The sequence below is a fragment of the Gracilinanus agilis genome, chromosome 2 (assembly GCF_016433145.1).
Source record: "Gracilinanus agilis isolate LMUSP501 chromosome 2, AgileGrace, whole genome shotgun sequence".
NCBI classification, from domain to species: Eukaryota; Metazoa; Chordata; class Mammalia; order Didelphimorphia; family Didelphidae; genus Gracilinanus; species Gracilinanus agilis.
The window spans coordinates 684,925,835-685,030,759 of record NC_058131.1 but is presented as its reverse complement, the minus strand read 5'-3'; the positions used below and the strand labels follow the sequence as shown (position 1 = coordinate 685,030,759).

The window sequence follows — 104,925 nt, the reverse complement described above, 5'->3', positions numbered from 1 at the left end:
AGTGTATGATAAACCCAAAGAGCCCAACTTTTGGGACATGAATCCACTATTTGACAAAAACTGCTGGGAAATTTGGAAAACAATATGGGAGAGATTAGGTCTAGATCAACATCTCACACCCTACACCAAGATAAATTCAGAATGGTTGAACGACTTGAATATAAAGAGGGAAACTATAAACAAGTTAAGTCAACACAGAATAGTTTACTTGTCAGATCTGTGGGAAAGGAAAGACTTTAAAACCAAGCAAGAGTTAGAGAAAATTACAAAATGTAAATTAAATGGTTTTGATTATATTAAACTAAAAAGTTTTTGTACAAACAAAAACAATGGAGTCAAAATCAGGAGGGAAACAACAAATTGGGAAAAAATCTTTATAACGAAAAACTCGGACAGGGGTCTAATTACTCAAATATACAAGGAGTTAAAGCAATTGTATAAAAAATCAAGCCATTCCCCAAGTGATAAGTGGGCAAGAGACATGAATAGGCAATTTTCAGGTAAAGAAATCAAAAGTATCAATAAGTACATGAGAAAGTGTTCCAAGTCTCTAATAATTAGAGAAATGCAAATCAAAACAACTCTGAGAGGCATCACCTCACACCTAGCAGATTGGCTAAAATGAAAGAAGGGGAGAGTAATGAACGCTGGAGGGGATGTGGCAAAATTGGGGCATTAATGCATTGCTGGTGGAGTTGTGAACTGATCCAACCATTCTGGATGGCAATTTGGAACTATGCTCAAAGGGCTATAAAAAATGCCTGCCCTTTGATCCAGCCATACCATTGCTGGGTTTGTACCCCAAAGAGATCATAGATAAACAGACTTATATGAAAATATTTATAGCTGTGCTTTGTGTGGTGGCAAAGAACTGGAAAAGGAGGGTATGTCCTTCAATTGGGGAATGGCTGAACAAACTGTGGTATATGCTGGTGATGGAATACTATTGTGCTCAAAGGAATAATAAACTAGAGGAATTCCAGGCGAACTGAAAAGACCTCCAGGAACTGATGCAGAATGAGAGGAGCAGAGCCAGAAGAACATTGTACACAGAGACTGATATACTGTGGTAAAATCAAATGTAATGGACTTCTGTACTAGCAGCAATGCAATGACCCAGGACACCTCTGAGGGATTTATGGTAAAGACACTACCCACATTTAGAGGAATAACTACAGGAGAGGAAACACAGAATAAAAACAACTGCTTGAACGCATGGGTTGGGGTGGACATGATTGAGGATGTGGACTCGAAACTACCACACCAATGCAACTACCAACAGTTTGGAAATAGGTCTTGATCAAGGACACATGATAAAACCAGTGGAAATGGGCGTCGGCATGGGAGGGGGGGTGCGGGGGTGAATGGGAAAGTAGGAGCATGAATTATGTAACCATGTTAAAAACGAATATTAATAAATGTTTTTAAAAAATCAAAATAAATGCTTACTGCTTGATTGTTTTTGCTGCTTACTACTTGGCAAACTTGGGAAAGTTGGGCCTCAGTTCCCTCATCTGCAAAATAGTTTGGTTGGATTAAATGATTTCTTTGGTCCTTTTTAACTCTACATCATGAAATCTCATCAGTAACTAAAGGGCAGCACAAAAAGATGGCAAATAACACTATGATCCCAAACGAGGGAATCTTCCCACCTGGCTGGGAGCCTTTGTAGTACAGGCACCAGGAAGCCAGCCAGGGAACAAATGCTTTTTGTCTCAGACAAATCTGATGGTTTACTTAGGGTGGGAAAAACAAGGTTTGTCCTAAGTGTTTTGTTCCAAAGTAAGGAATAAAGCAAGCATCTAAATGGATGTCGGTAATTGTTCATTGTTATTTGTCTAGTGATTTGACAGTTATTTGACCAGCAAATATGTACCAAGGGCTTCAATGTGACTGTAGCAAGGAGCTGAGTAACCTGCCAAGTTCCTGGGGATCTGAGCTATTTGGGATGGCAGTGTTGTGGCCCAATGACTCTTGTCTCAATAAACAAGGTCACAGTGATTTCTTACAAAGTACAGAGGATTACAGTACACCTTTGCTGGCAAAGTTTTTGTTCCTGTTAATTCTTCCTAATACCAATTCTCCAAAGTACCTTTTGGCTCCAGAGACCTAGGGAGAAAAGGCAAATGGTCCCTTTAACCTTTTTGTCCATCGCCATCAAGATGGACAAACTTTTGTCCAACTCTCCATCAAGATCTTCTTCAAGTTTCATTTCAGTCTTAAGGGTCTCCTTGATCACCATGCAAGCCGTTAACCAGCATTTATTGAGTATCTACTATGTGTCAGGCAGCAATGGGGATTCAAATAAGAACAAAGGCAAAACTGTCCTTGTCCTCAAGCACTTTATATTCTAAGGGTGTGGGGAGGGTGCCAAATGATACATATAAGCATTATAATATATAACATATGTATATGTATACATATACATAAATAAAACTAAATAATGAGTAATACAGATCAGATAGGGAACCACCAGTAGCTGTGGAAGTCAGGAAAAGTGGGGCTTAAAAGGAATCTTGAAGGACACTCAAGGATTCTGAGTTAAAGAAGAGGAGGAAGTACATTGAGGCATGGGGACAGACAATATCTATGTACAATGATGGGTTATTGTGTAAGAAAAGTCAGAGAAAGTTAACCAATTCAATTGAGTATTTATTAGGAGTTTACCGTGCCCAGGACCTTGTTCTAGCCACTAGTGATATGAAGAAAATGCTAAAACAACCTGCCCTCCTGTAAACATGTGTGGATTAAATATCTGATGGACCTCCAACCCAGTTCAAGCCCAGAAGACTCATTCCAGTGGATAGACATAGGAGTCACAACCATGTGTCTGCCAGCCTGGCTGCCAAAGCCAGCACAGGAAACTTGCAGACTCTTGGCACCTTGGTCGACCTTATGGGGCCATTCTCTGAGCTGTTTAGGTACTTAGTTTATCTATGTAGCAATCTCTGGCCAAGGATGCCATGGAGGGGACAATGCCATTGGAATCCAGGACCTGATCTTACTTTGAGTAAGAAAAGCTGGAAACCCTATTTCTCTTTCTCCTTACTAATAAATACTTATAAATTTAGTATAAAGACTCCAAGATTAATTTTTATTCACAACAAGTAAATATTTGCAAGATAATTTGGTGAGGGAGAGAACTCTATTAGGGAGATAAGGAAAATGGTTCATTTTAAAGTTTGAAGGAAACTAAGGATTCTAAGAGGAGAAAAGAAAGAAGAAGAACCTTTCAGGCCCAGGCACAAGCTGTGCAAAGGCATTAAGACAAGAGATGCTGCCAAGTCTAGGCACTGCAAGAAGGCCAGTTTGACCAGAACATAAAAATGGGTGAAACATAGTGAGAATTATCTCCAAAGTCTTGTGGGGACAAAAGGTAAATAAGTGACTAAAAGAAAAAAGCCAGACTTTTCTGACAAGTAGTTTGTCTTCATTACCTCCATTTCCTCACCAAGAGGGAAAGACAGACAGAAAGAAAGAGATATGGCATAGTGAGAGAGAGAGACCACTCCACCTGGTCAAGGCCACGGCGGGGCCTGACCAGGGCCTGAGAGGGAGAAGGGATCTCTCCAGCCAGCTGCCAACTTGATTAACAACTAATTAGCAAACTTTAGCACCTGTAGACTAGCATAGTCATCCTCACTCCATTTTCCTTATCCTTGATCCTACCCCTCGAGATATTACAATTAAATCCTTGAGCTCATTCAGGTGAAGACTGTTATTATTCCAAAGATCATTTAATAGTCCTGTATTCAAGGGGAAGGAGAATACTTCAGCTAAGCTGCAGTCAACTGTGTTATTCCAACATCATTGATAATCATTATCACTATGAACATTATCCATTAACCCAACCCCAAGCCAAATTGCCAGAGAAGTTGTGTGGACCGGTGCTCAGCTGAGTAGTAAATATTGGTGAACCTAGGTTCATTGTCAGTCCTTGGTGCTCACCTAGGCTTCCCATCCTTATTCAATCAGGTCCTTAACCATCTGAGGATCTTGGACCATCTCTTTATCAGGCCCAAATACAGAAGCACCGATAACCCCTCCAGTTTCACGGTCTCAGCCACCTACATTCATATCTTAGATCTCATCATTTGTAACTGTCACCTCCATGAATTTGAAATCTGAAATTCCTCTCTCTTTTTGTAATTTCCTATTCTTCTCCCTTATCCCTCAATCCCTGTTCTCCCAATCTACACAGGCCTCACTTTCCTCACTTAAAGGTTTTGACCTTGAGTTGGTTAATTAGCCAATTCAACTGTCTGCTGTTCTCCACCCTAGACTGCATTGTCCTCTTGTCCTGCCATCAATCACAATGCATTATCATTGTCTTGTAGTCATTCAATCCTATAAATTCTCCCCTATCTACTTTCCCTGCTCACACTCCTACAATGCTAAATGTCACTAAAAGAAGGCAATAACACTGAATTTATCTTCTATAAATTTGTGTTATCTCAACTCAATTGAGCTCTCACTACTGCATGACCAACCCTTTATTATTCTTTCTTTTGACTCTCCAGCCCAATTGGCTCCTCACCAGCTATTCAGAGCCTCCTATTCTCAAGAAAGTCACTCTGCTAATTGAACATTTTGATAGTTTATTATGTAAGATGGTGTTAAGTTTCATCTTTTTTTCCATACACTATTAAAAAAAAAACCTTACATTCCATCTTAGAATCAATACTGTGTACTAAGTATTGATTCCACGGCAGAAGTGTTATGGGGTAGGCATTGGGGTTAAGTGACTTGCCCAAGATTACACAGCTTAGGAAGTATCTAAGGCCAGATTTGAACCTAGGATCTCCTGTCTTTAGGCCTGGCTCTCAATCCACTTAATCACCCAGTTGCCCCCTCATACACTATTTTAAGAGATGATTTTTGACTTCTGAAAGTATTCTCCTGTATTGGAAGTTGATAATGGTGCTTTTGGGAGCCAAAAGTTTTGATGTAGAAGTAGACAAATATGATAGCTATCTTCAAATATTCAATATGGTATTGAATTTATTGCATACCTAAAGGCAAGCTATATATAAAAGATTCATAATTTCATGTATGGTCTTTTTTTCCTGTTTTAAGATATTATTCAAATGCCTATTTTATTTGAGTATTCATTAAATTTTAAATTTTCAAAAAATCTAAAACAAATATTCAACTTGCTCTTTAGAAGAGGGATTCACCTTGTCACACATAGTCCTAGAGATCAGAATCAAGAGTAATGAGTAGAATTTGCAGAAAGGAAAATTTATACTCAATGCACAAAAAGAATTCCTAACAATTAAAGTTATAACAACTAAGATTGACTTAGGAGGTGTCAGTTTCCCCCAGTTGCTCACTAGAAACCTCCAAGCAAAGACTAGAAAACCACTTATTGAGGAATGCTGGTGGGGAGGATGGAAGGGTTTGAACATAAAAGTCTCTGAGACTTTCTGTATTTGAGATTCTGTGACAACCCTATGTTAGGGGAGGATTCTTTGAACTGAAGATATTTGACATTTTCTCCAGCCTCTGTGGCCTTGCTGACACTGTTCCCTAGGCCTGGAAAGTCCTCCTCTTATACTTCTTCTGTTGAACTAACAATTCTTTAAAATTCAGCTCAAATGCCAAGTCTTCCATGAAGCTTTCTCTGATTGCCATCTCACCCCTTCCCTTTATCCCTATCTATTCTATAGCAATTTGCTCCATAACTCTATTTGATGTCCTGTAACTTGATCAACATGACACGGGCAATACATTTTGGATGTTGGAGTGAACTCTGGCTCTACCCAATACAGCATTCAAACATCATCTCTTCATTCAAATCTTTCTCTATAGATCACACACACACACAAAGATAAATACACATATACATTTATATGCATAGAATCTTAACTTTAGACACAGAATGCCTAAAGGAGACTCATCTGAAACAATTCTGGACAGATAGCCTTGAGCTGAAAGACTTTGAAATCCAAACTGAGCTGTTTTTCTTTTATCTTCAAGAAATTAGGGAGCTAATGAAGATTTCTGAGCAAGGGAGTGAAGAGATCCATCCCGTACTTTCAAATGATTGTTTTGGCAAGTCTGGGGTATAATTATTGGTGATGGCAAGATACTGGAAGCAGGGGAACCAGTTAGGATACTATTGCAATAGTCTAAACTAGAAATGATGAGGTTTTGGATTAGAGTAGTAGTCATGTGAGTGGAGAGTAAGGGATAACATATGAATAATGTGGATACAGAATAGATCTGGCAATTTATTAGATGGGAGAAGGGTAAAGGAGAGGGGAAAGGAGATATGATTTCAAGGTTACAAATCTGGGTGACTACAGAATGGCAATCCCCTCAATAGAAAGAGGGAAGTTCAGAAGGTCTTGGTCTAGGGGGATAGTCTTGTTTTGGACCTGCCAGTGTTGAGAACCCAAAGTCAATCTGTTTATGGTAAGACATCAGTATAGGATTTTAGTGGAGATAAAGTATTAATACACCAAACGTTAAAGCCAATAAAAAGAAATACATACCCACAGATATTTTAATCCTATATACTCATATTTACCATGTCCTCAATCCTTACAAATAAAAAACTCATTTATTTAACAAGGGCTATTGTGGAGAAATGAAAATTGACAGACTAAAAGGACCCTCAATGAGTTCCAGAATCAATTTGTCACAGCCTCACTTTCCACAACCCATCTCCCACCTCTCCAATTCCATCACTCATCACTATCAAAACCATAGAAAACAGAAGGATTCTACCATCTAGTTGTGGGTAGGGAGCTGAACCTACCCCTCCAAAGAATAAACAGTTCTCTGGCAACTTCCTTGAAAATTCGGGTGTGAGTTTATATTGAGAAATCTTCCTTTTGTATAATTTGACTGGAAAACCCTCCCCAAAAGCAACCATAGCCTTCAACCTACCAAGCCCCAGGTCTTTGTTGAAGAATGAGAGTGCTACCTTGGCATTTTAAGTTCAACAGAAATGAAAAGTTACTACTTTAACTGATTTTTAAATCAATTTCCTTTGTGTTACCAGTCCACTGTGTTACAAATCCCTTCTACCCATGCATGGTGATTCTTATCATAGAACATTTAAGTTGGAAGGGACTTCAGAAGTCATGGAGATCAGCCCACACCTGAATGAAAATGAAAAACCTAGCCATTGGTTCTTCAGCCTTAAAGATATTCAGGTGGGGGGACCCACAACCTCCCAAGTGTAAGAAGAGAAGTGATTAAGAGGTTTGGGGTGTAGTTGGTAATCTTATGGGGAAAATCAGGGGAGTTAACTTAAATATTATATGTGGGTTCAGAAGGGTGAGTAGGAGACAGGAATGGACATTAGGTGGGGACTTAATAAGTTAGGGAAACTGGGTTTAGCTGTTAAGGGAAATGACTGTTGACAAAAGTGACAGGCCTTAACTGTCACCCTGCTCCACCTAGACAAGGGATAAACTCAGAGTATAATAAATACACACTGTGGGAACTTTAAGGTACGAAGAAAACAGGGAAACAGTTTAATTGTTTTTTGAGAGGTTAGGAGAGGGTATGAGGTGAAACTATGTCTAACTGCCCAGGACTGGAGTCAAAAGGGAAAGTTCCTTCGCCAACCTAGCTTCTGCCAGGTTTGACAGCATGGCTAAGGACCTGAGGAAGAGGGCTTGAGTTTGGGTTCTCACAAGTGATCCAGAGATGTCTTCAGGATAACAGGAACCAACTCCTCCATAGCTGATGATCCAAAAGTAGCCAGGTAGGGAGAGATGTCTGTAAATTGTCCACTAGAACACAAGCCTCTTCCCTACTCAGAGTTGACTTGCAGGATGATGTCTTCAGCCTTTACAACCTTCACCTATCTCCAATATCCCAGGTCAAATAAGGACTGCTGATTGCACATCAGCTCCAAACCCCTCACAAAACAGCAATGTCTGTTGCTTAGCTCTCTCCTCTCTCCCCCTACATTCTATTCAGAATGTCCATGACTTCCAGCAAAGGCTTTCCCTGATAAGCTTGCAAAATTCTACTTCTATACTTTAAAAGCCTATACCTATTACAGTAACCCACTAGAAAGATGTATAAAGGCCTCTCCTCCCTCTCTGCCACCCCTCCTTACTGGGAGACAAAATGGGGTTTCCTGAAAAAATGGGGGATCCCCTTAACTCATGCTGGGATAGAGGGGTTAAAGAAATGTCCCCTCAGGGGGAAATGAGTGTAACCCTGATAAGATGTCAGTGCTGGTCAGGGCACACAGAAACCTCCCCCAATTTCCCTGCTTAATGTCAGGCTTAAAATGGAGGTCAACCTGCCTCTCTTCCTTAACCCCCTCACTCAGTCTCCCACCAATAGGATACACACAGATCTGACTAGAGAACTACGGGGTTTATTTTAGGACTTGATAACAAGGAAATGGAGATGGGGTTCACAGGAAAGAGAGTGCAGGGTAATTTCTTAAGCTTCCCCAGTCCCCGACTATGCCAGGTACCCACAGAGATTCAGACCCCAAGAATCTATTCTCTGTGTTCCTCAAACGCAGCTTCACTGTCCCAAGCCCAAGATTATATTTCTAAACTATGAATGATATTAGATTCAAAGGGGATATTGTGGGGCAAAGCTCAAGACAAATGGGGTCCAGGGATTGGCTCCCCAACAGAAGTCCAGACACTCCTTCCCAACTCTGTTGAAAGGTGTTGTTGGATATTCAATGAACTTCAGGAACCAGTATAATTCAAGAGTAACTGCAAGTCTTCTTAGAAAGTCTGAGGAAAAACTTCCAGGGCTCACTTCAGAGGGTCTCACAGCCAAAATACAACCTCCTCCCCCCTTGGCTTCCCTCCAAAGCTGCTCCTTCTGGCTCTTCTGACCCAGAACCCTTTGTTTCACCCCAATGGTCACTGGTCCTGCTTCCTCAGTGTTCCAACTGCCAAATTCCAAAATGACCTGGCTTGCATTGAATCCTCACACAAGGCAGCCTATGGGCTTCAACTAGCATCCACTAATGAGGACCTTTATATCAAGCCTAAATTTGCTTCACTTCCATTCATTGTTTTTCATTTTACCTCTGAGAGCAAGCCTAATCCTTCTACCAGAAAGTCCTCCAGATACTTGAAATTAGCTATCTTGTCCCCTTTAAATCTTTTCACCTTAAAGCTAAATATTAGGCATCTAGGTGGCATGGAGCACAGGTTCTAGAGTCAAGAAGACTCATCTTCCTGAGTTTAGATCTGGTCTCAGACACTATGTGACCCTGAGCAAATAATTTCACTCTATTTGCTTCCATTCCCCATCTGTAAAGTGAGTGGAAAAGGAAATGACAAAGCACTCCAGTATCTGCCAAAAATAACCCAAAATAACTGACCATTATCAGGTTTGGTTTGGTAGCAGCTAAATAGCACAGTGAATAGAGTACCAGGCTCAGATTTGGGAGGACCTGGATTCACACCTCATAGATGTGTGAGCCTGGACAAGTCACTTAACCCCTTACCTTTCTGTCTTAGAGTTGTTAATAGGACAGAAGGTAAAGATTTTAAAAAGTTAAATATTTCCAATTACTTCATGGCCTTTGGGATATAGAAGAATAGATTTGAAGTCAGAAGACCTGGATTCAAATCCCATCTTGGGCAGCTTGACCCTGAGCAAGTAACTTAACTTGTCTTGCCTTCAGTTCATCTGTCACTTCACAAGATTGTTTGTCCTTTCTCAGACTCAAATTCTTCATCTGTCAAATGGGAATATGAGAGTTGCCTGTCTCTTGGGGTTTTTTTGTTGCCAATGAAGAGAGTGATGATAACATGACATACATTCACCATCTAAGACCCTTCTCCATCCACGTTGTCATTGTTTGGATATTCTCCAGCTCCCCACTGTCCTTCCTTAAATATGGAGCCCAGAACTGAACCTAATCTTCCAGATGTGTTCTGACCAGGCCTGAGCACACTGTTCCTATTCATTAGTCTTGGCCCTGTTTCTCTTACTCTACTTTTCTTTGGCTCATTGCCCCTCCTTTAAACAGGGAGCCAAATCTGACCTCAGACACTTCCTAGTTGTGTGACCCTGGACAAGTCACTTAAACCTGTTTGACTACCCTTTACCTTTCTGTGTTTGAGATACTAGTAAGATAGAAATTAAGGGTTTGAAAATAAATCTATGGAGAGGTGGTGACTGTCACATAATGAGGTACCCTGGAAAGAATGGTGTCAGAGAACCGAGGTTCAGATCCTAGCTCTGTCACCACATGTGTGAACTTATTCAGTTCTCTGGTCTCAGTTTCTACATCTGTAAAATAAGACATTGAACTAGATGATTTCTAATGTCCCTCCCTTCCAGTTTTAAATCTATGATCCCTCTATCCAGGTGAGAGTAGTGAGAGTACAATATTCAAACTGGCCACCAGATAGCCCTGTGCTTGAGCTATTCCCTCCATGCCTGGCATGCTTGGAAAATACCATAATAGTTTCCAATATCCTTTCTGGCCATCAACATACACTTGAAACCTAAACTTTTCCCCTCCTTGCCTGCCAACAAGTGCTTTTTGCAAAAGAAAGTGTCTACACACACACACACACACCTGCTACTTCTTCCCATGTTCGCTTCAAGGACAATTAATAAAATATCAAAATGAGAAGAGACTACAATGATCTTGGCTCTGCTCCACCCTCCATTACTATACAGTTCACTCTCTCAATTCCTCTCCTTCCCTCTGTGCTCATTGATTCAGATAAGCAACACTGAGATCACTATGAGGAGGAAAGAGAAAGTCAAGCAAACACTCGTCTATGAGCATGCCGATAGTTGTTCAAGACAAGCTAGGCATCCCCATTGCTATCTTCTCTTCCCTTTTCCCCAACTGTCCCCATTGGTGGGAAAATGCCAACGTACTGCTGCTGCCCACAGAATATAAGGAAGCAGAAGGACTTTGTGTTTGCTCTGTAGAGACAAAGGAAGGTGGAAAAACAAAGCTCACCTAGACTAGAGCTTAACAGATTTGTTGTACCTCATAGGCTGTGGCTCACTCTGGGATCAAAGTCTTTTCCTACCCCCTGGTGGTATTGAAGTATACAAAAACCATATTCCCAGGAAGTCCCTGCAAGTCTCCTCTGGAAGCTGCAGCTTCCCTGGGGACTCGGACACATTCCATCCTAGGGTTAAATTTATGGCAGCAGGGAATTCCTCGACTGATAATACTGGGATCCTGCCCAAATGCTAAAAGCATAAACAGTCTGCTTCTATGAGTTATTGTTTGCTTGCATCTGCAGAATCCCTATAAGGACACATATGGATGATTTGTTCAAAATTACTGATCGCACCGAAGGAAGGCTTCCTGTCCCTCTGTACTTCTATAAATTCTGTACCTGCCCTTTATTCAGCGTGACTCCCATTAAGAGGGGGCCCAGTGGGTACTAATAAACCGTTCTTAAAATTTGAACTTCTGGGTGTCTATAAGTGATTGTAAGAAGTGTGTCCCACTTCAGTATCTCAGATCCAACCAGATTTCAAAGTGATCGTAAAACCTCATCATCCTTGCAGAGTGCTTAGGTATAAAAGGTTGGCTTAACCCCTCCCAAAGCCACTCCTTTAGGGTAGAAATGTCTCATATGATTTTCTCTCCTCTGAATTTCCTGAACCCTTATGAAAGACAGAGAAGCAGTTTAAATAATACAAAATTTTTCTGAGTTGTTAGCATTGGCATTTTGGTGGACATTTACTCCAACAAGAGGCAGAATGGGCGCTGAACTGAGAACCAGAATATCTGTTCAAATCCTACCTCATACATTTACTAGCTTTGACTCCTTAAACAAGTCACTTAAACTCTCTGTCCCTCAGTTTCCTTAGCTGTAAAATGAGGAAGTTGAACTTGAAAGTCTCTAAGGTTATTTCCAGCTTTGATTCTATGTTTCATCTTGAGCTTCCAGTCTCCTAAAATCCCCAGGCCTTTTTCACACAAACTGAGATCTATCTCCCCAGTTTTATGAATAAAACAATGGCTGGTTATCTAAATAAGTAAGGTACATTAATTGAGGCCGATAAGGCAAAATGAGAGGTGGAGTACATTGGCTAGAGGGTAACTGGCAAGAGTACCAGCCTACCTAAAGACAGAGAATATTAGCACTAGTAGGCTGGCTACTTGGTGATCAATTCTTTAGCCACAGAAACCCATGAAACAGACAAATACAAATTTTTAAATGTCCCTACTCCTATGCCATCTCCTTCTGCTGCCACAATGATAGAAGACAGTGCTAAGAAATACATTTTTTAAATCTATAGTGTATAATCCCTTTTTCACAGTGAAAGCTGGAAAGGGGAGATGAGTTGAGAGTTAGTGAAGACTAGAGAAAGTGTCCAATACTCCATTTTGTTAGTCCTCTGATCCAGAAATTCAGCTTTTTTAAAAAAACCAACTTTTTTTAAAAAATCCTTACCTTCTGTCTTAGAACTGATACTAAGTATCGATTCTAAGGCAGAAGAGTATTAAGGGCTAGACAACTGGGGTTAAATGACTTGCCCAGGATCACACAACTAGGAAATATCTGAGACCAGATTTGAACCAAAGACCAACCATATCCAGACCTGGCTCTCTATCCACTGAGCCACCTAGCTGCCCCATCATCAACTTCTCAGAGAAAAAAATAAAAATCAATACAAAACTAGATGGATGCAAATAAGGAAAAGATATAGCATACAATTAAAAGAGCTCCAACTTAAATTTTTAAAACAAACTATTGATTCTTTTAAAAATGAAAAGTGGATGAAAGAACAGATATATACATAGTCTGAGTCATTTTCCAAAAAAGTTTTTAAAAAATGTTGTCAATTACTTTAACAAAGAGATCTAAAGAACTTGGCAACTACCTCATATAGAAAACACTTGATTTTATCTAGTTAAGAGTCATGATAGGTGATCTGACACTAGTTTATAATATAAAATTTTTTTAAGCTTAATGAATAAGATGATGGAAGATTATGAACAATAATCACCTCAAAATGGGAAGAAACAATAGAAGGAAAAACAAGTGTGTCAAAGAGACTAGTTGAGTATTGAGAGGGTATTTAAATATTAAAATGAAGGAAGATCACAGAGTAAAAATAGAAAATAGCCAAAACTAATATTATTTCCCATTAAAGAAAGGAAAGTCACCACATTTGCACCTTAACATCATAGGCCCTGGTGTGCTACATGAAGAGGTAGAAACAGTACTGAAAAAAAATATATTCAGAAAAGAAGCTAAACTAAACAAAGTATGAGTGGAGGGTTGGAGGAGTTCTACAAAAGAGGTGACAATTTGGTGGGTTCTTAGGTATTGGTTTTCAAGGTATATATATGAAGGAAAAGAGGCTGCTTGGGAAAAGAAATATTGGAACTTGTAAACAAAAAAAAGAGGAGACTGAAAAAATGTCAATAATTACTGAGTTATATAGCTACTTTTCCACCTATACAAAATTTTTGAATCAGTCAACAGTTTTTTATTAAATACCTTGTGTCAGGCACTACCATAAAAACTGGGCAATATGACAAAAGTCTAGAATATAGTTCCTACCCTTAAAGAGTTAACATTTTAATGGAGACAAGTTAATAATTAGGAAGGTACAAGACATATACAGAGTAGATGGGATTTTAAGGAGAGCCATAATCCTCTGGGGAAATGTGTTATAAGGCCTCCTGGAGTAGGTGGGATTTGAGTTGAATCTTGAAGGAATTCAGGAAAATTAGAAGCAGAGATGAAGGACTATTTCAGATGAGGAAGATAGAAGAACATGAGAGCATGAGATGGAATGTGATATTCAAGGAATCAAAAGCAGGAGGGCAGTTGGTGGCTCAGTGGATTAAGAGCCAGATCTAGAGAAGGGAGTTCCTAGGTTCAAATCTGGTCTCAGACACTTCCTAGCTATGTGACCCTAGGCAAGTCACTTAATAAATCCCATTGCCTAGCCCCTCAGCGCTATTCTGCCTTAGAACCAATATACAATATTGATTCTAGTATGGAAGGGAAGGGTGTTTAAAAAAAATTTTTTTAATTGTGTGTGAAGGGAACCCTCTCTCAGGATCACACATGAGGTCCTATCTGCATCCCTGCACTCCTAGATCAAGGTACTTGATCCAGAAGGGAGGGGGAGGTTAAAAGGTTCAAGACAAGGAAGTCATCAGGGTTGCAGAGTTACATGATCAGGACTACACTTAAGAAAAATCACCTTAGTAGCTAAGTGGGATGGTCTGGAATGAGCAGAGATCTCAAACAGATGGACACCAGAAAGCTAGCAAAGTGGTCCAGGTGTGAGGTAATGAGAGCCTGCACCAGGGTGGTATCTATGCAAGGACGGCAAAGGGGACATTTCATGAGATGTTGGGAACTAAAAACTACAAGACTTGACAATGGATTGGCTATAATGGGTATGACACCAATGTTGCAAGCCTGGGTGAATGGGCAGATGGTGGTGCCCTTAACAGTAATAGAAACAGAAATTTGGAAGAAGGGAAGACTTTGGGAGGGAAAAGAATGAGTTTTGTTTTAGATATGTTCAATTTGAGACACCTATTATACAGCCAGTTCAAGATGTTCAAAAGATAGCTGGTGATGTGGAACTAGGGCTCAGGAGAGAAACCAGTATTGAATCTGGGAATCATCAACAAAGAGATAATTGAACTCATGGAAAACAAGGAGATACCAACTAGCCACTCGGAAGAGGGCTCAGGGCAGAGGCTTGGGGGACACAAATGGCTGATGAGTATGACATGGATATAGATACTAATGCTTAATAGGTATGGAGGAGGGCAGTCATATTGGTGAAGAGCCATAAGCTGAAAGAATTGAGGATGTTTAAGCCTGGAGAAGAGAATACTTGTTGGAGGCATCAAGGGCATGATGACTGTCACCAAGGATTTGAAGGGCTTCTACAAGGAAAAGGGAGCAGGTTTTTCTTGGTCAACCCAAGAAGGCAGAAGAAATAGAAAGAGATAAATGCTGAAGAAGGAAAAAGGACAAATAAGGACAAATGTCCACCAAATCAAGGTAGAGCAATCCAAAAGGGAATTGTGCTGCCTGAGAAGGGAATGGCTTCTCAGACACTGAAAATCTTCAGACAAAGGCCAACTAACCACTTGTCAGGTAGGTTTTTGGAACAGAATTTTTTTTCAGGTGAGTTGAACTAGATGGCCCTCAAGCCCTCTTTCAAGCTCTGAAATTCTTTGATTTCTCCCTAGGACATCATCCAAATCTGTTGGGGGGCAGCTAGGCAATGACTAAGGGAATGTGGCACATAAAATGCTAATAAAGGGGAAACTGGGGCATATTTTTCTAGGCAATATAACAAACAGTTTATTAAAAACAATGCAAACAGCTGAGCCTCAGACCAAAAGAAAAAAAATTTTTTTTTAATTTAGATATAGAAAAGGAAGAGATCCAGTAAATGGGAAGCCTTGTAATTGGCTGCAGCTGGGAAAAGTGAGCTGGCCTTCAGATGTAGCTAATTGCAAATAGGTGACCTTTACACCTAGGTTAATTTATTTGTATAGCCATTGTATCTAAGAACACTTATTTTACTCCAAGTGTAAGAATACCTGGAGTAGAATGTGTAAACATACTAAGTAATGAATTGCAAATCATATACAGAAAACAGTATATACAAAGTTGTTTATGGTAAAGCATGTTTACTTATTAACAATGTTCAAATGAAACAGATATTATAGGTACGTAGACCACTGCCCTTAAATACCCTTTAAACCATGCAGCCAAATTTAAGGTAGCTCTTGTGTAGTTTGCTTGTATTTCAGAGTCTGTGTTATATGCAGGTTTATTTCAGGGACGTAATCTAACAAATTAATATATAACCATCAGTTGACTTAAATTCAGCTAGAAGATCAGTTCTATAATTTCTCCTCCAGAATTCTACATAAGTTCCTTAATTGCTCCATAAATACCGATAGTCTAGCTAGTCTGGACGTTTGCTATAATTAAGCTTACATCTTTTAGCTTATGACAGTTAAAGGTTCCAAATGAGGCCAGAATAATTCACCAGCTGAATTTTTCTCCATTTTAAAGTAGATATTACGAAACTGAATTGCTTGTTTTTTGTCATCCCCAGCTTGGGTAAGAGTTCTTTTTTAGTCTATGCTTCAAGAAGTTTCCCTAAGGACGTTTCCTTTAATACACTATTTTTGCTAACTCTAGTTCCCATTTAAAAAAAAAAATCTTAGACACACACACAAACACAGAACTATAAGACAATAAATGTGAGATCTTCTCACTGAATTTTACTTCTCCGTGTCAGGTAAAAGATTTCCTCTATTTAGAGAAGTCAAAATGATCTTTTACTGGCACAGTTTCTAATTTTGATGAAATGGGCAACTTAATATGGAGATGGCCTCAGCAAACGGCCTGGATAAAATTTTAATCACTTCAAGAAAACATCCTGAGAGGCCATATGGCTTAGCTGAATAGTCTTGCCACAGGTCTGGCACTCAGTTATTAATCTAACAAAGATTCAGGAGACCCAACCAGGAATCCCTTCTGCCTGTTCGGGATGACAGTTTTTAAGAACTGGAGGTCAGTTAATGGCCTAGAACAGCCCATGGGTTATTTGGAAATGTTGGTGCTTTGGGTACAAATGGAACCTCCTGGAAAGGCATATTCTAAATCCCTTGCTTTCTACAACTGATATATAGTGGCAGATACTCCCAGCATAGGTGCAGCTGCCAGTAGGCTCGTTCTTTGTCTGGGGACCCTGTTTATGAGCTAACAGGGCAGGATTAGGGCCAAACCTGGAGACCATCTCTCTCCCTAAACCAATTAAAGGGGCATTATCATTAAGAACCACTGCTGAAACTATCTAAAATAAAACAAGCATGCCATTATTCTCAGTTTGGTCACTAGATGTCTCTAGAGACCATGCTAAACAACATTCTCCAGACTGACAAGACCTCAAGGGAATAGGGGTGTTTGGAAGGCAACAAACACCCCAAAACATCCTTTTTCATGCTTTTGTTCATTACCTCCTTTATTGAGGAGAAAATTCTTCAATGCATTCTTCCCAAACAGTGGTTGGGAGCCTTTCTTGAGAAAAAAAAAAATCCCTCAAGGGATTGTCCTCCCCAATTTAATTTAGGGCCCTTCCTTGAGGAAAAGGTTTCCTTCAAAGGATTGTCTTCGATAGGTGCCAATTACCTCCAAATGATCACATCTGAAACAAGCACCCCAAAACAACAAAGACAAAGTTGTGACTTTTAATACAAAAACTGATAACATTATCCCCATTAGAGTACTTACCTTCTTGCCAGAGAAGATTTGGGTTGAGGGAAGAGTCAGTTCACAGCCTTAAGGTACTAGAAAAAAAAACTCCCTTTGGGTAGAAGGATCCACCAGGGCCCCCCCCCCCCAAAAAAGGGAGAGGTTCTATTAAGGGAGTAGAGAGAACAGGTTCTCTCCTTCCGCTCAGTAGTACATAAAAAGCCAATAACAGGGAAAATGAAGTACTTTTTTCAGACAAGATAACAGTTTATTAACAGTGATGAATATAGCTGTTAATAAAGTGGGTCACTGGCAATCAAGCCAAGGACTCAGATGGTACAGAGAAAATTATTTTTATTCAGACTCAGAAAAGGATGGGAAAGTTGGGAAGTCTTACAATTGGTTGCAGCTGGGAAAAGTGGGTTGGGCTTCAGGTATGACTGACTGATCATAGTCCCTCTGACAATTACAAAATTTTAATTGCTTTAGGGGCCCCAACTGCCCCTAATAATCTTGGCCAGAGAATCAGAACTATCCACATCAGGACCCAACAGTTAGTCATTCCTTTGAGGGAGATCAAACCACCCCTAGTTTTAGGTCAGGCAAGAAGATTTATTTACCCTTGGGGATATTAGTCTAAAAAGGTTTCCTGTTTATAGGTAAATAAAACGAATGTCCCAGATAAAGAACAGATTAGCAAGTAAATGGTGGAGGGGCAGGAGTGGTTGCCTTATTCAGCCTCACCTTTAGTTGGGATTGGGAGAGATTATAATTTTGAGTTTAAAAAAATGGGATTTGACAAAATGAAAAACAGAGCTAATGAAAGAGTAAATTTTATAATGATATTTTATTTATAATTTATAATTACAATGTATATTTATGAATATATATCTTATATATTTATATTTATATACTTATTTCATTTATATATTTATTTTGTTTTAAATTATATTTCTAAATAATTATTATGTAATTATAATGTAAATTATAATTTATAATATTATTATAACATAATAATTAATCAATTATTAAATAATAGAACATAATTTTAATTTCCTCAGGAGCACACTAAAGGTGACAAAAAGAGGAGAAAAAAGGAGGTTTAAAAAAAAAAAAGATGTGAAGAAAATAGGAAACCAGGTCCCATAATTTTGCCCAGAAAAACTTTAGGAAAAAAGCTACAGTTGGGGGTGGGGGATGTAAGGAATTAAAATTAAGGGTTTGACTAAAATATATGAAAATTATAAATATGGTGGTTGCCAGTTTAAAATGTTATAGTTCAAGTTAAAATGACTTTCATTTTTTATTCACAAAATAGATGGAGAGAGTGAAAGTTGAGAAATACAAAAAAGGGGTAGAGAAGATATTTAGCCTATCACACTAAATATTGCTCTGGACTCAGCCCCGTAGGACTTGTTAACCCTCAACCAGAATTAATCTCTCTCCAGAAGTCAGTAAAAAAAAGCCAACTGATAGATTGACTGAGGAAGGACCTAGGACAGTGATGGTGAACCTATGGCATGGGTGCCAAAGATGATGTGGGCATGTGGCCACCCTCACTCCTCCCAGTTCGTTACTAGAAAGGCAGAGGGTCTTGGTTGGAGCTGCTCCCCTCCCCCTTTCTACCATGGATGATGACATTTTTTCACATCCCCCACCCCTCTGCCCAATAGCCAAAGGGAGCCCACAGGGGATAAGGTGGGCAACTCACTGGCAGCAGAGCTGGAGGCCATTCCCCTCCCCCTCTCTACATTCACCAAGGACATTCCTCACTTCCTGTGCCCCTCCACCCAGTAGCCCAATGGGAGTGCTTCCTCCCTCCCCTATGCACTTGGAGTGGGGGGGAGGGGGGGAATGGCACTCAGTCTCTTTGGAGAGGACAAGCACTCTTTCTGGGGAGTGGGGTGGGGACAAGGCCCAGTACTCCATCTCTTAAAGGTTTGCCATCACTGATCTAGGAAGTATCTAGTATCCAGTGGTTCTTGACCATGTCTGATTTAATTATGTGAGACCCTAGGACTGGATCGTGGTGGATGGTGGGCACCATTTTCACATGATTTCTGCAACAAAGAAAGACTTGCAAATCTGTATCATACTTAAACTGAATACAGCATGAGGGAGAATCTTGATCACCCCAAATTAACCTTTGTCTCATTCAAGAAACTCCCGGACCAACAATTGTCCCAGACTGAACAGGCCATCAAGTGCCCACTGAGTATCCTGAAGGATAGAGGTTATCAAGTCTGAAGTACCTTTTTTGTCTTAATTTTCTTTTATTGTATTTAGGCCTCTCCTAGGTCCCCTAGCCATGGGTTATAATCTCTTTCCCAGGCCCCAATGTAACCAGGCAGTTGTTTTTTTGTTGGTTATATTCCCTCAGGTATAAATAGGCCCCAAGTTCTTCAGTTTGATGGGAAAATTCCCATTCATGGTATTTTTTTCCCCCAGAGACATTGGTCCCAGGGTCTCAGAGTCTAACTCTGTGTGGTTGTGTGGTTGTGTGGTTGTGTGTGTGTGTGTGTGTGTGTGTGTGTGTGTGTGTGTGTGTGTGTTGGCCATAATATTATTTCTCACTGTCCTTATTTGTAACTGCTTTGGTGGTTTTTACAGGTTGACAGGCTCAAGAATTCATCTGGGGGATAAGGAAATCCTTTTTATGGAGGGGATCTATAGGCACAGTTTGGAATTTTTTTCTACAAACATGCTTATCAGTATGGTTAGCAGAATCAGGGATCTAGCCCTGACATCTGAACCAGACATCTGGACCAGATACCATAGAGTTGGCTCATTTGTATTGATAACCTCATTTTATGAAACGCCAAATTTACTTCATCCACAGAAATTTGCCTACAAGGAACTCCCAGACTGACCCTTATCCCAGATTGAACAGTAAGCTACCAAGCATCCATTAATCACTCTAAATAGGAGTGATAGAGATACTCAAGTCTTAGTATCCTTTTTGTTTTTGTTTTTGTTTTTTTTGGTTTCTCTTATTTTATTTGGTCCTCTCCTAGATATCTTAGTCTCAGGCTAGGTTATAACCTCTTTCCCAAATCCCTATGTTGTTGTCCTTCCTTTCCTGTACTCTCTAAAGTATATATGACACACACACACACACTTCTTTAGTTCAATGTATATTCCCATGAGGAAATTGATAGAGATTCCTATTTGTGGCACATTTTCCCAGAGATATTGTTTCCAGAGTCTCAGAGCCTAGTTCACTGTGGTGGTATTGGTTTGTGTGCACATGATTCTGTGTGACCATAAGAACTCGGTCTCCTTTGCCCTGATTAAAGAATTGTTCTTTGTAACTACTTTAGTGGTTCTGTGTGTCTCCAGGTTGATAATATATCAACACCCAATGTTCAAGCTGCCAAATGTTCAAGGAAGGCTGCCGAGGACACCTTAGGATTCCTTCATTTAAATATCTGTTCTAGATATCTGGTTGAGCAAGCATCATCTGGTGGGTTCAACTGGTTTTATTAGGGCTGCCAAAAGTTCTTCTGGAACAGAAGCTATGGGCCTCTGCTACTGGAATTTAGCAGGGATGTGATATGTTCCTAATATTCACATTCTGCATTATTACAATTAAAACACACACAGTTATGTCCCTATTATATTTTAACTATCCAAAGTTATCAATATGCAAATGTACTAAGTATGGTTAAAGTGAACTAGAAATTTGAATGCATGGTGCCAGGTAATGCACTAGGTGCTGGAGATATGAAGGAAAATCCAATTCATTCATTAACCTGAAAATTATCGATCCACCAACAAGTACTTATTAAATTCATATGATGGGTCAAGCACATCACAAGATGATGGCTATACAAATATGATGTTTACAAAATGGAGAAACTGCTCAGAGCAACAGATTAGGTATACAACATACAGAAGTGAATGTACCTAACAGACTCCTAGTATTCAATAAACACAAATGCCCCAACTCCTGGGATAAAAATGTACTATATGACAGAAACTACTAGAAAAATTAGATAGCAATATGGAATAAATTACAGACCAGCCTCTCACACTTTATACCAGATAAACTTTTTTTTAAACCCTTACTCTCCATCTTAGAATCAATATTATGTATTGGTTCCAAGGCAGAAGAGTGGTAAGGGTGGGCAATGGGGGTCAAGTGATTTGCCTAGGGTCACACAGCTAGGAAGTGTCTGAGACAAGATTTGAACCTAGGACCTCCCATCTCTAGGCCTGGTTCTCAATCCAATGAGCCACCTAGCTGCCCCACAAATAATGGCAGGTGACCTAGCTGTGAAGGTCACATCAAAAACAAGCAGAATAACATGAAAAAAATTGCCTATTATACCTAATATAAATGAGAAATCCCCCCACCCCACTTTTGTTGATTATTCTATTATTGATAGCTTAGTAATTTCCTTAATAGTTAAGTGACTCTATCATAAGTGAATATGACTATTTAGCATACAGTTCAGTATTAGCAGTTTTTATAATCATAAGCAACAGTTAGTATAAGTCTAATATAATTGTAAAAGCTTGCTTTTTGTATCATTATTACAAAACAGTTCTGAAAATAGATATATCAGTTACCACCCATAGTGTCATCTATGACAGTTTTTATTCTACTATTGCTTTCTCCTTATTCAGCAGGATATGGGTATCTTGACTAGTCCTCTAGTGTTAGCATATATCTAAATGTCTTGATTGCTCCTGTAGAACTGATCTCTAACTGATCTGCCTTCCTATGGAACATGTCTGATTTTGTAACATCAATGTATTTTTAGTAACAATCTTATGGGTATATAAGGAAGCTGCTCACAATACTCAAGGTCTTTGGTCTTGAACAGAGTCTGGCTTTATTGTGAGACCAATCCTCTCTCGATCAACCTATTTCTTTTTGGCTTGGAGACTTTGTTTCTTTTATTGGCATTTCTGCTGATCAATAATTTTCACCACACTAGGGATTTAATTCATGAGTAAATTAGGGATATAGAGACTCACAAAAGATAAAATGAATAATTAATAACATAAAATTGAAAAGATTTTGCACAAATTCAATAAAGCTAATGAAAAAGAAATTGCCTTTATTAAATTTATATAGTGATTATAAAATGAGGGATCATTTAGATAGGTAACTGCAACTAGTTAGACCCAGTTAATAAACTAACTGTATATCAACTATAATAATATAATATTAACCATAGAAACAGAAAAGATAGACATAATGTACAATATTAGAATATCATATAGAATATCATAGCTACCAATAAAATTAAGAGCTTCTGCTATCAACTTCAGAATGTTAAATGCAGAATTTAACAGAATCCTGATTTCTGATAACAATAACAGAACTCAGCATTGAGTCCAGTCATAGAGATTGAGAGTTTATAATAAGGACAATATGTTTTTTGCTTTTGTGAAGGATTTATAATCTCTATAGGCTCCTTGGAGTTTAACCCCCAGAGAGTTTAACCCCACTTCTGGTTTAGCTTTAAGAGCCAATATAGTGAGTTAAGTCTAATGAGATCAGTCTTTTATTTGTAATATTAGAGATGATTAAAAATTGCATCCTAGTCAGCATGACTGATATTTTGTTTGTTGTTTTTTTTCTTTTTTTCTTTAAATTTTATTTTTTAGAAAAATTTTCCATGGTTACATGATTCAAGTTCTTACTTTCCCTTTCACCCCCACCCAATGTCCCCCCATTGCCAACGTGCATTTCCACAGGTTTTAACATGTGTCATCTATCAAGACCTATTTCCATATTACTGAGAGTTACATTGGTGTGGTAGCTTCAAGTCTACATCCCCAATTATGTCCGCATCGACCCATGTGTTCAAGCAGTTGTTTTTCTTCTGTGTTTCCACTCCTGTAATTCTTCCTCTGAATGTGGGTAGCATTCTTTTCCACAAATTCCTCATAATTGTCCTGGGTAATTGCATTGCTGCTAGTACAGAAGTCCATTACATTTGATTTTACCACAGTGTGTCAGTCTGTGTACAATGTTCTCTTGGTTCTGCTCCTTTCACTCTGCATCAATTCCTGGAGGTCTTTCCAGTTCACATGGAATTCCTCCAGTTTATTATTCCTTTGAGCACAGTAGTATTCCATTACCAGCATATACCACAATTTGTTCAGCCATTCCCCATTTGAAGGGCGTACCCTCATTTTCCAGTTTCCACAATATCCAGAAACCCCAATATCCATCTCTCTCCCTCTAGACCTCAGTTTCCACAAAGAGCACGGCTATAAATATTTTTGTGCAAGTCTTTTTATCTATGATCTCTTTGGAGTACAAATCCAGCAATGGCATGGCTGGATCAAAGGGCAGGTAGTCTTTTAGTACTCTTTGGGCATAGTTCCAAATTGCCATCCAGAATTGTTGGATCAGTTCACAACTCCACCAGCAATGCATTAATATCCCAATTTTGCCATATCCCCTCCAATATTTATTACTCTCCCCCCACTAACGTCACTTACCCCAAGTCTATTCCACTGATTCTAATATTAGAATAGAGTTAGTGTAGGTTGTTTGTTATTTGGGGTTAGAATTTTAGTTTAGTTTGTAGTGCACAAATACCAAAATATTATGTGAAACACTATTTTGGCTTTGTGCAAAGGAGGAAACTGTAATAGGGAATAGACGTTAAAAGTAGGAAAGCAGACTTAGCAGGCAGGCTAGGGGACAAAACCTTGGCTGGCAGCCATGGACATTCTGAATGGAATGCAGGCAAAGAGGGAGGAGAGAGAAAAACTGTCATCGCTGTTTGAGAGGGGTTTGGAGCAGAAGTACAGCCAGCAGTGTCTCCATAGACTTGGGATCTGTGAGATTGGAGAAGCTTGAAGACAACATCTCTCAAGATAAGCCTTAGTAGTGAAAGGCTCTGTTTCTGGTGGACAGTTGCAGGCATTTTTCCCTACCTGGTACCTCTTGGATTATTTGCTGTGCAAGGTGTTGGTTCCTGGTATCCTGAAGCCATCAAGGAAGTGACCTGGACCATTTGTGAGAAACCCCAATATCCATCTCTTTCCCTCTAGACCTCAGCCAAGGCTGTCAGCCTGACTGAAGTTAGGTTGTGTATAATTCTTAGAAGGAAATGTATGTTTTGTAATCTATAATGTAAAGTTTAAATTCTTTTGAGAGTAATTTCAGGATAAGGATTTTGCCATCTCCCCAGAATCCAGACAACAAACCTGTTTGGTGAAGACACCATGAAGACCAAAATTGAATTTTGGGGTGCAGTTGATTTGAACTATGGGGAGTTGAATGAGTTGAATGAGCTGCCCCAAATTGGCTTTTTGTCAATGCAGCTAGTTTTATCCTTTTCTTTTATTCCCAAATTCCTGCAATTTAGAAGTTGACTATGTTTACAGATCCAGCAAAGAAAAAAGATCAATCTTTTTTTTGCCGGATCTCAGGGGGAAATGTGTTTGGAATTCAGGGAGGTGCCATTTAAAAGAATCTTACAAATTTCCTGTGGACATGTGGGGAACTTTAAGATTACATTTCCCGTGATCCAATGGGTTTCCGGTTTCTGACGTACTTATGTCAGACAATGGGAACCAATGTTGAGCCTGACTTAAATTTGGAGGTTGGGCTTGAGAGGCTCTCTCTCTGGTGTGGGAGACGAAGGAGGATGGGTGGAGATAAGGATGGGCGGCATTTTTAAAAGTAGTCAGGCGTGGTCATCCAAATTATTTTATTAACATGGCTTTAATTAAACTATTAATTTCCCTCGTATCTTCAGCCTTTATCATTTTTAATTGTAACATTGATGGCAACCACACGAAGTTTGGATTTCCAACTCTCAATCTTTCAGATAGCCTACCGAGAGCATTTAGAATCCTTCCTGGAGCCTCAGACAAGCTCTTTTTCCATGCCTGCTCCTCTCCCTATTCTCCTCAGCCTCGAGGCTGCTTTTCAGGGAAAAGGTGTAAATAGAATTAGCTCAAGCCCATTCATAGTTAAAACTCTAGCCACCATTGATAATGTCATCCCCACCTCCCTTTGTGGGGAGGAGAGATAAGTTACCCACACATGACAATAAGTAACAAATCAAGAACAAGGGACTGCCCTTTGGGCAGTCCAAATCAGTGTAGGGGCTGCCATTTGTCCACTTGAATTGGAGGTGGACCCACAGGAAGTGATGAAAGACACTATCTCTTCAAGTATGTTGGCAACTTCCTGTTGGGGAAGTTCCCGCTTTGAACTTGGTGCTGAAGGATCTCAGCTGAGACCTCAGGCAGCTTCCACTCTGAATTGTCACGAGGGTAAGTTAGGCTGACTTCCTTGGCCTACCTTGGCCTTTCCAGATACTCTCTACCTTAAGTAGGCTTCTTGCCTCCCTAATTGCTAAGGCCTTGTGGCTTGTAGCCTAGTTTAATCAGCCTTTCAATCCTCTCTCTCCACCCGGGCCTCAGGTAGACCCGGGCTAGCTTCTCCCTCTCTCTATTTCCCAACCCTCTACCTTCCTAATTGTAATTAAACTACCTTAAACCCAATCCTGACTTGGTCTATTTTAATTATGGAATCAATCTGAATTATTGATTCCTGGTGGCCACACCTTAATATAGATATATAATACCTAAATTTTTCCCTTTTACAAAAGGGACAATGGTTTTAATTGCTGCTGGGCTGCAAGTTCATTTGCCCAGTGCCCCGGGCCTGGTGGCCCCTACCCACACTGTTCGAATGCTGGGTTTCCTGCATTCTGTATCTCCACCCATCCTCCTTCATCTCGTATGCCAGAGAGAGAGCCTCTCAAGCCCAACCTCCAAATTTAAGTCAGGCTCAATGTTGGTTCCCGTTGTCTGACATAATCACGTCAGAAACCGGAAACCCATTGGATCATGGGAAATGTAGTCTCAAAGTTCCCCACATGTCCACAGGAAGTTTGTAAGATTCTTTTAAATGGCACCTCCCTGAATTCCAAGCACACAGTTGACAAAGAAACTGTCCCTTAGAACTCCAGTTCTTGCCAGTTAGAGATTTCTAGTTACAGATATACCTCTCCCACTCTCCTGACCATATTAATACAATTTAACTGTTTTATTTTCCCCTTTATTGCTGGTTCCTCATAGTGTGTGTATAGTTAACTTTGTTTTTTCCCTGGCTAGGTGGATCAGTGAGGCAGTTAGGATTCAACTGTCATTCCTGTCAGCTGCCCAAACCATTTCTTGAACTGTATTTCCCCAGCTTGTTAGGTCCCAACTTATTGTCCATTCCTGTCTCCTACTCTCCCTTCTGAACCTAGCTAAAATATATGTTAACCCCAGTTTTTACCATAAGAGGCCTCCCTAATTTGTTAATATATACACTCAGTGATATAAATTTTCCCCTTAGAACTGCTTTGGCTGCATCCCATAGGTTTTGGTAAGAAGTCTCATCATTGTCATTGTCTTCAATGAAATTATTAATTGTTTCTATGATTTGTTCTTTCACTAACCTATTTTGGAGAATCATGTTATTTAATTTCCAAATAGTTTTTGGTTTGCCTCTCCATGTATTCTTACTAATAACTATTTTCATTACATTATGATCTGATAAGGTTGTATTTATTATTTCTGCTTTTTTGCATTTGTTTGCCATGTTTCTGTGCCCTAGTACATGGTCTATCTTTGTGAATGTTCCATGTGCTGCTGAAAAGGTGTATTCCTCTTTGTCTCTATTTATTTTTCTCTATATATCTATTAACTCTAATTTTTCTAGGACTTCATTCACCTCTCTTACCTCTTTCTTATTTATTTTTTGGTTTGATTTATCTAGATCTGATAGGGGGAGGTTAGGTCACCCACTAGTATAATTTTGCTATCTTATTTCATTCTTGTGCTCCACTAGCTTCTCCTTTAGAAATTTGGATGCTATACCGTTTGGTACATGTATGTTGAATACTGATATTTCTTCATTGTTTATACTGCCTTTTATCAGGATGTAATTACCTTCCCTATCTCTTTTTTGTTTGTTTGTTTCTTTGTTTTTTAAACCCTTGTACTTCGGTGTATTGTCTCATAGGTGGAAGATTGGTAAGGGTGGGCAATGGGGGTCAAGTGACTTGCCCAGGGTCACATAGCTGGGAAGTGGCTGAGGCCGGGTTTGAACCTAGGACCTCCCGTCTCTAGGCCTGACTCTCACTCCACTGAGCTACCCAGCTGCCCCCTTCCCTATCTCTTTTAACCATATCTATTTTTACTTTGGCTCTGTCAGAGATCATGATTGCAAAACCTGCCTTCTTTTTCTCATTTGAAGTCTAATAGATTTTGCTCCAACCTTTCATTTTTATTGTATGTTTCATGTGTGTTTCTTGTAGACAACATATGGTAGTGTGATAATTAGATTAAGTCTATACTGCCCATCTTTAGATTTAATCACCAAAGGTGAGAACACCTCTAATTCTGGGAAGTCTGTAACCCACATGTGCTAGAGTGGGTGACAAATCAAAATCAACTGACTGCCCCCTAGGCAGTACTATGAGAAGTGTCTATTGTGATTGGACATGTAAATTAGGAGGGAGGCACAAGAAGTGATGCATAAGTGACCCCTTTAAAAAGAGGGAGTTGAGTGAGTGAGAGGTCTTCGGTGGAAGAGAGCATCTGGTGAAGGACCTCTTCTGGTTCATGGAGGAGTGTTGGAATGCTGAGACTCTGGTGAGACTGCTTTAAATATCTTCTTTGAATTCCACGTGGTGAGTTTAAAGACTGACTGAATCTTCCTGAACTTCTCTTAAGAAATTTCTTCTAGTAGACTCTGTGAATGAAGTTTGCTCCATTCAACCCCGGGCCTCTGACCCTCTAACTCTCAGCTGAGGGTTAAGATCTGCCTGGATTAATTAGAGGATTGTAATAAATTACCTTCTGGGTTAGATTCTTATTTCCTTATTTCCTCTCTCTCTTCTTAATTGTAAATAAACTTCCATAAAAGTCAATTTTGACTTGAGATTATTCTTGAGGATTGATAATAGTTCAATCCTCTGGTGACCATCTTTTAATATACTGAACCTAAAAACCCCTTTTTCCCCCTTACAGTAGGATTTTGGTTTCTAATCCATTCTGCTATTTGCTTCTGTTTTATGGGCGAGTTCATCCCATTCACATTCAGAGTTATAATTATCAACTGTGTATTCCCAGACATTCTGATTCTCTCTCCTTGTCCTGTCCTTTCTTCTTTCACTATTTCCTTCTATACCAGTGTTTTGTTTTTAATCAGTTTCCCTAATCCCCTCCCTTATTGTACTACCCTTTCTCCCCTCTTCCTTCTTATTCCCCTCTTATTCTTCTTTAGAATCTTTTTAAGCTCCCTCTCCCCACCACATTCTCCCTTCCTAGTGTTACTTCCCTCCCCGCCAGTCCTTTTGTTACCCTTCTACTTCTCTATAGGGCTTGAATCAATTCTCTGTCCCAATGGATGATTGTTCTTCCCTCTTTAAGTTGATTTCAATGCACTTAAGTATTAAATATTTCCTCTCTCCAACCTCTTTACTCTTCCAGTGTATTGTTATTTTTCCCTGTTTGCCCCACATGCTTCTTTATGGAATATAAATTTACTCCATTTTGTTTGTTTTCCCATTTTTCTTAATATTACCTTCTTTTTCCCCCTCTAGTTTTGTTTATATTTATACATACATATATGTGTGTGTGTATGTATGTATATATATATATATATATATATATATCTTGACATTTTATCCTATACAGTTTGTCACTGTTCCCTCTATGTAAACTTCTAGTTACCTTGTTGATAATAACAATTTTTAATATTTGCCAATGTCTTCTTTTCTTCTGGGGATACAAATCAACTGAACTTATTGGTCCCTTAAAGAAAAGATTTCCCCCCATCCCCTCCCTCTCTTAATTACCTTATGGTGATTCTCTTGAGTTCTGTGTTTAGGCAGCAAACTCTCTGTTTAAGTCTGGTTTTTTTTCTTTATGAATGCTTAGAAGTCCTGAATTTTATTGAATGGCCATACCTTCCCCTGCAAAAATATAGTCAATTTTGCTGGATGGTTGATTCTTGGTTGTAGACTCCGTTCTCTTGCTTTCCAGAATATTATGTTCCATGCTTTCTGGTCCTTCAATGTAGATGCAGCCAGATCCTGTGTTATCCTAACTGTGGTTCCCTGATATCTGAATTGCTTCTTTTTAGCAGCTTTTAATATTTTTTCCTTGGTCTGGTAGTTTTTTAATTTGGCTATAATATTCCTGGAAGTTGTCAGTTGTGGATTAAATGTAGGAGGTGATCTGTGGATTCTTTCAATTTCCACTTTTCCTTCTTGTTCAAGAATGTCAGGGCAGTTTTCTCTGATAATTTCTTGTAGGATAATGTCTAAACTTTTTCTTTCATCATGATGTTCTGGTAAACCAATAATTCTTAAATTGTCTCTTCTAGCTCTGTTCTCCAGATCTTTGGTTTACTCAATGAGGTATTTCATATTCTCCTCAAATTTTTCATTTTTTTATTTTGTTTTATATATTCTTGCTGCCTTGTGAAGTCATTTGCTTCTAGTTGTTGAGTTCTATTTTTTAAAGACTGAATTTCATCCCTGGCTTTTTGGTCGTCCTTTTCCTTCTGGTCTGATTTTCTTTGTAAATCATCTTTTGCCTTCTTTGCTTCATTTTCAGGCTGGTTAATTCTGGCTTTTAAAACTTTATTTTCTTGTTTTAGTTCATGTATTTCCTTTTTCAAATTGTCTTCAGCCTCTCTTGATTACTTTTTGAGTTTCTGAAGTTCTTGAGTTAATTTAATTTTGAGATCTTCCAAAGCCTGTGTCCAATTGGCTGGAACTTCTTCCTCTTCTTCTATTTCTATATCATTTGCTCTCTTTTCATTTCCTTGAAAGAAGCTGTCAATTGTCATTTCTTTTCTCTTTTTCTATTGTTTTCTCATATTTTTTTCCATTTCTGTTCTGCTAGTTTAAGCAAATGGATTTAATGAGCTTTGATGAAAGATCTTCCCCCAGCTGGCAATGGAGGTTTGTAGTTACTTTCTCTGCAGTCTCTACAGGGGGAGGAGTGTTGGAGTTTCCCTGCCCTTTGAAGACTTCTTGTCAATCCAATTGATGGGATTAAGCCTGTATTGAGTGGATTAGTCCATATTGCTTAATGTGCCCTGAGGCTAAAATCTCGAGAGGGGGGAAAAAAGAAGTGGGGGGACAATATGGAGTGTTTTTGCTGAGCTGTCCAGCAGTAGGGTCCCCCTGCTCTGTCCTTGTGTTTGATATGGTTTTCTTTCCTCTTGAAGCCCTTTGTTCTCTATCTCAGTGGCCATATCCAGGCAGTCTGAGGTTTGGCTCCATCTAAGCTGCCATCTTCTGAGCATTTTTGCTGTGTTTCTCTGGCTTTCTCCTCCAGTCACCTCCCTGGTGCCTGTGTTCAAATCCCTGAGTCTGGCACCAGCAAGGCCCTCTCTCCAGGCCGGTACACCTGCCCACCCAGAAATTTCAGGTGCTGCTGGAGACTCTGCACAGCACATGGGGGAGGGGTCCTGGGATCTTCTGTACCCTCAGACCCAACAGTTCAAGAATTCAAGCCTTTTTCTTGGCATACCTCTTTAGCTGTCCAGCAGTAGGATTCCCCCTGCTCTGTCTCATTGTTAGATTTGATCCTCTTTCTTCTCGAAGAGCATTGTTTTCTATCTCGGTGTGTAAGGGTGTGGAGGTTTAAGATTTGCTCCATCTAAGCTGCCATCTTCCTAGTCAATCCTGATATTTTCTGTTATTGTTACTTTCAAATTGCAATGATGAACAGTGTTTGTGAGATACCATGAATCAAATATTCTAGAGCCTGAGACATTTAACAGAGACCCAGGTCTTTGTAATTCCTTCCAATGTCCAAACAAAAGTCTTAATTGGTGATAAATGTTATAAAGAAGGTGTCTTTATTACTATTCTAGTTATTATAGGAGAGATTAATCAGGGAAGCTGTGCTTTGGATTCCCTTGATGGCTGGTGCAGGGACACCCGAATCCTGTCACTCAGCTGGATGTTATAATAACTGCCCCTTCTCGATAACAGCACCCAGGCAGGATCTCTAAAGGTCAATGGATGGGTAACCCTTTCAAGTCCCACCTGGGGTTGGATTGATTATTAATATTGGGCTCTGTTAGCCTTGGATAATGTTTTCATCTGACTGAGTTGCTCCCTCCCCAAGAGTTGTGATGTAATAACTACTCAGGAAGGTACTTAATAAACTTTATCTATAGATGTTAATAAGGGAAAGGAATAATCAGGAACAGATTGGGGATAGGAGACCCTGTCACTAATGGCTATGATAACTAATCCCTCAGGACTGTAGGCTGTTTTGGTAAAGCTGGAGCTCTTGTTCTTCCCCTCCTCTGGCTCAGCTTGGCCACAACCAAAACAGAGAAAGCAATCTGCTTGGTTGATACAGATATTGATGATCCCTCTCAGCTTCTTATTGCCAGTTTTTATGTCAGCCCTACAGCCTTCAGGAAATACCTCCCTTACCTCCCTCTCCTTCTTCTCCTTCCCTCTTACCCATTCCCAACCAGGCCTGGATACCTAAATATCTAATGATGGTTCAAATGTCTAAATATCTAGGGCAAATTCAGAGAGAATCAGAGGACCCACAGTCATATCCATAAGTCAATCCTCCAAGATCATATCAATGTCCACGCCATGGGTTTCAGGCTCCAAAACCAAAAGCCCCTATCAGGTGGCTGTCAGGGTATTTATATCCTCTGGCCAAATGCCTTTCCTCTTGTCCTCACAGCATCTAGGAACATTCTGATGTCTCCAGCTGTCTTCACCTGTCAATCAAGGTGAGACTCACAATTCCCGGAGTTTGAATATGACATAAATCACCAGAAGGACAAGGGAAAATGGGTCTTCCTGTCTTAAAACTTTTGTTGAAATTTATTAACTTTCTAAATAGCAAATATTTCCTAAACTTTAGTAATATATTTTGTACATTTAGTTTTATTGAACACTTACTTATGTTAATTGACTGTCAAAAACCTATAAAATAAACTGTTGTACATCTAAACAAGATTTTTGGCTATAGGCTGGACATGGCGAGACTTCCAGCTATAATTTCCCACAGTTAAAGTTGGATCTTCAACTCAGAATGATGGCCCAAATTTCTTAGCCCTGAGATTAATAAGGAAACACCTGGGGAACTCTTTGCAGCACTTTTTCAGATAAAGATATAATTTCCAAGCTATGTAAGAAATTGTCAACCAAGTAACCCACCCTTTAAATACAGAGGAGCCCTGGTTGAGGTAACAACAAAGATTTGTTAGGAGGGCAAAAAACTTAGACAAACATGCCATGGACACTCCATCCGCATTCCAAATGCTGCAGAGCCTACAGACTTAAGAGGGGCAAGGAAAATTTAAATTTATAAACCACAAAGGAGCAGCTGGAGGAAGAATTAGAGGTGAACAATGGACAGTTTCTTCCAAGAACAGGTGGAATACAGAAGCAGGATGTTTGCTTCAGGTAGACTTTGTGATGTGAAAGCTTAGCAAGAACAGCCATCCAACACCCTGAAGGCCTCTGGGAGTAAGCAAAATTTCTGGCTTACTGCAGGTTTCTGAATGCATCCAATTCATCTGTATAGTAAGGTAGTTTGTGGAAATAGACTTATTAGTTCCAAGGGTCTTTTGACAGAACAAATTCAAACCTGTAAGGATAAAAGCCATTCCTCAGCTGTGAATAGGTAGTTCCTTAGGGGAGGAACCCAGACTAACTATAGCCATATGGGAAAATGCTCTACTATTTAATTAGAGAAATGAAAATTAAAGCAATTCTGAAATTATATCTCTTGCCCATAAGAGTAGCAAAGATGGTTGGTTTTTGTCCTCATACTTGAAAAGGACCAAAATGATATCATTATGTCAGGGTCAATGTAAAGCATGGCTAACTATGGCTGATCAGACCATTATGAACTCAGAAGGCTCATAGGTTGGGCACAAATAGCCTCTATTAGCATTTGAGAGGGAAATGTCTCTAAATTTGCACATCTCACATTTCTTTTGTGCTACTGTGATTCTGCTTTGCTGCTGGAGCCCAGAACCTTCTTTGATGCAGGTATGCCATGCTGGCTGATTCTATGCCAGTGTCTCCCATTTCTCATGACCAATACTAAAGTTCTTTAGTGAGACCTTTAAAGGATCTTTGTATCACTTCTTCTGATCTCTGTGTGAGCACTTGCCTTGTATGAGTTCTCCGTAAAATAGTCTTTTAGACAATCTCTGTTTGGCATTTAAACAATGTGACCACTTCATCAGAATTGTACTCTTAGTAGTAGATAATGTTTGAGTTGAATGTTTGTCAATTCACGTCAAGAAAGGAACTCAATGTCCTATGCTTTATCTTACAAATGAATTTCAGAATCTTTCTAAGAATTCGAATAGAAGCAATTCAATTTCCTGGCAGAGCAATGGTATACTGTCTAGGTTTCACAGGCATACAACAATGAGATCAGTACAATGACTGTAGACCTTCAATTTAGAAGGCAGTCTAATACCGTGTCTCTCCCACACTTTCCTTCAGAGACTCCCAAACACTAAGCTAGCTCATGCAATGTATGGGTCGACCTCTTCGTGTGTGTGTGTGTGTGTGTGTGTGTGTGTGTGTGTGTGTGTGTGTATGAAGTATACTGCCAAGGTAAGTGAACTTGTCCACAGCACTCAGAATTTCTCCATTTGCTATAAATAACTAAGAGTTCCACATATAGATAGTATGGTGCTGGCTGGTAGTCAGACAAAAATTATTACAAATGGCAGAAAGTTGATTCATATTCTGCTGCATTTCAGCTGCAGAGGCTGCATTGAGTACATAATCATCTTCAAACAAAAAGTCATATGTAAACTGTCCCTCCAGTTTAGTCTTGGCTTGTAGCCTTTTCAAGTAAAATAATTTACCATCAGTATGGTAGCTCACCTTGAGGTCATTTTCATCATTGTTGAAAGCATCTGATTACATCAATGAAAACATCATGCTAAAATGCATAGGAGCGAGCACACAGATCACTTCATTCTACTGATGACTAGAAAAGCTTGAGAGTATCATCTATTATCCAGGACCCATGCAAACATGTCATCATGGAACTGACATACAATATGGATGAATTTCCCTGGACAACCAAATTTTCCATGATTTTCCACAAATCCTCAAGACTAATAGTATTAAAGGCCTTGGTCAGATCAATAAATGTTGTATACAGACCTCTGTTCTAGTCTGACATTTCTCCTGGAGTTGTTGAGCAGCAAATATCATATAAATTGTTCCTTGGCCCTTTCTGAAGTCGCACTTACACTTGGTGAAGGATCAGCCTACTAAAGACTCTGACAAAAATGCCAGCAATGACCAATCAAGAGAGACCAATCAACCCCGCATATCCAAGACAACCTATTTCCTTTATAGAGATGGACAACGGAGACATCCTTGATCATCCTTACCACACTGACAGTAGATTGTTTAATTCAAAAAGGCTAAAAAGCCAAGACTAAAGTGTAAGGACAGTTGGTGTACAATATTTTGTTTAAAAATGACTGCACACTTGAAGTAGCCTCTAAGGTTGAAATGCAAGAAAATATAGATCAGTTCTCTGCCACTTCTGCTAACCTCTTCTTGCCACATAACCTGGAAGATACAAGTCAGTTTTTGTAAGAGCAGTGGACCCCTGCCTTGTAAATCTCTGATGGAATGGAACAGCACCAGGCCCTTTGCCATAGGAGAGGAGCCTAATGGCATTCAAAATCTCTTCTTAATTTGGAAATTTGACTAAAGAGGGATTGATTTCTATCTGACATATACAGTTAATGGTTTCAGCATTGACTGGTGGTGGTCTGTTGAGAACACTTTGGAAGAGTTCACATTATATCTCTGGGGATCATATCTTTTGTACTGAGGAGCTTAGATGCAGCATAGGTCTTTGCCCCATAAATAGCCTTCAAGGCATCATAAAAGTGCTTTGGGTTGTTACTATCAGCAAAAAAAAAAAAAAAAAAAAAAAAAAAAAACTAAATTTCATCTGCCTTCTTCCTGATCCAAGTATCCTGCATCTCTCTTCATTTGGACTTTATTTTTTAAGGGGTTAAATATTGCTTTCTTAGAGACAGACAAGCTATCCTGCTAGTAAACCCTGTGGAGTTCTCTTTTTTCTATTTAGAAGTTTCTGAATTTCCCCATCATTTTCAACAAACCAATCTGAATGTTTGTAAGTATTCTGACCCAGATGAATAAATGCAGTACTGTATATCAAATCTCTGAAAGCTGCCCACTCTTTTTCTGTTCTAGTTGCCAAAAGTGTTGACTCACTTTTCCCTCCAAATCAATAACAAACTGTTCTCCCAAGAAACACTCTAATGGGTTGACATTAAGTCTTCTGCTAGTTATCTTGCCTGGAGGCATTTTTTTTCCAGATTACATGTCAATACAATTTTTTATATTCATTTTCTGACATTTCACAATCCACGTTCTCTCCCTCCCTCCCCTCCTTTCCCCCAAGAAGGCAAGTAATATGACATAGGTTGTACACATATTATCATAGAATACATATTTCCGTGTTCATCATGTTGTGAAACAAGACACATATTGCTTAAATGAGAGAAAAAATTCAAGAAGGATATAAAGTGAAGAACAGTATGTTCCAATATGCATTCAGACTCCCATCTGTTCCTTCTAAGTAGGTGGATTAATCCCTTGGAGTTGTCCCAGATCCTTGTCTTGTTGATAATAGTTAAGTCATTCACAGTTGGTCATCATACATTATTATTGTTATTTTGTACATTTCACTTTGCATCCCTTCACAAGAGTCTTCCCAGGTTTTTGGGATCTTCATTTTTATGTCACAAGAGTGTTTCATTACAAGTATATACCATAACTTGTTCAGCCATTCCCTAATTTGTGGGCATCCCTTCAGTTTCAAGTTCTTTGCCACCACAAAAAAGAGCTGCTACAGATATTTTTGTACAGGTACACTCTTTTCCCCTATTTTTAATCTCTCTGAGATTCAGACCTGGTAGTGGTATTGCTGAGTCAAAGGGTATGCACAGTTTTCCAAGGGCCACCACTTTCGTTGAATGGAAATGTTTAAAGTGGAAAGTATGTCACTGTTATCTGTCTCTTCTCCTTACATTGGCATAATCTATTAGATACCAATGTTTACATCAGGCATGCAACCATGAAGTTATTTTTTGTTTAGATAATCAGAAGACAGTGGTGACAATGAGAAAATCATGAGACACACAAGTCTTCAGTAGTAAATAACCACTGCTGTTGTTTCTGACTTCATTCCTCCCAAGGGCTCCTTGACATGTTTGATAATCTGTGCCTATTCTGGCATTAAAGTCACCCAGAATTATGTTTGTCCTCTTTAAACACATTGATAATGAGGGACCCCAGGTCTTCATAAAGGGAAATGATAAATGTTAGAGAGATTATGGGAGTACAGGCACAATGGTACACTGTTGGTGGATCTGTGAACAGGTACAACCATTTGAGAAAGTAATTTGGAATCAGACATCAAAAATGACTAACCAATGCAATTTTTTTAGTCAAAATATACTACTCCTAGGTTTTTACTTAAAACTGATCAAAGAAAATGTAAAAGGTCTCCTATATGTACAAAAATATTAACATAAGTCTTTTTTTGGAGTGTTAAAAAAAGGAAACTAAAGGGATATGATCATTATTTGAGGAATGGCTGAAATACATTGTGGTCTTTGAATGGAATATAATTATGCTATCAGAAATGAGGAAATATCTGATCTTATAAAGATATGGAAAGGGAGAAGCTACATGGCACAATGGATAGAGCTCCAAGTCTGGAACTAGGAGGACCTGGTTTCAAATTTGACCTCAGACACTTCCTAGCTGTGTGACCCTAGGCAAGTCACTTAAACCCAATTGTCTAGTCCTTTCCTTACTCTTCTGTCTTAGAGTTGTTACTAAAACAGTTTTTTTTTAAACCCTTGTACTTCGGTGTATTGTCTCATAGGTGGAAGACTGGTAAGGGTGGGCAATGGGGGTCAAGTGACTTGCCCAGGGTCACACAGCTGGAAAGTGGCTGAGGCCGGGTTTAAACCTAGGACCTCCTGTCTCTAGGCCTGACTCTCACTCCACTGAGCTACCCAGCTGCCCCCTAAAACAGTTTTTAAAAAATTAAATAAAACTAAGATATGAAAAGACAGATGAACTGGTGCAGAGCAGTACTAGGAGAACAAGTTACAGTAACATCAATATGAAATAACAGAAGACTTATAAACTGGTTAAGAATAAAATGGGCAAACTCAGGGAAACAATTCATAAAATAACAATACTGTAAAGACAAATAATTTGAAAAGCTGAAAGAATAATTATTAATACGATGACCATCTAAGATTCCAGAAGATCATTGATGAAACATACTACCTACCTCCTAACAGACATGTGAAAGATTTAGGATGGAGAATGAAACATATATTTTTATACATAACCAATGAGGGAATTCGGAATTTGTTTTTCTTTTATTTTTCTTTCAATAGTGTAAGGAGGGTTAAGATGGCAGCAGAGTAAAAAGCAGCTGCTTGACCTCTCCTAACCCACACATATAGGACTCCTCAGGAAGACATAAAAAAAATCCAGACTAATGAAGGGACCCCACAACAGGGCGCAATATTGAAGGTACGTGGAATTGGGACACTTCCGTGCTATAAGGGGGTGAAACAGCTCTCACTAAAACATGAGCTGAGCAACCCCCTCGTCCCCCACACCACCTACAGTGCCAAAGCCAGCTCAAAACAGTTAGAGCAAGTTTGGGGCACCCATTAAGTCATTGGCAGCTCCAGGGCCTGCTCCTGAGAGCAGCAAGACTTAAGACCCCAAAAGGCTAAAGAACACGTAGACTTTGAACACAGACCCCGAGCGCAGGCACAGACACAGATCCTGAGTGCAGGCACAGACTCGGATCCTGAGTGCAGGTGCGGACCTTGAGTGGGGACCCTGTGCAGAGAGGTGCACGACTGTAGAAGCAGTGCCCTGAGACTGTTAAAGGAGCTTCAGACAGAAGAATAAACAAGGGGACCAACAGGAGGCTTGACCCTGAGAAGAACTAGACGTGAGACCTCAGGAGTCTAAAGAGCACAGACAGACCCTGGGCGTGAGAATAAAGCTGAGAGGGCACGCAGCTCACAATAGTAAGCCAGACTCAGAAACCCCAGAAGAGAAAGATGAAGAAGAAACCTTTAACACTCGAAAACTTTTACACAGAAAAAATCCAGACAACAGAGCAAATAGCGGAGGAGAACAAACACGTAACCATATCCAAACATTCCCAAAAAAATGAAAACGGGTCAAAGGTCTTTAAGAGTTCAAATCTGAGATTATGTGAAAGATGGAAGAGATCTGGCAAGAAAATAATAGTTTAAAAGGCAGGATTTTGCAATTTGAAAGTGAGGCAAGTAAATCAAAGACCAGAAATGACGAGGTTGAAAAGGAAAACCACTCTCTAAAGGCTAGAATTGGGCAATTCGAAAAAGATGCCCCCAAATCAAAAGAATTGATAAGCAAATTGGAGATGAAAATCAAACAGCAGGAAAACAGGATAGACCAAATTGAAAAGGAAAATAAAAAGCTTATAGCAGAAAACCAGTCTCTAAAGACAAGAATTGGGCAAGGAGAAGCCAATGATCTCTCAAGACAGCAAGAACAAATAAAACAAAGTCAAAAGACTGATAAAATAGAAGGAAACATGAAATATTTCAATGAGAAATTGACAGATCAAGAAAACAGGTCTAGAAGAGACAATTTGAGAATCAATGGTCTTCCTGAAAAAGCAGAAATTAATAAAAATTTGGACTCCTTACTAAAAGAAATTATTCAGCAAAACTGCCCTGAAGTTCTACAATAAGAGGGCAATATAGACATTGAAAGGATCCATAGATCACCCTCTATGCTAGACCCTGAAAGGACAACTCCCAGGAATATAACAGCCAAATTCAAGAGCTTCCAAGTAAAAGAAAAAATTTTACAAGAAGCCAGAAAGAGACAATTCAGATATCAAGGAGCACCCATCAGAATCACACAGGATCTGGCAGCCTCCATGATAAAAGACCACAAGGCTTGGAATATGATATTCAGAAAGGCAAGAGAACTAGGTCTACAACCAAGGATCACCTACCCATCAAAATTGACTATATAATTCCAGGGGAAAGTTTGGGCATTCAACAAAATTGAAGATTTCCAAGTATTTGCACAGAAAAGATCAGGATTAAATGGAAGGTTCGATATCCAACCACAAAAATCGAGAGAAACATGAAAAGATAAATAAGAAACAGAAGGGAAAGTAAGAAAACTCATATTTTTTTAAATTTGCGTCTTTAAGGGCTTAAATAAGATCTAATTATTTGTATTCCTATGTGGAGAAATGTTATGTATAATTCTCTGTAATGAATTCTATTCACTATTATAGTATTCACTATTATAGTAATTAGAAGAATTATTCATAACGAGAGGTTGGAATACTAAATGATCTAAAATGATATGGGGGTGGTGGGAAAGAGGGGGGTGAATAGTAGAGGATACCAAGAGAAACCTGAAGAAATAGGATATTCTATTACACATAAAGAGGGCATGGGAAGAGGAAGGGATGAATACTATTATAAGAAGGAGAGGAAGAGAGCATTAAGAGATAATATTTAAACCTTACTCTCAGTGTAATTAACCTGGAGAGGGAAGGGTAGCTATATTCATTGAGATATAAAACTCTATCTAACCCTACTGAGAAAGTCAGAAGGGAAAACCAAGGGGAGCAGGGGAGTGGGGAGGTCAAAAAAGGGAGGCAAGAAGAAGGGGGAGTGAGTTCATCAGGCCTTAAAAATAAAAAAAGGGATAATAAGGGAGGGGGCAGAAAGGGAAGTAAATCAAGGGAGGGGAAAAGGGTTACTGGCTCAAAGTAAACTACTGGTTTAAAAGGAAATAGTGTTGGGGGCAGCTGGGTAGCTCAGTGGATTGAGAGCCAGGCCTAGAGACGGGAGGTCCTAGGTTCAAATCCAGCCTCAGACACTTCCCAGCTGTGTGACCCTGGGCAAGTCACTTGACCCCCATTGCCTACCCTTACCACTCTTCCACTATAAGTCAATACACATAAGTTAAGGGATTAAAATAAAAAAAATTTTTAAATTAAAAAAAGGAAATAGTATAAGAAGAATGGGTAAAACTAGAAGATACCAAAAAGTCAGCGAATACACGACTGATAATTATAACTCTGAATGTGAATGGGATGACCTCACCCATAAAATGGAAGCAAATAGCAGAGGGGATTAGAAACCAAAATCCTACCATATGTTGTCTACAAGAAACACATATGAGGCAGGTGGACATACACAAGTTTAAGGTAAAGGGCTTGAGCAAAATCTTTTGGGCGTCAAATGAGAAAAAGAAGGCAGGAGTGGCAATCATGATTTCTGACAAAGCCAAAGTAAAAATAGATATGATTTGAAAAGACAGGGAAGGTCATTACATCCTGATAAAAGGCAGTATAGACAATGAGGAAATAACAGTGCTTAATATGTATGCACCAAATGGCACAGCATCCAAATTCATAAAGGAGAAACTGGCAGAGCTCAAGAAGGAAATAGATAGTAAAACCATACTAGTGGGAGATCTAAATATTCGTCTTTCAGATCTAGATAAATCAAACCAAAAAATAAATAAGAAAGAGGTAAGAGAGGTGAATGAAGTCCTAGAAAAATTAGATTTAATAGATATGTGGAGAAAAATAAATAGGGACAAAAAGGAATACACCTTCTTTTCAGCTGCACATAGTACATTCACAAAGATTGACCATGTAATAGGGCATAGAAACATTGCAAACAAATGCAAAAGAGTAGAAATAATAAATGTAACCTTCTCAGATCATAATGCAATAAAAATAATAATTAGTAAGGGCACCTGGACAGGCAAATCAAAAACTAATTGGAAATTAAATAATATGATTCTCTAAAACCAGCTTGTCAAAGAAGAAATCATAGAAACAATCAACAATTTCATTGAAGAGAATGACAATGATGAGACATCCTACCAAACTCTGTGGGATGCGGCCAAGGTAGTACTCAGGGGTAAATTTATATCCTTGAGTGCATATATTAACAAATTAGGGAGGGCAGAGTTTAATGAATTGGGCATGCAACTTAAAAAAATTAGAAAGTGAGCAAATTAAAAATCCCCAGATGAAAACTAAATTAGAAATACTAAAAATCAAGGGAGAAATTAGTAAAATCGAAAGTAAAAGAACTATTGAATTAATAAGTAAGACTAGAAGCTGGTATTTTGAAAAAACAGGTAAAATAGACAAAGTACTGGTCAATCTAATAAAAAAAAAGGAAAGAAGGAAACCAAATTGACAGTATCAAAGATGAGAAGGGAGACCTCACCTCTAATGAAGGGGAAATTAAAGCAATCATTAAAAACTATTTCGCCCAATTATATAGCAATAAATATAACAATTTAGGAGATATGGATGAATATTTACAAAAATATAAACTGCCTAGACTAACAGCAGAAGAAATAGAATACCTAAATAATCCCATATCAGAAAAAGAAATTGAATAAGCCATCAAAGAACTCCCTAAGAAAAAATCGCCAGGGCCTGATGGATTCACAAGTGAATTCTATCAGACATTCAAAGAGCAACTAATCCCAATACTATACAATCTCCCTAATGAATATAGATGCAAAAATCTTAAATAGAATACTAGCAAAGAGACTCCAGCAAGTGATCAAGAGGATCATCCACAATGATCAGGTGGGATTTATACCAGGAATGCAAGGATAGTTCAACATTAGGAAAACCATCCACATAATTTACCATATCAACAAGCTAACAAACAAAAATTACATGATTATCTAAATAGATGCTGAAAAAGCCTTTGACAAAATACAGCACCCATTCCTATTGAAAACACTGGAAAGTATAGGAATAGAAGAACCTTGCCTAAAAATAATAAACAGCATATACCTAAAACCATCAACAAGCATCATATGCAATGGGGATAAATTAGAAGCCTTCCCAATAAGATCAGGCATGAAATAAGGATGCCCATTATCACCTCTATTATTTAACATTGTACTAGAAACACTAGCAGTAGCAATTAGAGAAGAAAAAGAAATTGAAGGTATCAAAATAGGCAAGGAGGAGACCAAGCTATCACTCTTTGCAGATGATATGATGGTCTACTTAAAAATTCCTAGAGAATCAACTATGAAGCTTGTAGAAATAATCAACAACTTTAGCAAAGTTGCAAGATACAACATAAATGCACATAAATCATCAGCATTTCTATATATTTCCAACACATCACAGCAGCAAGATGTAGAAAGAGAAACACCATTTAAAATCACCCTAGACAACATAAAATACTTAGGAATCTATCTACCAAAACAAACACAGGAATTATACAAAAACAACTATAAAACACACTTTCCAAAGGATTAAAACTAGATCTAAACAATTGGAAAAGCATTGATTGTTCATGGGTAGGATGAGCTGACATAATAAAAATGACCATTCTACCCAAATTAATTTACCTATTTAGTGCCATACCTATCAAACTACCAAAAAACTTTTTTACTGAATTAGAAAAAACTATGACAAAGCTCATTTGGAATAACAAAAGATCAAGAATATCAAGAGAAATAATGAAAAAAAATGTGAAGGAAGGTGGCCTAGCAGTACCAGATATTAAACTATACTATAAAGCAGCAGTCATCAAAACGGTACGGTACTGGCTAAGAGACACAAGGGAGGATCAGTGGAATAGATTTGGGGTAAATGACATCAGGAAGACAGTGTATGATAAACCCAAAGAGCCCAACTTTTGGGACATGAATCCACTATTTGACAAAAACTGCTGGGAAATTTGGAAAACAATATGGGAGAGATTAGGTTTAGATCAACATCTCACACCCTTCACCAAGATAAATTCAGAATGGGCGAATGACTTGAATATAAAGAGAGAAACTATAAGTAAAATAGGTGAGCACAGAATAGTATACTTGTCAGATTTCTGGGAAAGGAAAGATTTTAAAACCAAGCAAGAGTTAGAGAAAATTACAAAATGTAAAATAAACGATTTTGATTATATCAAACTAAAAGGCTTTTGTACAAACAAAAACAATGCAACCAAAATCAGAAGGGAAACAACAAATAGGGGAAAAATCTTTAACAAAAAACTCTGACAGGGGTCTAATTACTCAAATATACAAGGAGTTAAATCAATTGTATAAAAAATCAAGCCATTCCCCAATTGATAAATGGGCAAGGGACATGAATAGGCAATTTTCAGGTAAAGAAATCAAAAGAATCAATAAGCACATGAGAAAGTGTTCTAAATCTCTAATAATTAAAGAAATGCAAATCAAAACAACTCTGAGGTATCACCTCACACCTAGCAGATTGTCTAAAATTATAGCAGGGGAGAGTAATGAATGTTGGAGGGGATGTGGCAAAATTGGGACATTAATGCATTGCTGGTAGAGTTGTGAACTGATCCAACAATTCTGGAAGGCAATTTGGAACTATGCTCAAAGGCTATAAAAGAATGCCTGCCCTTTGATCCAACCATACCATTGTTGGGTTTGTAGCCCAAAGAGAGATCATAGATAAACAGACTTGTATGAAAAGATTTATAGCTGCGCTCTTTACGGTGGCAAAAAACTGGAAAAGGAGGGTATGTCCTTCAATTGGGGAATGGCTGAACAAATGTGTGGTGTATGCTGGTGATGGAATACTATTGTGCTCAAAAGAATAATAAACTGGAGGAATTCCATGTGAACTGGAAAGACCTCCAAGAAATGATGCAGAGTGAAAGGAACAGAGCCAGAAGAACATTGTACACAGAGACCAATACACTGTGGTAAAATAGAATGTAATGGACTTCTGTACTAGCAGCAATGCAATGACCCAGGACAATTCTGAGGGACTTATGGAAAAGATGCTACCCACATTCAGAGGAAGAACTGCAGGAGTGGAAACACAGAAGAAAAACAACTGCTTGAACACATGGGTTGAGGCAGACATGATTTTGGATATAGACTCAAAACTACCACACCAATGCAACTAACAACAATTCGGAAATAGGATTTGATCAATGACACATTTTAAAACCAGTGAAAATATGCATTGGCTATGGGGAGGGGGAGGGAGGGGGAGTCGAAGGGGAAAGTAAGAGCATGAATCATGTAACCATGTTAACTTTTCTAAAAAGTAAATATTATTTAATGTTAAAAAATTTAAAAAAGAAAAAAATGGGAATGGAATGGAAAAAAATAGTGTAGGGAGAAAAAATGGATTTCTCTTCATTAAAAAAGAATTTTAAAAATAGAGAGGTGGGGAGTGCTATAGATGTAGCAGATAGGATAGATAAATAGAGCATCTTCTACGTTCTAAACACTAGGAAACAAAATTGGTTGGTTGTTGTCCTTCATGCTAGAAAGAAGACCAAAATGGACATCATTGAGTGATGCCTTTTGACTGGCACATAAGTTGGATTTAAGTGAGGCAGAGATACACAAAGTCACCAGCCTCACTCTTTCTTTCATAGTCATCAAACTCTAGTAGCAAGACAAAAATCAAGATGATTGGTGATGGGTACAGAATGCAATTGATGATGACCTTGGCTTCTCTAATATCCATCCTCATGGTTGTAGGAACAAATTGTTCTCATCTACCTCTTCTGCACCCCAAATACTAAGCAAAACTATAGGCCCTACCCTTAAGGGGAGAAGATGCTTGTGCCAGGGGAAGATGGAGAAGTTCAGAGAATCAGAAGCAGAGGTTAGAGAGGAGTGAGCTGTTGTCAGACTGGGTACTTCCTCAAATGAAAATTCTAGGCAGGAACCTAATATTGTGAGCAGGGGACCATAGGTGCAAAGTTATTTCCTGGGTGAGAAGTCAGCTGAGATAGAAGTAGAAATGTCCAGAGGGTCAGGAGCTAGGCCAAGAAAGAAATGGACCATGAATGAGCTAGACACTTCTTCAAAAGATGATCAATCCATTATTCTGATGATATCCTTCAACCATTTCTCTTGTACAATCTTTCACTGTTAATGTGGTGAAGCCTATTCATACCAGCCACATTCCTCTTTCTCCATTGACATCTGTATGATTCACACTTTAATTCTTCAGAGACTGGTAGTCTATGACTTACAGTCAAATAGCATTAAATGGAAGAACACAATGGCAAAAAGATATACTTTTGTTTCAAAGAGAATCTTGGAGTTATTAGAAATCCTACACAATTTCCCAGAGGCAATGCAGCCTCTATTCAATTCTGGGATCCACCTCACTGTCAATGGCCAGTATCTATCCAGGATCTGTGTACTGATGACTCAAAGGATGGATTGCCCATCCAACTGCATATCACAATCTGAGCAATAACTATTCATCATAAATGTGTTTTTTTCTTCTAGAAAGCATTAGATTGAACTTTTTTCAGTGTTTTAGTCTTATTCAAGAGGCATTACAATGGTCTTTGGCCTAATGCAATGAATGCAACATCTGAAACCAAGAGCATCTGGAGAACCTCATCATCTTTAGAAAATCTCTCTTTAGTTTGGATCATCTAATGGATAGAAAATACTTTCAGTGATCTCCCCTCTCTCTCCCTGTTTTATGACTTGTTTGAACACAATAATCAAAGGATAACTGAGCAATTATTTCAACCATTAAAAGTTTCATAGGATCTAATATGATTTAAATATATGCAGCAAAGGTTTCTTGTTGGAAGAGAGCTTTTAAGGTGATATTTTGCTCTACTGAATCAAATTTTTTTTTAAATCATCAGTAAACTAGCAGCAATGCAATGATCCAGAACAATTCTGAGGGACCTACGAGAAAACACTATCCACATTCAGAGAAAGAACTTTGGGAGTAGAAACACAGAAGAAAAACAACTGCTTAAAGACATTGGTTGATGGGGATATGATTTGGGATATAGACTCTAAACAACTACCCCAGTGCAACTATCAATAATATGGAAATAGGTCTTGATAAATGATACATGTAAAACCCAGTGGAATTGTGTGTTGGTTATGGGGGGAGAAGGGTTTGAACATGAATCATATAACAATAAAAAAATTCTAAAAAATTAAAAAATAAATCATCAGTAAACAATTAAGAAGAGTGGGATAAAGACACTATTCTCTATACCTTTCAGTCAATTGTATGACTATAAATTTTGTCTGGGGCAATTTATTGATGGAAACATGCTTATTCCTTTCTTACATCTTCATCAGAGATATCCTTGATGTGTATGTAAATTATTATTATTTTTAAAGACTTACCTTCTGTCTTAGAACCAATACTGTGTACTGGATCCAAAGCAGAAGAGTAGTAAGAGATAGGCATGGGGTAAAGTGACTTGCCCAGGGTTATACAGCTAGGAAGTTTCTGAGACCAGATCTGAAACCAAGACCTCCTCTTTCTAGGCTTGGCCCTCTATCAAATGAGCCACCCAGCTGCCCCTATATGTAGATTATTTTTATAAAAAATTTTATATTGTTGAGAAAAAGCCCTATGAGACAGTAGGTATTAATATTCTCTTGATCACTTTTTTGAGGGTGTGGAAATACTACTGAAACTAATATGTCTATTTTCCATAAGCTATCTTGCTACACGGATGTACTAGGCACAGAGCAAGCCTATTTGCAGGAAAGAGTCAATCTGGAGCCTACAGTGAGTCAGAAGTCTTAATCACTCCCAGATATCTTCTGGGTATTGGACTGACTGACCCTGCTGCCCTGCCAATCACAAATTCTGCCTGAAGCAGTCTAAACCAACTTAAACCAGCCTTGTCAGTTACCTATCACACATCCTGAAGCATCTTACATCTGTGTTCTACTAGTTCCTGGAAGAGACTACTGATTCTTCACCCCTAACTCCTCCCCTTTGTGGGTTTTTTTTTTTGGTTGGTTTGTTTGTTTTTTTTTTTTTTTTGCATTGGAAACATTTACTTCACAACAGTAATTTCAGATAGACAATTTAGCAATCTTTATTTTAGTGGATACATTCAATACCTAACTTATCCTGCTAAGCCATAAAATAATGCCTTCAGGTTTAACTTTATGTATGTACAGGAGCTCAGTAGTATCAAGTGTTACAATCCACAAAGTTCTGAGCCACATCCACTCACATGCAGTTCAAATTATTGCCCTTTAGTAACATCTCATTTTTCTCACATTCAGAATTGAAATATAATTCAAATGTGAAACACCTTCCCATCATTTTGACTCAGTGCCTGACTTGTACTAAAAAAAAATTGAGAACCCTCTCCTCCCTCTTGTTTTGGATATGTAAACGATTATAAAATATCCACTTCTCTCACCCAGTCTCTTGGGGCTGGACAAAAGGGAAATGGGAGAGCCAAGATCACCGTTGGCCATCCTATCTAAATCATCAAGAAATGCCATGTGCTTACAAGTAAAAAAGATCATTTTGCCAAAAACAAACCAGGTTTTGATGTTTGAGGTAAGGGAGGAAGGAAGAGGAGTAATTAGGGGAAGGGAAACCCCCTAGTCTCTCCTATATTTCACATCTTGCAGACCCAGAGAGAAATTCACTCAAAATTCAAATGTGCTTTGTGTGTGAATCTGTTTACAAGAGGAAGAACTTCAAGATCTTGAAGCTATTTTATGCTCCAGACCAAAATTTAAAAAAAAGAAGTAATGGATGGTGTTGAGTGATGATTACCACTATTGTGCCCAATGCAACTCATTTCCAGTTCTTAAAGCCCACCAACCATTCTGCAAATAGTAGTTACTCCCTGTAAGTAGAATGAGTAGCTGGACAATACAGTGAAAAATAAATACCTGAGCATCTTCTTTCCTGGGATGCATCTATTTGAATACTGTGGAGAAGCCTGGGGAATCTACCTTTAAATTAACAGCAAAGGTTCTTCAATCTGTCATGGAATTATTTCACTCAAGCATTCTATTTACACAACAGGTATGACATCTTGAAGCTAGAAGAAATAGTCTAAGGACAGTGTCCTTGCTTCCATTTTCACAGGATAAGAGTTTGAAGAAAGTCATTTTAGAGCCAAGTTTCATTATAATCGTTGTTTTACTACATAGAAGCAACAATACTGACATACCTATTGTATAAATATATACAAATACACACATGGAAAAAGATGTATAATATCACATTCCCACATTTACAGCATGTGATTTGAGCCTTAATTTTTCAGACATGAAAATATATTCATTTTTTTGCAAGTACCACAGGACCGCTTTGTGACTTGTTTGCAAGTATAAATTTATCCCTACCCATCTTGGGCTATGGGGGCTCCATTAGCATATATGGCTAATTTTCCCCCTTTTAATAAATCTTTGTTGTTACTGCAACCAAGATTCCTCTATATTTGGTTTCTCAAATGAAAGGAGTTAGCAATGAATTCTGAGCTTATTTCTCCCACAAGACTTTGACATTCTCTTTTCTTTCATATTCATTATGAATGATTGAAGGAGTGAACAAATTAATGAAAAATATTTATTAGATGTTTAATATGTACCAATTATTGGGCTGAATACTGAAGATATGAATACCAAAATAAGATGGGGTCATGATAACATGATGTTGTACCCACATAACATACCAACTCTACTGCTTAAATTCCATCTTGAATTTTTCTGTTACCTTTCCATTTGTACTTCCCAGCAAACTCCTTTAAAAATGTCTCTGGCATTCCTTTCAGCAGGTATATGTACTTACCAAAGTTGGAAGAATACAAAGATTAGCATAGCCTCTGCACAAGGATACATTGATAGGATGCCCCTTATTTTAACAAGAAAAAATTTTTAATATCTCCAAAAGGTCATGTTTTATTTCCTGGAAGCAAGAGTAGATAAAATGTGTCCAACTCTCCACCTATGATGGGGTTTGGAAAACTCAATAAATAGAAAGGAGGTGGTGGCATGGACATACCAGGAGAGGTCAGCATTGAGCCAAGTCATGGGCATACAAAAGGGAAGAATTAAAAACAGTGGTTGGGTTTGGCAGATACCGTAGATATCATATCATACTCATTTCAGACACTTCAGGAAGAAAACTCTAGACTTGGAAATGAAAGACCCTATGTTTGACTGGAAGAGTTTGGACTCTTCCACTTATTAAATGTCTAAGGTAGGACCTCTGCTATTTTGTTTTTTTTCATTCCCTCGGAACCCACAGGACAGCTAGATGGCACAATGTTGGATCCAGAGTCAGGAAGACAAGTTCAAATCTGACCTCAGACACTAGCTGTTCGACCCTGGGCAAGTCACTTGATCCTGTTTGCCTCAGTTTCCTCATCTGTAAAACGAGTTGGAGAAGGAAATGGCAAGTCACTCCAGTAGTTTTGCCAAGAAAACCCCAAATGAGGTCATGAAGAATTGGACATGACTGAAAAATGACTAAGTGGCAACAATAGTACCCATATGTTGGTGCTTAATAATTGTTCAACTGAACTTAAGAAACATTGAACTGCATCATGGCAGAGCTGGGAGGCAATTAATTCTACCTCTGACCTATAGGGACCATGGGATCCTGGATATGGCACATCCTTCAGTACCCTTTGGCAAAGGTGGCAGAGGAGGTGCCATTCATTTTGGTAGAGTTGATACCTTTATTGGGAGTTCAGAAAAATCATAGATCCAGTTCAAAATATCCAAACGAACACAGGACTTGGAGTCAGACAGTTTGGCTCTGTAGCTTATGAGCTCAGTTGCCTTAGTCAGACAAATCATTTTACCTCTGAAGCCTCAGTTTCTCCATCTATAAAATGAGGAAGTCAGAATAGATTATCTGGAAGGTCCAGAAGCACATCTAAGCACATGGTAGGAGCTTAATAAAAATTTTCTTAGTCTGGCCTGGAGCTTAATCTCTGTGGGGAAATCAGAGTATAGAAACTATCTTCACTGGTACGGATGGGCAACCCATCTTTGACCAATGGATTTGAGAGTGATGCTTTTATACCCTAATAGTGACTGAAGCGCTGTACATGAGCAATTGTAGCATTTATATTACACTCTTAGGGTATACAATGTGTCCTACATAAGTTGGGTCCTCACAACAAGCTTGGGAGGTAAGGAGTTGTTTTTATCCCCATTTTACAGATGAGGAAACTGAGGCTCCCAGGGAGTTGCCCAGAGTCCCTTCTCACTAATCGGCCAGTGTCTTAGGCTGGATTTGGACTCCGTCTTCCAGACTCTTCCCAACCCTAAAGCCAGCTCTTTACTCACTGTACCATCTAGCAGTCGTGAACCGAGGGAGATGCCTTGGAGGTATTATAGTGTGGCCGCAGAGGAGGGACTGTGGGCAAGCGCTGTTTTCAGAGCGCATGCGCAGTACCCGCCCAACGACACGTGCTTCGGTCGGTCACGTGATGGATCATCACGTGGTGCCCGCGCGGTCACGTGCGGGGGGGGCGGAGACTGGCACTGCGGATCTAGAGTGAGGCCGGTCTCGGAGCAGACGGGACGCTCCGGGAGCCGGGAGGTGGCGGTGACGGAGGTCGGCCATGAGCGGGCCGGAGCCAGAGCCCGGGCCAGAATCCGGGCCTGGGCCTGTGTGGGAGCGGCCCTGGTCCTTGGATGAGATCCGCAAGAATAGCCAGAGCTGGTCCCTGGCCGCGGATGCCGGCGTGAGTGGGGAAGGGGCGGGTCTCGGACCGGGAACGGAGCGGGGTCACTGCACTAGGATAAGGTCCTTATCCGTCTCCCCCTGAACACCAAGGCGCTAGGTGACGTGGAACTCCTTTAGTTACGCTCAGGAGCACTAATTAAGCACCTACTGTATGCCAGGCGCTGGGCTAAATGTGAGGGGTGCCGGAAGAGGCAGGGGCAGCCTCTCCCCTCCAGAGGGGCCAGCTGGCAGACTACTGCAGACCGACCAGCTCCTAGCAGTATACGAGGGAGCTCGTAGAAAGGGAAGGACTTCCGGGAGAAAGCAGGTTTGGGGCTGAAACCAGAAGGAAGCCTCCGTGAGGCAGAGACCAGCGGGGGAGAGCATTCTAGGCACGGGGCACAGCCCGGGCAGATATCTGGAGATGGAATGTATGGTTGAATAAGGGAGCATCGGGGAGGGAGGAGAAAGAAGAGTGGAAAGGTAGGAAGGGGCTGGGTTAGAAGCTCCATGTGGATTTAACCTGTTTTCTGTACTATTTGAGGGTTAAGTGACTTACTCAAGGGTCACACAGCTAGGAAGTGTGACTTACATCCCCAAAATATACTGTCATGGCTTTAAACTATACCCTCCATCTCATCATTTTCACCTGTTAATATATTTATTGATTTTTTAGTAAAAACCCTTCCCTTCTCACTTAGAATCAGTAGTGTATTGGTTCTAAGGAAGAAGAACAATAAGTGACTTGCCCAGGGTCATACAGAGAGGAAGTGTCTAAGTCAAGATATGAACCCAGAACTTAACTCTAAACCTGGCTCTTAACTGAGCTACACAGCTTCCCCTTCTATACAATTTAAAACTATGGTTTGATTTTAGGATAAAAGAGCTTTTTGAGAGCAAGCAGTGTCTGGCACACAGTAGATTGATGCTTAATAAATGCTTGCTGATTGATTGGAGGGAAACCTAGAAGAAATTTTTTGTTTCTTTTCTCCTCTCCAGCCTGTCCCCAAAGTTGTCACAAAGACAGTGGCTTGACATTGACCCTCTTATACTAGAGAACTCATTTAACTTCAGCTCCTCCATGTTTGTGTTCTGGGAGCTGTCCCTAGTTGGATTCCTGGGATCTCATTAGTTGGCATAGTTTTGCTCAAGACAAGAGGAGTCTCACTTAGGTATTATAGGAACCATATGACTCCTTAGAATGGAAAGCACAAAATCCAGCTTTTTTAGCCCATTTCATTTATTTCTGTCTTGACCAGAAAATTAGTGAAAATTTCAACCAAAAATGAATTTTTACAGCCCTAAAATAGTGAAAAAGGATGCCTTATTTGTTGAATGTTGCTCTAGTTTTGATGTGCTTTTCATCACCTTTTGTCCCTCTGTCACTTACAAAAGGAAGGAAGTCCTTTGCAGTGAAAATATTGATTTCATAATTAACATGCTGGGGGAAGGAGAAGGGAGAGGGGGAAGGAACAAAATCTGAGACTTGTTTCTCAAGCCAAAATTTAAAGTAGCTTTCACTGTGTCTTTTGAAAATAGCTTCTGCAGTTTCTTCAGGAGTTCTCACAGCAGACCATCTCTAGGACACATGAAATCAAGAAACAAGTTGATGGACTGATTCATGAAACAAAAGCCACAGATTGTCGCCTTCACAATGTCTTCAATGACTTCCTCATGCTATCTAATACCCAGTTCATTGAGAATGTAAGTTCTTTAGAGGCTAATGTCAATTTGACATTTTTCTTTCTATAGCTGATTTTTAAAAACATCTTTGAAGATACCATTCACTGTCAGTCATTCACACATTAGCTTAGCTAAATTCAAAGAGGCTTGTTACCTTAAGGCTAATGGGTGCATTATTGAGCCACAGCTCATGAAAGTATCTTCTGAGACATTATGGTCTACAATGGTAAAGCCAAAGAAATCACAGACCTTACAAAATGTTGAGAAAGCAACTTGACAGAGATATATTAGAGCTTAGGCTTAATAAATTCTTGTTGACTGTCTATACGAAGTAAATCTGTTACCAGTGAAATTTTACATTTATTTTTCAAGGATTTAACATTTTACATATCATCTTTCAATAATTAAGACTCTGAGAAATAGTCTGCAAGGTGCATGGGACAAATCTTACTTGATTTGCAATTCCAAGCCATTTATTTGATGGCTACATCTCCAAATTTCCTCCTCTTCAAAGTGAGGGTTGTGATACTGTCTTAATTCACAGAATTGTTAGTAGAAGTAACTTAAATATATACTATTTTAGAAGCCTGAAAAAATATGGGTCTCTAAAAGCATTTCATACAGTTTCAGGGAAGAATTTCCAAGTCATGGTTTTTAGTTGCAAAGTTGTCTATTGTATAGTCATGAGGATGAAACTATGCATTGGTTTGGTGAAGAGAGGGATAGATGCATAGCTTCATCTGCATGCCTACATAATGGACAATTTCACAATTGAATGCTACATATAGTATGCATACACATACATGTATTCTAGTTTATACTTCGTTTAATAGTTCTAGAGAATAGAAATAAGAGAAAATACTATACAATACCTCTTTTGGCTTAGGTAAAATTGATCTCATATACCTACTTGTTTTTCTTCATTGTGAGATATTTGACCTTAAAAGTCAAAGGTTATTGGGTTGTTTTTTTTTTCCTAGCAAAAACCCTTCCCTTCTCTCTTAGAATCAGTAGTGTATTCGTTCTAAGGAAGAAGAACAATACGTGACTTGCCCAGGGTCATACAGAGAGGAAGTGTCTAAGGCAAGATTTGAACCCAGGATACAAATATTAACTTTCCACAGACATAGAAATAATTTTTAAAATCTCTTTGGAACTGTGAAGAATGTTATTTTAAAATAAAAAGCTCTAGTTGGTTCTTGATCAAGTACTATTTTCTATGACTAGCCTCAGTGCCCTGTTTTGCTGATCTCTATTCTCTTGCTGCTCCAAGTAACTGAGATGGTTACAACTGAATAAATAATCTGTCATTTCTATGGTCTGACAGAATTTCCCTTGATTCATGTGTGTTATTGAGAATTGAGTATATGTGTTTATGCTGGACAAAGAAAATTCCTTTTGAACATTTTTTTTCATTTTCCAAAGCTAGATTGACTGAACAATAATATACAATTGTTATAGTAGCCATATCAAATTTGTTTTGTTACAGCCTTTGAGATAATGACTATGCCAAGATAGCTATTTCTTGCCTTTGGAATTCTTTCTCTGGCACAGAGAAGGTGCCCAGGTTCAGAACTAACTGCTCCTGCCCCTGTCCAGTGCTGAAATGGTAGCTTCTTTGGTGGCAGTGGGGAGGCCACTTTGGGTCTAGTGAGAAAAGCCCTGGACTCAAAGTCAGGAGAGCCTCAGGTCATTGACCACTTGCATGACCATGTTCAAGTCCTTTATCCTGTGAGCTTCAGTGTCCTTGTCTATAAAAATGGAATCAAGAATGCCAGTCGTACCTATCTACCAAAGTTGTTTAGAGTAGCAAGTGAAATTGTATTTTACATTTATAATTTTGAAAAACTAGATTAATATCAGCTGTTAATGTTAGTTTGTGGCTAGTGACGTCCTAATCATACATCTTGAAAGGAGAAAGCCATCAGTTATACTCTTTTTTCAGACCAGTTGGCCTTGGCAGTGCCATTACTGCTTATGTCTTCTTCTATCTTTCTAGTCACCCAAATCAATCTTTGATTCATCCTCACCATTTCTCTCTCCCTCGTTCTCTATATTTATCCAGTAATATGCCAAGTCTGTCTGTTTTCCCTTCAACACCTCTAGCATTCATGCCTTTCTCTTCACTCACATGCCACTGCCTAAGGTTATACCTTTGCCATTCCTTGATAGACTGTTAGAATAAATTCCTAATTGGTCTCTTCACTTTCCAATCTCCAAACCATCCTTCATACAGCTACCAAAATTATTTCCCAAAGCACAAATCAGGGGATAATTTAAAAAGCTGTACTGCTATATGACATGACCTCAAGTTTATTACTTGTTTTCTCTTTGTGTCTGGAAAAAGTGGTAGGAGGAACCAAGATTCAGACTGGAAGCTTGCACTAATTTTAATGATGGTGATCTGTTGCTGTTGCTTCTAGAAAGATGATTTATTAAAAAGAGGACTATTAGGAGTCAGAAATATTTCTTATATTTTATATTTCAACTCTTGAGCTAATCTATCTTCCTTCATATCATTGTCTTTGGGTAGTAGAGTACAGACATTTCTTATACACAGTGGTGCAAAAGTCTTAGTGAATGTGATTTTAAGATTTATTTACTAACAGCTTTTAAAACTGTTCTAAGATTTTTGGACCACTCTTTATAAGGGGCTCGTTTTCTCTCTTTAAAACTACCCTATGAAGAACATTGTACCCGGAGACTGATACACTGTGGTACAATCAAACATAACGGACTTTTATACTAGCAGCAATGCAAGGATCCAGAGCAAGGCTGAGGGACTTATGAGAAAGAAAACTAGCCGCATTCAGAGGAAGAACTGTGGGAGGAGAAACACAGAATAAAAACAACTGCTTGAACACATGGGCTGTTGGGGATATTATTGGGGATGTAGACACTAAATGATAACTCTAGTCCAACTATCAATAACATGGAATTAGGTCTTGATCAATGATATATGTAAAACCCAGTGGAATTGTGCGTCAGCCTGGGAGGATTGGGGGGGAGAGAGAGAGAGCATGAAATATGTAACTAGGAGAAAATATTCAAAATAAAAAAAAATTTCAAAAAAATAAAATAAAACTACCCTATGCATAATAATATCTGTTTTATTCATTTTTTTCTTGCATTTATTAAAGAGTAGTAAGAGTAGCAGATATATTTTCAGTTCTATAGAACTGACAACAAAATTATCTTTACAAATATTCCCTCCACAGATATCTCAGTTAACAAATGTATATGTGGGTGTATATTGCTACTTAAGGGATAACTTTGAAACCTAGCCTTTTAAGGAATAATTGCCTGCCTCAGTAACCTTGCTTGTGGTGGTTAGCAGGTGGATTTTTGAATTTCATTTTAGTGAATTTGCTTCCTTCTTTAGCGTGTATATGATGAAGAAGTGGAGGAACCAGTTCCCAAAGCTGAAGCTGAGAAGACAGACCAGGTATCTGAGATCTTCAGTCATTTACAAATCTCTGATCTAATTATTAAGCTGGAATGAGCATCGCAGTCCATTTTTAATGTTGTAATAGTCATTTCTGGTCTAGGTCCATCAGTGCCTATTACCTGATTCTGGATCTTGTTTGTACTAAGTTTCTGAATGCCCCAATGGTGCTTGATTTGAGGTGAACTACTTTTAGTTCAGGTTTTCAGGGCCAGTCGTGATTCAGTAATTTAGCACAAATGCATGCTATCTCCAGATCTATTCTTACTGAGTCTCATAGATAATCCAGAACATTAACAGGACGTGGCAGGACTCACAAAATCTGCTTCTCATCTTGTTCCTGGATTCTGAAAGTTCCACTTGGTGAATGGTAGCAACCATACCCTGGGTATTCTTTCTCAGTCACTTAGCCATGATGTACCATTTCTTGGATTGTGTCTTCTTAATAATTGCTCCCTCAAACTTAAGCAGATACTGGCACAAATACTTACAGATTGCCTTCTGAGTTCAAAGCATTGTACTCAACATCATGTCCTCAATGACCTTTATCTACTTAGGAACATAGATCATAAACATACATAAATAAGGAACAGAGCAAGGAAGCACAAGCTATGTGCTAAATGTGGAAGCAGGGCAGAGGGAGGAGGGAGCCCAGAGGCAGTGACTTAATGGAGTAGAATTCAAACTAGCCCTTAAAGGAATCTGCAGAGGAGATGAACTATTTTAGACAGGGAGAAGACAACAAAGGTAATAAGATGGGGAGGGTGGAGTGGTATATTGAGGTAACAATAAATAGTTCAGTTAAGGTGGAACTAAGGGAAATTTTAGGGTAGCGGATGGTGTGGTTGAGGTGAGGGTAGAGGGAGAGAGAAGCAAATAGGGATAAGTCTATGACAGCTTGAGCATCAGGCTAAGAAGCTAGAATCCTATGGCTAATGGAGAACTCTTGAAGTTTTTTTAACAGTGGTCAATGGGTATAAAGCAGAGTTTTAAGGTTTATCTGATTTATATTAAGAATGAATTGGAGAGATGTTGGAGGCAAAAAGAAGGCCAATGGCAAACTATTGATATGAATATAGTTCATACAAATTAAGCCATATTCTTTCTGCTCTAGACCCATGCATATGACTACATTTCTAGCATTACCCAAAGGGCCATTAACTCAGGGCAGGATGGAGCAAGAAAGGTCAAAAGATGATGGTAGAAGCAGAACTGTGGCAGTAGCCATGTATCCATTTTTCACTGAAGGAAAAGTAAACAGCAATCTTTGGGGTCTGGGTTTTGACAACTCATTTTCCCTAAAACTGATGTCAATCTAAGCTCATATTTTAAACAGTATTTTGGCATGTCATTAGGGCATGTTCACCAGATTGGCAGTTCCTACTGTGCTTTCATCACTGTTTACAATTCTATCATAGCATCCCAGAATAGAAATATAAATAACCCTTTTTTGTTTACAGGAGAAAACCCGAGAACAAAAAGAGGCAGATCTGATTCCTAAAGTCCAGGAAGCCGTAAACTATGGGTTGCTGGTATTGGACAGTGCATTTGAACAACTTGATATAAAAGCTGGAAATTCAGACTCTGAAGAAGAAGAAGCCAATGAAAGAGTAGAACTGATTCTTGAGCCAAAGGTGAAAGTCCCTAACTGTGGTCAGACTGACCCAGGTTTTGAGCTAGTTATTATCTCATAGCCCTTAACTTGTCAGTGGCTCCAAATTTTTCACATGAAATGAGATGAGTGAGACCACAGGACTAGTTGTAGCAGTAATCATCACACATCTATAAGTTTTTAGAAGAAAATTTATATGGTTCTGATACTTCATCTAACTTGGCGGTAAAATTGGACTGAATTTCCCTTCTCTATTACTAATTACTAGTATTAAGTATTACTAATACTTTCTCCAAATGATCATTTTCAAATTTTGAAAACTGTTATTTTATAGCTTTTTTGTATTTAGGGTCTCTAGTCATTTGCAATGTAAGAGAAAGTATATTCTAATTAAACTTGTTTGATATTGGCAAATATTTTTCAAAAAACCTTAATACAGCCAAAAAAATTAGCTCAAGCCCACACTGGAAAGAAATTATCCTTTGATTAAGTATTTGAATTAAAATTACAATTATGAACTTTAGCATTAGTACTGTACATCGTCAGGCTGTTTATGTACTCTACCATCTGATGCCTCATTTCTTATAATTTTGGTGGTAAGAATTGGTTTACTCTACCCTGACTACTTCTTGCCTAGTTTTATTCTTTGAGGCCTCAACCGTTACTCCTCATATTAATCCCATACACACAGCCTAATTCTGTAATAAATTCTTTGGACTATAAGGTGTTCATTTATTGCTACACTCTCATCCCATTCAATGAATAGGGCAGGAAGGATTAAGGAAAGAAGATGGCTTATGGGATAGTAATATTGCTTATTTCTTTATCTTCCCAAAGGAATCTACCTTTAAAACTTATTCATTCTTTGCAGGATCTCTATATAGATCGCCCCTTGCCCTACTTGATTGGTTCCCAGTTATTCATGGAGCAAGAAGATGTTGGTCTTGGAGATCTTTCAAGTGAAGGTATGTTTGGCACCAGTCCCTAATTTGTTAAAGCTCCCATTGGTTCTGAAGTAATTCTCATATTGATTTTGTTTTTCAAAAATGCATTTAACTAGTCTTCTCTGTTCTCTAAATAGAAGGCTCATTAAACAGTGAACCAGATAGTGTTTTGGATAGTGAAGAAGAGAAAGATGAAGAGGTAAGTTCTGTGAAGGGCACCATGATGTTGAGAATGAGCTACTTGTGAGGTACTGGGGTGACAAGCTGCAGCTTTCAACAAGGATTGCAAATGTTGCCAATATAGTGAAATGCAGAAAACAGTTTTGATCTTCTTCCTCTAAGTCATTTGAGCACAGCAGCTTAAGGATCTTCATGTTCACATATACCCCTGTTAGAACTTTACACTAAATTACTAAGGAGTTCTTGTGTTATACAAAAAAAAAAAAAAAAAAAAAAAAAAAAGGAAGAGTCTGAGAGTGGGGTCCACAAGGACTGGATTCAGCCCTGGCTCTGAATCCATTGAGCTGGTTGACTTTGGGTGCTCATCATGACAGCCAAATGGAGGACTTGATCTCTGAAAGTGCTTCCTGGCAAACTGAATACATTTGTAGTTCAGGTGGGAAAAAAATGGATTCAGAGAAAGCAGACGGATAGAATAGAGAAAGAGCCAGATCAAGACCTATGTGACTGGGAGCGGGACTCTTCCCCTGTCTGGACCAAGCCCTCAGTAAAATGAGGGCTTTGCTCTTAGATTCCTTCTAAATGCCTTTCCATCTCCAAAGTCTATGAGCTAAAGTTAAATGATATGTCAGTTATCACACAGCTAAGTAAATGTGAAAGTAGGGTTTCCATTCGGGTCTCTCCTGATTACAAGTTCATGCTCTTTATACTTTTTCCAGAAGCCAGATACCTCAAGTCAGTTCTCTTTTCTAGGCCCCAGTTTCTGAAATGCACATTATATACATTTAATGCCAGCATAATACAATAAAAATTTTACATAGCCTTTTCACTCTTTTGGCCAAAAAACCCTAGGCCCAACTATAATATGAATTAATCACATTTCGTTTCTTTAAAATTCTATATTTCTATTATCCAGTTTTCTGATCCTTTTTACTCTTAAGAATTTCTAGGATAGAAAGGCTTGAAAGGCTGACTATATATTAAAAGCTTTTTATTCACAGACAAGTTTGAGCATAGTTACTATTACCTGATGACATTAAAAGAACTACACAAGTAAGACACAAATACACCCTGAAGGATAGAGAAGTTAGTAATAGCAGAAGGACTAAAACTTAATTTTCTAGAAATGGAAACTGACATAAAACTATGACTCTAGGCAGAAGACATAATGTGCTGCCACTTTTCAATAGCATTACTAATAGATGAATAGTTTTTAAAATAAATTTTAATTGACACATTTTGTTTTTAAAAGTTGATCAAATTTCCCTTGTATTTCCCTCCCAAAGAGCTGTCATGTATAAAAGGTATTTTTTAAAGAAGAGAAAAATCAGAAAACATCACTGCATCAAAAAAGTCTGAAAACATATGCTATGTTCCATACACATCCACAAAGCAGCAAGGGGAGAAGTGTCTTCTTTATAACTTTGCATCATTCACTTGTGATTGTTTCATGGTGGCAGGTCTTTCCATTTATATTTCTGTGTTGTAGACATATATTTCTGTCTTGGCTCTACTTATTTCCCATTACGTAAGTTTATTTAAGTCTTTCCATGCTTCTCTCTATTCGTCATACTTGTTGCTTCTTGGACACAATATTTCATTCATGCATCGCATGTTATTTAGTCATTTTCCAGTTGATGGGCATCTACTTTGTTTCCAGTTCTTTGCTACCACAAAAAAGGACTTCTATGAATATTTTGGTGTGGGTGAAGCAGTTTTATTGACGAACTTCTTGGAGTATATGCCTAGTAGTGAAATCTCTTGGTAAAAACATTTATATTTTTGTCTATTTGCATAATTCCAGATTGCTTTCAAAATAGTTATACTAATTCACAGCTCTACCAACAATGTACTGGTGTTCGTATCTTTCCACAACCCTTTCAACATTTACTATTCCCATCTTTTGTCATCTTTACCAGTTAACTGGGTTGGAGCATTCTTTCATGAGGTTATTAATAGGTTCTTCTTTTTTCTTTTTCTTTTTTTTTTTTAATACTCTTACCTTCTCCCTTAGAATCAGTACAGTGTATTGGTTCCAAGGCCGAAAGAACAGTAAGGACTAGGCAATAAGGGTGACATAGCTAGGAAGTGTCTTAAGACCAAATTTGAACCTAGGACCTCTAGTCTCTGGGCCTGGCTCTCAATCCACTAAGCTCCCAGCTGCTCCCAACAGCTTCTTCTTTTGAGAACTTTTTGATCATATCTTTTGACTATCTACTGGAGAATAAATTTTAGTCTTAACAAATGAGTTGTGCGGGGTTTTTTTGGTTTTGTTTTAGTAAAATCAGATAATTTGAATCCTTTCGTTAGTATTTACTATCAACTTCCTCTCTCGTTTGCATAAAGAACTAGCAAAAATCAAAGAAATTAGTTATTTGGATTTCCTTCTGGATAGTGAAATATGTACTCTGCCATTGGGACAAGCTGAACTTTTTTACTTAGCTAAATTTGGAATTCTTTAGCCACAAAATATATAATATTAATAGGGCAGATGGACAAAAATTGATAACCATTTGTAAAAGAGACTTTTTAAATCAACTATTTTAAACTATGCAAAAAAGTTTTAACTATTGATAGCATATCCAATGAGAAATCTTTCTGCATGAATAGACTACAAAAATGGAGTAATCACTTAAATCTACAAATTAAGCTGCCTTAGAATAAATAAAACTTGAAAATATAACCTAGAAAGTTTTACTAAAAAAAATTGATCTGTTTCTATTCAAGGAGTCAGATGACGACTTTGGCAATCAGAGTGATAATGACCAAAAACCGGTAAGGTTACTGTCTTGAAATAACTCATTTCATTTCTAACTTATGAGAGAAGTCAGAACTTAACCAAATTTAAAGGATGTCCTTCACCAAAATAGTTACTACCAGTCAACTTGATTACCAGGACAAAATTCCTCTTTATGATGCTTTTTGATATCCCAACTTAGAGAATTTTCTTTTAGAAAAAGATTTTTGAATTGAATTTTCCAACTGTTAAGTGATCCATGAGACCAGTATATTTTAAGCTGCTTCTGCCTTTCACAAAAACTCTTCTTTGCATTGTTTTTTAATTTTTCTTACCTTTCTCTATTTGCATTTCCTGATAATGGGTTTACAAAATAACAATATTTATTTGGTGCTTTTATGTTTGCAAAACATGATACATATTTATCTCACTTCAATTTGGATCATAGTCATTGCATCTCTATTCTGAAGCTTTATTTCAGTGCTTACTGTCCTAAAAGGTAGTGCAATTTTGAAAAAGTTTTCAAGCCAATTGTGAACAGAATGTAGGAAGATTAACTACTTGTAAATTAGTGAGGTTTCAGTAATGAAAAAGACTATTTGAAAGATATCCATTCTATATGGTAAATACTGTTATGACACAATAAGAGAAACTATGATCAGCTCTTTTTCTCTTTAAATTGAAAATATGTTTTGTTTTGAGATGATAGTAAAACTTAAATTTGCCTTAATAGCCTGAGCATAGTTGCCTGTTGAGGTTAAATTTTAATTTGGGATGTTCTTATATTGCTCATCAGCACACAGCACTGATAAGTGATGAAGAGGAGGAAGAAGATCTCTTTGGGGATTCTGAAAAGGAAGAGGAAGAAGGAGATGAGGTTGATGGAGAAAATGCAAGACCTGTAAGAACTCCCGCTTTCTCTATGGTCAGGGCGAGAAAGAAACATTTTCCCTCTATTTATCTCTTCTCTTGTCCTGTGGTTTATAGTTAATGTTTGTATGGTATTTTAAGAAAACAATAATATTATATTTGATTCTCTAAAGATAGTTTAAAAATCAGACCAATGAGAAACATTTTCTTCTTTTACCAGCCTAGTTTTGAAAATTGCATCAAATATTTATTGCCATGTCAGGAATTTAAGGCACAAGATGTTTCCTTCCCTGTTGAAGAGATTTCATTTCAAGCAGTGCCCTTGTCTACAGATCTGGGTAGTAACAAGAGCATAGAAGAACTTATTATGAATAGGAATATCTTACAGGTTACACTTCCCCCTTTGGTGGATCTGCCCAGAGTATATTGATCTAATTCTGTGTTTATGTCCCATTTATTTCCCTCTCAGTTTAATCTTATCTTTGACCCCATAAGGCTTTTAGTAAACATCAGTGAACTGAAAGCTATCAGTTGCTTTCAATATATCGCTAAGAAGTTGCTCACCTTTCACTCCTGTACCTCTAGAAAAGAAATCGACCCACTTCCTTTGCCGATGAGCTAGCAGCAAGAATCAAAGGAGATACAAGCCGAACATATGAGGGACAGACAAGTAAGCCCCATGCATTTAATATTTTAAATTCCCTTCTTCCCCTCTCCAGAAAGTAAAAGGTCTAGATTGTTCCCTGTAGATTTCAGCAGGTAAAACATTTTTCACTTTTATTTGCTGAAGGAACTGGACAGCCTATAAGGCCTTACTTAAAATAAATCCTCTTCCAGCTCATTGACACTTAAAAGAAAACAGCTAGAGCACATGTAACTCTGCTGACTTCCAAATTAATAAAAATAATGGGGAGCAGCTGGGTAGCTCAGTGGATTGAGAGCCAAGCCTAGAGATGGGAAGTCCTAGGTTCATATCTGGCCTCATGACATTTCCCAGCCTGTGACCCTGGGCAAGTCACTTAACCCCCATTGCCTAGCCCTTACTGCTCTTCTGCGTTGGAAACAATACACAGTATTGATTCCAAGATGGAAGGTAAGGGTTTTTAATAATAATAATAATAATAATAATAATGTGCACGGCATTTCAGTTTCATGTAAAGGCAGAAAAATAATAAAATCAGATTTGGGTTTAAAACTTTTTTTTTTATTTTACTTACTAATCAGTTGTCCCTTACATTAGAATAAGATAAAAATTTTCTAAGTAAAAGTCTTTGTCTAAATCCTGAAACTTTATTTTCCATTCACAGCTTCAGGGGAAGTAAAACCTAAGAAAACAACCAAAGAGAAGAAGGATATCAAGAAAGTTCCCTCTGATGGTAGGCCTTTCTCTATTTCATTTCTATTGAATCATAGGCCTTGTGGCCCCCAAATGCTACCCCTAGAAAACCCAGATAGTCTTTGCATGCTTGTAAACAGCTGGCTGTTTTCTTGGTTAGGACACTCCAAAAGAGAGTTCCTTTGCCTTGGGGGTGGGGGGGTTTGTCTTGATTTTAGGGTTTCTGTAAACATAGAAGGGAAGGGCTGTAGTGGCATGTCACTGGACTCTGTAATTGACTATGTCCCTTTACATGTTTGTAAATGACTTGGCTGAAAGCATGCTTATATTTCCAAATGACGTAAGACTTAAAGAGATAGTAAAGATTTCAGAATCAAGATTCAGAGTGATCTCAACAATCTGAAGTTCTAAAGCTAAAAAACGATGAAATTCACCAGATAAAAATAGCAAATTTTTCATTTAGGTCCAAAAAATCAATTGTATTAATTAGCATAGGGTGGTGGAAACCTAGTTTGGCAGCAATACATGTGTTAAAAAATGACAAGATTTTAGTCATTCATAGGCTTAATAAGGATGAGCCCTCTGAAGAGCCTGCTAAAAAATTTAGTTTATACAATTATAGACTCTTAATAGATGGTCCAGTTACCAGATGGTAAAATATCCCAAACTTTTGTCTCTATTGGACCTAAGTGTGTTACCTTGAATACTCTTCCCCTTTCCTCAACCCACACTTTCCCACCCTGCCTCAGTTCTTAATTTTATTTCAAGGGTTATCTCAGATGCTTATTCTTCTACCTAAATCTTGATTTCCAGCTGAAAATGTTCCTTTCTTCCCCTCTTCTTTAAAAATTTAATACTATTTTGCATTATGTTTATTTGTGTATGTCTTTATCTTGCCCAGTAGTGTAAGACTCCTTAAGTACAGTTTCATTGTATTCCTTTAGTGCCTAAGGCAATGTCTATAAGTAGATGCTTAATCACTTCTTGTGCGATGAAAGAGTTATTACTGGGTGCTTCATTTTAAGGACACTAAAACTGAAATTAATTTTAAGGAAGACAGAGATGGTGAGGGGTCTGGAAATCATGTTTTATGAACAATGGTCTAGAAATTGAATATGTTTAACCTGGAGAAAAGAAGCCTAAGAAAAAGCATGATGGCAACTTGCAGATATTTGAAGGTTGGCTACCAAGATAAAAAAGAAGCAACTTGGGGCAGCTGGGTAGCTCAGTGGAGTGAGAGTCAGGCCTAGAGACAGGAGGTCCTAGGTTCAAACCCGGCCTCAGCCACTTCCCAGCTGTGTGACCCTGGGCAAGTCACTTGACCCCCATTGCCCACCCTTACCAATCTTCCACCTATGAGAAAATATACCGAAGTACAAGGGTTAAAAAAAAGAAGCAACTTATTCTGTGTTCTTTTAACAGACCAAATAGAACTAATCAGTGGAGATTTTAACTGAGATCTTAGCTCATTATGAGGATGAACAAAAAAAAGCTGTTCAAAAGCAGGATTAGGTGACCTGTAGGGGATAAGCTTTCTCTCACAGGTAGTACCAGGAACTAGATGACTTCTAAGGTTCTCTCCAATCTGAAATACTGTTCATCTAGGGCTAATTTCCTTTTTTATAGATCTTTGTAAGTTCTATGTTCACAGCACCTTTCCTCACTAAGAAGAAGGGAAGTAAATGATGGTTCCTGTCCTTAACCACACAAGTGACTGATAAATTCATAAAGTCACCTGAACATTTAACTTCTGTTCTCTTCAACATTCCTAAAAGCTGCTTGCTTCTAATCCTTGTCCATAATGTAAGCATTTCAGCTGTATTTGTTTACCAATTTAGTTCTGCCTATCTTTTCAGTATAGATTTCCTATTGGTTTTTGTTTTTAAACCACAAATTCCCAGAAGATAAGGACAGTGTCATTTAATGTGCTTATGATTAGGACCAAACAGATTCTTTTTTTTTTTTTTTTTTAAACCCTTGCACTTCGGTGTATTGTCTCATAGGTGGAAGATTGGTAAGGGTGGGCAATGGGGGTCAAGTGACTTGCCCAGGGTCACACAGCTGGGAAGTGGCTGAGGCCGGGTTTGAACCTAGGACCTCCTGTCTCTTGGCCTGACTCTCACTCCACTGAGCTACCCAGCTGCCCCTCAAATAGATTCTTAAACAAATACTTTTGATGATTTGGAAAATGTTTGCTGTTCATGTGGAAGTAAATGCCGTAGATTATAAACCCCTAGAATTTGAGTTCAAGGGCTTAGCTGTAGCTGTCCTCATCCTGCATCCCCATTGAATGATCTGAAGAGTTAGCTGCAAAGTTGGGTAGGCTCTACATTTATCATCATTTCCCAGAATTGTGGTTTGTTTCCTCTTTTCCCCAGATGAAGAGGATGACATGTTTAAACCACCCAAACTAACAGATGAAGACTTCTCACCATTTGGCTCTAGAGGGGGCCTTTTTAGTGGAGGAATGGGACTCTTTGATGATGATGAGGTTTGTTGGGGGTGGGAGGCAGAAAATAAATGGTCTTTTCCTTCTTCTACCCAAAATGATTCTTGGCCTCAAGTAGCCCCTGTTCCTTTTCATGTTTTGATAGCTATCCTGATATTCTGATATTCTGGTGTCTGAATGTATAAAGAAGAGTCATTCTCCAGCCAGAAGATTATTCAGTGCCTCCTAGGTGATACTGCTGATTTATAGGCATTAATTCCTAGTATAGTCTATAATTTCTTAAGTTCTAAATTGTTCAACAGCCTTAACTCAGGAGCTCTTTTTATATCCAAATTATACTCAGAGCACCCTGGACTTTGCAAAGGTACTTTTCTACACAGAATATTAAAGGTATTAGTTGTCTGTAATTACAAAGGAATCTCAGTGTTTAATGCTTGATTTATTTTACTCATTTGATTTCCATATCATTACTAATCAGAGTGACCTCTTCTCGGAAGCCCCTAAAGACAGTGAAAATCAAACCCCCGTTAATGAAGGTAAGGATGAATGAGGTCTGAATTTATTTATTTACATTATTAGGGGAGGACGTTTTCAAGACTCTTTTTTAACCTGGGTTAATGCATTACTTTGTTCCCAGAAATTATTTTGTTAGGTATAATTCTATTAACTAGATTAAAAAGGGTGCATTGTTTTTAATCTGTTTTAAGATGGCTCAATGGATAGAGAACCAGGCCTAGAGGCTCAAGATCCTAAGTTCAAATTTGGACCCAGATACTTCCTAGCTGTAGGACCCCGAGCAAGTCACTTAAACCCCCTTTCCTTAGCCCTTACAACTCTTCTGCCTTGAAACTAAAATACAGTATTGATTCTAAGACAGAGGGTAAGGATTTTTTTTAAAAAGCAACAGCAATACAGTTCAGATATTTCATATCACTGTAAGAATAAAAGATATTGTCTATAAATCTATTCATACCTAGCCTATGGGGGTGAGTAACCTGGTTATGTTCTCTAATCTGACTTCTTATCTTATAGATTGACAAATAAGTGACATATAATAAATATGGAATATGTATAAAAACAAATGTATTCTAAAGATGCTATTTCGAGGCTTTGTTTGTTTATGCAGAATTGTTCAATACTGGCAACCTCCACTTAGAATTCTAAGGATTACGAAATACCCTTTTCAAGGTAGATAGTGCAAGGAGGATTCTCCCCATTAAGAGATAAGGAAACTGAGTAGTCAGAGGAGGCAGTTCTTAGCACCCTTGCTAGAAGGTGGAATGGTCTTTTCTAACAAAGTAGTCAGTGGTCTTATCTACATTTATAATTTGAGCAGAATTAAAATCCTGTTACACTACTTAAGTTTAAATATATCATCATATCGTATTAACCATCAGAAAGAGGCAATGTCAGGTTACAAAAAAAGTAGTACATTATTTCAACCACCAAAAAAAAGTCTCCAGTTTGATCTTTGACTTTTGCAAGTGTAAGATTTAAATTAATATCAATAACTACAATTATTATTTTTATAAAGTTTATTAATAATCAGTAGAAGATTTTTATTAATAATGCAGTAGAAGAAATAAAAAAATATATAGAAGTTCAAAGCCTAATATTCTGACTAAAGTATGACCACGTGTGTAAATCCTCCTGCCTGGCTCTCAGCTAGCTTCAGCAGCCCCATTCAGGGAAAGAGAAAGAATGGAGTGGGATCGAGTCACACCAAAACTTTATCTTTTGTATGTTCACACAGCATTTGCCTGCAGCATAAGCATGCAAATGGGATGCTGGGTAAACTAGTCTTTGGGAGTAAATTCTATTTACACACAAGGTAGTAAATTTAACAGGAAAATTTAACGATTTATTTCCTTATTCTAGAGACTACATCATCAAAACCTGGGAAAAAAATACCAGCAGGAGCTGTGTCTTTGTTCTTAGGTATATCAAAATTCTTAAGGTTTCATCTTTTTACTTCATCATTTTTAGCACATCCTTTTATTTTTAATGTTTTCTTCAAAGATCTGACTAGCATGTTCAGAACTTCCAAGTTTTCTTTAAGAGGGGCCCCATTTGTTTATTAGGCCAGCTGTAATGCATTCTCTTCTGGTATCAAAAACAAACTTTTATGTATAGGCCTATGTTTGAGGAAAATAGATTCCCAAAGAACAGATGATTTGTTTTGGAGGGAATTTATTTGAACTGCCCTTACTCATGCCTGGGTTTATTCAGCAGCTCTAGTATTTTGTAGTTATTGGGGAAGTATTTCTAAAAAAGCTGAAATTTTAATGACTTTTGGAGGATTTTGGTACATTTTTTTGGAGTATTGAGGCCCACCATAACTACTATTGGTTTCCTCTTCCTTGGATCACAGGTGATACCGATGTATTCAGTGTTTCTTCACTTCAGTCACCAAAGGAGCAGCAGAGGCCTCCACAACCCACCCAAGGGAAAACACCACAGAGTCCTGTCCCTGCTGGCCTCTTTGATAACAGTGATGATGACTTTTTTGTTGCATCTAACAGCAAACCCTTACATACAGGTATATGTTGCCTCTCATTTTTCATGGGAATTATTTGAAAGTGCTTTTAACCAGGGACTCTGCTGGCCATTCTGCATCATTTGGGTCCCAGAGACTTCTTCAAGGCTTCCTGGATATTGTCCTGGTTTATACTATCTAAATCCTCAGCAGCTTGAAGAAAGGATATGGCCAACATCTGGAACCTAGATATGGTTTAGCAGCTTGGTGCAATCAATCACTCAAAGCCTAAAGGCTTCAATAATCAATCCCTTTAGGAAAAAAAAATATATACCCCAGAGGAAAAGCAGTTCCTGAGACAGCTAAAAAGCAATTCACAAACATTAAAGCTGACAACAAGAAAATTAAAAACCATGGGCAAAGACTTTTCTCTGGGGTCTCAGCTTCTCCTGGTTCAAGGTCTAAAAACCATTTTTATCATCTTGCCCAAAGATAAAGATGAGATGGATCCCAAATCATGCCTGGGCTTATTAACTGTTTATAAGCCTATTAACTCAGACTTCTTCAGGTCTGCATCACAAACAACTTCTGCTCTGGCCAGTGGTGAGGGGAGTGTAAGGAATTAATTCATACCTCTCCAGCTTTCTAAATCCCCTCTCAGTCCCTGAGAAGGAGAAAGCTAAATTCTTTTCCCCATCATGTGATGGGAGGATCACTGCATTCTGAGTTGGGTTTAAATTTTGGCGATGCTACTTACTATCTATGTAATCTTGGATGGCCGCTTAATATTTTTGAGCCTCAGTTCTTTGCCTATTCAGTGAAACAATTAGTTTAGATCACCCTTAAGTTTCCTTTCCACTCTTGAGTCCTATGATCTCTTACTATGGTAGAGTTAAAAAGGAGTGAGAAAATGAGAGAGAAAATTATTTTGCCTGGACATGTAAGAAGAGCACAAATTTAATTCATTATATGTGTGGGACTCAGTAGAGCAGCAAAACTGAAAAGAATGCTACTGATGCTATAGAAAGGCAAATTAAATTGTAGTCATAAAGTAGAGATTCCCTTTTAAGCCTCTGTAGCTCTGGGACAACTGTTTTCTCCTTCAGCGAGAGTCCAGTGTGAAGTAATCTTTGAGGAACTTGATGAAAAATCCTACTTCTTCTGCTCCCCCCCCCCCACTTCCTATGTCTTTAGCTGCCTTCTCTTGATGGTTTAATAATTTCTTAAATATGAAATAAAGCTTCATTCTTGCAGTTAGCTTCACCTAATTACAACCCATGTAGAAGACCAATAATATTTCTGCTTTAGTCTTTATGTTGACATGGTGGGGAGGTGTTCATCTTCTTTGTTGCAAGTGTACTTTTTTCCTCTCCTTAAAAAACAACAAAAACACTGTTTTTAATGTTGTAGTAAATTTTTCAAAACTTTTCCTTTAAATCCAAGCCAAACCAACTGTTGATCTATTTAATGATGAGGAAGAGGAGGAAGAAGATCTCTTCAAAAAGAAAGCAACCCCTTCTTCCACTGATGTTCTCAGTCCTGAAGCCAAGGAAACAGGCGAAAAGGTGATAGAGGATGGGGTGGATGTACAGGCTGATGTTTTTCTTGGGAAATCCTATACTTAGTTCACCTTGAACCAAATTAAAATGAGTTGAACTATATTATGAAAGAGGCTTAACATTTAGTTAAGTGAATGAATCAAATACCTCCCATGGGCATTGTGCTAGGCAGGAAGAGAAATGCAAAGGGAGAGAAGAGACCATCTGGGAAGGAAGACATGACCCACATAGCTCTAATACAAGAGAAAAGCAAAGTGCAAATCATGTAATTGGTACTGCACCCAGCATCTCTTGATTCTGAACCATCCCTACATCTTTAATGCCTCCCATTAGCATAGGCTTCTAAAGGGGAAAGACCAGGTTACCTTTTAAACCCTCATTTTCCCAGACCTAGGACCATATTGTGTCCACAGTAGATACTTGATATCTGATTGCTGAACTGAACTGCCTCAGAGTGTCATTCCATAACTTCCCATTCACTAAAATCTGGTATTTCCCTAAGTGGTCCATGTTTCTTAGCTTTCAGCATTAGATGGGGCTGCTTTTTCTCTCATTCTCCCAATGCATATATCCAAGAGCAATGATGCTAGGAATGGAAAACCAGGAGATGGAGAGGTCAGCTATAAATTCCAGATCAGCAAGGGAAGGGAAGGGCTGAGAACTTTGTGAATTGCAGAGATTGGGAAAATACGAAGTTTTTTTTCCCCTGCCTAAGTGCATGTACATTCAGGTTTTGTTATGAAAACAGTTGAGATGTTTTAAGATGATGGTGTGGTACCTTCCACAGATCTCAGTCAACCACCTTTGTTAACAATACAAAGTCCCTATCAAAGAGTTTATATAATGATGGGAGAAGACGACAAAAGCAAAAGCAGGGTGATGAGGAAGGGCAGAGGACATCTTCGATGCAGCCTAGAAAGGAATGAAATAGGTTATTGGTCCTGGCTTTGAGGCTCCTGCATTTACCAGTGGGATGGACTGGAGTTTAAGTGGGAAATTCTAGTTTCTTTATTTCTTACCTAAGTTCCAATCACCTTTCATATTTAGGGTTCCAAATACTCTAGGATCTGACCATCTGTTAATCCTTGCTGAATTTCTTCTATTCCTTTGATGTCTGCACCATGTGTACTTTGGAGAAAGCCCATTACTCAGGGACACATAGCCTATCAATATGTTGGGTTCTGCTCTTCATGAAGTAACAATACGATTTTAGAAGTTGATCTGTTAAAGTCTAAGCTTGACATTTTTCCTTTCCCCCTCCTAATCAAGTCTTTATTTATAATGTTGCTTTGTCCCACTGTAGAAAAGAAAATGGTAATAATGATTTATTCATAATAAAACTTCCACTTGTACTTTGACTTAGAAAGGTACATGTTCACATTATCTGACCTATTTTAAAATCACATGGTAACATTCTTTCTACCTAATGCTCATGGGAAAGAGCATTATGCTAAAATTTTGCTTTAGCTTCAGAGATATTTGGCATTAGCAGTTGCTGGGCAATTTAGAATCTTTAACTTCAGAAGGTCCAAGCCAAACTGGACAGATTCACAGTGCCACACAGTTCAGGAGCTATTGCTTCCCAAGAGGTAGAGTCAGGCCCAGCTCTTGAAGATAGGTTTTTGTTTTTGTTTTTGTTTTGTTTTTTTTGTTTTGTTTTGTTTTTTTAATTTTAAACCCTTAACTTCTGTGCATTGACCCAAGGGTGGAAGAGTGGTAAGGGTAGGCAGTGGGGGTCAAGTGACTTGCCCAGGGTCACACAGCTGGGAAGTGTCTGAGGCCAGATTTGAACCTAGGACCTCCCGTCTCTAGGCCTGGCTCTCAATCCACTGAGCTACCCAGCTGCCCCCTTGAATATAGGTTTTTGTAGAGTTCAATCCTGAACTTTTTTCCCCCTCATTTTAAATATATATACATTCAGATTTCATTTTTTTAAAGCAATGCAACCAAGCTTCAGTTCTATATGTAATCCTCTCAGGTTATTTCCTCTTTAGGGGCAGCTAAGTGGTGCAGTGGATCAAGTGCTTGAGCTCGAGTTAAGACCTGGGTTCAAATTTGGCCTTGGGCACTAGTTGTGTGACCCTGTAAAAGTCACTTAACATCTGTCTGCTTCAGTTTCTTCAACTGAAAAATGAGGTTAATAAAAGCACCTATTCCCAAGGTTCTTTCCCAGGGTTGTTACAAGGATCAAATATTTGTGAAGCACAGTATCTAGCATATAATAGGTGCTATATATAAATGTTGGTGGCTGTAATCATTATTCTATCTTAATTTTTAAGAAATCATATGTAATTTCTGGATATTATTACCAAATAGGTGTTCATTTAATGAAGGTCTTGTGTCAGAAATGGTCCCCTCAATTTTTTTTGAAAGGTCATGCCACCTTCCAGCAAAAATCTCAAGGCCTCTTCAGAAGCAGTTTCCAAGATACAAAAAGGTTTATTCTCAGATGAGGAAGACTCAGAGGTGAGATAATCATTTATTTTTGGATATTCTTCCCCCTGAAGCTAAATCATGTTTATTAGCTTGAGTTAGTGAGAGATTTGGAAAAAACTTTTATCTGGTCATTTTCACTAGAGAAACCTTTTGCCCCTTCCCCTTATGACAGTCCATGAAAGTAACTGATGTTATTTGGTTATCAGGTACGTATTACTGGTCAGTCTCATCCTAGAAGCTCCTGCAATGGCAGCTTGGATATTAGGGCCATTAGTGCAATGTCTGATGCAGCTTCTGGGGCATTTGTGTTCAACTCTCATGCCTATGGTACACAGTGCTGGCCCTTCAGCAATAACTAGCCTTCTTTGGTAGTGGGCTTCTGGAGCCAAGGATGGTGACTTTGTGAAGGACCTTATTTGATTAGTTTTTAATCATACAATAAGAGAGGCATTAAAGGAAAGAGCCAAGAGAATGCATTTATGAAGAGAGAAGTTGGTAGCACAAGAGGCTTCAGAACTTTTTTTCCTTGTTGCCATGTTTTGACGTCTCAGAGCAAGTCCTTTTTAGGGAACTAACTGAGCTTTTCTATTGGGTGGTCGCCTTTATAGAATGCAAACCCCTGGGTATAGTCATTACATGATCACATAACAAAAATAATCTCTCAGAATTTTCTCAGCTGCCATCCCTTTAGCCAAGCAAGACCCCAAGCAACTGCTCAGATCCTTCACTTTCCTCATATAGTTGGTCTAGCACCTTTGTCAGGCTTGGAGTTGACTTCCAGAATTAATTGTCCAGTTGTTCTTCCTCTTGGCTGGGGACTATAATACAGTCGCAGTCTGTTGTTGCTTGGCTTCTAGTGAGCCTTCCTGAAGCGTTCCCCTTCCATGCTTCTCCTTTCCATTTCCTCAGCCTCTACATGAGAACATATCTTCCTGATAGACTGTGCTGAGCTTTCTGTTCCTTTGGAAGAAGGTATTAATAGACTAGCAAAATGGTATTTTAATTGTGGGTCATAACACAGCAAGTCCCAGGGATTGATGCCTGTGGGGTTATATTTACTTCCTTGTGTTAAGAGCTCTAGTTCTTTTTACTTCTTAACCATACTCTAAGAGTATTATTATACTACCATTGCTTTGGTTCTTCTGGATTACCAGATATTTCCAAAGTTGGCCTGCTTTTTGTCTTAACTCTTTTTCTGTCATATTTAGCTTGGTAGTTTGATTTAACTAGTTTATACCCATTTCCATTTCAAAACCCTCCTAACCAGATCCTCAAGTCACTGAGCACGTATCTACCTGTCCCTCATTCCCTACATTCTCTTGTTTAGAAACCTCTGAAATCTGAATCCCATTCTCTAACACAGGCTTCCTACCTAACAGGTCCAGCCATGTCACCTCTCCAGCTCACTGCCAGAGCTCCTGGCTCACAGGATTAAATACGCAAGGCTTCTTCTGTTGGCCTGGGAGGCTCTGCATAACCTGACCCCTCCCTCATTTCAGTGCTTTTACTTGACTACCACCACATGCTGGATGACCCAGCCACAGTAGGCTTCTGGCTTGTCCATTTCCAGACTCCATCCTTTCCACCAGCTGACCCACTGCTATCCCTCCTCACCTCTCTTTCTTGGCTTCCTTCAGATTTAGCTCAGATCCCACCTTAGGCTCTACCTGCCTCTGAGGTTAACACCAGCCATTACAACTCTAGTTAGCAGGTATGTAGGTCATTATTTGCACGTTGTCTTCCCTATCAGAGTGTGATCTCCCTAAGACTAGGGACTCTTTTGGGCTTTGTTTGTACCTTCAGCAATGATTGCTCCACTGAAAGTTTTCCATTTCTGGCACAGGAATTCATAACCAATAAAGATAAGGGACCAGGTTTCCATGGAAACATAATTTGTCCCAATAAGCCTCACTAGAAATGGGGAGTAATGGTTATATCGGGACAGATCTCAAGAAGCTCTCTTAGTCACATCCTGGGTACCCATCTCAGGAAGACAGTATGTTTGTCATTGTGTTCATATGTCCAGAACACACAAATGCACATGCTTTTATTCAGAGACATTGTTACTTAATAGTAACTGAAATACAAACATGTTGCCCTTCCTGTTGGATACAGAAATCATTTCTTTGCCCTTTGAACTTTCTAAACCTGAGCACCCCAGTTCTTATTGGCTCTTACTGCTGAGTACTATCTGCAATACCCACTGTCGGCAACACTTGGATCCTCTCTGGGGCAGGCTGAGGAAGGGAAGGAGGAAAAACACTTTTGTTAAGGTGATTTTCAGGGAATACTTAGGAGATTCCTACACTAGAGAGTTTTCTGTGGAAATTCCATTTCCAGACTTTTCCTACTCACTCTCCTTTTCTGACCTGGTTATCAGAAATATAAGACTACTTATGTCTTACTTCTTTGTTGTGCCACCTTCAGTTTGGAAACACTATCATGTGTTTTAAATCTTAAGTAATTGAAAATATTTCCTGAGTCCCACAGCACAGAGAGCCATGCGACACACTCTACAAAGACAAATAAGACATGCTCCCTCCCCCAAAGGAGCATACAATCTAGATACGTGTACACAAATAAATAGAATATAGAATCTTAAGTGCATGTAAAAGCACAAAATTATGTGATGTTCAGAGAAGGAAAGGTCATTTCTAACATGGGAAATGGAATGAAGAAGGCCGTAGAGAATAAGTGTTTTTTGTCCTGAGCCATAATAGAAGAGTAGAATTTCAGCAGGGAGAGGTTCCAAGCATCTAGAATGGTGTGAAGAAGAGACCAAAGGTCAGGTTATGCTTTGTATTTGGTGACTAATTTATTTTGCCTGGAAAATAACTACAAGGGACAGGAATAATGCTAGATAAGTTTGGGAAAATAAGGGAGGATCAGACTATTGAGGAACTTAAATGGCAGGATCAAAAGTTAAAACTTTGCTTGATAGTCAGTAGGAAGCTGGTGAAGGCTTATGTTTTTTTTTTTCTTTCTTAAGCAGAGGAATCATCTTATTAATGCTATGCTTAGGAAAACCACATGAAGGATAGATGAAATCGGAGAGAGATTAGAGGGAGGAAGATTAGTCTGGAGGCTATTGCTATTGACCAGGCATAAGAAAAGAAAAATAAGGCAGGTCTTGTTCTCAGGGAGCTCATATTCTTGAGGGCAAACAACACATAGAGGAGCCATCAGCTTCATAAATCCAATGAAAAGGGGTCCAGCAGGCCCAACTAGGTGGCTCAGTAAATTGAGAGCCAGGCCCAGAGATGGTGAGAGGTCCTGGGTTCAAATCCAGCTTCAGACACTTCCTAGCCGTGTGACCCTGAGCAAGTCACTTGACCCCCATTGCCTACCCTTACCACTCTTCTGCCTTGGAACAAATACACAGTATTATTCTAAGATGGAAGGTAAGGGTTAAAAAAAAAAAAAAAAAAAAAAAAAGGATCCAGGGTCCTGAGATTGCAGTGGTAGCCTGCTGTCTTTAACTATTTCCAATGATAAAGCCATATCTTTTTCTAATGTTGGACTATGTGACAGTGGCCAAGGACTTTGGTCAAGAGAACATTCTTTTCCAAGTCTTAAGATGCTATGACTGCAAAAATTAATGGATATCTTAACTACTAAGGTAGTCAGGGTGGAAAAGAGGAAATATATGTGGGAGATATATTTGTTCATAGAAACTGATTGAATATGGGAGGGAAAAGTCAAAGATGGTTTCAAACCATCTAACCATAGTTAGAAAAATGAAAGGGGTGGGAGTGCCAGTGACAGAAATAGGGAAGTCAAGGAAAAGTTCTTGGGGAGAGACACTAAGTTCATTTGTGGGGAACACGCTCAACATAAGATACTGGTAAGTCAGCTAAATGTGTCCATCCATTAGGCAGCTGGAAATTGAAGTATCATAAAGAGAGCTTAAAGAAAGAGTAATGCTAGCTAGAGAGTCTAAAATAAGGTCTGGAGTTTGGGGATTTTTTAAAAATAGGAATAAATTTAACAAGTCCTACATTTGGTGAGGATAGGTCTAAGCAAAGAAATAGTCCTAGGAGGCCTTGTAAAATATTTTCCTTTGCTGAATAAATGTGCCATCTACATTTAGGTTTCTCCCTCCAGGGCACTGTTGCTCTGATTATGTTTCTAGTATATGCCATTCATGGACCTTAATGGCTGTTTCTGTGCTGTAGCTTTCCTTTTATAGCTATTTGGAAATTGTTTAATATCTTTCTGACAGAATGATTAATAATCCAGCATATCTGCACTTATTTCGAGGTGTCTCCAAATTCTCAAAATAGCTTTAATTCACTTTAATTTTTAAACCAACTTAACCCTTTAAGGAGGACCTAAGTTGTCATACTGAATATGAATTAACATAACCCCATTTAGTTTGATAATCATTACTCTGAAGTCTTTAATTTTCTGTAATTCATTTTGTTCGTAACTTTTATTTTTCTTTTTAGTCTATCGTTTAGGTAAATTTAAACATTCCCTTTTGACAGCAACATTTTATAAATTCAGGCAAATCAGTTCACTCTGGTCCCCAGGTCCTGTTTCTATCAAATGAAGGGTTTGTGGTAAATCCACCATAGAGAATTCGCCCGTTGCCACCTGGCCTTCGGTCAGTCAACAAGCATTCATTAAAGGCTTATTCGTGGCCAGGTGTCATGAGATCATCAGCCAAAAAGGAGTTTTAATGAAGAAGTATTTCATTCTGCCAAACCCTGTCAAATGAGCACAGAGGCATGCATCTTATATCAGTGTTACCTCTTAGTCAGTTATGTGTTTATAAAGATGTGGGCTAATGGGAAATTGTTCCCTTCTCATGCCTTCCCCAAGAATTGCCTCAATGTGCATTTAGTTTATTCTCATCAACATTTTATGGAGACAGAAAGATAGGTTTATTCAGTTTGATAAGTATTAAGTACCTCCTATGTGCTAGGATATAGACACAGCCACTGCCCTTAAAGAGCTTACATTCTTCAGGAAAAGAAGAGCACACCTAAGGGCTTGAACCTCTGGTTTCATTAGTTGGGAGAGGAAGTTCCTTATCCAGCACATGCTGGAAGGTATTCTTCATTTATATCTTAGGAGAGAGTTCTCTGGGGATTCTGAGGACCACCAGCACAACAACTCACTCGCCTGAGCGTATGAGTAGTTACATAACGTGCACAGGACCATGTAGCCATTGGGTGTCAGAAGCAGGCTTTGAACCCAAGTCTCCACTCCTGCTCCCTGATTCCTCCCACTGACAAGTCATAGGGTTATGGGTCCATACACAGATTGGTGAATAGAAAAGCAGCACATAGTAATTTTTGTGAGGGAGAAAGTACTTCAGAGCAACCAAGAAAGGCCTCATGATGGTGTTGGCAGTTGTGCCAATCCTTTCATGGAGCTAAGGATTCCAAGAGATGGTGATGAGGAGGGGGCATTCATTCCAGGCATGAGCCAAGACCTATGAATCCTAATGTACAGAGAGGAACTACACCAAAGGGCAAGCATGTGAAGTACTGTATGAATTAAATTTGAAAGACAGGGTAGAACCAGATTGTGAATACTTCCAGAATACAAACAGAAGATTGTATTTCCTTCTAGAGGAATAGGGGTTAATAGTTGAAAGTTCATCAGTTTTTGTGATTGGAGGGGTAGTGAAAAAATAAGATCTGGATTTTTCCCACACCTTTGGTATCTTCCCCTTTTTCAGATCCTTAATTCCTTAGTGCCCTCAAAATGGTCTCACCTTTAGCATTGGCCTCTTCGCCGTGTCCTTGGATCTAGTCCATCAGTTTTTCCTCTCATCTTCTGCAATACTCTTTTCAAGTTCCTTGCTAGTAGGCATCTCGGGAGCCTTCCAGCTCCCTCTCTTTCTTTGCAGATGAGAAAACTGAGGCTTAGCAAGATTGAGTGATTTACATAAAGTCCTACAAGTAGAAATCATTAGAAGTAGGATTTTTATCCAGGTTCTGTGACTCCTTCAGAACCTGTGTTCATTCTGACATATCCCTCTGCTTCCACAGGAAGCTTTATAACCTTCCCTTTTTTCCTTTATTAGTTATCTTTCAGGTTTCATTTTTAAATAGACTTGAGATGATTTTTGTGGCTCTTAACTGAGCTTTTTTTAGACTTGTTTTCCCTCCATTGCTTCTCATTGGGCTAGGAGGCAATACTATTTAGGATCTTTTACTGTCCTTTCCCATAAGATTTCATTATTGAATTTCTATTTTAAATTGATGCTGCTCTTAACTACCATATTTATCCATGTTACAAGGAGGACAAGTGTTCCCTGGATGGAGTAACTTCTCTATTCTTAGTCTCCTCATGTTTTGGTCCCTTGTTATAGCACTTGATTTACATTAGTTAAATCTTTTTTAGGAAATTGTTATAATAGATATATTATCCATACCTCTTTCCATTTTCAATTTTTCACTATCATTAGTTTATTTAAACTGGTTTTCAGAAAGCAAGCATAGTTTTTGCCAAGATTTTATGTAAAGCCTTTCCAGAGCAATAAATTGGGCCTGAGCTTTGCTATTTATAACAAGACAAAATCATTGTTTTCAATTGCTTGTCTTATTTTGCTATTCTTAATAACTTTTTGTTGTTGTTCCAACAAGGACTTGTTCTCTTCAGCTCAGAATGTGAATAAGACAAAAGCTGTATCTCCGCATTCCAGCAAACTCAACACAAAGAAATCACTTTCTCTTTTTGATGATGACGATGAAGAGGTAAAATGTTGGTATCTTTACCAAAAAGATTAGAGAATTAAAATCTCATGGGGTGGAGGAAAGAGGGCAAGCCTGACAGCTGTTTTTAGGAGAATATGGAAGAAGTATTGCTATTTGAGGATCATGTAGTATGGACATTTCTATTTCTGTTTTAAGGAATCCTTGCTTTATTGATTCTAAGGCAGAAGAGTAGTAAGAAGTGGGGGGAGGAGGGGTTAAGTCACATAGCTAGGGAGTGTCTGAGGCCAGATTTGAGCCCAGGACCTCTCATCTCTAGTCCTAACCACTTAGCTGCCTTTAAGATATTCTTATGTAAATGTTTGGATTGCTTGTTTTTGTTTTAGAGATTTCACCAAAACATATCCACACATAAGAAAGAAAACATACTTTCCTTTGAAGGATGTAATTTTATTCATACTGGATGATTTTTAAAATGTTTTCAAAAAACTATTAAATTTATTAAATCCTTTAAATTTAACAATAGAGAAGACTTAAAGGTAAAGACTTTTCCCCTCATCTTGACCTCTTCTCATATAAAGGATGCTCATTTTCCATGCAGAAAAAGAGAAAAGCCTTTATTTTGTCTCTATCCTACTTTTTCTCTTGCCCAGTTTTAAACCTGAGAAAATGGGAAAGGAATTATCTGTCCCCGAAAGTCACATTCCTGGCTCTTTGTGGTGACTGACTAGAGAGCCTTCATACTATAGAGTTTTGAGCTGTATGCAGTTAGAACTCCTAAGAACACCAAAATCATGTTTCTCTGCAGCTCTATTTATTGAGGAAATCATCTTTCTTTCTAGCTGTCCATCCCATGTTAGTCCCTTTCCATGGTGTTAGAATTGAGCTCAGAGTATATTGTGGCAAAAATGTGATAAGGGAAAAGCATTGTTTTGCTAACTAGTGATTTTTGAAAGGTGTCCATTGTTCTCAGATGTTTGCTAGGTTGACTTACTGAGTTAACTCATTTCCTAATATTTTAGCAAAAGAACATGTCTTGATTTCTGACTGTCGTGATTTGGTTTACTCAACATTTTGGGGAATTTTTCCTTTAGGAGAATCTTTTTGGGGATATGTCTACTAAGAAACAATCATCGTCTATGCCTAAGCCAACTCAAGAGAAAGCAAAGTCTTCTGAGCCACACAAAAAAGCATCTGGCTTACTGTTCAGCAGTGATGAGGAGGTATGGTTGCCATCTTGAATGAATACACTTCTTCAAAGCCTATTCCAGGCAAAGGGCTGTCTTCTGTACTGTACTGGAAATACAAACAGAGTAGTAAGGCAATGTCTGCTCTCAAGGAGTTCACATTCTAATGGAGGAAACAACATAACTCAATGCCAGATTGTCATAGTGCCCTAAATATTTTTTTTCCAGGTCAAACACACATATTTCAGTTCTTAGAACCCTTGAAATTTATTTGTCAAGCAAGAATGTCCAAAACTCTTTTGAGAGACACTTAATGCATGCAAAAAGCATTCTTTGAGGATATTAAGGTAATCTTACCCTAATACTTCATAATCTAGTCTAGTAAACATGTATCAAATATAATAGCAGCATGATTTATATAATGTCCACCTGACCTTTGTTTTGATCTCACTGAATAATTACCTTCTGAACAGTATTCAGTAAAAGAACTTTTCCATTAACCTATATGTAGACTCAGATATGGCAACAGAAAATGCACATTTGTTTGTCCTCTTTATTAAGACACTGAGAATTTCTGTGGCAGTCTGGCAAAACTGGCTGTGAGTATGGGTAAATGTCTATTTCAGTCTCCTAATTTTATAGAAAATACTTGTTAGGGTAACGCAGATATCCTGGGTACTTCTTTGTAGAAAACGTTTTCTTTTCACTGCTTTATAACAGTGTTGTAATGATAAACTCAATATAAACATACACATATACACTCACAGATATATAGATAGTTAGATTCAAAAGCAAATATTACAAAAGAAAGATGTTATACAAGTCTTGGGTCCAATAGCATTATTTCTAGAACTCATTTAAATTAAAAGGGTACAACATTGCCTTTCCTCTTCATTTGACTAAGTCTATCCCTGCAGCCATTTTGGTTTAATTTCTTCATAGCCCTAATGCTACCTTTTTTTTTTTTCTTTTTTAAACCCTTACCTTCCGTCTTGGAGTAGGCAATGGGGGTCAAGTGACTTGCCCAGGGTCACACAGCTGGAAAGTGTCTGAGGAGATTTGAACCTAGGACCTCCTCTCGCTGAGCCTGATTCTCAATCCACTGAGCCTCCCAGCTGCCCCCTCTAATGCTAACGTTTTTAGGGTCTCTCCATAGCAGTGATCATCCAAAGGACCACTGTCCTTCCAGTCAGGCTCACCACCCTGTTGTAATTCTCAAATCTTGTCATTTCAGTCTTTAATAGGCTAACAGGAGGAAAGGAACCCCTTTTTAGGGCTGCTTTCCTCCTTTGGTGTCTCCCTGCCACCATGCTCTCACCTATGGCTCCAAAATACTATAGCATACACAGCAGCCACCCCTGGTAAGGCTAAATGATGTTGAGGAAAACTGACAGCCCTCAAACCTGTTGGTGAGTTGGGAGAGTGTGTACCCCAGACACGTGAAGACCTCTCCTAGCAGAAGGCACAGATGAGAACAGATTGGTCCAACAGGCACGAAGGCAGTAGAGACAGGCCCTGTGAAGTGCTGAGAGCTCAGTCAGACGCCAAGACAGTGAGATTCTCCACTGCATCCAGAGTCATCTTGATGCTTGTCTGGCCCCGTTAGAAGAGAGGGCCTTGAGGGCAAGGACCTCATTTTTGCTTTTCTTTCTTTCCTCAGCACTTAGCACAGTAGCATTTACATGTTGTTGCTTTTTTAAACCATGACCTTCTATCTTAGAATCAATACTTAGTATCAAGTGCAAGTCAGTAAAGGTTAAGTGATTTGTCCAGAGTTACACAGCTGGGAAACATCAGGAACAAGATTTGATCCTATGACTTCCTGTGTCTAGGCCTGGCTTTCTATCTTATGCCATGATGGAATTAAGTCTAAAAGTCATAGAAGACACAGCTCTGGTTCTGAGGGAGAGATTGTGGTAGAAGGAGTCCAAAGACAAGATATAAGCATCCAGAGAGGGATGCTATAACTTAAGATATGCAAAGGGCAAGGAAGTAGGACTTAGAAGGCACTGGTTCTAAGCATGGGTCTTGTCCTTGCTTAGCCATGGGAGTTTGGGTAAGGAATATAACTTCTTGGGTGTTTTGTTTTCTGTGAAATTAAGAAGGCATTTCTTCGTTTCTGGATCTAAAATTCTGATTGTGTAAATGATTAATATTAAGAAAATATAAAACTGAAGAGTTTATAGACAAGCAATGAGAATCAGATGGGATGAGTCAAAAAGAGTTCCCCAAAATATTTCTGAATTTGCATGTAAATTACACAATTGTTTATAGATTTTACAATCTACTTTGAGAATAATTTTTAAAATGAATTATCACTTTAATGCTGAAGGTTGGTTATTCTTTTTTTTTTTAATTCTGTATTGACCCATAACTCTAAATTAGAAAACTTCTCTTTTCTCTTTCCTTCCCTCTCCTGCTAACAATAAAGAAGGGAAGACAGTAGGCTGACAAGGGGCCCCAGAAATCTCTCCAATTCTGAGACCATACTTTGTAAACTTGGGTACTAAAACTTCTTTCTATGATTTTTATGATTTATGGAGATCAATTTACTTTAGCACTTTAAGGATTTGTCATTTTATAGAACTTTGTACTCCTTCCATTGGCTCATGTATGCCTTAGACCAGTAGGATCAAAACATGCAACTTGCAGGGACAGTCGGCCCCCAAAACTCTGAAGTGAAGCCCAAACCAGATAAAAATCTAATTGAGAAATATTTGACAAAATTAAAAAGACATTAAAACATTGTTTATATGGTACTTCAAAACTGCCATCATGTAGCCCTCAGAGATTCTTTATGTATGAATCAGTAGCCAACTTTTCTATCTTAGTTTGATGCCACTGGATTTTTATGAATTACTGTGACCAGAAATATTCCTCACCTGGTGATCAGTCTTCTGATGATGAACCTCTTTGAATTTAAGTTGGTTAATCCTTGGACAACAGATATCCTGCCCATCCCTGTGCTCATACTTAAAGCCTTTTCAGCTTGGCAGTACTGGCTAAAGCTTGAATTCCACCAGCATCACATTTGAGAACACCAGTCACCTCTGTGACTCTTATAGGACATGAAGGAAAGGGATCTGAAAGTACAGCTGCTACCTGATTTTGTTTAGTTTCCTAGGCACCATAACCTGAATTACCTTTGACAGGGAGAATGGTGCAAAAATCTATTTCTAAGGTCCCTCTGATGGATTAAATTACTGTTTTAATTTATTTTTCAGGACCAATGGGGCATTAGTAATTCACAGACAAGTAGGGTGCCTGACAGCAATATAAAGGAACTTAAGAAGCCTGCAACCATGCAGGATCACAAAGAGAAGGATGGGAAAAAGAGAAGTCTGTTTGAGGAAGATGATGAAGAGGACTTATTTACTGTTGCTAAAGACAGGTAATGACATTGTAGCAGCAAAGTGGACAGCTCTAGAGAGTGGCAAAGAGATTGGCTGTGGATGGTAGTGAACCTTAGGAATCAAGTTAGTCTCTCTCAGTAGCTTGAAGGCCACAAACTTGGGAGATTTGACTTTTTTGTATCCAAAACAGCATTGCCTCTTCTTCCATCCCCATCCCCATCCCCAGACTAGTTCACATCATATTTAAAAGAAAAACACATTGTTTTTTCAATATGCAAAATCAAATCCAACAGAATTTAGTAAGCTCCTACTTTGTACTAGACACTGTGCCAAATGTTGGATGTGTTTTCCTAACACATTGTCTTCAGAATCCAAATAGATTTTTTATAGTAGAACAGTAGTCTTATTTAAGGGCAATGAATTTGAGCCAAATGTCTCAATTTTTTTACTGTATGAACCATAATTGTTGGTACTCTAACTATGAAGCCTTTGTTCCATTGCTTGAGGAGTTGGGAAGAGCTTTTTATGCCAAATCCACCATTTTCATTTTGATCCTGGAGGTTACTGAGCAGAGGCATGGCATGGTCAGACCTACAGATTCCCTCTGCTGCTGATGGATCAGAGGAAGGAAAAACTGGAGGCAGGGAACCTAGTGAGGATGTGCTTGCAGTCGTCCAGGCAGGAGGCAACAATTCCCTGAACGGAGGCAGTGGCTGTGTGAGTAGAGAGAAGGGAACTCTAGCAGAGAAAGATGTTCTTTTGTTTTGACTTAACTTTACAGTGTTGTTTCAACCAGTAAGGGGAAGGTCCTCAAGAGCAGGGATTGTGGTTGTGTCACCTTTGGCAGAGACATGGCAATTGCAATTGTGTAGCTGAGACATGCTGAACGTGGTGGTGTCTCTGTAGGGGTCAGCTGCAGGGCATGGAGGGGGCTAGAAGGACAAGATCTGGCAGCCAATACTGAATGCAGGGTAGGAATGAGGAGTCACTGACGGCAATAAGGTGGTGAACCTGGCTGTAGGCCTCTGTCCAAAATAGAAACACCCAGAAAAGGGGTGGGTTTGAGGGTAAAGGTAAGAAGGTCTTTTTTAACATGCTGAGTTCAAGGTGCCTAGAGGACATCCAGTCCTAAATGTCCAGTAGGCTGTCATGGTCTGGGAGCATCCAGATGGTAAGGAAATCCCAAGGAAGCTGAGGAGATAGCCATCCTGTGGTGGGGAGAGGGGCTGGCAATGTCACGTGCTGCAGAGAGGAGGAAGAGATGAGGACTGGAGACAAGCCCATTGCATCTGGCATTGTGGATGGGGACAGACTCCTCAGGGGACATAGGAGTTAAAGTAGTGGTGAGGTTGGTAGTCAGAAGAAGTAGGAGATAACTTTAGGAATTTGCTCACGGAAGGGGAGACAAGACCAGATAGAAGACAAGTACTTTAGGAAACGGTGAGGTTAAATGAGGGCTGCATAGAGAGTGGAAGGAGGAGAAGGAGCCAGTAAATAGGGAGAATCTGAAGAGTGGGTAGTAGGGAGGTGAGACAAATAGGAGGAGAAGGGATGGTCTTGACAGAAAGCGCCACCTCCTCATTAGAGGCTGGAGCAAAGGAGGGGAGAGCAGGAAATGATGTGGAGAAGATGGGGCTCAACTCACAGTTATCTTCATCTGCCTAAGCCAAACTCTTCTCCTTCATTGTATTTTTGTATGATTTTTAAAAATCATTATGAACTTAGCAAACATGTGAATAACAAAAAAAAGAGGTTGTATGTGACAATGCAAACTCCAGTTTTGTCTAATTTGCCTTTTCTACTCTGTGCAGCTTGATTGTCTTTTGATAATACTGATGTAACGTGGAGGACATCTGCCCTGCTATGGCTTTGTATGCCCTTCCCCTTCATTGGATTCTTTTTTTTTTTTTTTAAACATTTCCCTTCTGTCTTAGAATCTATTGGTTCCAAGTATTGGAGTATTGGTTCCAAGGCAGAAGATTGGTAAGGGTTAGGCCATGACGTTTAATGAGTTGTCCAAGGTCACATAGCTAGGAAATGTCTGAGGCCATATTTGACCTCTCATCTCCAGGCCTGGCTCTATCCACTGAGCTATACCTAGCTTCCCCCATTAGATTCTGAATAACTTCAATAGTTCCCTCATTTGTCTTTGTTGCTTTATCTTATTTTCCCAAAATTGTTTTTTGGTGGTTGTTTTCTCTTTCTTCTGTCATTTAGCCTCTGGTTTCTTTTTTTTTTTTTTTTTTTTTTTAAACCCTTACCTTCCGTCTTGGAGCCAATACTGTGTAAGAAGAGTGGTAAGGGTAGGCAGTGGGGGTTAAGTGACTTGCCCAGGGTCACACAGCTGGGAAGTGTCTGAGGCCGGACTCGAACCTAGGACCTCCCGTCTCTGGGCTTGGCTCTCAATCCACTGAGCTACCCAGCTGCCCCCTCTGGTTTCCTTTTGAATATTTCTTATTTTAATTTTTGTGAAGTTGGTCTCAAGAATGTACCATGTGCAATTGTTATTTATTTTTCCAGAAGTTTCAACCTAGTTTTTTAATTTATTAATTAGACTTTAATATCCTAGGGCTTTTGTTGTTGTTTATTTTATAGCCAGAAAAAGGCTGCTAAAGTTTCGCTCCTTTTTGAAGAAGATGCTGATAGTGGCGGATCTCTATTTGGCTCTCCTCCTCCTCCATCTGATATTTCTGCAAAAATGGTAACTTGAATCAGCTTAGATAATCTTTGATTCTATGCTAAATGAGTTAGCATTCTGCCTTATGATTCCCACCTCAGACCAGTGTTTGTAGATTGAACTTCTAAACATTTTGAGGCTAGAACACTTTGAGGCTAGGACAGTTCCACACTCATACTGTTACCTCACAGTTAGTAAAACAGACTGATTAAAATGACATTCAAAACAGAGTATATGGGTTAGCAGATATAAACAAATCTCAACTTCTATGCAGTAATTCTCTTCTTTAGGCTACACTGCCATCCTTCTAATTTAGACAGTTAAGGAACTCATCATTGTCACCTGCTCATAGTTACTAGGCAGGTACCCTCATTTGTATGGTGGTAAGATAACAGGAAACTTGGAGACAGGTGTACAGTTTGTACTGTTTTTGAAGACCTTATTCTTAAAGATAAAATTCAGATCTTGTATCTTACTATTAAATAGATTGTGATATGAAGAAGATAAAGATCAAATCCATCTTTGGAAATAACTATAAATCTTTTTTTTAACAATATTTTATTTTTCCCCAGTTACATGTAAAAACACACACACCCCTCCCTCACTTCTTACCTTACCCCTTCCCTGAGATGGTAAACAATCTAATAGAGGTTTTACATGTGCAATCATGTAAAACATTTTTCCACATTAGTCATTTTGTGGAAGAGACCTCAAAAAAAAAGAAGAAAGTGAGGTATAGTATGTTTTGGTCTGAATTCAGATTCCATCAGTTCTTTCTCTGAAGACAGATAATAGTTTTCATCACAAATCTCTGGGATTGTTTTGTATAACTGTATTTCATTTTTGCCACACCATCCCACCTCCAGAGACCCTCCCGAGCAAAGAACGGGCTCTTCACAATACATCCCTTTTTAGAGTCTTGCATCATCTCATTTCAGTTCCAAGTTCAAATTATATTGAGTTTCAGAGTTTTCCTAATCATAATTTCCTTTATCTTTCATTTCTTTTCCTTCTCCCCTTGCCCCCACTCCCTTTGCTTCAGTGAAGTGAAGCTTTGTTTTTTCAACTTTTCCTTGACAATCCTTCTTGAAAAAGCTTTCCCAGGTTAGCTGACTACATCTCCCTTTCTTATCTCTTCCAAAATACCTTCCAAAGTCCATGTCCTTCATAGAATCTATGTATCAAAGCTACTTGCCTACCCAGAGTGTTCACTGATAAATCCATGTATTCCTTCCAGCTGCCCTGACCCCATGTGATTTGTCCCCACCCTATTACTTTCTCTTATTCTTCCAAAAAAACAGAAGTAAAATCCATAAACACTAACCTGAAGGAAAGTTGTGTTCTCAGGCATGTCTGATTAAGGAAGTAAACTAAAGAATCAAATGATTTACATTTTTCTTTGTGACTTCTATTCTCTTCCTCTTTCAAAAAAGACTTGAGGTAGCATAATGAACCACCAACTCAGGAGACTAGTTGAATGAATGGACTGAATGTGCCAGTCACTTAGACACCATACCTTTTGCAAGGATTTCATGTGGTGTTTTTTTTCCCCCTTTTTGGTAGGGAAAAGAGAAAATCCCTCAGGCAGTGCCCTCATTGTTTAGTGATGAAGATGAAGAAGAAGCTCCATTTGGAACTGTGAAACAAGTAGATAAGCAGACCGAATCTGCTTTGTCTGGGAGTCCTGTTGTGGACAAGCAGGAAGAAAAGGTTAGAGGTTATTTTCTTAAGTGTACAATTATGACGTTTCTTATGTTTAGTCCTAGTTTTGTCTCTGTGTTATCTGTTTCAGAGTGTTTTCTCCTTCCCTTAAAGTAGGGGTTCTCAATCTGAAGTCTGGGAACCTTTCAATAACATTTCAATATAATTGGTTTCTTTTGCAAACTTATATATTTTCTCTTATGCATTTAATAAACATTAATCTGAAAAGAAAGGAACCATGGATTTTAACAGAATGCCCAACGGGTCCACATTACAACAAAGTTAAAAACTCCTCTCTTACAAACTCCATTTTTCCTTGTTTTCTGCTAGTCCTGTGTTTGTTTGCTTTTTTAACCTCATTTGGAATGTCAATCAGAAGGGAATTTGATTTTCCATTGTAATTATTTTCCACATTGTTCCATATTTCCATGGTTCATGTTAAACCTACAGAACACAATGGTGTTAGTTTTGGGAGGATTTGTTCTTGTTGCTGCTTTAGCTTTCTTCATGTGAAACACCTTTTTAAAAAAAAAAGTTTAATTAATTAATTTAGAAGATTTTTCCATGGTTACATAATTCATATTCTTTCCCTTCCCTCCTCCCACCCCTCTCCTTTAGCCTTCATGCAATTCCACTGGGTTTTACCTTTCCTCCCAGAATTTTTGGAGACCTTGATCTCTGATGTTTCTTTAAACTTGAATAACTATGCCTGAGTATTCATTCAAATGAATCCCTATTATAGCAGCTTCCAAAATCCTGTTTGGAAGTTACCTCTTTTCCAGATGGAGGCAGAGTCTGGCTTATCATTCCCAGACCTTTTCTGCGCCATCTCGGACCTATGGTCATGTTCCACAGTGAGGGTGTGGCACATTAACCACAGTGCAAAAATCATTTGAGACCCTTTGTCTTATGAACCCATGTTCATAAAAGTGAACTAGAACTGGGTTATTCTCTAGAGAAGCCCTTTTCTGTATTGGCTTAGAGATCATCAAGAATTCAAATTTGTTTCTCCACTGAGGCACATCACTGATTTCACTGATGCAGGTACAACTCCTCTAGGTCTCCCTTGGCTTTCCATGTGGATAACTGCTCAACTTTAATTCTTCATATACTGTGCATTTGATGACTTTGGGCTTATACAGTATCACTGTATAAAATATTACTCTGATGCTTGTTCATCATGGTGTGGATGTCAGAGTTCATAGAGCTTTTGCCAGAGAAACAAATGGTATGATGGACTCTACAGGAAAGACTTGAAGAAGGGTTCTGGCCCCAAACTATGATGCTTCCCAAGAACCAGCCTAAGTACATTGGAATTCATCACCAGTAAGAAGCCCACTTGATGATTAACTCTGGTTCTGGCAGCCCATGAAATAAAACATAAATAAACCAATAATTGACCTCCAATTGCTTGTACCTGAAATTGGATTTCTTTTAACAAAGAAAAAGGCTTTTCCTATGGTAATTAGAAGTAAAAGACCTAAAATGCAAATGCATACTTTGTGGTGACACATAATTGACATTCATTCATGTGTAAATGTAATCAAGTCATCCATCTGTTTGTAAATGGTACCAGATCCTTCTTTGTTGACTGAAGAGTGTTGACAAATAGGAGATAGCTGATGTTGTAGGTAGAAGAGGAGGTCTAGGGACTCCTTCTAGGTATCAGTGTCACCTAACACCATTTAATTTAGCGCTGGCCTTCCTTCAGCCTTGTGTCACATTAACAGATGAGGCTGTGCCATGGGTTTTTGCTGGAAAAACCACATGATACAGGATATTGCAGGGGCATTGATTTGAACCGGAACATATTTTCTTGAGTGATTTATAAAGATAATTCTTTTTTTTTTTTTTTTAACCCTTACCTTCTCTCTTAGAATCAGTACTCACATAGGTTTTAATGGAGAGGAGCAGTAAGGGCTAGGCAATGAGGGATAAGTGACTTGCCCAGAGTCACATAGTTAAGTGTCTAATGCTAGATTTGAACTGAGGACCTCCCTCCTCCAGGTCTGGCTTTCAATCCACTTAGCTACCTAGTTGCCCCCTTGACTCATCTTTTTAGTGAAGCAGTTTAATTCCCAGGAGGCACATCAATTGGGATAGCATTATATTTAATTTGCTCTTCCCCTTAAAATATTTGGTTTACTCATCAAAACTTTTGGGATTGCTTGAAGCAAATAGTTCTTAAAATCTTCTACTGACTTCTCTTCTCCTTCATTATTCCTAGCTTTCCAGTCCTGGTGCCCATTTCAAGACCACTACCGGTGTCTTTCAGGATGAAGAGCTTCTCTTCAGCCATAAGCTCCAGCAGGACAACGATCCTGACGTTGACCTCTTTGCCAGGGTCAGTTCCCATGTCTGTGGACCAAAGGAAATCTTTGCCTCAGCAGCACAGTGTGCCTTTTGCTTTCTCACAAAAGATATTTGTCCTTTTCTTTTAGTCCTCAGGTCAACGGTCTGGTCCCCCATCCAAAGAGGCCCTTTTTGGGGATGAAGAAGATGATGATTTCTTCACTTCTGCTCAGCCACAGCCCCCGGTACCAGCCTTTTTCATTGTAAATATTGAGGAGTAGAGAAAAATTTCTTGGAAAGGAAATGATAGATTAAAGTCTTCATCTTTAAGTGTATTTAGGAAAAAGGCCTCAGAAGATATAAGTAACACTTCCCTTATTTTTGCTAGCTAAATACTGCTTAATTTTTTAAAACTCAAATATCTCAAAATAATTTAACATTTGTGGTTAGTATATTGTTGCTTGACTCTTTTAATAATTTGCCAAGTATATTTTATTGAAGAATGAATGGATTCACTTTAGTAATAAAAAGACATGAATGAGGTTTCAAACCTCAAATGTAGGCCTGGATATTTAGCTCCATTTTTCCCCTATCCTAGCAGAAATGCTATATAAATCTTCTAGATTAGAAAGGAGCTAATGGAGCAAGACATGAATCTTTAGATTTGGAACAAGTCAAGAATGCTTATCTTTTACTTCACCAACCCACTGGGAAGTCAGCATAGTATATTTCACATAAGAGGGGAAAAGGCATTAAAAATTGGGTCCCTTTGTTACATTGTGTTTCCTTAGGATGGATGATTTTGACTAGTTCTTAGATACCTAATTGTGAATTGTCCTACTTTTCTCTTAGAAGGTACCCCAAAAGAAAACAGTAGTGAAAAAAGATAATTTTGGTCCTTCTCTTGAAAACCATAAACTCCCTGAGTCATCTCCAAGTAGCAAACATGACACAGATGTGTGGAAACTGGAAACAGCCCAGGTTAGTACACATATATATATATTTTAAATTTAGTATTGGCATAGCTTAATATATAATATGCAAATAACACAAATATATATATATATATATATATACATATACACAGAGATACATAAGGAAATGAAGAATGTACCCCTTCCAGAATGTTTCTTTGGTAGAAATTCCCATATTTGAATTATGGAATGAAGGGAAAATGCTAATTTTATATTTTTTGGAATTTAACACTCCCCAAGCATGTTTAGATTTCTTGGGTGTTCTCACAAATATTGATGGTGCCTTTGGATAAAAGACAACCTTGGAATTTTAAAAGCCTGGTTTAGACCTGTACTTGGGAATTCCCCAGGGAGAGTTCCTAAAGTAGCCAATATTAAGGAAAGAATACTTTGGGTATTCAACCTTGATGTTCTACCTTTCTTCACTTTTTACCTTTCTTCCCTGAATTTTTGGAGGCCTTGATTTCTGCTATCCTTTTAGACCAGAATAGCTGTCAGGGTAGTCGTTCAAACGAATATCATGATAGCAGCTTCCAGAATTTTGTTTAGAGGTTACCTCTTTTTCCAGGTGGAGGCAGAGTCTGTGGTCCACCATTCCTAGACTCTCTGTGCTCCCTCAAACATATGATCATGGTCCACATTGAGGGTATAGCACACTCACTATGGTACAAAATCATGCTGGGATCCCTTGCCTTAGTGGTCTGAACCCATATCCAAAAGAGAGAAACAGACCTGGGCCATTTTCTGGAGATGCCCCGGTTCTCTGTCTGCCTAGGTTTCAGCCTTCTTAACTTTAACGACTTAACCTTACCTTTTGTCTTAGGATCAGTATTGGTTCCAAGACAGAAGTGCAATAAGGGTTGAGTTAAGTGACTTGCCCAGGATCACACAGCTAAGATGTGTCTGAATCCAGAGTTGAACCCAGGACTTCCCATCTCCAGGCCTGGCTCTCTGATCACTAGACCACCTTGCTGTCCCTCTTGCTCGACATCATGACCTAATGACAAACTGTCAGTCAGTCCTACAAGAGCCCCTTTTGTCTATAGTCCATTGGCTGACTCGTTTCTGAGGTGTTCGAGGGTGCACTCCTCCAGCTTGGAAGGGCTGGTAAAGGAAGTCACTGAAACCCCTAAGATCCTCAAAAGCAGATCTCATTTTAGAGCAAAGGAGAGAGGAATGATGTGTGTCACACACAGATGCAGTTTGGGGACATTTCCCATCCTGGTTATCCCAACTGGTTTTTAATCCAGTGTCATTCCACACAGGACTCTGCAAGCCTCCCTCCATATAAAACCAAAGAACCTTCCTCTCGGATCGGGAAACTACAAGTAATTCTTGCCTCACTTTGGGAGCCTTCGCTGCCAGCTGTGGGGCCTCCTTAATCTCTGATCTCTGGTCTCTTCTTCATCTCTTTCCTGGGCATTCCTCCCCAACCCTCCCGCCCTGTTGTTGCTTCCCACAATGCTAGGCCTGTCTCACCTTTCCTCTTTTTCCTGCGGCAATGATTGTGGGCACGGCTACATAATCCTGTCTGAATCTGGGGGCTCTGTGGAACCTTTCCTTGCATCCATTTTTCCTTGCCCATCTAGTGCCCTGCTCTCGTTAACTGTGTTCAGTCACTTATCATCTCCCCTACCTCTGTCGTGATCCAGATACAGGTGAGAGGAAACACAGCAAATTACATTTCTGTTCCTCAGGCAGACTTAGCTATTAATCCAGCGGCCTTGCTGCCCGGGGCAGCCCCCAAAATCTCCGGGGCGAAGGCCACTATGCCGGCGTTTGGCTTTACTACATCTGAGCCCGATGGAGTCAGGGGTGTGGAGACGGCCTCTGCTGGCGAGATGGGCGTGAGCTTTGAGGACCCAGCCCGAGCAGATACCTTACACAGTGTGAACAAGGTGACAAATCACTTTATTCTCTTTTGAAGTATGTCTGACACCTCTCTAGGCATTGAAGAACCTTCTCAGCCACATTCAGCGACCCAGGGCATCATCAGCCTTTCCTTACAAACCCATTTCCTCTAGCTCTGCCCCTCCTAGGCACATGTGCTCAGCCTTCCTGCCCTCTAGCAAGCAAGTACAGGGTAAACACAGAGTCCATTCTTTTCAGTTGTTGCTCTGTAGAATCACAGTCTAGTCTAGTGGTTCAGAAAATAGGACAAAAAACTACAGTGACTTTAGGAACACTTCTAAATGACTGTCACACCATAAATGCAGATGTTTTTCAGTCTACAGAAAGCATTTTACCAATTTATCCTAGTGAGCCATTTCACTAGGTCTCTCGCCATTTCCTTGCATTGTTCCTGGGGTCTACAGCCTATATATAGCCTGGGAAGCATTGATCTCATCCAACCCTCTTACTGCCCAGAGACAATAAAATGTGTCTAAGGTCCCACAGGTGGTTACCAGAGGAAACAGAATGAGGACCCAAGTCTCTTGGTGCCTTTTCCCATTGCCTCATACCATTTACTTTCTCTAAGCTGGCACCCTGCCCTTTGGGTGAAATAGACAGAAATAGGAGTTCTTAGTAAGAAAATTCATTCTGTTTTCTCTACATCCTCTACCCCCAAATTTAATTCACCTTCAACAGTATCTTTTTCTGTTTCAGAAAATATGTTATAATGGCTATTTTAGATAGTCTAAACTAATACTATTAATAATTTTGGTTTCTTAGCCATTAATGTTTTCCATGTATGTACCGTTACTTAAAATTATTTGGGAATTTGACTTTATTAATAGAACATATAATAATTATTATTCTGATATCTTATAATTCTTGTTTCTTAGCCATTAATATTTTCAATGTATGTATCTTTACTTAAAATTATTTGAGAATTTGACTTTTTTAATAGAACATGATAATTATCACCCACAGTTTCAGAAGTTATCAAATCAAGGCATTTTATTTATTTATTTTTTTTGGTATAATGATTGAAGTCAAAGGGACACACTATATAGTGCTGAATTTCATCTGGAGTGGAGGTCAGAATTTTTTTTGAAGGATTAGAAAATGTGAGAGAAAAATAAAAGATTTAGAATTTTTTTGTGTGAGAAAACCAAGAGTTTACTTACTTGATCGTATTTAAGAGAGAATCATCAATTGACATAAGATAATACTTTCATTGTTGTCCAGTCATTTTATAGTTAGATCTTATTCTTCATGACACCATTTGGGTTTCTCTTGGCAAAAATACTGAAGTGATTTACCATTTCCTTCTCTAGCTCATTTTACAGATGAGGACACTCACACAAATAAAGTTAAGTGATTTGCCTAGAGTCACAGAGCTAATAAATTAGTGTCTGGGGCCATATTTGAACTCGGGAAGATGTTTTCCTGAATTCAGGCCCAGCACTCTATCCATTGTCCCAACTGCCCTTAATACTGCCTTACTTGGAGATAAGAGAGGGATTAGAATAACCTCTTCCAGTTTACTAATTCTTTGATTTGCCTCTGTGCTTAAGAATATTTTGGGGAGCATGGACTTTTTTTATTTGTCAACTGTATTTCAATATAATTGATTTTCTTTATGATCCTACATATTTTGATTTATGCAATTAAATATATTATTCTATGATGAGGTCTGAAGACTTCCTTGACCCTCACAGGTGGTTCATGACACAAAAGAAGTTTTAAGAACCTCTGGTAAAAGTAATATGTACTCTGCACAGAAGAAAGTTCAGGTTGTGGTCTGAGAACAATACCTTTGTCACTGCAGGGCCGAATCAAAATGAAAGGAAAACGAAGGCCTCAAACCCGAACTGCACGGAGATTAGCTGCTCAGGAATCCAGTGAAACTGAGGATATAAATGATGCTGAAGGGCCTCAGTTAGTCGGAGAGCATGTCGTCTCCTCTTTTGTTAAACAGCAACATACCAGAGAAGTGGACAAGAAAGAGAACTTGGAAAAGGCTTTTGGAGTGCCTTCGCCCTTTTTGGAAGATGCCTTGGTGCCTGGAGGGGAAAGAGATCCTTCTGCCAGATCTGTGGACCTGACTATTGAGGACAGCCTTTTTGATTCTGATGACATCTTTGCAAAGGCTTCTGTGTCAAAGTCAACCACAAGGAGAACAAAGGACAAGGAGAGTCCATCAGAGGACCTAGCCACCCACCCAGGGGACAGAGAAGAAAAACAGTCTTTGCTCCCAATGCTGGATGAGCCAGAGAATGATGATGATCTCTTTCAATCTGTGAAGCAGAAACTAGCTAAGAAAAAAAATACTGTTCCTCTTCTAGAGGAAGAAGATGATCTCTTTACAAACCAGAAAACCAAGAAAAAGATATCAGAACCTCTTTGGCAACAAGATGTTGTCTCAAAAAAACAAGACATTTTTGAGGTAATTATATATACTGTACATTTGTGCATTGTTCTGAGTCTTGATAGAAAAATAATCCACTCATTTATTTGGGTCTCATTAAATTTTGTTTTTATGTAGCTAACTTCTACCTACATAAATTAGATTACTGATTGGCCCACAGTTTTTAACAAGTCTTTGAAATTTACACAGAAAACTCAAGGCAATTCCTGTTCTTTAAGCCTTGGTTTGGTCACAAAAAGGTGGAATGGATCTTGATTTTTAAATTACCCTTAAAATGTGGCTAGCTCTCTGGAATGCTTTTTACATTGTGTGCATAATACATAATTGACCTGACTGCTCAGATATTGATCCATGGATCCCTAGGGAAGCTTAAAATTTCCCAAAGCATGTCCAATATGGATAAAAACCCCAATCTTTTACTCTTAACAACTTTAACCAAAGTAAGACCCTCCTAACATGTACTGTATATTGCTCTAGGTGCAGAGGAGATCGAACATTTATAGAAGGCAGAGCACGTCTTAATTCTCCCAGTGAAATTTCAAATTTTCAAAGCAAAGACTGTGCCATTGTAGGGTGAAAGTATTAGTAGGAAGATATGACATGACATGCTCACAAACTAAAACAGAAAGTCGCACATCTGAAGAGGAGAAAGATTGTTACTGTTAGAAGAGGTGATATCTGAATTGGGATTTAGAACCTGAATGTCCAAGAGGCAGTCCCAGTCCTCTGTATCCAAACCAAACTCCATATCCCCTCCTAAACCTGTTTTCTCTCAGACCAATTTATTTCTATGGAAGGCATATCATCCTCTCAGGTACCAATATTTGTCCCCCTGTAGTCAGTCAGCCTACACAGGTTTTTCCCCCCTCACCTCTTGTATATAGCCAGTTGTGATCTGCTGTCAATTTTTTCTCCTTGGCACTTTTTACTTCTTTCCATTCCTTCCACTGATACTGTTCCCACCCTCACTAAGGTCCTTGTCACATTCCATCTAGACTATTGTAAATCCTCTTAATTAAGCTCTGTGCCTCCCATTTTTGTGAAGTCTTCTCGCCAATCTATTCAACTGCCAAAGTAATCTTCCTGAGATACAAATATCTAACCATTTCATTCACCTACTCAAAAATGTTCTGCAGCTCCCTACTTTCTATAGAATAAAATACAAATACCTTAACTTGGCATTTAATACTCTCAATAATGTAGTTACATCTTCTTTCTATTTCCTGTTTAATCTCCTTCATAAACCCTACATTCTAGCCCAGCTAGACCATTGTTGGTCCCTAAACCTGGGAAAACTGAAGCTGAGAGGTCATGTGACTATCCCAGGGTCATACAACTAGTACTGGAAGAATCAAACTCAGGTCTTTCTAACTCTTAAGTCTGTTGCTCTTTCTACTATGTCCTATAATCCACCCCAGGATGTAGGTCACAATGAAAGTAAAGAACAAAATTAGTGAATGAGAAAGTTAGTTGTTTAGGAAGAAGCATAATTTTAAAGATCAGAATTTTAGAAAAGGCATGATTTTGTGAACTGGTAAGTCTTATGAGATGAATTCATCCCTCTATTGAGTCTCCCACATAAGGTGTGAAGAAAAAAATTATGAATTTATAAAACTCTAGTATAAAATGTTTGTATGCATCGGAAGATTTCAGAGATTAAACAATTAACAGATACATGATAAGTCTAATAACCATTATCAATCAGTATGAGCAGCTATGTAGTCTAGGTTTTTGTTGCATTTACTTAAAATTAGAAAAAAAATTTTAACAATTGAATTTTAATTTTAAATTTTGCTTTCTTTTGTGGCGGGGTGCCAGGACGACATATTTGCTACAGAAGCAATTAGACCAGCACAGAAAACAAAAGAGAAGGAAAAAGCCTTAGAATCCAACCTTTTTGATGATAACATTGACATCTTTGCCGACCTAACTGTAAAACCCAAAGAGAAGAAGTCAAAAAAGAAAGTGGAGCCAAAGTCAATATTTGATGATGAGATGGGTAAGTATGGTTTTCTGCAAGTAAACAAATGACATTTAACAGAGCACATGGAAAAGTTTTGCCATTCATTCAATTCTGCTGTTCCTCTTCATGGCTGAACTTTTTATGTGAATGTATCAGGGGAAAGATATCCAAGAAGTTTGAGAGAGTTCTGTCTAGAGACATGGTAGATTTTGTGCCCGCAATAATACAAGTCATGACTTCTGACTTTACTCCTTAACAGTAAGAGGTGTTTTGGCTGCTAGGTATTAAGCTGGACTTTCAGCAATTTTTGTGTTCCTCACATAACCAAAACTGAGGTCCAGAGAGAGGCCATGATTTTTGTGAAGTCATATAGCTAATTAGGCTTGGAAACAATACTAGGATCTGGCTGTGGTGACTCTCAGCTTAGGACTCTTTCCCCTGGTTCATATTACCTTCAGGAATCTGGCCCTTGGGAGGGGCAGTTTGTTTCTATGATGGGGTATGTTTTGCCTAAAATCTCATTTTTGTTTTCTTTTTTCTTTTATTCAAGATGATATTTTCTCATCTAGTGGCCCTACTAAGATGCCCAAGCCAAAAAGCCAGTCCACCCAGTCAACACCAGAAACAAGATCAGAAACCAAGGTGTCTGGTATATTTGATGACCCTCTGAATGTCCTTGGAGGCCGGTAGAGGACACATATAAGACCATGGCAGAAGTGGGGGGGGGGGCTTCATCTTTGTTGGCTCTCTTCTTAGATTATTATCACACTCTTATATTCTAACAACTATATCAAAGAAAGCAGATCCTGGAAAAGGCTCTTCCTCTTATTCATTGTAAGCAGTATTATTTTTGCACTGGTTTTAATCATGCTTAATTAATATTGAGGAAAAATAGATATTCTAAAATACTTTTGGTTATGTTCAGTTAAACTTTAATCTACCTGTGCAATACATGCAATGATGTACTCTATTATATAGAATATTATTTCCTTTTTTAAACAGAGACAAAAATTGCTGATAGAATTAAAATGGTAAAATATAAATTGTTTAAAATTATATTTTGCATGATTGTTATATCCATTTAACTTATTATAGTTAGAATTTATCAGAAACTACTCTGAGAAATATTAGTCTGATGATAGATTTTGCACTGTTGCCTCTTGCCTTATGTTCATCATAATAAGGAGTCAGGAGTCACTGAGTTTAGAGGAAAGGTTCTTTTTCATTTCTGCTTTAGTGGCAGACTAAATAAAAACTCACTACTTCCCTCATTTGTGTCCAAGTCCTACCAGGTATTATTAACCAAACATCCCAGTGATTTTTGAATCACCAGCTGCTTTGGGAACAATGAGATTACATCAAGGCACTTTGAAAATAAGGCAGTTTTATGAAGATCAAGAGTTCTTAATAAACCCAGATGACCAATTAACTTTTCTTAGTATAGCACTTAGAATTAATACATTATTGTCATCTATGTTAACAATTTATAATAGCATTTTACAGTTAAGTACTTTACTAAATAGCACTTGAAGGCAGCTAGGTGATGCAGTGGTGTGCTGGATTTGGAATAGTGAAGAACTGAGCTAAAATCTGTCCTGAAACACTTAGTGGCTGTGGGTCCCTAGTAAAGTCACTCACAGTCAGCCTTGGTAAAATGGAATTAATAATAGCACCTATCACCTAGGCTTGTGTGAACATAGTAAACATAGCTAATGTTAACGCCTCGTCAAAAATCTGCACACACCTACCTGGATTCTGAAAGGAGAAGCCCACAATTGGTCTTAGACATACCACTTACCCTGTGTGTGAGTGTGTTGGTTCTTTTCTCTAATGATATGCCAATACAAAGCTACCTGATGGACCTTTTCACTCTTTAGCGAAACATAATAAACTGAATATCTAACCTGTTGTTCTTAACTGGGCGCTTACTTCCCCAAATTTGATCTTCAAATTGGCAATTTCCTACAAACATCCTAATGTGAACATAACTTCAGGGCTTCTAAAGCAAAATTCTCACATGTAGGCCACCAGCCATATGCAGCTCATAACACTGCTGAAAGTGGCCCAAACTATTTTAAAATGTGATTGGGAAATATTTAACAAAATAAATGAAAATGTATTAAAACATTGATTAATTACATCATCTTTTAAAACTAAGTCAACATGCAGCCTATCAAGATTCACATGTATGGATTAATAGCCCCAAGTTACATCCCCACCCCACCCCCAAACCCAGTTTTTTGTTTGTTTTTTTGAGTTTGACACCAGAATTAAATTTTCTGGCTACTTTTTCTCTCTTCAGGACTGTAATGTTCTCTGTTTCTACTTTATTTATGATACTACTGTTCTTCTGTCCCTGCAGATCCTAAAGGCTTTCTTAATAGCAAGCTTCCCCACTTTGTTCTGAGGAAAGGGGCCAATTTCTGACACAACATGGAAATCCCTTCTAGTGCATCCATGAGAATGGATATTCAGCCTTAGCTTTGAATAATTACAATGGCCATAAGATTCCAACTTGGAAAGAGCCTTTTTTATTATTGGGTATAGTCAGAACCTTCTTTAAGTTGATTTAAAATCTGACTACCTATAACTTCCATCTGTTGGTCCTAGTTCTGCCCTCAGAAGCAGCACAGAACAGGCCTACATACAGACCTTCAGTTATTTGAAGACTGCATCATGTTTCTGCTTGCTTCATCATTCTTCTCAAGAATATATATCCCTACTTCCTTTGGTTGTACCTCATCTTACATAGTCTCCAGGCCTGTGACCATCAGGGTTGCCATCCTTTGAAATCATTCTCACTTTTCGGTGTTCTTAAACTATAGTACTTAGAATTAATCACAGTGCTCCAGATTTGTACCCTGACCAGTGGAGTTTAACTCATAATATCTAGATAAGAGTTTTGTTGTTACAAATGGTCATTAGCCACTTTTGTAGCTGCATTACTCTGCTCATATTCAACTTTGAAATAACTAAACTCAAAGTTCTTTCGCCTGTACCATTGCTATGTCTATCCTGAAGGGAGGGAGAAGAGGAAGAAAAGAGGGAGAGGGTGTTTTAACTTAAAGGAAGCATCTTACCTTTATTCAATTTCACCTTATGATTTGGGCCTTGTGTTCCAGACTCCTGAGACTAGTTTTAGTCTGCTGTCCATTGTATTCATTATGCCTTCCAGCTTTTGCCATCTTCAAATTGAATAAACATACCTACTAAATCAGACTCATAGAATTTCAGACTTGAAAAACTTAGGAGTTCATATGATTCAACACCTTCATGTTCTAAATGAAGAAACTGAGGCCCTAAGAAGATTAAGGACTGAGAAAAACCATATAGGACTCTACCAGCAACTTCCCACAAAGCTGTGCTTTTCTTTTGTTCAAAGAAATCACCAATTCAAGTTAAAACAGGTCTGATTAGTGTTAACATTGAGACCACAGGAAAGAAAGGGAAATGTCAAGTGGACAGATTTTGACCACCTAGGTTTCCCTGCCTCAAAGAGATGTGATATGTGTTTGTTTCTTTATATTTTTAATTTAACCTCAAGTGATAAAGTTTGTTAACACAGCTGTGACAGTGGAGAATTTCATATATTGCTTGAGATCTTTTGTTTTGCAATTGTTTTACTCAAGAGATGCTTTCCTAAATTACAGTAGCATGGACACTTTTTGGCTACTTAGGCAACCTCAGGAGATGAGCCTTATTTGGCCAGTCACCCATTAAAAAGTTTATGGATCTGAGGTTACGAATCCATGCTGTATTTAGTTGTCAGGAGAGGAACTTACCACAGAAGCAATATCTATAAGGCACTGGACTTCTCAGACCCTTGGGAATAGACTGAATCTTTATGACTAGAAAATAATTTAGGACAAATATCATTGGGTACTTAACCAGACCCAAATGTTGCACAGTAAATAAATGTCAAGAGATAAACAATGGATAAGAATAACTATTCTAAGCAAATAGTTACTTAGAACAGGCAGGCAGGCACAAGATGAGACCAAAAGCTAGCAAGCCTTTTGAGGGCTGGTTTCACATTACCAATCAGTGAAGCCCAAGTCCATGCTGAGGAAAGCAACATGGAATGTGCCCCCTGTCCCCCATCCCCTACTCCTTCAATATATTCTCAATGGAAAAGTTCCAGCTTAAGCCATTAATTGGGCTAATCCTTTCTCTTTGGCAAAAAGTTCTCATGATGTGGATTTCTCTGTCAGTTAGCTGATCCCAAAGATGAACTCCAAACTATCTAAAGTAGTCCTCAGAGCTGGAGAAGTAAATGACAAACCTCTCCATTGACCTCTGCCAAGAAAAATGAAGACTTAAGTAGATCATTGCAAACCTGTATTACAACTAATTATAGAATCCCTCCATTTGGAAGGGTTCTCAGTGCTCTAATATGCATGCTTGGATAGAAATCTTCTCCACAACATCCTCCATCCTCTACTTTTAAGACTTCAAGCCATACACAAAGAAACTCACTACTTTCCGAAGCAAACTATTCTGTTATTGAACAGCTCTGAAATGGAATAATTTTTCTTTACTTCAAGCTTCATCCTACCTCTGCAACTTTTACACTTTCTGCCATCTGGAGTTGTGGTGTTGGAGGTAGCTAGACGGTGCAGTAGAAAGAGTGTTGGACATGAAATCAGGAAGACCGAAGTTCAAATATAATCTCACTTACTAGCTGTATGACCCTGGGCAAGTTAACCCTGTCTGCCTTAGTTTCCTCTTCTATAAAATGAATTAGAGAAGGAAATGGCAAATCACTGTAGTAACTTTATCAAGAAAATCTCAAACAGGGTCATGAAGAATTGAATTGGACACAACTAAAATGACTAGACAACAACAATGAAAATATATTCTCTGCAACTTCCACACATCTGTCATCTGGAGTAGAATAATTAATTTCTTTTCCATATATGACAACCTTTCAAATATTTGTAGACATCAATAATGGCCTCCTAAGCCGTCTCCATTTCCTGTGAATGATACTTGTTTCCAGACCTCTTTCCATACTGATTATCTCCTTGAGGTATTTTTATTGTCTTCTGTTCTTCCCAAAATATGGCACTCAGAACTGGATACAATATTTTTTTTAATTTTTTTAAATCCTTACCTTCCATCTTAGAATCAATACTGGGTATTGGTTCTAAGGCAGAGGAGTGGCAAGGGCTAGGCAATGGGGGTTAAGTGACTTGCCCAGGATCACACAGCTAGAAGTGTTTGCAGCCAGATTTGAACCTAGGACCTCCTCTCTCTGAGCCTGATTCTCAATCCACTGAGCCTCCCAGCTGCCCCCTGAATACAATATTTGAGATGTAAGCAAAGTGAGGCCATACCAGCCTCTTTACTATGGACACTGCCTTCATTAATTAAACCTTAGGCATCAATTCTAAATATTAAGTGCAATATTAATGACACAATGTTGTTATAATAGGTAATTGAATGCTATGCACATCACCCTAGCAACAAGTCCTTATAGTTTGTATATGAACTTTTATATCCTATCAAGTAAAGCAGTGTGGTACAGTAGACAGGATCATGAGGATTCAGAAGATCTGGAGTGGAGTTCTGGTTCTGCTATTTACCATTTGTGTGGCATAATCAATGAAGGAAGTGAAATTGGAAGGAATGACAGACATCATCTAGTCCAACTCCTTTATTTTACAAATGGCCAGTGCCTTGTCCAAGGTTGAGAGGGGTGTTCATAAGTTACATTTCCAAGATTTAGCCCAGGACCATACCACCACCACCATCCTTTCACATCTCTGGACTTCAGGCCTCTACAAAATACAGTAACAGTCACTTAGGTTATCATACAGTTGTCTGAGGATCAAATAGGTTCATTAATGTTAAACTGCTTCATAAACTCTAAAGCAAAGAAGCTAATTATAGTTTGCTGACACCTTGAATGAGTTTCTTAAAGCATACTTCCCAATCCAATATACTTTTTTTCACTTTTACTTTCTAAGAATTAATATTGTGTATTGCTTCCAAGGCAGAAGAGCAGTAAAGGCTAGGCAATTAAGTGACATGCCCAGGTCACACAGCTAGAAGTATCTGAGATACGATTTAAACAGGACCTCCCCTCCCTAGGCCAAGCTCTCAATTCACTGAGCCACCCAGCTGTACCCTCAATATATTTTTTCAATTAAGTCCATAGGTAAAGAGAAAATTGTTGTCATTCTGGAATTGTTGAGTAGTGGAGACAGTCTGGATTTGTGTGTGTGTTTGGGGGGGGGAAGGGTCTGGAAGGACCAAATAACATACCAGTATGTCGTCAAACTTTTTTTATGTAATAATGAAGTAGTTCATTAATTTCAAGTTAAAAGCTGAAGGAGAAAGAGCAAAATTGTTACCGTTTTTTTGAAGGTATAGGAAAATCATAAAATGCTTGTTCTTAAAGCTAGAAGAAGCTAGAAGAGATCCTCGGTCTAGCCTATTGCTTATACAAGTAGATAAGTATCCCCATTTTCCAAGTCTGTAGCCATGAAGATTCCATAAGCTAATATGCAAAGTTAAACAGTTGGACTAGATGATCTCTTAGGTTTCAAAACTTTTATCAACTAGGTGCTTCAGAGGCTTGTTTTGAAATCATTGAGATTTCAGGGACCTCAAGGCCTTCTTTTAGTCCAATCCTTTCCTTTAACAGATGAAGAAACTGAAACCCATCAGCTTTTGTTCATGGCTAAACTGTATTCATGCTGTTCCTACAAAAGCTTTTTTACTATCATGTAACTGAACTAGTTTATTTTTACATTTATAATCACTTCTATCCCTTTTAAAAATTCCCTTGCCTAGCCATAATGATATAAAGTATCATCTATTCTATTAAAAAAAAAAAGTGATCTTTTCTTTAGAGATGGAATTACCTTCAAGATGTTAGACTTGATCTAATTTCTGCCCATGTTGTTTCCAGTTTTCCATAGTTGTTTTTGTCAAATAGAGAAGTCTTACTCCAGTAGTTTGTTTTTTTAGGGTTTATCAACCACAGGGCTACTATGTCCATTTTTTTCTGAGGCTTACATACCTATCTGGTCCAATGGTCAACATTTCTATTTTAACTAGCACCAGAGAGTTTTTTCACTTTTAAATAAACTGTAGAAGGAAATGGCAAACCACTCTAGACAATCTTTACCAAGAATATCCCATTTGGAGTTGTCGCAAAGAGAATGACAAGAATGAAAATACATTCACTGCAATGTCCACCCATCTGCCATCTAATCCTTAATTTCTTTTCCATATATGACAGCCTTTCAAATATTTGTAGACAGCAATAATAGTCTTTCACATTTTAAATTATAAG

At 38.6% G+C, this 104,925-nt stretch overlaps 2 protein-coding genes across 4 annotated transcripts in view; one reads left to right on the top strand and one right to left on the bottom strand.

The window, feature by feature from the left end:
• Nucleotides 1–2,242, bottom strand: part of LOC123234371 (beta-microseminoprotein-like) — a 37,974-nt gene extending 35,732 nt beyond the window's left edge. The window contains exon 1 of the mRNA XM_044660277.1: nt 2,141–2,242. Coding sequence (XP_044516212.1) covers nt 2,141–2,242 — 102 coding nt within the window. The remainder of the gene's footprint in view (nt 1–2,140) is intronic.
• Nucleotides 2,243–50,672: 48,430 nt separating this feature from the next.
• WASHC2C (WASH complex subunit 2C) lies at nt 50,673–99,747 on the top strand. 3 transcript variants are annotated; one of them, XM_044659151.1, is made up of 29 exons: nt 50,673–50,784; nt 52,305–52,469; nt 55,831–55,893; nt 57,354–57,527; nt 58,377–58,470; nt 58,587–58,648; nt 61,357–61,404; nt 62,163–62,267; nt 62,822–62,906; nt 63,544–63,612; nt 65,951–66,063; nt 66,500–66,557; nt 67,900–67,959; nt 68,393–68,560; nt 69,941–70,062; nt 72,430–72,522; nt 79,092–79,202; nt 80,255–80,383; nt 83,572–83,738; nt 86,296–86,401; nt 87,941–88,087; nt 90,306–90,422; nt 90,520–90,615; nt 91,226–91,351; nt 92,610–92,672; nt 93,042–93,242; nt 95,060–95,677; nt 97,478–97,658; nt 98,173–99,747. In XM_044659151.1, the coding sequence occupies exons 2-29, from the start codon at nt 52,440–52,442 to the stop codon at nt 98,310–98,312; spliced, it is 3,546 nt and encodes a 1,181-aa protein (XP_044515086.1). In that variant the 5' UTR covers nt 50,673–50,784; nt 52,305–52,439; the 3' UTR covers nt 98,313–99,747. The 3 variants fall into 3 exon arrangements, with proteins under 3 accessions (XP_044515086.1, XP_044515085.1, XP_044515087.1); XM_044659150.1 differs by having other exon boundaries at nt 91,223–91,351; XM_044659152.1 differs by lacking the exon at nt 92,610–92,672 and having other exon boundaries at nt 91,223–91,351.
• Nucleotides 99,748–104,925: the final 5,178 nt, after the last annotated feature.

Excerpts from the sequence above, each read along its gene's own strand:
- WASHC2C (XM_044659150.1), top strand. The coding sequence starts at position 52,440 with ATGCTATCTAATACCCAGTTCATTGAGAAT. Across the intron at positions 66,064-66,499 it reads GACTCTTTGATGATGATGAG|AGTGACCTCTTCTCGGAAGC; the intron begins GTTTGTTGGGGG and ends ATTACTAATCAG. Across the intron at positions 80,384-83,571 it reads TGTTCAGCAGTGATGAGGAG|GACCAATGGGGCATTAGTAA; the intron begins GTATGGTTGCCA and ends TTTATTTTTCAG.